Source organism: Cetorhinus maximus, chromosome 9 (genome assembly GCF_964194155.1).
Source record: "Cetorhinus maximus chromosome 9, sCetMax3.hap1.1, whole genome shotgun sequence".
NCBI lineage: Eukaryota > Metazoa > Chordata > Chondrichthyes > Lamniformes > Cetorhinidae > Cetorhinus > Cetorhinus maximus.
In genome coordinates, this window is record NC_135887.1 from 75,675,254 (window position 1) to 75,799,457 (window position 124,204).

Sequence of the window (124,204 nt, forward strand, 5' to 3'; positions counted from 1 at the left end):
AGTAACCTGTTAAATTACACTGCACTTTACATCTTAAGATTGTCCCAAATTCAAATTCCAGTGCTTTTGGAAAGCAGATTTCCTTAAATATTTAATTCATCTCTTCATAAGAAACCCCTTTTTATCCATAGGAACTATCTAGGCCTTGTGTTTATGTCTTTTCGTTTTCCTAGAATCCTTCTGAATTTCAAGTAATTTCTTTTTCTCACAATTTTGGAATACTAACTCATATGTATTAATCCCAATCAGCTAGGAAGCTGATGATGAGGGTTATTCCCTACTAGTCTGCAAGGGGGTGGTACAAGGGTTGGCTCATCTCACACAAAGGCAAGCCCTGTTTTATCTTTACACTACCTTCAAATTACGATTTTTGCCAGAAATCTCAACTCCAACCTTATACTCAAAACTTTGGAATATTTGAATAAACTTTTCCTTTAACCTAATATGGGGCTTTCGACTCTAAAGTGCTCAACTACACACACAAAAGACAATTCAGGGAAGAACAACTACACACACAAAAGATAATTCAGGGAAGAAAACACATTAAAGCTCACATACAAATGCTTCATTGCACACAAACAAACACATAGATAAAGGTATGTATCGATACTCCTATAATATTGAACTTAACTCTAAACGAAGCTTCGAGTAGCAGTGGGGGAATAAAGGGATCTTGAAAGCTCCACCGATAGGGACCTTCAAACTGACAAAAGCTCACATTTTCTCTGCTGCTGCTTGTGAATTGCTCATTAACCCCCTAGGGGTACCCTTTCTCTCTCTTCTCTCTTCAGCACAAACAGCTCTTGTAACTTAGATCAATTCATTTTTTTTAAGTTACAGAAAATTCAGTAGCGGACCATCTACCTCCCTTAAAACATATTATAAGCGCTCAATTCTGTCCCGATTAAAAGTTCCAGCTGGTGGGAAGCTCTCTCCTTTACTTTGAGTCCATTTAAACCCAATCAGAAACATATTGGACAATTTCAGGACCGTAATGAACACAAAGAAAACACAGAAATTACTTACTTTTCACCACCAGGGGACTCGAACCCCTGGGTATACTACTACTACTTTTATTTTCGTTTTCTTACCCATCTTCATGATTTAAGCACCGGTTTCACCGGTTTCGGTTTGTTCTTAGTACTTTGCGAAGCGGGGGGAGTGGCAGAGCCCGCTCTGCTGTTGCGACCTCCCATTTTTCTGAAAAGAAAACACAATTAACAGCGCGGCACGTTTCCTACCTTATGCGCTCACCGGTGTTTAAGAGTTCCTTAACAAGTCTTCCAGTTCCTTGGGTCTTTTGAGTCTGGTCGGTAGCTACTCTTTTTCAAGCACTCCCTCTTTCATCTAGGATGCTTTTCGTCCCCCTTTCACCTCTCCAACTTAAAAGGCCACCTCTCCAACTTAAGAGGTAGCTGGGACGCTATTTAACTGCACTCCCCCTTTCAGCTGGGCTGCAGTTCATACTCTCCCCAACTTAGGAGAGTCTCTCCCTTTCTCCGCGAGGGTTCTTTTCCAAAGATCCGACGCTCCAGGTTTTCAATTACCCCTCCAACTTAAGAGGTTACCTCTCCAACTTAAGAGGCCACTGGACTTCAGTCGGATCCCACCTTCATCGCCATCTGTCGCAGAAAAACGGAGTGAACACTCAGAACCTGGAGGCTTGTCTAGGAAGTCTTTATTAAAGTCGTGATATCACGGAGAGCCTAGTCGCATACAACGGAGCGAACCAGTCTCTGACTAACACCTATTTACACACATAGATATAGCAAAAGGTTCGTGACAGAAACTTGGGCAATTACAATAGTTTCAAATGGCTTCAAAGGATAGCGATCAGTGTTAATGGTTTAACGATTAGACAGGACAATGTCAATGGTTTAGCAAATAGACAGGACAACGTCAATGGTTTAGCAAATAGATAGTGCTAATTGGTTACATAGATAAAAACAAAAAGCTAAAAGCTACTGCGGATGCTGGAAATCCAAAACAAAAACAGAATTACCTGGAAAAACTCAGCAAGTCTGGCAGCATCGGCGGAGAAGAAATCAGTTAACGTTTCGAGCCTTCATGGCCCTTCGGCAGAACTGCCTTGGTTACATATCCTGGGCAATGCACACACAATAGTTTTTTTTTATTAGGTTTTGCCATCTCGTCTGACATCCGGAGCCCCTTAGTCTGGGAAGGTAGCTCTGGCCCTTTGATTTGCTAATTTATGTGCTGGCTGCGTGACTGTTTGGGGACATTCTACAGTAATTTCATTATACATGTATTTTAAGTTTATTTCTCTCACAAGTATAGCTGTATTTTATTGATTTCACAATTGTACGTGTATTTTATTTGTCACAATTGTACGTGTATTTTATTTCATTCACAATTATACACTTATTTTATTCCTCCACATTCATAAAGAGCCATTGACAGAGTGCCATTCACAAAGCGTCTTTCACAGTGTGCAATTCATGGAGTATCATTCACTGTGCGTCATTCACAGAGCGGCTTTCACGAGCGTCATTCACAGAGTGGCTTTCATGAGCGTCATTCACAGAGTGCCAATTAGATAGCGCCAATCACAGAGTGCCATTGCCAGAGCATCTTTCACAGTGTGTCACTTACACTGTGTTATTCACAGAGCATCAATCACAGAGTGTCATTCACAGTGCGTCATTCACAGATAGTGATTCACAGAGCATCATTCACAGTGTGTCATTTACATAGCGTCATTCATAGAGTGACATTCAAGGAGCGTTATACTCAAAAGTGTCATTCATAAAGCGACAATCACAGAGTGCCATTCACAGAGCGCTTTCACAGTGTGTCATTTACCGAGAGTTGTTCACAGATCACCATTGACGGAGCATCATCCACAGACTTTCCTTCACAGAGTGTCATTCACTCAGTGTCATTCACAATGCGTCATTCACAGTGTGCCATTGACAGTGTGTAATTCACAGTGTGCCATTCACAGAGTGGCATTCACAGAGCATCTTTCACGGTGCGTCATTCACAGTGCATCACTCATAGTGCGTCATTCATAGAGCATCATTCACAGTGTGTCATTCACAGTGTCTCATTGAGAGAGAGTCATACACAGAGCATCATTCACAGAGCGTCATTCACAGTGTGTCATTGACAGAGAGTCATACACAGAGCATCATTCACAGAGCGTCAATCACAGAGTGTTATTTACACTGCGTCATTCACAGAGCATCATTCACAGAAGATAATTGACGGAGCCTCATTTGCGGAGACTCATTCACAGAGTGACATACACAGAATGTCATTCACAGAGTGTCTTTCACAGAGCATCTTTCACAGCGTGTCATTCACAGAGCGTCATTCATGGAGCGTCATTCATCGTGCCTCATTCACAGTGTGTCATTCACAGAGTGTCATTCACACTGCATTATTTACAGAGCATCATTCACAGAATGTCATTCACAGGGCATCTTTCACAGAGCGTCATTCACAGTGCATCATTTACAGAGCGTCATTTACAGAGTGACATTTACAGATTGTCATTCACAGAGCATTATCCACAGAGCGCCGTTGACAGAGTGCCTTTCACAAAGCGCCATTCACAAAGTATCATTCACAAAGTATCATTCACAGTGCATTATTCACAGAGCGTCATTCACAGAGAGTCATTCACAGAGTGCCGTTTAGATAGTGCCAATCACACAGTGCCATTAACAGCACATCTTTCACAATGTGTCATTTACAGAGCATTATTCAAAGAGCACCAATCACAGTGCGTCATTCACAGTGCGTCATTCACAGAGCATCATTCACAGTGCGTCATTCACAGAGTGTCATTTACAGAGTGTCATTTACAGAGCGTTATTCACAGATCACCATTCACAGAGCGGCAAACACAGAGTTTCATTCACTGAGTGTCATTCACAGTGTACCATTCACAGAGGATCTTTCACAGAACATCATTCGTAGAGTCCCATTCACAGAGTGTCATTCACAAGCGTCATTCACAGTGTGTCATTCATGGAGCATTATTCACAGAGCACCATTGACAGTACCTTTCACAAAATGCCATTCACAAAGTATCTTTCACAGAGCATCATTCACAGTGTATCATTCACAGAGCGTCATTCACAGAGGGTCATACACAGTGCGTCTTTCATAGAGCTTCATTCATAGAATGTCAATCACAGAGTGCCTTTCACAGATCGTCATTCACAGAATGTCATTCATAGAGCAACATTGACGAGCATCATTTACATAGCATAATTCACAGAGCGTCATTCACAGAGCGCCATTCACAGAACGTCATTCACAGAGTGCCATTCAGATAGCGCCAATCACACAGTGCCATTAACAGCAAATCTTTCATAATGTGTCATTTACAGAGCATTATTCAAAGAGCACCATTCACAGAGTATCCTTCACAGTGCGTCATTCACAGAGTGTCATTCACAGAGTGTCATTCAAAGATCATCATTTACAGAGTGTCATTCACAGAGCGTCATTCGAAGAGCATCATTCACAGAGTTCCATTTAGAAAGCATAATTCATAGATTGACATTCACAGAGCGTTATACACAGGAGTGTCGTTCATAAAGAGCCATTGACAGAGTGCCATTCACAGAGCGTCTTTCACAGTGTGCAATTCACGGAGTATCATTCACTGTGCGTCATTCACAGAGCGCCTTTCACGAGCATCATTCACAGAGTGCCAATTAGATAGCGCCAATCACAGAGTGCCATTGCCAGAGCATCTTTCACAGTGTGTCACTTACACTGTGTTATTCACAGAGCATCAATCACAGAGTGTCATTCACAGTGCGTCATTCACAGATAGTGATTCACAGAACGTCATTCACAGAGTGCCATTTAGATAGCACCAATCACACAGTGCCATTAACAGCACATCTTTCACAATGTGTCATTTACAGAGCATTATTCAAAGAGCACCAATCACAGAGCATCATTCACAGTGCGTCATTCACAGAGCGTCATTCATAGAGTGACATTCAAGGAGCGTTATACTCAAAAGTGTCATTCATAAAGCGACAATCACAGAGTGCCATTCACAGAGCGCTTTCACAGTGGGTCATTTACCGAGAGTTGTTCACAGATCACCATTGACGGAGCATCATCCACAGACTTTCCTTCACAGAGTGTCATTCACTCAGTGTCATTCACAATGCGTCATTCACAGTGTGCCATTGACAGAGTGTAATTCACAGTGTGCCATTCACAGAGTGGCATTCACAGAGCATCTTTCACAGTGCGTCATTCACAGTGCATCACTCATAGTGCGTCATTCATAGAGCATCATTCACAGTGCGTCATTCACAGTGTCTCATTGAGAGAGAGTCATACACAGAGCATCATTCACAGAGCGTCATTCACAGTGTGTCATTGACAGAGAGTCATACACAGAGCATCATTCACAGAGCATCATTCACAGAGCGTTATTTACACTGTGTCATTCACAGAGCATCATTCACAGAAGATAATTGACAGAGCCTCATTTGCGGAGACTCATTCACAGAGTGGCATACACAGAGTGTAATTCACAGAGTGTCATTCACAGAGTGTCTTTCACAGAGCATCTTTCGCAGTGTGTCATTCACAGAGCGTCATTCATGGAGCGTCATTCATCGTGCCTCATTCACAGAGCATCTTTCACAGAGCGTCATTCACAGTGCGTCATTCACAGAGCGTCATTCATAGAGTGACATTTACAGATTGTCATTCACAGAGCATTATCCACAGAGCACTGTTGACAGAGTACCTTTCACAAAGCGCCATTCACAAAGTATCATTCACAGAGTGTTATTCACAGTGCATCATTCACAGAGCGTCATTCACAGAGCATCATTCACAGAGAGTCATTCACAGAGCGTCATTCACAGAGTGTCTTTCACAGAGTGTCATTCACAGAGTGTCATTTACAGAGTGACATTTACAGAGCGTTATTCACAGATCACCATTCACAGAGCGGCAAACACAGAGTTTCATTCATTGAGTGTCATTCACAGTGTACCATTCACAGAGGATCTTTCACAGAACATCATTCGTAGAGTCCCATTCACAGAGTGTCATTCACAAGTGTCATTCACAGTGTGTCATGCACGGAGCATTATTCACAGAGCACCATTGACAGTACCTTTCACAAAATGCCATTCACAAAGTATCTTTCACAGAGCGTCATTCACAGAGGGTCATACACAGTGCGTCTTTCATAGAGCTTCATTCATAGAATGTCAATCACAGAGTGCCTTTCACAGATCGTCATTCACAGAATGTCATTCATAGAGCATCATTGACGAGCATCATTTACAGAGCATAATTCACAGAGCATCATTCACAGAGCGCCATTCAGATAGCGCCAATCACACAGTGCCATTAACAGCACACATTTCACAATGTGTCATTTACAGAGCATTATTCAAAGAGCACCAATCACAGAGCATCATTCACAGAGTGTCATTCACAGAGTGTCATTCACAGAGTGTCATTCAAAGATCATCATTTACAGAGTGTCATTCACAGAGCGTCATTCGAAGAGCATCATTCACAGAGTTCCATTTAGAAAGCATAATTCATAGAGTGACATTCACAGAGCGTTATACACAGGAGTGTCATTCATAAAGAGCCATTGACAGAGTGCCATTCACAGAGCGTCTTTCACAGTGTGCAATTCACGGAGTATCATTCACTGTGCGTCATTCACAGAGCGCCTTTCACGAGCGTCATTCACAGAGTGCCAATTAGATAGCGCCAATCACAGAGTGCCATTGCCAGAGCATCTTTCACAGTGTGTCACTTACACTGCGTTATTCACAAAGCATCAATCACAGAGTGTCATTCACAGTGCGTCATTCACAGATAGTGATTCACAGCGCATCATTCACAGTGTGTCATTTACATAGCGTCATTCATAGAGTGACATCCACAGAACGTTATACACAAAAGTGTCATTCATTAAGCGACAATCACAGACTGCCATTCACAGAGCGCTTTCACAGTGTGTCATTTACCAAGAGTTATTCACAGATCACCATTCACAGAGCATCATCCACAGACTTTCCTTCACAGAGTGTCATTCATTCAGTGTCATTCACAATGCGTCATTCACAGTGTGCCATTGACAGAGTGGCATTCACAGAGCATCATTCACAGTGCGTCATTCTCAGAGTGCTATTCCCAGAGCATCATTCACAGAGTGCCATTTAGATAGCGTCATTCATAGAGTGACATTCACAGAGTGACATTCACAGAACATCTTTCATAGAGAGTCATTCAAAGCGTGTTCTTCCCAGAGCGTCTTTCAGAGAGCGTCATTTATAGTGCGTCATTCGCAGAGCGTAATTCATAGAACGTAATTGACAGAGCCTCATTCGCAGAGACTCATTCACAGAGTGTCATACACAGTGTGCAATTCACAGAGTGTCATTCACAGAGTGTCTTTCACAGAGCATCTTTCACAGTGTGTCATTCACAGAGCATAATTCACGGAGCGTCATTCACAGTGCCTCATTCACAGTGTGTCATTCACAGTGTGTTATTCACAGAGTGTCATTCACACTGCATTATTCACAGAGCGTCATTCACAGAATGTCATTCACAGTGCGTCATTTACAGAGTGACATATACAGAGTGTCATTCACAGAGCATTACTCACAGAGCGCCATTGACAGATTATCTTTCACAAAGCACCATTCACAAAGTTTCTTACACAGAGTGTCATTCACAAGCGTCATTCACAGGTTCGCATACACGGAGCATTATTCACAGAGCACCATTGACAGATTACCTTTAACAAAGTGCCATTCACAAAGTATCTTTCATAGAGCCTCATTCACAGAGCTTCATTCATAGAGCATCATTCACAGTGTGCCTTTCACAGATCGTCTTTCACAAAGTGTCATTCACAGAGCATTATTCACGAGCATCATTTACAGAGCATCATTCACACTGTTTCATTGACAGAGAGACATACACAGAGCATCATTCACAGAGCTTCATTCGCAGAGCATCATTCACACTGCATCATTCACAGTGCGTCATTCGCAGAGCATCATTCGCACAGTCCATTTTATGAACGTCATTCACAGAGTGTCATTCCCAGAGTGACTCTTACAGAATGTCATTCACAGAGCATTATTCACAGAGCGCCATTGAAAGAGTATCTTTCACTAAGCACTATTCACAAAATATCTTTCACAGAGCGTCATTTACAGTGTGTCATTCACAGAGCGTCATTCACTGAGCATCATTCACGAGCATCATTTACAGAGCATCATTCACAGAATGACATTTTCAGAGTGTCATTCACAGTGTGTCATACAGGGGGTGTCATTCACAGAGTGTAATTCACAGTACGTCTTTCTCAGTGTGTCATTCACAGCGTGCCATTCACAGAAAGCCTTTCACGAGCGTTATTCACAGAGTGACATTCACAGAGCATCTTTCACAGAGCATCATTCACTGTGCGTCATTCACAGAGCATCATTCAGAGTGCATCACTCATAGTGTGTCATTCACAGAGCGTCATTCACAGTGTCTCATTCACAGAGCATCTTTCACAGAACGTCTTTCGTAGAGTCCCAGACACAGAGCATCATTCACAGTGCGTCATTCACAGAGTATCATTCACAAGCGTCATTCACAGATTCTCATGCACGGAGCATTATTCACAGAGCACCATTGACAGATTACCTTTAACAAAGTGCCATTCACAAAGTATCTTTCACAGAGCCTCATTCACAGTGTATCAGTCACAGAGCGTCATTCACAGAGGGTCATACATAGTGCGTCATTCACAGAGCTTCATTCATAGAGAGTCATTCACAGAGCGTCATTCAGAGAGTGGCATTCACAGAGCATCTTTCACAGTGCATCATTCACAGAGCGTCTTTCACGAGCGTCATTCATAGAGCATCTTTCACACTGGATCATTCACAGAGCGTCATGCACAGAGCGCCATTCACAGAGCGTCATTCACAGGGCATCATTCACAGAGCGTCATTCACAAAGCGCCATTCACAGAGCGTCATTCACAGAGTGTCATTCACAGAGTGTCATTCACAGAGCGTCATTCACACTGCATCATTCACAGAGCGTCATTCACAGAGCGTCATTCACATAGTGTCATTCACAGAGCGTCATTCACAAAGCACCATTCACAAAGTATCTTGCACTGTGTGCTATTCACAGAGTGTCATTGACAGAGTTTCATTCACAGAGGGACATTCACAGAGCATCTTTCACAGTGTGTCATTCACAGAGTGTCATTCACAGAGCGTCATTCACACTGCATCATTCACAGAGCGTCATTCACAGAGCGTCATTCACATAGTGTCATTCACAGAGCGTCATTCACAAAGCACCATTCACAAAGTATCTTGCACTGTGTGCTATTCACAGAGTGTCATTGACAGAGTTTCATTCACAGAGGGACATTCACAGAGCATCTTTCACAGTGTGTCATTCACAGAGTGTCATTCACAGTGCGTATTTCACAGAGCGTCATTTACAGGGCGTCATTCATGGAGCGTCATTCACAGAGTGTCATTCACAGTGCATCATTCACAGAATGTCATTCACAGAGCACCATTCACAAAGCACCATTCAAAAAGTACCTTGCACAGAGCGTTATTCACAGTTTGTCATTCACAGGGCACCTTTCACAGATCATCATTCACAGAGTGTCAATCACCGAGCATCATTCACGTGAGCCATTCACAGAGCATCATTCACAGAGCGTCATTCACAGTGCGTCATTCACAGAGCGTTATTTACAGAGCGTCATTCACAGAGTGTCATTCATAGAGTGTCATTTACAGAGTGACATATACAGAGTGTCATTCACAAAGCATTATTCACAGAGCGCCATTGACAGATTACCTTTCACAAAGTGCCATTCACAAAGTATCTTGTACAGAGCATTATTCACAGTGTGTCATTCACAGAGCTTCATTCAAAGTGCGTCATTCACAGAATGTCATTCACAGAGCGTCATTCACAAAGCACCATTCACAAAGTATCTTGCACAGAGCGTTATTCACAGGCTGTCATTCACAGAGCATCAATCGCTGTGCATCATTCATAGGGCATCGTTTACAGGGCATCATTCACAGGATGTCATTCACAGGGCAACTTTCACAGATCGTCATTCACAGAGTGTCACTCACAGAGCATCATTCACGTACATCATTCACAGAGCATCATTCATAGATCGTCATTCACAGTGCATCATTCACAGAGCATCATTTACAGAGCGTCATTCACAGAGTGTCATTCATAGTGCGTCATTTACAGAGTGACATATACAGAGTGTCATTCACAAAGCATTATTCGCAGAGCGCCATTGACAGATTACCTTTCACAAAGTGCCATTCACAAAGTATCTTGTACAGAGCATTATTCACAGAGTTTCATTCACAGAGCTTCATTCACAGAGTGTCATTCACAAAATGTCATTCACAGAGCATCATTCACAGAGTTTCATTCACAGTGCGTCATTCACATTGCGTCATTCACAGAGCATCTTTCACAGAGAGTCATTCACAGAGCGTATTTCACAGAGCATCTTTCACAGAGAGTCATTCACAGACCGTATTTTACAGAGCGTCATTTACAGGGCGTCATTCACAGAGCGTAATTCACGGAACATAATTGACAAAGCCTCATTCGTAGAGCCTCATTCACAGAGTGTCTTTCACAGTGTGTCATTCACAGTGTGTCATTCACAGAGTGACATTCACACTGCGTTATTCACAGAGCATCATTCACAGAGCATCATTCCCAGATCCTCTTTCACAGAGTGATATTCATGGAGCATCTTTCACAGTGTGTCATTCGCAGAGTGTCATTCACAGTGTGTCATTCACAGAGTGTCATTCACAGTGTGTCATTCACAGAGTGTCATTCACAGTGTGTCATTCACAGAGCGTCATTCACAGGGAGTCACTGACATTGCATCATTCACAGAGTGTTTTTCATAGTGTGTCATTTACAGAGCACTACTCACCGACCACCATTCACAGAGTGTCATTCACAGAATGTAATTCACAGTGCGTCATTCACAGTACGTCATTCACAGTGTGTCATTCACAGAGCGTTATTTGCAGATTTCCTTTCACGAGCATCATTCACAGAGCGTCATTCACAGAATGACATTTCCAGAGTGGCATTAACAGAGCGCCATTGACAGATTACCTTTCACAAAGTGCCATTCAAAAAATGTCTTTCACTGGGCGTCATTCACAATGTGTCATTCACAGAGTTTCATTCACAGAGCGCATTTCACAGGCGTCATTCACAGTGTGTCATTCACAGAGTGTCATTCACAGTGCGTATTTCACAGAGCATCATTTACAGGACATCATTCATGGAGCGTCATTCACAGAGTGTCATTCACAGTGCATCATTCACAGAATGTCATTCACAGAGCGTCATTCACAAAGCACCATTCAAAAAGTACCTTGCACAGAGCGCTTTTCACAGTTTGTCATTCACAGGGCACCTTTCACAGATCATCATTCACAGAGTGTCAGTCACGGAGCATCATTCACGTGCATCATTCACAGAGCATCATTCACAGAGCGTCATTCACAGTGCGTCATTCACAGAGCGTTATTTACAGAGCGTCATTCACAGAGTGTCATTCATAGAGCACATTTACAGAGTGACATATACAGAGTGTCATTCACAAAGCATTATTCGCAGAGCGCCATTGACAGATTACCTTTCACAAAGTGCCATTCACAAAGTATCTTGTACAGAGCATTATTCACAGCGTGTCTTTCACAGAGCATCATTCAAAGTGCGTCATTCACAGAATGTCATTCACAGAGCGTCATTCACAAAGCGCCATTCACAAAGTATCTTGCACAGAGCGTTATTCACAGTCTGTCATTCACAGAGTGTCATTTACAGGCTGTCATTCACAGAGCATCAATCGCTGTGCATCATTCATAGGGCATCGTTCACAGGGCATCATTCACAGAATGTCATTCACAGGGCAACTTTCACAGATCGTCATTCACAGCGTCACTCACAGAGCATCATTCACGTGCATCATTCACAGAGCATCATACATAGATCGTCATTCACAGAGCATCATTCACAGTGTGTCATTCACAGTGTGTCAATTAGAAAGCATCATTCATAGAGTGTCATTCACAGAGCGTCATTCACAGTGCGTCATTCACATTGTGTCATTCACAGAAAGTCAGTCACAGAGCATCATTCACAGAGCGTCAATCACACAGCGTCATTCACAGTGTGTCATTCACAGAGCGTCATTCACTGTGCGTCAATCACAGTGTGTCATTTACAGAGCATCATTCACAGTGTGTCATTCACGGAGCATCATTCACAGAGCATCATTCATAGAGCGTCATTCCAGTGTGTTATTCACAGTCTGTCACTCACAGAGCGTCATTCACATTGTGTCAATCACAGAGAGTCATTCACACAGCCTCATTCACAGAGCGTCATTTACAGCATGTCATTTACCGCGAGTTATTCTCAGAGTACCATTCACGGAGCGTCATCCACAGAGTTTCATTCTCAGAGCGTCATTCACTCAGCGTCCTTCACCGTGCGTCATTCACAGAGCCTTATTCACAGAGCATCATTGACAGCGTATCTTTCACAAAGCACCACTCACAAAGTGTCTTTCACAGTGTGTCATTCATAGTGTGTCATTCATGGAGCATCATTCACAAAGCGTCATACATAGAGTGTCATTCATAGTGTGTTATTCACAGTATGTCATTCACAGAATGTCATTCACAGAGCGTCATTCACAGTGCATCATTCACATTGTGTCCATCACAGAGCGTCACTCACAGTGCATCATTCACAGAACGTCATTCACATCGTGTCATTCGTTCACAGAGTGTCATTTAGAAAGCGTCATTCATAGAGTGACATTCACGGAGAGTTATACACAAGAGTGTCATTCATAACGCTCCATTCATACAGGGCCATAAACAGATTGTCATTCACGTAGCGTCATTCCCAGAGCATCATTCACAGACCGTCATTCACATTGCGTCATTCACAGTGTGTCATTCACAGTGTGTCATTCATAGAGAATCATTCACAGAGCGTCATTCATAGAGTGTCATTCCAGTGTGTTATTCACAGAATGTCATTCACAGAGCGTCATTCACATTGTGTCATTCACAGAGAGTCATTCACAGAGCATCATTCACAGAGCGTCATTCACAGCGTGTCATTTACCGAGAGTTATTCTCAGAGTACCATTCATGGAGCGTCATCCACAGAGTTTCATTCTCAGAGCGTCATTCACTCAGCGTCATTCACCGTGCGTCATTCACAGAGCATTATTCACAGAGCATCATTGACAGCGTATCTTTCACAAAGCACCGCTCACAAAGTGTCTTTCACAGAATGTCATTCACAGTCCGTCATTCACAGTGTGTCTTTCAATGAGTGCCATTCACAGAGTGTCATTCACAGTGCATCATTCACAGTGTGTCATTCACGGAGCATCATTCACAGAGCGTCATTCATAGAATGTAATTCACAGTGTGTTATTCACAGTATGTCATTCACAGAGCGTCAGTGACATTGTGTCCTTCACAGAGCATCAATCACAGTGCGTCATTCACCTTGTGTCATTCATAGATGGTCATTCACAGAGCGTCATTCAGAGAGCGTCATTCACAGTGTGTCATTCACAGTGTTTCATTCACAGAGCATCATTCACAGAGTGTCATTCACAGAGCATCATTCACAGTCCATCATTCACAGTGCGTCATTGGCAGAGTGTCATTCACAGAGCATCATTCAACGTGTGTCATTCACAGTGTGTCATTCACAGAGCATCATTCACAGTGTGTCGTTCACAGTGTGTCATTTAGAAAGCATCATTCATAGAGTGTCATTCACAGTGCGTCATTCACAGAGCATCATTCACAGATCATCATACACAGAGCATCATTCACAGGGTGTTACTCACAGTGTGTCATTCACAGAGTGTCATTTACTGTGCATGATTCACAGAACGTCATTCACATCGTGTCCTTCACAGAGCCTCGTTCACAGAGTGTCATTTAGAAAGCATCATTCATAGAGTGACATTCACGGAGAGTTATACACAAGAGTGTCATTCATAAAGCTCCATTCAAACAGGGCCATACACAGATTGTCATTCACGTAGCGTCATTCCCAGAGCATCATTCACAGTCCATCATTCACAGTGTGTCATTCACAGAGCATCATTCACCGGGCGTCATTCACAGTGCATCATTCACACTGTCTCATTCAGAGTGTCTTTCACAGTGCATCATCCCAAGAGTGACATTCACGGAGCTTCATTGGGAGAGAATCACTCCCCGAGCATCATTCACAGAGCGTCATTTAGAGAGCATCATTGACAGTGCATTATTCACATTGGCGTCATTCTCATAGTGTCATTCACAAAGTATGATTCACAGGCACCATTTTCAGTACATCACGACAGAGTGTCAATCACAGTGCGTCATTCACAGATTATCATTCACAGAGCGTCATACACAGAGCATTATTGACAGAGCATCATTGACAGCGTATCTTTCACAAAGCACCACTCACAAAATGTCTTTCACAGTATGTCATTCACAGTGTGTCTTTCAATGAGTGCCATTCACAGAGTGTCATTCACAGTCCGTCATTCACAGTGTGTCATTCAGAAAGCGTCATTCATACAGTGTCATTCACATTGCGTCATTCACAGTGTGTCATTCACAGTCTATCATTTAGAAAGCGTCACTCGTAGAGTGTCATTCACAGAGCGTCATTCACACAGCATCATTCACAGAGCATCATTCACAGTGCGTCATTCACAGAGTATCATTCACAGAGCATCATACACAGACCATTATTCACAGAGCATCATTGACAGCGTATCTTTCACAAAGCACCATTCACAAAGGGTCATTCACAGTCCGTCATTCCCAGTGTGTCTTTCAATGAGTGCCATTCACAGAGTGTCATTCACAGTCCGTCATTCACAGTGTGTCATTTAGAAAGCGTCATTCATACAGTGTCATTCACAGTGCGTCATTCACAGAGTGTCATTCACAGTGTGTCATTTAGAAAGTGCCATTCGTAGAGTGTTATTCACAGTGCCTCATTTACAGAGCATCATTCACAGGGCGTCATTCACATTATGTCCTTGCACAGAAAGTCATTCACAGAGTATCATTCTCAGAGCGTATTCACTGCGTGTTATTCACAGTGTGTCATTCACAGAGCGTAATGCACAGTGTGTCATTCACAGGGCATCATTCACAGAGCATCATTCACAGAACGTCATTCACAGAGCGTCACTTACAGTGCATCACTCACAGAAAGTCATTCACATCGTGTCATTCACAGAGCCTCGTTCACAGAGTGTCATTTAGAAAGCGTCATTCATAGAGTGACATTCACGGAGCGTTATACACAAGAGTGTCATTCATAAAGCTCCATTCATACAGGGCCATAAACAGATTGTCATTCATGTAGCGTCATTCCCAGAGCATCATTCACAGACCGTCATTCACATTGCTTCATTCACAGTGTGTCATTCACAGTGTATCATTTAGAAAGCTTCATTCGTAGAGCATCATTCACCGTGCGTCATTCATAGAGCGTCATTCATAGAGCATCATTCACAGAGCTTCATTCACAGTGCATCATTCACAGTGTGTCATTCACAGAGCATCATTCACAGAGCGTCATTGACAGAGTATCTTTCACAAAGCACCACTCACAAAGTGTCTTTCACAGAATGTCATTCACAGTGTGTCTTTCAATGAGTGCCATTCACAGAGTGTCATTCACAGTGCATCATTTAGAAAGCGTCATTCATAGAGTGTCATTCACAGTGCGTCATTCACAGAGTGTCATTCACAGTGCGTCATACACAGAGTGTCATTCACAGTGTGTCATTTAGAAAGCGCCATTCGTAGAGTGTTACTCACAGTGCCTCATTTACAGAGCATCATTCACAGGGCGTCATTCACATTATGTCCTTGCACAGAAAGTCATTCACAGAGTATCATTCTCAGAGCGTATTCACTGTGTGTTATTCACAGTGTGTCATTCACAGAACGTCATGCACAGTGTGTCATTCACAGGGCATCATTCACCGAGCATCATTCACAGAACGTCATTCACATTGCTTCATTCACAGTGTGTCATTCACAGTGTATCATTTAGAAAGCGTCATTCGTAGAGTGTCATTCACAGTGCGTCATTCACAGAGTGTCATTCACAGTGTGTCATTCACAGTGTGTCATTTAGAAAGCGCCATTCGTAGAGTGTTATTCACAGTGCCTCATTTACAGAGCATCATCCACAGAGCGTCATTCACAGTGTGTCATTCACAGAGCGTAATGCACAGTGCGTCATTCACAGGGCATCATTCACAGAGCATCATTCACAGAACGTCATTCACAGAGTGTCACTTGCAGTGCATCACTCACAGAGCATCATTCACATTGTGTCATTCACATCGTGTCATTCACAGAGCCTCGTTCACAGAGTGTCATTTAGAAAGCGTCATTCATAGAGTGACATTCACGGAGTGTCATTCATAAAGCTCCATTCATACAGGGCCATAAACAGATTGTCATTCATGTAGCGTCATTCCCAGAGCATCATTCACAGATCATCATTCACAGAGCATCATTCACAGTGTGTCATTCACAGAGCATCATTCACAGAGAGTCATTGACAGAGTATCTTTCACAAAGCACCACTCACAAAGTGTCTTTCACAGAATGTCATTCCCAGTGTGTCTTTCAATGAGTGCCATTCACAGAGTGTCATTCACAGTCCGTCATTCACAGTGTGTCATTCACAGTGTGTCATTCACAGAGCGTCATTCGTAGAGTGTCATTCACAGAGCCTCGTTCACAGAGTGTCATTTAGAAAGCGTCATTCATAGAGTGACATTCACGGAGAGTTATACACAAGAGTGTCATTCATAAAGCTCCATTCATACAGGGCCATAAACAGATTGTCATTCACGTAGCGTCATTCCCAGAGCATCATTCACAGACCGTCATTCACATTGCGTCATTCACAGTGTGTCAATCACAGTGTATCATTTAGAAAGCGTCATTCGTAGAGCGTCATTCACCGTGCGTCATTCATAGAGCGTCATTCATAGCGCATCATTCACAGAGCGTCATTCACAGTGCATCATTCACAGAGCGTCATTCACAGTGTGTCATTCACAGCGAGTCATACACAGAGCATCATTCACAGAGCTTCATTCACAGTGCATCATTCACAGTGTGTCATTCACAGAGCATCATTCATAGAGCGTCATTCCAGTGTGTTAATCACAGTATGTTATTCACAGAGCGTCATTCACATTGTGACATTCACAGGGAGTCATGCCCAGAGCATCATTCACAGAGCATCATTCTCAGAGCGTCATTCACTCGGTGTCATTCACCGTGCGTCATTCACAGAGCCTTATTCACAGAGCATCATTGACAGCGTATCTTTCACAAAGCACCCCCCACAAAGTGTCTTTCACAGAGTTTCATTCACAGTGTGTCTTTCAATGAGTGCCATTCACAGAGTGTCATTCACAGTGTGTCATTCATGGAGCATCATTCACAGAGCATCATTCACAGTGCGTCATACTTAGAGTGTCATTCACAGTGTGTTATTCACAATATGTCATTCACAGAGCGTCATTCACATTGTGTCCTTCACAGAGCATCATTCACAGAGAGTCATTCACAGAGAGTCATTCACAGAGTGTCAATGAAAGACCGTCATTCAGAGAGCATCATTCACAGTGTGTCATTCACAGTGTGTCATTCACAGTGTGTCATTCACAGAGCATCATTCACAGTCCATCATTCACAGTGCTTCATTGACAGAGCGTCAGTCACAGAGCGTCATTCACAATGTGTCATTCACAGTGTGTCATTCACAGAGCATCATTCACAGTCCATCATTCACAGTGCTTCATTGACAGAGCGTCAGTCACAGAGCGTCATTCACAATGTGTCATTCACAGAATATCATTCACAGAGTGACATTCACAGAGCATCATTCACAGTGCATCACTCACAGTGTGTCATTCACACTGTGTCAATTAGAAAGCATCATTCATAGAGTGTCATTCACAGAGCGTCATTCACAGAGCATCATTGGCAGCACGTTATTCACAGTGCGTCATTCACAGAGCATCATTCACAGTGTGTCATTCACAGAGCGTCATTCACAGTGCGTCATTCACAGTGTATCATTCACAGAGCGTCATTCACAGTGCGTCATTCACAGTGTGTCATTCACAGAGCGTCATTCACAGAGCGTCATTCACAGTGCGTCATTCACAGTGTCTCATTCAGAGTGTCTTTCACAGTGCATCATCCCCAGAGTGACATTCACCGAGCTTCATTGGGAGAGAATCATTCCCCGAGCATCATTCACAGAGTGTCATTTAGAGAGCCTCATTCACAAGGTGTTATTTACAGTGTGTCATTCACAGAGCATCATTCACAGAGCATCATTCACCTTGTGTCATTTACAGAACGTTATTCACAGAGCATCATTCACAGTGCGTCATTCACCATGCGTCATTTACTGTGCCTCATTCACAGAACGTCATTCACCTTGTGTCCTTCACAGAGCCTCATTCACAGAGTGTCATTTAGAAAGCATCATTCATAGAGTGACATTCATGGAGCGTTATACACAAGAGTGTCATTCATAAAGCTCCATTCATACAGGGCCACACAGAGATTGTCCTTCTCGTAGCGTCATTCCCAGAGAATCATTCACAGTCCGTCATTCACAGTGCGTCATTCACAGTGTGTCATTCACAGAGCATCGTTCACAGTGCGTGATTCACAGTGTGTCTTTCGCAGTGTGCCATTCACAGAGCATCATTCACAGAGCGTCATTCACAGTGTGTCATTCACACTGTCCCATTCAGAGTGTCTTTCACAGTGCATCATCCCCAGAGTGACATTCACAGAGCTTCATTGAGAGAGAATCATTCCCCGAGCATCATTCACAGAGCGTCATTTAGAGAGCATCATTGACAGTGTGTTATTCACAGAGCGTCATTCTCAGAGTGTCATTCACAAAGTATGATTCACAGGCGCCATTTTCAGTACATCACTATAGAGCATCATTCACAGTGCGTTATACACAGTGCGTCATACACAGTGCGTCGTTCACAGAGTGTCATTCACAGTGCGTCATTCACATTGTGTCCTTCACAGTGTGTCATTTAGAAAGCGCCATTCGTAGAGTGTTACTCACAGTGCCTCATTTACAGAGCATCATTCACAGTGCGTCATTCACAGAGCGTCATTCACAGAGTGTCATTCACAGTGCGTCATGCACAGTGCGTCATTCACAGTGCGTCATGCACAGTGCGTCATTCACAGTGCGTCATGCACAGTGCGTCATTCACAGAGCATCATTCAAAGAACGTCATTCTCAGAGCGTCATTCACGGTGCGTCATTCACATTGTGTCCATCACAGAGCGTCACTCACAGTGCATCATTCACAGAACGTCATTCACATCGTGTCATTCACAGAGCCTCATTCACAGAGTGTCATTTAGAAAGCGTAATTCATAGAGTGACATTCATGCAGCGTTATACACAAGAGTGTCATTCATAAAGCTCCATTCATACAGGGCCATAAACAGATTGTCATTCACGTAGCGTCATTCCCAGAGCATCATTCACAGTCCGTCATTCACATTGCTTCATTCACAGTGTGTCATTCCCAGAGCATCATTCACAGACCGTCATTCACATTGCGTCATGCAGTGTGTCGTTCACAGTGTATTATTTAGAAAGCGTCATTCGTAGAGCGTCATTCACAGAGTGTCATTCATAGAGCATCATTCACAGAGCGTCATTCATAGAGCGTCATTCCAGTGTGTTAATCACAGTATGTCATGCACAGTGCGTCATTCACATTGTGTCATTCACAGAGAGTCATTCACAGAGCATCATTCACAGAGCGTCATGCACAGCGTGACATTTACCGAGAGTTATTCTCAGAGCACCATTCACGGAGCGTCATCCACAGAGTTTCATTCTCAGAGCGTTATTCACTCAGCGTCCTTCACCGTGCGTCATTCACAGAGCATTATTCACAGAGCATCATTGACAGCGTATCTTTCACAAAGCACCACTCACAAATTGTCTTTCAAAGAGTGCCATTCACAGAGTGTCATTTACGGAGCATCATTCACAGAGCGTCATACATAGAGTGTCATTCAAAGTGTGTTATTCACAGTATGTCCTTCACAGAGCATCATTCACAGTGCATCATTCACATTGTGTCATTCAGAGAGAGTCATTCAGAGAGCGTCATTCACAGAGCATCATTGGCAGCACGTTATTCACAGTGCATCATTCACAGAGCATCATTCACAGAGCGTCATTCACAGAGTGTTATTCACAGTGTGTCATTCAAAGAGAGTCATTCAGAGAGCGTCATTCAGAGAGCGTCATTCACAGAGCATCATTCACAGAGCATCATTCACCTTGTGTCCTTCACAGAGCATCATTCACAGTGCGTCATTCACATTGTGTTATTCACAGCGCATCATTCACAGAGCATCATTCACAGAGTGTCATTCACAGAGCGTCATTCACAGAGCATCATTCACAGAGTGTTATTCACAGTGTGTCATTCACAGAGCATCATTCACAGAGCATCGTACACCTTGTGTCCTTCACAGAGCATCATTCACAGTGCGTCATTCACATTGTGTCATTCACAGAAACTCATTCACAGAGCATCATTCACAGTGCGTCATTCATAGAGCGTCATTCACTGAGCGTCATTCACTGAGCGTCATTCACTGAACGTCATTCACAGAGCGTCATTCATTGTGTGTTCTTCACAGTGTGTCATTCACAGGCTTCATTCACAGAGCGTCATTCAAATTGTGTCATTCACAGAAAGTCATTCACAGTGCGTCATTCACATTGTGTCATTCACATTGTGTCATTCACTGAAAGTCATTCACAGAGCGTCATTCACATCGTGTCATTCACAGAGCCTCATTCACAGAGTGTCATTCACATAGTGCCATTTAGAAAGTGTCATTCACAGAGTGTCATTCACAGAGTGTCATTCACCGTGCGTCATTCACAAAGCGTCATTCACAGAATGTCATTCACCGTGCGTCATTCACAGAGCGTCATTCACAGAGCATCATTCACAGAGCGACATTCACAGAGCATCATTATCAGAGCGTCATTCACAGAATGTTATTTACAGAGCGTTATTCACAAAGCACCACTCACGGAGAGTCATTCACAGAGTGTTATTAACAGTGCATCATTCACAGTGTATCACTCAAAGAGCATCATTCACAGAGTGCCATTTAGAAAGCGTCATTCATAGAGCATCATTCACAGAGTGCCAATTAGAAAGCATCACACATAGAGTGTCATTCACAGAGTGTCATTCACAGTGCGTCATTCACATTGTATCATTCACAGAGTATCATTCACAGTGCATCATTTACAGAGTATCATTCACAGAGCATCATTCAGAGCATCATACACAGTGTGTCATTCACAGAGCATCATTCAGAGTGTCACTCACAGTGCATCATTCACAGAACGGCATTCACAGAGCATGATTCACAGAGCGTCATTCACAGAGCGTCATTCACAGAGTGTCATTCACACTGCCTCATTCGCAGATTCTCATTCACAGTGCATCATTCAAACTGTGTCATCTGCAGAGCCTCATGCACAGAGCATCATTCACAAATCATCATTTACAAAGCGTCATTTCCAGAGAGTCAATCACAGAGAGTCATTCAAAGAGCATCATTCACAGAGTGCCATTTAGTAAGCGTCACTCATAGAGTGTCATTCACAGATTGTCAGTCACAGTGCATCATTCGCAATGTGTTATTCACAGTGTGTCATTCACAGAGTGCCAATTAGAAAGTGTCATTCATAGGGTCTCATTCACAGAGTGTCATTCACAGTGCGTCATTCACAAAGTGACATACACAGAACGTCATTCACAGAGCATCATTCACAGCGCGTCATTCACATTGTGTCATTCACAGAGCGTCATTCACAGAACAGCTTTTACAGAACAGCATTCACAGGACATCATTCACAGAGCGGCAGTCACAGAGCGTCGTTCGCAGTGCGTCATTCACAGTGCGTCATTCACAGAGCATCATTCACAGAGCGTCATTCACAGAGTGTCATTCACAGAGTGTCATTCACACTGCCTCATTCGCAGAGTGTCATTCACAGAACGTTATTTACAGAGCGTTATTCACAGTGCATCACTCAAAGAGCATCATTCACAGAGTGCCATTTAGAAAGCGTCATTCATAGAGTGACATTCACGGAGCGTTATACACACGGATATCATTCATAAAGCGACAATCACAGAGTGCCATTCACCGAGCGTCTTTCACAGTGTGTCATTTACCGAGAGTTATTCACAGAGCACCATTCACGGAGCGTCATCCACAGAGTTTCATTCTCAGAGCGACATTCACTCAGCGTCATTCACAGAGTGTTATTTACTGTGCATCATTCACAGAGCGTCATTCACATTGTGTCATTCATAGTGTCTCGTTCACAGAGTGTCATTCAGAAAGCGTCATTCATAGAGTGACATTCACGGAGCGTTATACACAAGAGTGTCATTCCTAAAGCTCCATTCATACAGGGCCATACACAGATTGTCATTCACGTAGCGTCATTCCCAGAGCATCATTCACAGTCCATCATTCACAGTGCATCACGCACAGTGTGTCATTCACAGAGCATCATTCACAGTGCGTCATTCACAGAGCATCATACACAGTGCGTCATTCACAGTGTGTCTTTCGTAGTGTGCCATTCACAGAGCATCATTCACAGTGCGTCATTCACAGTGTGTAATTCACACTGTCTAATTCAGAGTGTCTTTCACAGTGCATCATCCCCAGAGTTACATTCACAGAGCTTCATTGAGAGAGAATCATTCCCCGAGCATCATTCATAGAGCGTCATTTAGAGAGCATCATTGACAGTGTGTAATTCACAGAGCGTCATTCTCAGAGTGTCATTCACAGAATATGATTCACAGTGTGCCATTTTCAGTACATCACTACAGAGTGTCATTCACAATGCGTCATTCACAGTGCGTCATTCACAGAGCATCATTCACAGTGCGTTGTTCACAGTGCGTCATTCACAGTGCGTCGTTCACAGTGCGTCATTCACAGTGTCATTCACATTGTGTCATTCACAGAGCATCATTCACAGAGCATCATTCACAGAGTGCCAATTAGAAAGCGTCACACATAGAGTGTCATTCACATTGTATCATTCACAGAGTGGCAGTCACAGTGCGTCATTCAGAGCGTCATACACAATGTGCATTCACAGAGCGTCATCCACAGAGCGTCGGTAACAGTGCGTCATTCACAGTGCGTCATTCACATTGTGTCCTTCACAGAGTGTCACTCACAGTGCGTCATTCACAGAGCATCATTCACAGAACGGCATTCACAGAGCGTCATTCACAGAGCGTCATTCACAGAGTGTCATTCACACTGCCTCATTCGCAGATTCTCATTCACAGTGCATCATTCAAACTGTGTCATCTGCAGAGCCTCATGCACAGAGCATCATTCACAAATCATCATTTACAAAGCGTCATTTCCAGAGAGTCAATCACAGAACGTCATTCAGAGAGCATCATTCACAGAGTGCCATTTAGAAAGCGTCACTCATAGAGTGCCATTCACAGAGTGTCATTCACAGCGCGTCATTTGCAATTTGTTATTCACAGTGTGTCTTTCACAGAGCATCATTCACAGTGCGTCATTCACATTGTGTCATTCACAAAGCATCATTCACAGAGCGTCATTGACAGAGCATCATACATAGAACAGCATTCACAGGACATCATTCACAGAGCGGCAGTCACAGTGCGTCATTCAGAGCGTCATACACTGTGTGCATTCACAGAGCGTCATACACAGAGCGTCGGTAACAGTGTGTCATTCACAGTGCGTCATTCACATTGTGTCCTTCACAGAGTGTCATTCACAGAGTGTCATTCACAGTGCGTCATTCACAGAGCATCATTCATAGAGCATCATTCACAGAGTGCCAATTAGAAAGCGTCACACATAAAGTGTCATTCACAGAGTGTCATTCACAGTGCATCATTCACTTTGTATCATTCACAGAGCGTCACTCACAGTCCATCATTCACAGTGCGTCGTTCACAGAGAATCATTCACAGAGCGTCATTCAGAGCGTAATTCACAGTGTGTCATTCACAGAGTGTCATTCACCGTGCGTCATTCACAAAGCGTCATTCACAGAATGTCATTCACCGTGCGTCATTCACAGAGCGTCATTCACAGAGCATCATTCACAGAGCGATATTCACAGAGCATCATTCACAGAGTGTCATTCACACTGCCTCATTCGCAGAGCGTCATTCACAGAATGTTATTTACAGAGTGTTACTCACAGAGCACCACTCACGGAGAGTCATTCACAGAGTGTCATTAACAGTACATCATTCACAGTGTATCACTCAAAGAGCATCATTCACAGAGTGTCATTCACAGTGCATCATCCACAATTTGTTATTCACAGTGTGTCTTTCACAGAGCGACACTCACAGAGCGTCATTCACATCATGTCATTCACAGAACGTCATTCACAGTGCATCATTCACATTGTGTCCTTTACAATGTGTCACTCACAATGCATCTTTCACTGAACGTCATTCACAGTGTGTCATTCAGAGAGCATCTTTCATGAGCATCATTCACAGAGCGTCATTTAGATAGCACCAATTACAGAATGCCATTAACAGAGCATCTTTCACATTGTGTCATTTACAAAGCGTTATTCACAGAGCACCAATCACAGAGCGTCATTCAAAGAGTGACATTCAAGGAGCTTTATACACAAGAGTGTTATTCATAAAGCGACAATCACAGACTGCCATTCACAGAGCGTCTTTCACAGTGTGTCATTTACCGAGAGTTATTCACAGATCACCATTCACGGAGAATCATCCACAGTGTTTCATTCACAGTGCATCATCCCCAGAGTTACATTCACAGAGCTTCATTGAGAGAGAATCATTCCCCGAGCATCATTCACAGAGCGTCATTTAGAGAGCAACATTGACAGTGCGTTATTCACAGAGCGTCATTCTCAGAGTGTCATTCACAGAGTATGATTCACAGTGTGCCATTTTCAGTACATCACTACAGAGTGTCATTCACACAGAGTCATTCACAGAGCAAAATTTGGAGATTCTCATTCACAGTGCATCATTCACACTGTGTCATCTGCAGAGCATCATGCACAGAGCATCATTCACAAATCATCATTTACAAAGCGTCATTTCCAGAGAATCAATCACAGAGTGTCATTCACAGTACATCATTCACAGTGGGTCATACATAGTGTGTCATTCACAGAGCGTCATTCACAGAGCGTCGGTAACAGTGCGTCATTCACAGTGCGTCATTCACATTGTGTCCTTCACAGACTGTCATTCACGGTGCGTCATTCACAGAGCATCATTCACAAAGCATCATTCACAGAGTGTCACTCACAGTGCATCATTCACAGAGCATCATTCACAGAGCGTCATTCACAGAGTGTCATTCACACTGCCTCATTCGCAGATTCTCATTCACAGTGCATCATTCAAACTGTGTCATCTGCAGAGCGTCATGCACAGAGCATCATTCACAAATCATCATTTACAAAGAGTCATTTCCAGAGTGTCATTCACAGAGTGTCATTCACAGTGCATCATTCACTTTGTATCATTCACAGAGCGTCACTCACAGTCCATCATTCACAGTGCGTCGTTCACAGAGTATCATTCACAGAGCGTCATTCAGAGCGTAATTCACAGTGTGTCATTCACAGAGCGTCGTTCACAGTGCGTCATTCACAATGCGTCATTCACATTGTGTCCTTCACAGAGTGTCACTGACAGTGCATCATTCACAGAACGTCATTCACAGAGCATCATATACAGAGTGTCATTCACAGAGTGTCATTCACACTGCCTCATTCGCAGAGTGTCATTCACAGAACGTTATTTAAAGAGCGTGATTCACAGAGCACCACTCACAGAGAGTCATTCACAGAGTGTCATTCACAGTGCATCATTCACAGTGCATCACTCAAAGAGCATCATTCACATAGAGTGATTCGTAGAGCATCATACACAGAGTGCCATTTAGAAAGCATCATTCATAGAGTGATATTCACGGAGCGTTATACACACGAATATCATTCATAAAGCGACAATCACAGAGTGCCATTCACAGAGCGTCTTTCACAGTGAGTCATTTACCAAGAGTTATTCACAGATCACCATTCACGGAGCATCATTCACAGAGCATCATTCACAGAACAGCATTCACAGGACATCATTCACAGAGCGGCAGTCACAGAGCATCATTCACAGAGCGTCATTTAGAGAGCATCATTGACAGTGCGTTATTCACAGAGCGTCATTCTCAGAGTGTCATTCACAAAGTATGATTCACAGGCGCCATTTTCAGTACATCACTACAGTGTGTCAATCACAGTGCGTCATTCACAATGCGTCATTCACATTGTGTCCTTCACAGAGTGTCATTCACAGTGCATCATTCACTTTGTATCATTCACAGAGCATCACTCACAGTCCATCATTTACAGTGCGTTGTTCACAGAGTATCATTCACAGAGCGTCATTCACAGCGTAAATCACAGTGTGTCATTCACAGAGTGTCGTTCACAGTGCGTCATTCACAATGCGTCATTCACATTGTGTCCTTCACAGAGTGTCACTGACAGTGCATCATTCACAGAACGTCATTCACAGAGCATCATATACAGAGTGTCATTCACAGAGTGTCATTCACACTGCCTCATTCACAGAGTGTCATTCACAGAACGTTATTTAAAGAGCGTGATTCACAGAGCACCACTCACAGAGAGTCATTCACAGAGTGTCATTCACAGTGCATCATTCACAGTGCATCACTCAAAGAGCATCATTCACATAGAGTGATTCGTAGAGCATCATACACAGAGTGCCATTTAGAAAGCATCATTCGTAGAGTGATATTCACGGAGCGTTATACACACGAATATCATTCATAAAGCGACAATCACAGAGTGCCATTCACAGAGCGTCTTTCACAGTGAGTCATTTACCAAGAGTTATTCACAGATCACCATTCACGGAGCATCATTCACAGAGCATCATTCACAGAACAGCATTCACAGGACATCATTCACAGAGCGGCAGTCACAGAGCATCATTCACAGAGCGTCTTTCACAGCGTGTCATTTACCGAGAGTTATTCTCAGAGCACAATTCACGGAGCGTCATCCACAGAGTTTCATTCTCAGAGCGTCATTCACTCAGCGTCATTCACAGAGCGTCATTCACATTGTGTCCTTCACAGAGCGTCACTCACAGAGCGTCATTCACATCGTGTCATTCACAGGGTCTCATTCACAGAACGTCATTCACATTGTGTCCTTTACAGTGCGTCACTCACAATGCATCTTTCACTGAACGTCATTCACTGTGCGTCATTCAGAGAGCACCTTTCATGAGCGTCATTCACAGAGCGTCATTTAGATAGCACCAATTACAGAATGCCATTAACAGAGCATCTTTCACACTGTGTCATTTATAAAGCGTTATTCACAGAGCACCAATCACAGAGCATCATTCACAGAATGTCATTCACAGATAGTGATTCACAGAGCATCATTCACAGAGTGACATTTAGAAAGCGTCGTTCAGAGAGTGACATTCACGGAGCTTTATACACAAGAGTGTCATTCATAAAGCGACAATCACAGAATGCCATTCACAGAGCGCTTTCACAGCGTGTCATTTACCGAGAGTTATTCACAGATCACCATTCACGGAGCATCATCCACAGAGTTTCATTCACATTGCGTCATTCACAGCGTCTCATTCACAGAGTGTCATTCACAGTGCATCATCCCCAGAGTTACATTCACAGAGCTTCATTCAGAGAGAATCATTCCCCGAGCATCATTCACAGACCGTCATTTAGAGAGCATCATTGACAGTGAGTTATTCACCGAGCTTCATTCTCAGAGTGTCATTCACAGAGTATGATTCACAGTGCGCCATTTTCAGTACATCACTACAGAGTGTCATTCACAGAGAGTCATTCAAAGAACATAATTTGGAGAATCTCATTCACAGTGCATCATTCACACTGTCATCTGCAGAATGTCATGCACAGAGCATCATTCACAGAGTGCCAATTAGAAAGTGTCACTCATAGAGTGTCATTCACAGTGCGTCATTCACATTGTATCATTCACAAAGCGTTGTTCACAGTGCGTCATTCACAGAGCGTTGTTCACAGTGCGTCATTCACAGTTCGTCTTGCACATTGTGTCCTTCACAGTGCGTCATTCACAGAGCGTCATTCACAGAGTGTCATTCACACTGCCTCATTCGCAGAGCATCATTCACAGTGTGTCATTCACAGAGCGTCATTCACAGAGCGTCATTCACAAAGCATCATTCACAGAGTGTCATTCACAGAGTGTCATTCACACTGCCTCATTCGCAGAGTGTCATTCACATAACGTCATTCACAGAGCGTCATTCACAGAGTGTCATTCAAACTGCCTCATTCGCAGAGTGTCATTCACAGAATGTCATTTAGATAGCGCCAATTACAGAATGCCATTAACAGAGCATCTTTCACACCGCGTCATTTACAGGGCGTTATTCACAGAGCACCAATCACAGAACGTCATTCACAGAGTGTCATTCACAGATAGTGATTCACAGAGCATCATTCACAGAGTGTCATTTAGACAGCATCATTCAGAGAGAGACATTCACGGAGCTTTATAAACGAGAATGTCATTCATAAAGTGCCAATCACTGAGTTTCATTCTCAGAGCGTCAATCATTCAGTGTCATTCACCGTGCGTCATTCACAGAGCATTATTCACGGAGCATCATCCACAGAGTTTCATTCACATTGCGTCATTCACAGTGTCTCATTCACAGAGTGTCACTCACAGTGCATCATCCCCAGAGTGACATTCACAGAGCTTCATTCAGAGAGAATCATTCCCCGAGCATCATTCACAGAGCGTCATTTAGAGAGTATCATTGACAGTGAGTTATTCACAAAGCTTCATTCTCAGAGTGTCATTCACAGAGTATGATTCACAGTGCGCCATTTTCAGTACATCATTACAGAGTGTCATTCACAGAGAGTCATTCAAAGAGCATAATTTGGAGATTCTCATTCACAGTGCATCATTCACACTGTCATCTGCAGAATGTCATGCACAGAGCATCATTCACAGAGTGCCAATTAGAAAGTGTCACTCATAGAGTGTCATTCACAGTACGTCATTCACAGTGCGTCATTCACGTTGTATCATTCACAGAGCATCATTCACAGAGCGTTGTTCACAGTGCGTCATTCACAGTTCGTCTTGCACATTGTGTCCTTCACAGTGCGTCATTCACAGAGCATCATTCACAGAGTGTCATTCACACTGCCTCATTCGCAGAGCATCATTCACAGAACGTCATTCACAGAGCATCATTCACAGAGCGTCATTCACAGAGCGTCATTCACAAAGCATCATTCACAGAGTGTCATTCACAGAGTGTCATTCACACTGTCTCATTCGCAGAGCATCATTCACATAACGTCATTCACAGAGCGTCATTCACAGAGCGTCATTCACAGAGTGTCATTCACACTGCCTCATTCGCAGAGTGTCATTCACAGAACGTCATTTAGATAGCGCCAATTACAGAATGCCATTAACAGAGCATCTTTCACACCGCGTCATTTACAGGGTGTTATTCACAGAGCACCAATCACAGAACGTCATTCACAGAGTGTCATTCACAGATAGTGATTCACAGAGCATCATTCACAGAGTGTCATTTAGATAACATCATTCAGAGAGTGACATTCACGGAGCTTTATACACGAGAATGTCATTCATAAAGTGCCAATCACTGAGTTTCATTCACAGAGCGTCATTCATTCAGTGTCATTCACCGTGCGTCATTCACAGAGCATTATTCACAGAGCATCATTGACAGCGTATCTTTCACAAAGCACCACTCACAAAGTGTCTTTCACAGAATGTCATTCACAGTGTGTCTTTCACTGAGTGCCATTCACAGAGTGCCATTCACAGAGTGTCATTCACAGTGGGTCATTCACAGTGTGTCATTGACAGTGTGTCATTTAGAAAGCGTCATTCATAGAGTGTCATTCACAGAGCGTCATTCAAAGAGCATCATTCGCAGTGTGTTATTCACAGTGTGTCATTCACAGAGCACCATTCACTGTGTCATTCACAGAAAGTCATTCAGAGAGCATCATTCACGGAGCGTCATTCATGGAGCGTCATTCTCAACGTGTCATTCACAGAGCGTCATTCACTGTGTGTTATTCACAGATCATCATTCACAGAACGTCATTCACACCATGTCATTCACAGAGTGTCATTTAGAAAGCGTCATGCATAGAGTGACATTCACGGAGCGTTATACACAAGAGTGTCATTCATAAAGCTCCATTCATACAGGGCCATACGCAGATTGTCATTCTCGTAGCGTCATTCCCAGAGCATCATTCACAGTGCGTCATTCGCAGTGTGTCATTCACAGTGTATCATTCACAGAGCGTCATTCACAGAGCATCATTCACAGAGCATCATTCACACTGCGTCATTCTCAGTGTGTCATTCACAGAGTGTACTTCACAGAACGTCATTCACACTGTGTCATTCACACTGTGTCATTCACAGAGTATGATTCACAGTGCGCCATTTTCAGTGCATCACTACAGAGTATCATTCACAGAGAATCATTAAAAATGTGCACATCTCCAGGGAGAAGACAGGGGGATGGCACAAGGAGAATTGCTCCTTAAGAGAGCCAATATGGACATGACAGACTGAATAGCCTCCTTCTGTGCTGTAACCAGTCTATGATTCTATGATCTAATTTTCTTCCTCACCCTGTCGGAAAGGAAATGACATGCATTTATCCATCGATCACAACCTTGGAATACCCCAACACTCTACAGCCCAGGAAGTACATGTTTAAAGTGCAGTCACCGTTGGAATGTAGGAAGAGTGACTACGAGGCGATAATTAAAACAGATAACCTCACAGAGTGATATTGGCTGAGAGATAAATATTGGCCAGGACACCAGAGAGAACTCTATACTCCTCTTTGAAAAATGCCTTGGGATCTTTCACATCCACCTGAGAAGGAAGACAGGGAGACTGGGACCTAGTTTAATGTCTCACATGAAAGACGGCACCAACAACCATGCAGGACTCTCTTAGTATATCACTGGATGTACAGTCTAGATTACGCACTCAAGGCTCTGGAGTGGAGTTTGAACCCATAGCCCTTCTGGCACAGAGGTGAGAATGCTACTGTCTGAGTTGGGCTGATATACCTGGCTCTGAAGAAGAGTCACACAGACTCGAAACGTTAACTCTGTTTCTCTCTCCACAGATGCTGCCAGACCTGCTGAGTTTTTGCATGATTTTCTGTTTTTATATCCATCACCTCATGTCTTATTAGCCCAGAACACTTCACTATCAATACACCAGCTGATCAGCATGTATGGCTTTGGACATTTTCCCCAACTTGTCAAGACTGCACGAAGTACATTGCCCTTAGAACTACAATATTTCAAGCTCGTGTGTGCTCAAATCTTCCAACAAGAGACAAAAGTGAAGCGGGGTCAGGTCAGATGCAATCACGACCAATGCGATGGTCGGAATATCAAATGAATGCGAGATCTCTTAAGTTTAATGAAAGGTTGCACCCTGCGTTCAGGAACCCTCAAAGCCTTTCCTCAAGTTAACACTTCTCAATCCATTATTTTGAAAGGTGTTTCTGTCACGTGAGCGTGACGTCGCTGTCGGAGTAATTTAAATGTTTTTTTTTCCCAGCTTCAATTAGTTTCAAAAGACTTAGAGGGACTGCAGAGAGAGAGAGAAAGAGACTGCTGAGAGAGAGAGAGAGAGACTGCAGAGATCCTGAGCTGAGGCATCGCACCACAAACCCTTACAAGTAAGTCAATGATCGAGTGGATGGTTTTATATTTGACTGGAATGCGATTTCCTGCTGCATCTTCAGCTTTTTATCAAAATGCTGAGTCTGACCCATGAGACTGGGGAAGAGATTGCTCGGGTTACATTGTGTGGGGAGCGGAGAACTAGGGAGACAACCTGGGCAAGAAACTCTTCAAAAGTCTCCAGATTTGCATTTTAAGGAGCGATCCCGGTGGCTTGTGACTGGAGTTTGAACAATAGGAGGAGGAATCTACCTGGGATTGGGAGTTTCAATGGGGAACCTGCCCTGGGAAAACTGGGAGACTGGTGGGGTGGGGTGGGGGGGGGTTGGGGGCAGGATTCCCTGAGGCCGCGGGAGGGGGGCGGTGGTGGCTGATGGAAATGCATCTTCTCTCAGCCTTGCTAAGGGGTGTTGGGGGAAATTTGCCAATCGCTGCATTAACAAGTAGGTGTGGGGGGGAAAAAGTGACATGTGGAGGAGCTTTAGCTTTGTTCTTTGCTGGAGAATGTGATAGTTCTGCAGAGTCTGATCAGAGCGTTTAACCTATTTACCGATGCAAAAAGTTGGTGAAGTGGTAGGGGACAGTCGGGTGATCTGGTTGGTGTAGATACAAGGGTGAATGGAGACTGGGGAGCATTGGATGAGGGAGTGCTGGAGGAATGGGTATTCGGGTTCATTGGATCAAGGTGTTGGTGTTAAGGTAAGTGAGGGGAGGCGGGGGAGACAGCAAGGGGCTGCGGATGGGACGGTTTGAGGTGGAAAAATTGAATGGGGGGGGTGTTTGAGGGAAGATTAGATGGGGAGGTTTGGGGGAATATTGGATGGGAAGGTTTTGGGAGGGGGCATTAGATGGGAGTTTGGGGTATTAGATGGGAGTTTGGGGTATTAGATGGGAGAGTTTGGGAGTATTAGATGGCAGAGTTTGGGGGTATTAGATAGGAATTTGAGAGTATTAGATGGGAGAGTTTGAGGGGACACATTAGAAGGGAAGGTCTAGGAAAAGGACACCAGGTGGGAGAATTTGGGTATGGGTCCCATTCAACCTGGAATTGAGTTCTAACGGCCCGAGTAGGCAGTCAAGAGGTTCACACGGGGTCAGTTCAACAATCCCTCCCACCAGCTACACCCCCCTCCCCCCGCCCCCACCAACACTCTCCATCGGGCAGCTCCATCCACTTTCCCTCTATTGCCTGCTAGAGACCTTGCTCTGGGTCTCTGCTGGATTTACCAGTCATCACTTCATTGAGTTTTAGGAGCCCGGGGGTTGACTTGGTGTCCCCGGCCCGCGGAGCTCAAGCCCCGGCCAAAAACGTGTGTGAAAATTCCAGTTCGGGAGAGGGGTCAGCGTCAAGGTTAATAGCAGCTTCAACAGGAGCCCGAGTCCTGCTCTTACCAAACTTCCCCATTGGGCAACTCGATCCAGGAAATCCTTCAAATCAATGACCAGATTCTTAGGGGAGGGAGAGGAGGTAAAGGGGTTAGAGGAGAAACAAATGGAAAGGAGAGAGAACAGGAGAGCGAGGTAGAGAAAGAGGAGGAGGGGGGAGGCAGATAACAGGAGGGGACATAAACGGAGAAGAGGAAATAGAAACTGGAGGCAGAAGGACAAAAATAGAGGAGAAGGGATATAGAGCAGACATGGAAGAGTAGAGAGCACGTCCCCAGAAAGTGAATGGTGACTAGGTGCAGGAGCTAGAGACAGGGCTAGACTTGGAGCTGGGAAGACGTATCACACGAGGGCATGATCCGGACATAGAGAGAATGGGCTGTGTCACTGAATGTTAGACCTCGATAATCAGTGGAATGGCAAAGGAATGGGAAGGTTGGTTTGAAATGTACTTCAGATGCTCCTTTATCCGTGGCCCTGGGATCCAAGTCGCCAAAAACATGAACTCAGTCGACGTTTCACTCCACTGGGTGAGTGAGGTGCAGCTGGTTTCAAAGAGAAAATTCACAGAAAGAAAATGAACATTCATCCATCAATAACAGATGAACTGGCCGTTATTATTGTTTGTATGACCTCACTGTACAAATTGGCTTGCTGCAGTTGCCTATGTAGAAACCCTGACCACACATTTACAAATAAATAATTAAATACATCTAGTAAGCTGAAGAAAAGTCAAAAATTTTGGTTAACGCTTCCTCCCTCCCTACCAAGAATTTAGTGCCTCCTGCTGGGGTAAAACTTGCTGCCAGAAGCTAATCATCTTGTGCAGATTATACACAGTGGAGCCAAATCCTGCCAACACTTTGTACTTCTCAGTACTGTTGCTGGGTAAAGACCATGAATGGGAGCCTTCTTTTACCCCACTTTGACACTCATGGGTACATAATCCACTCTGCCCCAAAGTTGCACTGACTCAGGTCACTGCGCAGACCAGGGAGCTGAAGTGAACCCATCTTGGCCATGCCATTGGAAATCAGAAGGGGAGTGAATGGGGAGCTGAAAGTTGCAGCTTTTTAGTAAAGGGGCAGTGATTCTGAGGATGCACTGTTTAAAATAAATCATGCTTCTTGCAAAGCTGTTGCCTTGGATTTCTCTATTCAGTTGGAATTGAGGCTTTTTCATGTAATATAAAGAAAGGTTTGCTCTCAGGATGTTCTGAAGTGCTTTAGAACCAATGAAGTACTTCTGCAGTGCAGTCATTGTTGTGAAATAGGAAATAATTGGTGTTCCTTTGTGAGCTTTCTAATGTGATATGATTGGTACTGTGCTTTAATACTGAAAAGTTTGCCCTTTTGGCTGGAAAAGTTACATTTTAAGAGGTGCAAGCTATTAAGATGTGGACTTCTTTCAAGAAAGGAAGATAGATGATAATGAAAGCTTTGAATGTGCGACTTAATTTAGTGAGAAACTGCAACAGCCTGTTTTAAAAGAACTGCAACTTCGTGTCAAATTAAACTCAAGGGCCTGTGATTAATTAAGTACTACATTTTAAACTATTGATGTACATTTTCTCTCCAGCTTTAATTGAGCAGGTGGATATTTAATTGCTCTTGGTGAGAATGCAATTTGGGCTATTTGGAAGTGTTTGAGGGAGACAGTTTTCTCAGCTGTGGGAAAGCTTGACATTACACAGCGACATTGGGAACTTATAAAGAGATAACTTCATAGTTTAAAAAATAGTTATCATAAATCCACTGATTTTCTCTTAAATTTACCAAATTCTTAACATCTGAAAATCCTCAAATGGAATTTTAATGTTAAATCCATTGGTATTTACTGCCCTGTTGGCCTGTTCTTATAATACCTCGCAAATTCTTGTAACAACTTTTAAGTTTTGCGTTCCTCAAGATAGAAAAACCCAGCAATTTTAATCTGCCAACCACATTAGATTTGTTCGACAAAATGCTGAACAGCTAAAACAGTCCATCAACTGCAAAAGGAAAATACAAGTTTGAACCGGATTGAAGCAGACCCAACTGGGTTGTGTACAGGCTTAAAGCTCCTTGCATCAAAATGTATGCCAACCAGTAAAATGAAGCTGTTCTCCATTCTTCTTCCCCTCCCTCTCCCACCCACCCCTCCCCCCATTGAATCTGTAAATCTAAACCTTTCACTCAAACAGCCACAAGCAAAAAGGCTGTGTGCAGGGTTTTTGACTCTTAGATAATGTAGGACCACACATTCTAGGTTGAAGCTTTGCAAGGAATAACACCAGTCATTGTAATAACTCCAAACTTCTTTAAAAATTCTTTGTTCTTTGCATACTTTGCATAGAATTTGTAATACAGAAACAGGCCATTTGACCCAACTGATCTGTGCTGTTGCTTGTGGTGCTGAGCTAAGCCCTAACTCCTAGGGCAGGATTTTTAGGTGCGGGCTCGATCAGAGGGCCCGGGAATGGCAGGGGAACAGACCACCGACAGCTATCGGCACCCAACAGAGGTTTCGCGTTGCCTGGCCACTTAACAGCCAGCCAGCGTGAAATGTGCACTGAAATGCTCAGCTCTGCCAGGGTGAGGGCAGGAGGAGGGCGGGCACTGATGAGAGCACGGGCACGGGGGAGCGCGGAATGAAAGCTCCCTGAAGGCAGACAACTGCCTCAGGGAGCTGAAGAATTTAAAACCAAAAAATAAAGATTTTAAAATCCGGAAAAAATGTCCACACATCAGAATCAGTCACCTGAACATATACACAATGAAAATTCTGTCCATACATTTTTATTTTTTTACTTAATAATGGATCCTGCCCTTGGATGAGGTTTCATCAAAAATGCAAAGTCCACCTGGCAGATTTGCCCGTCTGCCAACCATAAGGTTAGACGGACCACGAAAAATTGGGAACAATTGGAACTATAATGGGCTTAATTGCCCTTTTAATTGTCGGCAGGCACGCCTACGACTTTCTCACGCGCCCGCCGACAGAAATACCGCACAAGTGCGGGATGACGTCGGGACGCTTGCCTGACATCATCCCATACTATTTTACGCCCGAGCGAGTCAGGCACTCCCAGCTAAAAATTCTGCTTCTGGATTTATTATTGGCCCCAGGTTTAAAGAGCAATGAAGATAACTTTGTTGAGTTTTGGCACAGCTTTAACATCATTATAATGGATGACGTGTTTACTTCAAAATCTGCTTTGTTGCGTCTTACATTATACAGCACTTGGAATACTGTACTGCTGGGAACTTGGTTCTTTTAAGAAAAAAAGCTGTGTTGCTTGGAAACTCTGTTCAGGAACCAATGCCTCCCTGTAGATTGCAACAAATGGCCTGTTACCAGAATTATTTATGGTGCCCAAAATAGCTATAATTCAATGCAGCTTGGAGGGTTTTGCCTCACATTTATCCTGGGCATATTTGAAATCAACTTCCAAAGATGGGTGGGGTGGACAATCAGTAAAGGGTTAAAGGGTCAGCAAATTCTATAGGAGAAGCAGAGATGCAGAAAAGAAAACAATGGCAAATTGTTTTGTAGGCCATTAATGATTCCTTCTAGGCATCTAGGACCAGAAGACTGTAGATTTTAACATTTCTCCAGTTTTAAACTGAAAGCTAACTGTACGTGTTGTTAAACCAGCTGTACAAGATGGACAAATATTCCAACTGAGAGATAGTCTTCTAACTTCTCTCACCTCAACAGTCCAGCTACAATGGGATAGATTGTGATTTAGCAATATCCATCCTCTTTCTCGCTATGAGTCTGCTGAATGTCCTTTAAAATCTCCCATTTGCAACCTGAGCTTTTGTATTGAATTAATCCTGGCTTCCCCCACCTCCCCAGGAGGACAGTGGTGTTCTCTGACTGACTGCTAAGGGACATCCAGGAAAAGGCTTGAGTGATTCCTCTTCCCTTTGGGTAGTGATAGAGGGCATAAGGTTTTCCGACCTTCTTTCCATGATTGCATAACTCACTCACTTTTCCAGAACAACTTCATCCAATTCAGGGTCACAGGGAATCAGAGCCTACCCCAAAAGGCAATGGGCACAGTACACCCAGGACAGGGCACACACTCGAGGACAATTTACCATAGCCAATCCACCTCACCAGCATGTCTTTAGATGGCAAGAGGAAACCCACACAGACACAGGGAGAACATGCAAACTCCACACAGACAGACACCCAAGGTTAGGGTCAAACCCAGGTTCCTGGAGCTGGGAGGTAGCAGCACTAACCACTGCACCACCATGCCATCCACAGATTACATAGCTAAGTTTGATAATTCACAGTGTGGAGGGATTGCCATTGCAAGTCAAAATCTTTTGGGGCATTGAACCTTTACTTCTCTAATCTCTCTGCTGGCTGTAACTAAACTTGGTTTGCAGGCTGGCTCCAAGGTGCTGAAGGCCATCTATTCACAAAGGCAAATTCAGTGCTGCAGAAATTTAGAGCTGAACCTGTTAACTGGGGTAGGTTGTGCGCTTCAAATTAAATGTGGCAAGATTATAGTGTCTTCTTGCTCAGAGGTTACAGTAAGATAGACTGGCTTTTTGTATCTATTCACCTCTCTAGTCTTCTTTCTATCAATTTACATAAAAGTGAATTTTGTTTGAGTTCATGTTTACAGCTTAAACCAAGTGTTTAATGCATGAAGGTTCTGTGACATCCAGCCAGAGTCCAGCGTCATGTGAGAAATGCTGCAGAGAGTTGTAAGACCACCCTGGTGAAGTGCTCCTATGTTTTTGTGACAGCCATGGAATGATCATATATCCTTCATTTATCATTTCTGGTTTTTTCGGTTCTGGGACGGTGCCCTCAGTTTGGTGATATATTTGTAATAACCTTCTCCTTCTGTCCACTTGCTGCTGTTGCGTTCCGCACATTTGCAGAAACCTAGCTACTGCGCCTTTCGCTGGCCTTTTGAATTGTAAATCATCTCATCCCACCAAGGGAAGGAAAGAAGGTGACTTAAAAAGCCAGGAGACAGTAGAAGGCCTGATGGACTTAGTGAGAAGAGTTGACTTAGTGAGGAAGGCAGCCCTGGCTCTGACTTGCAATTCCATATAAAACTAAACCGTTAGATAGTTAATAATTTTGCAGCCCATGGATACGTTAATTTTCTTGATCATAATATATATCTAGCCTCTAAAGGCTGTGCAATTACAACTAGTTTTCCAACTCTTCTCGACAATAAGGCTCTGCAACATGTTATCCTTTTGATAATAAAGTAAGAAACTCTGGGTGAAAGAGTGCTCTGACATATTGGAGTTTTTTTGGATCCAGCCAGGCCCTTGGGATGGTTGGCATTAAGCATGACTTAAACTCGAGTGTGGAAATGTCAGAATGTCTGCAGTGTATTTTTGTAAGTGTCTGGGGCATGCTAGTGATTCATCCTATTGTCATAATACATGTCTCTGTGTTTACAAATTGGCAAGCTGTCTTGTAAGAGATTTTCCAGCTGACCGTGGCCCCTTTAAAGTCCTGTTTCCTTCAGCGCTGGCACTTTCAAATTGCCGGCCTGTGCTTCTCTTTTTGAGTCTTTTGTTTACATCTGTCTTGGAATGAAAGTGCTTTCTATCATGAAACCAGGCTTAAGGTTGAAAGGTTGACATTGACATCACTGGTATGGTGGGGGTATGATTTAAAAGCAAAGTAAAACCAGTTCTCATGGGAGAATTATTGATCCTCCCTGGGGAAAATCAAATTGCTATTTAGAAGAGTTAGTCAGCAAAATTTTTTTGGAAAAATTGCTGTAGAAGGTTTCCATTTGGGAAGCGTTGCTCTGCTTATAATGTTCCCCAGGTCTCTAAAGAAGTTGGACTTGGAGGGCTAGTCCGAGTTTTTACTGAGTGATTTACTTGTAAAATAAATAGTAAATCTTAGATTCTAATTTTTGGCATTTCCCAAAGTGCTGTTTCATTTTGAGTTTTAAAAAGGTCCCGATATTGACTGTTTAGAAATCTTAAACCAGGCAAAGATTGAAATGGCAGTGGGTAATTGGACAATGGCTTCAACTATTGTACTTCATACCTTGGCTCATCCCATATCAGTAACTTCTGTATCGCCCAAGCTCAATGAATTCCATCTGGAAATACTTCAGGTTGGTAGAACCCAAGCAGATCATTTCCTCCGCTCCTTTTTTTAAGAAAAATTGTTCATGGGATATGAGCGTCGCTGGCAAGACAGCATTTATTGCCCATTCCTAATTGCCTTTGAGCAGTTGGTGGTGAGCTGCCTTCATGAACCGTTACAGTCCATTTGGTGCAGGTACATCCACAGTGCTGTTAGGGAGGAAGTTCCAGGTGTTTGATCCAGCAACAGTGAAGGAACTGCAAAATAGTTCCAAGTCAGGATGATGTGTGACTTTGAGTGGAACTTACAGGTGGTGGTGTTTCCATGCATCTGCTGCCTTTGTCCTTCTAGGTGGTAGAGGTGGTGGGTTTAGAAGGTTCTGTCGAAGGAGGCTTGGCGAGTTATTGCACTGCATTCTTGTAAATGGTACACATTGCTGCCATGGTGCGCCAGTCATGGAGGGAGTGAACGTTTAATGAGGCAATTGAGGTGCCAATCAAGTGGGCTGCTTTGTCCTGGATGGCGTTGAGCTTCTTGAGTGCTGTTGGAGCTGCACTCAACCAGGCAAGTGAAGAGTATTCCATCACACCCCTGACTTGTACCTTGTGGACATACTTTGGGAGTAAGGACATGAGTTACTCGCCACAGAATATCGAGCCTCCAACCTGCTTTTGTAGCTACAGTATTAATGTAGTTGTTCAGTTAGGTTTCTGGTTAATGGTGACCCCAGAATGTTGATGGTGAGGATGTATTGATAATAATTCTGTTGAATGTCAAGGGGAGGTATTTAAACTTTCACTTATTGGAGGTGGTCATTTCTTGACACTTATGGGGTGCAAATGTTATTTGCTATTTATCATCCCAAGCCTGGATGCTGTCCAGGCCTTCCTGTTTGCATGGAGTGCTTTGGAATCTGAAGAGTTGAAAATGGAACCGAACATTGTGCAATCACCCGTGAATATCCCTATCACTTTAGTAGAATATGCAAATGACCAAAGATCCAGGATGTAAAGCAACATGTGACTAGCAGCCAGTTAATGGTGCGTGTGAGTGGTTGCAGCTATAGAGCTGTGAGTGATAGTGGCTGCTAAATCCTCAGAGTATACTGTTTTGTTGCGCTATCCTGTAATGTGCATATATTAGTTGGGAGCCTTCAAGTAAATCAAACCTACTTCCAGTCCCGTGTGTGAGATTGGTGAGTTTGCATAAAGGAGCCAGAAACGCAACATGGTGGCAACGATGCAAGTTTGAAGACCATAGGAGGAGCAGACAAGATTTGATGTAATGCAGAGGCTGAATGTGCATTGAAATCCTGGGAGGCAGAGTCCCTAAACAGACAGTACTTTGTAGAACAGTAGGTACCTGATTTGTGGGATAGCTGGATCAGTGGTCAATGGGAGCAATGAATCAGTTCAGAGTAGTGCTGTGCAGTTAGTTTTTGAGTCAGACAGCAAAGCTGCAGGGCCATTGCGACATCTTCGGGTGCTATTCCTGTGTAAAAGACAAAAAAGGTGCAAAATGGGAAAACAGCAAACTGGAATGAATGTGGCAAAAGCCTGAACCATATTCAAACAAAACAAGAAAGAGAATAAAAAAGCAGCTACATTGCTGAATCTCTCTACGGGGCAGAGAGGTTACAAATCCCTTATAAGTCAGGAGCATCTGTAAAATGCAAGGAACATCAGGAAGGTGACCATCAAATCCTCCAGCATGAATTGGAAGGCCAGAGATGGCCTATCTGAATTTAAGCTTTTTTAAACAAAGGATGAAATTATGCTTTTTAGATTTGTCCATCACAGGACTGGATCAACAAGCGGTGAAAATAAAGATAGCCATTGGGGATGAGGGGTTGCACAGGGCCAACATTTGGGGCCTGTCGGAGGAAGATCAGAAGGTTCCTGTCAAGCCGTGGAACGTGATGAAGGATCAGCTTTGTGTAAAGGTGAGCTTCAGAATTCACTGAATGGAGCTGACGGTTTACAAACAAAAATCAACCACAAAAATCGATTGATCAGTTCATTAGCAGGTGCCGTGATAAGGGCAAGGGCTGCAATTGTTTGGAAGCTGAGTTGTCTGAATGGATAATGGAGCTAGATATAGCTTCAACGCCAATCAAAGCCTTCCAAAAAGACCTCTTGGAGAAAAAGAAAGGCCACAATATTAACGCTACTAAATTATGGCAGAAAATGCGAAGTCACTGGGGCTGGACAACAACACCTGGGAGCATTGAGTGCAGCTGCCACTATTGGTGTGGTGGGCTGAATGCAGAAAGCAAGCAAGCCATGTGGGAAGTGCAGTCTCTCACCCACTGTGAAGCTGTCCTGTGTTCCAAGACCTTTGCAAATTATGCGGTTTAAGAGGACATTGGGCTCTTCAATGTAGGAAATCTGGTTCCAGAGGTGTGACCAGAGCTTACAATAAGATATCACCAAACAGAAAGTATGTAGCATGCAGCATACTAGCAGCAACAACAGGGAGTGTGTCAGAGACCCATATAAGTGCTAGCAGAATCATAAGGTTAACGGGCAGACAGAGCTGGGTGCAAGATTCAGAGTGGAGAAATCTCCAACCAGAAAGCGAACAGGACTGTGAATGTGGCATGATGTGTGGATGAAGTCAATTGGTTAGAGGATTATTCTACTATCGGCATCATGTGCCCAAAGAAAAGTGGCAAACACACGCTCACAGCCAGACAGGGGCAAGCGTGAATATCTTACCGGTCAGAATCTTGAAGGATACATATCTGGATTATTGAGATTCGATGATACAACCTATAGCCAAACTGACTATGTAGAATGGGTCACCCATTCATTGCATTGGTACATTAATATTAAAAAGTCAGCTACACAAGTCTGCATGGAAAGCATAAGTATTCTACCTGGTGGACATGAGTGGACCAGCAGTAGCAGTGTCTACAGAACTCAACATTGTGACCATACACAAAATCACCAATGCACCAATCATGGCAGAAGAGGCCAAGAATAATCACATTGAGTCTTCCATGACCTACAACAGATATACCCAGACAGATTTGACCCTACAGGAGATTTCAGAGGGATGCTTCACTACACCTTAGAGAAGCTGTAATCCTGTCAATCGACCCTTCTAGAAAGTGCAGTGCGCACACTTCCAAGTTGGATGCCAACCACAGGTGTAGGTCAGTTCATTTCGCAGAGGGATCTCAAGAGATCACTACTTTCACGGCATCATTCAGAAGATATTGTTTCCAGAGATTATCTTTTGGTTGATCTATCAGTCAGGATCTGTTCCAGCAGCATATGAACAGAATCATAGGGCTGAATTTTCCGAGCTCACTGGTGGCTGGCATGATAGGTGGCGTGCGTGGAAAATATGGCGTGACCTGCTTCACAACGGCGTGAAGGCAGGTCGCAGTCGTCTGCTCAGCTCACTGATGGTGGCCGCGTTTCCTGCCATTGATCGGCGGGGAGCTAATTGTAACACGTTAGCATATAATTAAAATGCCATCCCGCCAGGCTTTTAGAACCCCGCCGTATCGTCCGGCCACATCGGCGGGAAAGCGCGCCGAGGTGTTTCACAACAGCACGCAGGCAACATGCACTTGGCGGCCTTCACTTTGGGGAACTGAGGTGAGTGAGCAGCAGCGTTTACCACAGCTCGCCCGTTGTGTACAGGCCTCAGGGGCACCGGGGGAGGGTGGGGGGCAACTGATGCCTGGCCCCAGAGGTGACTGCTGAGTGGGGGGGGGTGGGGGGATGGTGTCTGGGGGCAAGTGCTGGCCAGCCTCGGAGGCGACTGCTGATCCGGGGAGGCTGAATCTCGCACACAGGCAATCGAGGAGGGGGTCAGGGTAAGCGAGGGGAGTGGCCGTGCATTAGGGACACCTGTATAAACTGACCAGGCCTCTGCAACTGAGACAGATCAGGCGCAGCCACAGTGATGTGATTGGGGTCGAGCTCCTAGCCTGCCCGCCCATGCAAACAACGCGGAGGCACCAAAGGGCCATCAAGTGCTCCATACCTTGCCTCCCACCCCCTCCCCCCCGACCCTCCCCCAGCCACCGTTTTATTGGACTGCAGAGCAGTTGGACTGTACACATTGTACAATCTCCTCGCCAACACTGGCCATGTAACAGTCACTGCTGGAGGTGCTCACAGCCCCTTGCAATCTCAGCATCCTGGTTTGGACCAGTGTCCCCCATGTCACAGGTTGACAGGGCAGCCATGCAGTGCACTCATCTCTGGCCATCCAAGGGGTGACCAGCACTCTCTGGAAACATTAAGGGGCGGTCACACAGGCCAGGAAAGGCGCTAAGTACAGCCATAATAACCACGTCTCTCTCTCATGCTGCAGGAGGACCAAGTCAGGATCATGGATCCTGGTGACCTAGCTGTATGCCTGATGGCCTACAGAGACTGTAGAAGACGGAGGAGAGAGCGACCAAGGCACCTGGCCTTGCAAAGGCAGGAGCAGCAACCTCAGGAAGAAGGGGCAGCAGGGGCTCCCGCACATGCTGCCCAGGAGCGATAGTGAGCCGTGGTTGGTCGGCGCCTAGTGACACCCAGGGTCTATAGATGCTGCCTGCCATTCCTGCAGATAACTGAGAACCAGTGTCACCGATGACTGTGCATGTCTAGGGACCTGGCGGCTCAAATCTACCACTTACTGCAAGACTTGGCGCCATGGGGGCATGGAGGGCATCCACTGCCAGTGGCTGTGAAAGTGATCGCAGCGCTCAATTTCTATGCCAGTGGCTCTTTTCAGGTGACCTCTGTGGGATTTCACAATCTGCCATCCACAAATATATCCATGAGGTCACGGATACCATTTTCTCCATGGAACACAACTTTGTGCATTTCGCCCGGGACCGGGACAGCCAGGATGAAAGGGCCATTGGATTCGCCCTGATCTCAGGATTCCCACAGGTGCAGGGTGTGATTGACTGCACTCATGTGGTGCTCAGGTCTCCATCACTACACTCAGTGGACTTCATCAACCGCAAGGGCTTCCACTCACTGAATGTGCAGCTGGTATGTGACCACCAGAAACACATCCTGCAGGTATGCGCATGGTTTCCAGGGAGTGTGCATGATGCCTACATCCTGAGTCACTCGCATATCCCTGCAATCTTCTAGGGTCCACAGAGGCTGCAGGGTTGGCTCCTTGGGGACAAGGGCTACCCGCAGAGGCCGTGGCTGATGACATCCATGCGGTGGCCTCAGACTGCAGCAGAGCGACGCTATAATGAGGCTCATGCAGCAGCTCGCAACTTGGTGGAACAGACCATCGGGATGCTGAACATACGGTTCTGGTGCCTGGACCGGTCTGGTGGAGCCCTGCAAAACAGTCTGCAGAGGGTGTTACACATCGTTGTCATCTGCTGCGCCCTTTACAACCTGGCACTGCAACGGGGAGAGGAGCTGGCTGAGGAGGAGATGGAGGAGTGGCACATCTCCCCTGAAGAGGAGGACACCAACTGGGATGAGGGTGAGGGGGTCCTCTGACGATGCTGGGGATGAGGCCCCCACACTGGCTAAACGAGGTAGTTACGCATGGGAGGCCCTCATAGCTGCCAGATTATGGAGGATGTTGATGACATGCAGTGAGATGTCCCCATAGATCCTCACATTGCAGTTGTGAAAGTTTGACTCCAGTCTGGCTTATCGCAGCACCAGTACCCTCTGTGAGAATGCTCCTATCATGGAGATGTAGTGGAGGCCCTAATAGTCGCTCGATCGCAGGAGGTTGATGACGACATGCAGTGAGTACACTCCATAGGTCTTCATACAGTTTCTGAGAATGTCTGACTCCTGTCTGGCCGAGGGCAGCTCGATTGCGCTCCATGATCAGGGCCATCTCAGAGACGCAGCCACGAAACTTCAGATGCATCTGATGCTGTGTCCACCTTCAGCACCTCAGCCTTTCTGGAGCTGGTACACAGCATCACTGGTCGCAGAAGGTGGTGTGATGGGGCCCAGCCCCACCTTAAAGGTACTGAGAGCACACAGAGAGTATGAGAGAACTCTGTGGCGCCTGCCCACTACATTCTGGCAGCAATGACCAGCACCATCGAGGTGCAGGCATCAGTGATTTGTCCAGGGAGTGTGAGGCTAGACTATCACCTTGGTCTGAAGGCTTCACAGAGCACAGGGGAGAGGCCCTGGACTGAGACACCTGCCTTTTATCTTGTGCATAAAGGTTTCACATCCAAGTGACATGAACACTGCTCAACAGAACAAGGAGCCACAGGCAGGGAGACATTCTTAGGAGTTTATTGACAATAGTAAACAGTATGTACAAGTGATCTGTAGACAGGCTGTGCAATTACTTTTACCTAACTTTCCTGACCCTGCCGCTGTGTCTTGGTGCTCCACAGACATCTATAGAGATGGAGGCAGCCTGCTGACTGTGACATCCTGTCTATGTTGATTTTGACAGGCGTCCTCTGGAGGGCCGAGACTTGGAGGGCCCCGGCCTGCTTTCAGGATCCTGCTGTGTGACAGTGGCACCCTCCTCAGCCTGTGAAGCTGGAGCTGCGGAGGTCACAGGAAGAGGGGATTCAGGTGGGCTGGTCACTCCCAGAGTCACATGAGTGGATGGCCCCGGAGTGTGCACCTGCTGATCCTCCTCCCTATGGGTGCCCGAGGGCCCCTGGCTGACTCTGTGAGTGGAAGAGGTAGGAGGAGTGAGATCCAGTTGCACAGTGCCCCTCCCGCATACACACTGTGGGAGGCCAACTATGGCATCAGCGAAGGAGTTAAGCCCGCGCAGCAGTGCAGGAGTGACATCCTGAACCAAGGTCTCCATGGCGGTCACCATATTGCCAATGTTGACCTCAGTGCGTTGCAATGCCAGCGCTATCACCTCAGCCTGAAGATGGACGGATTCCTCCATCATGTCTTGAAATCTGAGGAGAGCAGTGGACATCCCTTCCTGATGTTCCCGATCTTGCCTTTGCAGCTCCAGCAACTGTGACATGACCGAGTCCAGAGGCTCATCATCTGACTCAGACTCAGCAACGTTCTAGTCTCCAGCAGTCCTCTGAGTCCTGGGGACCTGGGAAGTCCCTGCCTCTGCCTACTGTGGATCAGAAAGTGTGATGTGCTCACCAGATTGTGATTCCAAGGCTACTCTAAAGCCAGGTCCCACCGAGGTGTGTTTCTCTGCGCTGGTGGAGGGTGTGGGTGACGCTGTGACGGGACTTCAGGGAGGGTGCCTTCAGATTCCTCTTCAGAGGTTTCTTCGGAGCTTGGTTGGAGGCACTGGGTCATGGACTCTGTCGGCTGTTTGACAGATGTGCCTGCGAAAGCAAGGGAGATAATTAGTGCATGGCAGTGGCCTGTGAAACAGGACACATCACTCACAGCATGGCTGTCTGATGGATGTTGCATTGCCGACCTCACCGTCAGCACAGGACCAGTCCAGAACCTCTCCGGCCAGCTGGATGGCTCTGTTTTTGAATTCTGTCAGAACATTGATTCCCGGCATCCCTCCATCTATCTGTGACCTTTCCCTCCTGTTGTGAGCCAGTTTGTCCTGCATGGATAGAGATGGGGAGAGTGTGTCAGGACTCCTGCTGGGCCAGATGATCAGTATGCCTGGCCTGTGTGGTGGGTGGTCCCATGGACGGGATGAGGACAATGGCGTTGTGTATGAGAGAGTGATTGGTGATGTCCCTTGCACTGGCAGTGAGTGAGGGCCCTGTGGATATGTGATGGGTTTGTGAGTGTGTGAGTTGAGACTGATGAGGAGAGTGACTTACCCTGGCAGAACGGAAGAGGTCATTCATTTTTTTGCGGCACTGGGTGGCTGTCCTCCTCTGCAGGGCGTTTGTGCTGACTGCCGCTGCCACCGCCTCCCAAGCTGGGTTGGTGACATCGCTACCCATCCTGCAGCCAGAGCCGGGGTAGAGCACATCCTGCCAGGCCTCCATGGCATCCAGCAGCCCTAATAAAATTGAAGTCAGTGGGATTCAGGGGGAAAAGATTCAGCTGGCTGGAATCATACCCAGCACAAAGGAAGATGATGCATCTATTGGAGACCAATTGTCTTAGCCCCAGGTCATTGTTACAGGAGTTCCTCAGGGCACTGTCCCAGTCCCAAACATCTTCAGCTGCTTCATCAATGACCTTCCCTCCAACATAAGGTCAGAGATGTCTCTTCTAATAATGGCTGTTTAAATGCCTTGAACACATGTTGATGGCCTTCTAAAGATGGCAGCCGGCGTGATGCAACAGTGGGTGATGGCGAGCGGGCGAATGAGAGCTTGCTCGCCATGGAAACGGCATGTTTCCCAGGAATGCATAAATAATGAAGCAGGTTCAGGAAGATACAGCGTGAAAACCCGCCATTTTCATCGGTGGGCAAGGAGTCCATTTTACCCACCCACTACCGCACTTAGTGCAATTCTGGGAAATTTCCACCCATTGACAATATCCCTGGATGCCTATGCATCAGCGATGATATTGCGGTGATGGGCAAAACCAAACTAGAGCATGACGGAAATCTACACTCACTAATGGCAATGGCCCTTCATGAAGAACTCGTCTTCAATAGCAGATAATGGCAGATGATTGTGGGTCAGATTAATGCTTTTGGCTCTATTTATTTGAATTTCTGGATCAATCATTGACCCAGGCAAACTCGAGGATGTGTGACACATGCCTAATCCACAGGACAGAGGACTGGCAGAAATGCCTCAGATTCTTCAATTTCTTAGCGTCATGCGCACCCAACTCCACCGATAGAGCATCATCACTTAGAGAGCTGTGAAGGAAGGATGTTCCATATGTATGGCCGGAGGACCATCAAAACGTGTTCAAGGCATTCAAACAGCCATTATCAGAAGAGACATCTCTGACCTTATGTTGGAGGGAAGGTCATTGATGAAGCAGCTGAAGATGTTTGGGACTAGGACACTACCCTGAGGAACTCCTGTAACAACGTCCTGGGGCTGAGACAATTGGTCTCCAACAGATGCATCATCTTCCTTTGTGCTGGGTATGATTCCAGCCAGCTGAATCTTTTCCCCCTGAATCCCACTGACTTCAATTTTATTAGGGCTGCTTAATTCCACACTCAGTCAAATGCCTGATATCAATGGCAGTCACTTTCACCTCATCTGTTTCAGTTTCTTTGTCCATGTTTGAACAAAAGCCGTAATGAGACCTAGGGCCATGAGTAGACTGATAGGGTGGTAATTGGCCGGATTGGTTTTGTCCAGTTTTTTGTGGATAGGCTATACCTGGGCAATTTTCTATATTTCCGGGTAGATGCCAGTATTGTAACTGTACGGGAGCAGCTTGGATAGAGGCACATCTAATTCTGGAGCGCAAATCCTTAGCACTGCAGCTGGGATGTTATCAAGGCCCATTGCCTTTCCTGTTTCCAGTATGCTCAGCTATTTCTTGTTATTATGTGGAGTGAATCGAATTGTGTGAAGACTGGCATTTGCGATGGTGGGGACCTTAACAGGAGGCCGAGACGGATCATCCGCTCCTACCCTCAGAACTATTCTTGGAACAGTAGATAAGACTAATGTACATGTTAACAATGTAGCTTGTCATGGCCCTTTAGCCTTCTTTTATATAATATATAGTATTTACAGCACAGAAACAGGCCATTCGGCCCAACAATTCCATGCCCGTGTCAATGCTCCACATGAGCCTCCTCCCAATTTTCTTTTTCTAAATCCGTCAACATATTCCACCTATTCCTTTCTCCCTCATGTATTTATCTAGCACGCCCTTAAATGCAGCCAAGCTAGTCATCTGAACTGCTCCTTTTGGTTGTGAATTCTACATTGTCGTCATGACTCACTGGGCAAAAATATTTCTCCTGAATTTGCTGTTGGCTTTATGTTACAATTTGAATCCCGCATCTGGTATTTATGCAGTGAATTGTTGGAGCTGCCAAAGTTTTCTAATGCTCGTGAGCACCTCCACCACAAAGCTTGTATGGCTGCTTTGAGATTGAGGGTGAAATTTAATCCAGGTGATGGGGGACTTTCCCACCAGCTAAAGAGCCAATGAGAGCACTGCTTCACCTCCTTTGACAAAGGCCAGCTGTATTAAATGCCAGTCGGGGACTTAAGTGGCCAGTGGCAGGCCTTCTCAGGGATCAAGGACCCCTGGCTGCGGAAATCCCACCCTCCAGGAGCTGCCGCCTGTCAGAGGCTGGCAGCTGTTCATTGCCATCAGAGCCACTGGAGGAGCAGTGGTAGCTGCTGGTAATGCACCCCTAAAGGCCCAGAATTAATGAGGGATCCAGGCCACAGGTGAATGAGGGTGGGATGGGGGTTGAGGGTGCGGGTCGTGACTTAGAGGGGGAGGTCGGAGGTAATGGCAAGAGAGTGGCCCTCAGTGGGCCAGCCCCTTCCCTGATGCCGGGTCCTTTGATCAGGCACTGAGAGCCTAACAACAAGGGCCTCTCGTCACCTCACCCCACCCAAGAACACTCAAGCAAACACGCCAAGGGTTTGCTTTTCAGACTCCCAGCTTGGCTATGCACTGCTCACCACTGGTTGATATCAGTGGTGACAGGATGAAGCCTTGAAGTAGGCAAAGGGTCTCAATTGGTGGCGGGTGAGAAGGTTGACCTGACCATGAGCCTTCCCATCCCGGACTCAATTGCAGAAGAGGCGGGAAAGTGGCGGAGTCCCCATCCGGCACCCTCCGACCTCATTAAATGTCTCCCTGCCTCACTTGCCTCGGGGGAGGGCATTAAATTCTTTGAGTTTCTGCCTCTATATTTGAAATTGGACTCTTAAACGAATGAGTGGGAAGAGGCCAGTAATGAACTGCAGGTGAGATATGTCTGCTGTTAGCAGCATGTATAATTTATGTGGCTGCCTTTTCTCAAAAGATCAATGAATTACAACTACCCAAATAAAAGTATCTCTTGTATTCAGAGGTATATTTTCAAGAAGACTCAGAGTGAAAAGTTAGAAAATCTCTCGCAGACCATTTAAGATGGAGATGAGGAGAATTTTGTTTTCCCTCAGAGGGTTGTTAGTTTAGGGAATCCTGTTCCCCTGAGAGCAGTGGAGGCAGGGTCATTGAATATTTTTAAGGCTTGATTGACAAGGGAGTCAAAGGTTATAGGGGGTAGACAGAAAAGTGGAGTTAAGGCCACAATCTGATCAGCCATGATCTTATCAAATGGCGGAGCAGGCTCAAAGGGCTGAATGGCCTGCTCCTTCTCCTAATTTGTATGTTTGTATGACTTATGTTCCAGTTTTGAGAAAACATTGCAACAACCTGTCTCCTGAATAGCTCATGGAGTTAAATGATAAATTCATCTCAACCAGTGCAGTACCGTAATAGCTGACACTGTCATTTAACTCAGTGGTGCTCAATAAAAAGCACTGACTGGCCACAGTAATAGCTACACTGACATTTTAGCAAATAGATTAATTTTGTTCGCCAACACTCACACAATACAGGACCTATAATGCACATGTGTATATTTACTTAACAAACATCTACTACCACAGTAACCAAGGCAGTAAAGCACTCTCGACGATCAGAAAACACTCATGCACTCTGCTTTTTGTCTCCCGCTTGATTAACAGATATACAAAAAGGTTAAAAGAGCATACGCATACGGAGTGTGATAATGAGTATTCAGGTCACATGCTCAACCACATCGTCTATTACTAGTTTTTTATTCACTAAGCGGAAATGCAATTAGCCACATGTCTAATGTATGAGGCAATGCTGACTTAAAAATTGCAGCTATGCATATTTGAATCTTGCTTTTTTGCATCTGATTTGCCTTTCAATTGTGCAGAAAAGTGTTAAAATGACAGAATGGATGTAATTTGTTGGAACCTTTTATTAGTTGCATGAAGTGTCCAGAAAATGGGTTTTGTGCTTATGTGTTTCCACCCATCACTACTACCCCAACGCTGTCCCCCACCCTCCCCGTACCTTCTCCCAAGGGACACTGATGTGTAACAGAAACTGTCTGCCTTCTGAAGCTGGAGTTTCTCCTATATTAGGTGGGTCATAGCCCAAGAGTCGGGTATCAGTGGTGTGGGACTTGAAATGTTTAATGATTTGTCTTATGAGTGCTGCTGGGGGTTGGGAATGGGCTAGAGCTCCTTATCTGATGTATTTTTTTCACTAGAGTTGTGGTGGGGGAGAATTGCAGGTATTAAAAGTCACTGGATGGTATTCAGTGCAGGAAGGATAAAACATCATGGTACAAAGGTGAGGCCAGATGATTCAGTTGTTTCCAAGAACGAGCCACATTTAAAAGCCATGGTTAACAGAGTGGGAGCAGCCACATCAGATCATGCAAATCTCAGGTTGTGCTTTAGCAAATGGGCTCTTCTGTTAATGCTTGAAGCTGTTTAACTTGTTTCCGTGAAGCTTAAACACTGAAATTGTGAAGCATTTGTCTTTGTTTCGTAGAGATCAGCACTGTGATCTCTGAAGTTTGCATTTATAGTCAAGAGGTGGTGAGAGTCAAGGTTGTATTCCCTGGAATTTAGTAGGTTAAAGGTTTCAAGATATTAAGGGGAACAGATATAGGGTGGATGGAGAGAAACTATTTCTACTAGTTGGTGAATCTGGTGCTAGGGAAACATAGCCTAAACAGGTGTTTTAAGTAGTGAAGGAACATTTCTACATGGAAAGAGTGGTAGAAGTTTAGAACTCACTTCTGGAAACAGCATTGGCACAAGATCAACTGTTAACTTTAAATCTGAGATTGATAGATTTTTGTTAGCCCAAGTTTTAAGGGATATGGGGCAAAGACAGATATATGGAGTTTAGGTTGCAGGTCAGCCACGATCGCATTGCATGGTGTATCAGGCTTGTAGGCTAAATGGCCTACTCCTGTTCGTATGTTGCTCTCGAGTTCAGTACTGAAGAAAGATTGGCCTGAATTTTCGCTCTCACATCAGGTGCCCAGAGTGGGAGAATTTCTGGCTCCGTGAACCCGATGTCCATAAAAGTGGCCCTGAGCTTCTGATTTTTGGTCCAGCAGAGGGTGTGGCTATAATAGGAGTCGTGAAGGGCGACTATGGAAGTAGTGTGTGGTCAGAGGTGTGGTGGTGACTCGTGGTCAAAAAGTGGTCCTTCAGAAAGGCCCATTTGTGAGGTAGCGAGTGCATGGTACAGTCCCTGCACCTCGGAGGAGATGTCACTAAGCTATCAGGTAAGTCGGAACTCTGTAAACTCTGTTGTCCAATTGTTAGCTGACCCTGGAATGAATGGACCATCATGGGCTTCCCCTAGAGAAAAGTTGTCGCTGCCGCCCATTCACAATGCACTTAGAGCCTGAAGTGTCTTCACAAGGCACAGCCATGGAGATGGCTTTGCCTTGGCACCACTACATGGTAAAGATATTCTGCAGTAATGTAGTTAGCTGCTATGCCTCAGTGGATGTATGATGAATAGTGCCACTGTCCTTAGCCCATCCACTCATGCCGTCTTGCCACCCATCTATCAGGATGTGCCCACACAGCTGACCCTTAAGCAGGTCCCTCATATCTGCACACTGTCATGGCATAATAGTGTGACTAAGAGGGAGTAAATCAGTCGGGCTGCCTGTGGTCATGGAGCAGAGTATGCTATCTTGGAGTGACAGCTGCAACATCCATGGCAACAAGCATCTGTGCAGAGGCCTTTCCTCCGCAACACCGTAGCAGTTATCACTGATGATATGATGAAAATGGTTAGTGCATGTAAGCACTCAAATGTGAATGAGAGCATTGTAAGATGCGTGGCTCACGCTCCTTGTCGTTTAACATTTGTGTTGATAGAAGTCACACAGAGGAGACACTGGGGGAGGAGTGGGCCCAGTTGCCCCAAGGTTCAGTGGTCAGGACCTGCAAATATTAGTGGAAGAGGTGGAGAAGAAGAAGCAATGCTCTACCCTGCTGGCCAGCGCAGCACTCCTGCCGCCACAAAGAAGGCCTGGCTTCAGGTTTCTGCTGCGGTGAGTGCAGCAGGAGAGCACCGGAGATTTTGGATCCCGTGCCAAAAAAGGTTCCATAACCTGCTGCGTTCTGGCAGGTCGAGTAACTTGGCTGATCCACACAGAGGTCAGAGTGGAGGGTCACAATTACGTGCTACAGTGGTCACACACCTCTGCTTCAGCATTGAGGCTTGTATGTGTAAACTGCTCATTTAGGTGTGCACAGAGCATATGTGGAAGAGCATTGTGAGGCACAGACACATTAAAGAGAATTCTCCCTGCATGCACTACTTAACAGGCTAACATAAATTCAAGTTGTCTTTACAGTTGAAGAGGGCTCAACGCCAGGCCTTGGGGTCGGGTGGGGGGGAGGGGGAGGGGGTGGGTCAGCCTAGCTGCAACCAATCAGAGTCGTTGGACAGATAGCCATGGAAATAGCCAGGGTGCCTTTGCAGTTGTCTGCTGGTGATGGTGAATCGTCGGTAGCAGGTGAGAAAGGCAGTGGGAAATGCACCTTGGAACATGGTGGCAATGGTGGAGGTCATGCTGTCGGTTCACTGAGCATAATGGGACGTTGGCATGAGAGGGAGTGCAAGGAAGGGGTTGCATCATAAGGGCAGCGTGAGAATAGTTGAAGGCAATGGCATGCATCAGAGTGTGCTTTCATAGTGTGAAGGGCTACACCTAAATAACTCTTTTTGTGTCTCATGCAGGTCCCAGCTTTGTTCCCTCACCGTTATGTGCCTCTCCGCAGGCCAGATCATACCTTGGGTATCAGGAAGAGGAAGAGATGTCTAAGGAGGCAGCAACACATCAGACTAGCCCACACTAGCTAGCCCAGACTAGCTCCAACTCAGAAACCAGCATATCAGAGAGATGCAGCACGCATATAGAGTTGGTGGCACAGGGTGAGAGCCACAGCACCAGAGTGCAGGAGCAGGTGTCAGAGTCAGAGGCATCTGTGCACAGTCCCCCTTGGAGAAGAGGGGAAAGTCACAATGATGCTCCAGTGGGCAGGAATATGGAGCCTCAGGAGTCACTTTTTGGGGCACAGTATTTAGTTAATCAGCGCAGATGTGCGGACATCTGGCGGAGTTCCCTGAGGCAGTGGGAGCTCTAGGACAGCGAATGGAGGAGTCCATAACCGCCATGAGCTCCACATTGTCCCAGGGGCTCAACTGCATGACCTCTGACCATGAGAGATTGGCCAATCTCATGGAGAACCACATGCAGCAACACGGGGGGTGGATGCAAGAGCATTGTCTCACCCAGGAAAGGGTGAAAGCCTCCCTCAGCCTGGATCAGTCTGCTCATAGTATGAGCGCTGACATCCACAGAATACATGAGGAGCTGCAAAATAGGACAGTTGCACCATAGGCACACCAGTTGCTGGAATGGACGATTGCTGCTCACCAGCAGCCAGCCCCATTAACCCCATCTGAAGGCCAGCCAGGGCTGTGGAAGTAACTGAGGAGGGTAAAGGTACTGGGAGCTTCTCAGCACCCACATCTTCTTCCACCTTCCCAGCCCCTCCGCCAGAGCCCTCGTCTGCTCCACATGTGCCAGTGACTATGCAGAGATGCAGAGGCCGCAGTTTGAAGTGGGTGCCCAATGTGTGCCTGCACGACGAGGCTGGCCACCACGCTCCTCATTGCCGTATAGACCAAGAAGTGAGCAGCCTGCCTCCACTTCCTGTGAGGCAACATGGGGGGCATTTCAGAGGAGTGCGCATGAGCATAATGCGCCGTCTTGCCTAGAGTACTAATAGGTTCACCGTGGTTACACTTTTCACTTTGTAAATATCAAAACTGAGCACTTTTTGGATACATATATATACGCTCTTAAATTTCTCAGGTATGTGTTTGTATACTACCAAACTCAATGAGAACGTTACCATAATGAAGGATGTCTTTACCAGTGATACTGAAGGCAGCATCCTGAGATCCATCGCACACTGACTTCTTCAGGATCAAGGATGTGACCATATTTTTGAGGCAATGGAGGGCTTCTTCCTTCTTGTCCTTTACATAAGGTTGCAGTGATCAAAGGGTCAAGGACTGAGATGCTCCTTCCATCATTCATTGTCTATCTATTTATACTTACCTTTAAGGGAGGCTCAATGATCAGACTCCACGAACAGATGTTGGGCAGCAGGTGCATCTCAAGCATGAGTGCTGGATGCAAGGCATTCATTCACATGGCAGTGTTACCCATTGGCCCAGGTGTAGGAAACGCAGGTCAAGAGGCCATGTATGCTCCAGGGAATATTGCTTGTCTGCCGCCGACACTACTTTGGCTGCCCTTGCATTCCAGCTGGCAGAGGATGTGCTTTGTGAGAGTAGCCGAGGTTTATGGAGGCTATGAATGTTGCATATGGCATCCACTCCTAAAACTGGACCATGGGGCTGAATGGATGTTACGCTCATTCAAAGAGCTTTGTGGCCTCAGCTGCACAAAATGTCTTCCCTGTATTTATGTTGGCAACTACAATCATATCAACATGTATTGGGTGTGAAGTCATAATTCCTAATTTTAAAAAAAAATTTATTCATCCATGGGATGTAGACATTGCTGGCTAGGCCAGCATTTACTGCCCATCCCTAATTGCCTTGGGAAGGTGGTGATGAGCTGCCTTCTCGAACCGCTGCAGTCCATGTGGTATAGGTACACCCGCAGTGCTATTAGGGAGGGAGTTCCAGGATTTTGACCCAGCTACAGTGAAGGAACGGCGATATATCTCCGTCAGGATGGTGTGTGGCTTGTAGGGGAACTTGCATGTGGTGGCATTCCCATGCATCTGTTGTCCTTGTCCTTATCATTCTAGATAGTAGAGGTCAAATGTTTCTAAAGCGCTGCCTGAGGAGCCTTGGTGAGTTGCTGCAGTGCATCTTGTAGATGGTACACACTGCTGCCACTGTGCATCGGTGGTGGAGGGAGTGCCAGTCAAGCAGGCTGCTTTGTTCTGGATGGTGTTGAGCTTCTTGAGTGTTGTTAGAGCTGCACTTATCCAGGCAAGTGGGGAGTATTTCATCATACTCCTGACTTGTGCCTTGTAGATGGTGGAGGCTACGTGGAGTCAGGAGATGAGCTACTTGCCGCAGACTATCCCGCCTCTAGCCTGCTATTGTAACTATAGTATTTATGTGACAGGTCCAGTTCAGTTTCTGGTCAATGGTAACCCCAAGCATGGTGATAGTGAGTGATTCAGCAATGGTAATATCATTGAATATCATGGGGAGGTGGTTAGCTTCTCTCGCTTGTTGAATATAGCCATTGCCTGGCACTTGTATAGCATAAGTGTTACTCAGCCCAATCCTGAATATTGTCCAGGTCTTGCTGCGTTTGGACAGTTTCAGTATCTGAGAAATCACAAATGGTGCTGAACATTGTACAATCATCAGCGAACATCCCCACGTCTGACCTTATGACTGAGGAAAGGTCATTGACAAAACAGCTGGACTTGGCTGGACCTAGGACCTAGGACCCTGAAGAACCCTGCAGTGATGTCCTGGAACTGAGATGATTAAGGCACTCGTAGCATTGTGGCCATGGTTGAGTATGCACAATATGGTGGCTTTCGTGCCTTGTTGACAGCCACTGGGGGCCAGGTTGTGAAGGATTACTCACACTGTGTGTTTGCAATGTGCTGAAGCCAACAATTATGATGGTGAGGACTGTAGCCATATTTATGTGACTTGAGTCAAACTCGTTGATGTAGCTTTTCTCTCTTGGGAATGGGCAATCCCTGAGTAAATATAGCTTCTATGTAAAAGGTTCTTTAGTTGGAAGTTGTTCACCAGGGACTGGCTGATGGTAGGTGTTACAACTGAGGACCCTACGTGAATCTAATTTGCACAAGGCATGTCTGGCGATGAGCCCCTCCTACAAAGGATCAGCCCTGGCTACAAGGCCATGCCTTCTAGCTGCTTTGCTGTTATTGTCCTCCTCATCCTCCTCCATATCAGACTCATGAGAAAGGACAGGACTCCCTCCCCCTCCTCCTCCTCCACCTCCTCAGTTCCCTCCTCAGAGGTTGTAGCTCTGGCCATGGCATCATTGTCTTCAACTTCTAGGCCCCTCTGCTGCGCAATGTGGTGCAGCATGCAACACACCGCAACTCTACTGGATACCCTTGCTGGGGCATACTGCAGGGCTCCATCTGAGTAATCAGGGCATCTGAAGTGCATTTTCAGAATGCCAATGGCCTACTCGATTGTATTCCTTGTGGTGACAAGGCTGCTGTTGTAGTTACGCTCGGCCGAAGTTTGTGGGCTCCTAAAGGCCCTCCCTTGTCCCCTAGAAGCCAACCACAAATCCGCGAAGGTGGATGAAATAGTTGAGGAAGTTGGGAATCCCTCAGAATGTAGCTACCAGGGAACCTTGCACAGAGTTGGAGGAAAATCTTGTTGTGGTCACAAACTGCAGGAGGCCTTATGGTGCAGTGGTAGTGTCCCTAACTCTGGGCCAGAAGCTCTGGGTTCAGCTCCCACTTCAGCACTTGATGGCCACAAAAGCTGCATTCATAAGGTGGCCAAGCAGGTTGATTGTCAGCCTGTAAATTATTCCAATACGCCTGATGGCGGGCAGTAAGACCGGGAGAGTTTCCTGGTCAGGAGGCAATGGCAAATCACTACAGTACTTTGCCAAGCATGATCATGGGCCTATCCATTGGAAGTCCATGGTCACCAAGACCCTCGTAGGGCCTGGTACCTGAAAGAGGAGGAGGTGACAAACCACCTGAACATTGAGTGAGTTGAAGGACTTTCGGTTGACGAAGGTGTCTGATTACTGATTTGGAGCCTTTATGGCGATGTGGGTGCAACCAGTAATATCCTGCACCTGAGGGAGGCTTGCTAATTGGGTAAAAACTGTGACTGTCTGCCTAAGATGCCATACCTATAGGGAAATTAACGTGCTCCCCTATATGAGCAAACAGGGCATTAGTTACAGTCTTCATGCAGCTATGTGCTGCTGACTGGGAGATTCTAGACAGGTCTCCTGTTGAGTCCTAGAAAGAGCCTGAGACATAAAAAATGAGAGGTAAGGTTACCTTTACAGCCACTGGCAAGGCGTGGGGGTCAATAGAGTGTGGTTTGACATGTTGCTGCACCATTTGACATATGTCGGTGACCACGTCGCAGCTTAACCTCAGCTGTCTTCAGCACTGGTTTCTCTGTCATATTGAGGTATGACCCCCCAAGGCCTGTACATCCTTCCCACAGGGTAATAACTGGCTGTCCCCCTTCCTGGTGGGCTGCCTCCTCCTCCTGACCTGGTGCCCTGCTTCTGGAGTCCGGCTTGTCATGTTGACTTGCTTCTATGGTGTCTGTGTGTAAGGATGCCATGCCCACCTTTTCTCTTCCTTGGTGCCTTTCTTTCTCTTGCACAGTGTTCTTGCTGTCACAAAGGTGCATGAGTCTGTAGGGGCAAAAAATAATTGCCCTGCCAGGCCCAGCAGCCCCAACCTTACACTCCCTTGAGTTAAAGCCAAGCACGAGCGAATGAATTTTTGTCGCTTCTGTGGCAGTTAATACACCTTTTGAGAAATTTCCAAAGGAGTACTTACACCTCTTCAAAAGAGTGCCCTACCTATCCAAACAACTCCACAAAGTTCAGACTTGCTCCTACCAGACCTAATCTGCACATTACGGGTTTCACACTTGAAGGTTACATAAATCACACATGACTGGATGAAGCTGCTGATTTATATAGGCACTGACCTCCACAAAACCTGACCCATGTCCAAAACCTAACCCATCCCCATTCCTTCCCCCTACAAAAATGGTGGGGACCATGTTCGGGGGCGGAACTTATAGATTTCGCCTCCTCCAAAATTTTTGCAATCTGTTGTTGGGAAAATTCAAGCAATGGTTTTTCGTCTTGACCTTCGTCATTGTCCTATCAACAGTTTAATTGGATAGCAGTGAAACTTTATTGAGTAAATGGGAGAAAGAAGTAGACAGCTTGGGTGATTGTGCCAGAGCTTGCATTGTAATTTGAGTAAGCCCTTTAGGTATCTGTTTGAAACACTTGTATGAATGGTCTTTCTATTGGTCACCTCTGCAGATAATGGTGATAATAACAAACAATGGCCTTTGTTGGTTTGTGAGAGGATTGTCCAATGTATGAGCTTACAAACAACTCAAATGGTTTTGACTAAACTACTGTCTGTCTTTGGGGAGAAGAAACGACCGGAGCATGTAGATAACCAGTGTGCATATTTTTTAAAATTCATTTAAAGTTACTGGCGAGGCTGGAATTTATTGCCCATCCTTAAGCTGATTGGTTTTATAGATCATTTCAGAGGGGAGTTAAGAGTCAACCACTGGAAGTTCAGAACTGAAGTCACATATAGGCCAGATTGGCTAAGGACTGGAATTTTCCTTCCCTTAATAACGTTAGTGAATCAGTTGGGTTCATACAATAACCTGATGGCCTCATGTTCGTAGGAACATAGGAACATGAATAGGCCATTCAGCCCCTCAAGCCTGTTCCTAAAATCACTGAGATCATGGCTGACCTGCAACCTTAATCCAGATAACCACCTTTGCCCCATTTCTCTTATTACCTTTAGATAACAGGAATCTATCAAGCTCAGTGTTAAAATTGGTAATGATCCCACATCAATTGCCATTTCCGGAAGAGAGTTCCAAACTTTTTGTATACTTTGCATGGAGGAGTGTTTCCTAATTTCCCTCCTGAAAGTTCTGGCTCTAACTTCTGGCTATGTTCCCCAGTCCTAGACTCCCCAGTTAGCAGAAATAGCGGGTGGGATTTCCGGCCCTGCCTGCCATGTGAATCGTTACGGGCAGAACGGAAAATTTGATGGGACCAGCCAAAGGTCTGTTGACTTCAGGTGGGAATTTTGGGACTGGAAAATCTCACCCAGTTTCTCCAAATCTATCCTATCCGTTCTCTTTAATAGTGATATCAACTTTTTTATTTCCAGATTTTTTAAACTGGATTCAACTTCTGAAGCTGCCATTGTGCTGCCAATTCAAGGAACATAGCCTCTACACTATACATACCCATGTCAGTAATGGTGGAATATGCCAGGCACCTCATGCTTAATCTTGTGTTCTCCCCTCTTTTGGGAGATGTGGGTCTATCCTTATGAGCAGAGAGAGCTTTCTCCTATATAATGCAGTCTGAAAGAAGACCTGTGTTCACAAAGAAGACCGGGGGCTAATTTTGTGCAACGTGGAGGAAATTGGAAGAAATTGGGGGCAAGAAGTATGTGCATGCTTAAATACTGATTTAGAGGTGGCAGGATTTCTCAGCTTACTTCATCTTTCACATGATCCCATACATATTTGGAAATATGAGTTAATTGCAGTCCAATTAAACTGCATGATTTTAACATTTCACTCAGGCCTTACCAAAGAGCTTCCTGAGCTTTGAGATAATGGGCTGGGTTTTACGTAGTCCCACTGGGCGTGGTGGTGTGGTGTGGGTGGGGGCAGCACATAAAATAGGGCGGGTGCCCAGTCCACCATCTTCCCAACCATCCCCAAGCTCACCCCCATAACATGGTAGGTGGACACCATATTAAGGGCCAGGCAAGCTCGTTAACAAGCCGGTAGATCCCGATAATATGCTACCCAGTTGACCTGGGCAGGCGGGCAGAAGTGGGCAGCCTGATTTTTTAAAAAGCTTTTAAAAGCACAGGAAGGTAGGGGGTACTATTTTTGGGGGGTACCCTTTGCGCATCAGGGGCAGCCCCCTATGATAGTACCCCTCTTTTCCTTCCTGCCCACCTGCTGTCCAAAACCCAGTCCCTACTCCATGCAGCTTACCCTAAGCTTACCAAACCCTCCCCGCCCAATGCCCTGAACTTAACCTCACTCTGGGGTCCATTGGGCCTTCTTCCCGAGGCTGGTTGCAGCCCCGGCAGTGCCCACTACTGAGCTCTTGGTGTTGCTGGGACTGATGGAGCTGCCGGCCAGGTCAGCAGCTCCTGAGGGAAGAACTTCCTCCCCAGTGAGGGGCGGAAGTCCCACTCTCCACCAATTCAGCCCGCTGGGAGCGTGTTGTGGCTGAAGGGTGGGCTTTTTCCTTTGGGCGCGATGGGGGGGGGAGGCGGTGCCAGGCGAACCGCTCACCCCACCCCACCCCACCCCCACCTGTAAAATGCATCCCAATGTCTTTGCTTGGGGCTACTGGCTTCACAGACTGACTGGAAATAAGTTGTGAGTTAGGGAGAAAGCTACCCCTTCAATTTTCTTTTCATCCAGATGAATGGCTTTGAGTGATTCAAAATGTGGCCTGAGTTTTTTTTTGGCTGGGGGTGAAAAGTGCATTTTAATTATTAGTGCAATGATATCACTCTTATGACTCACTTACCATCTTGAATTCTACCTGAAAAATGTTAGCAATTCTCCCAGTGTTGGGACAGTACATGCAGCCTTCTGAAGCTGTGTGGTGCTCAAGGAACAATTGCAAGAGATTTCCCCCAAAAGGCAAATACATTGATGAGTGTGGTGGGTTGGGGTGGAGGGTTCGGGGGTGTTGGGGAGCAAAGTGAAATATGTGGAGGATAATTTCTAAGGCTCCATTGTGGATCAATAAGGTAGATTTTTCCTCCGGTGAAAGAATCAAGAATGAGGGGGTGAATCTTCTTTGGCCATTGGAAACCAGGAAACGCTTCTTCACACAAAATCTAATGTCTATCATATAATCCAATCCGTGGGGGAAAAATTTGTTTGCATGGTGTCGATTTCCCAGTACGAGTACCATGGGCAGGTACCTGTCTGGTCTATGTTGTGTTCTTCATTAATATCAATGAATTTCTCCCCTCATCTTGTGTGATCTGAAACTGATGAGATTGTGAGGCACTATTAAAACTAGCAACATTTATTAGATTGGGAGTCCTAGTTAATTTTTACTCACCTTTGACTTTCCAATGCCAGTGCTACACCTGTGGCAATTGGAGTGATATACTGATTTAGTATTTATGATGTTTTCTCGCTCTCTACAATGAGCTTGCCTCCTTCGTTTCTTAGCAGCTCTAACCCAATTTTGACTCCCTCCACCACTGACGCATAGTGGCAGCAGTGTGTGCCATCTACAAGATGCAATGCAGCAACTCACCAAGGGTCCTTCGACAGCACCTTCCAAACCCGTGACTTCTACCACCAAGAAGGACAAGGGCAGCAGATAGATGGGAACACCACCACCTGGAAGTTCCCCTCCAAGCCACTCACCATCCTGACTTGGAAATATATCACCGTTCCTTCACTGTCGCTGGGTCAAAATCCTGGAACTCCCTCCCTAACAGCACGGTGGGTGTACCTACACCACATGGACTGCAGTGGTTCAAGGAGGTGCCTCACCATCACCTTCTCAAGGGCAATAGCCTTGTCAGTGATGCTCACATCCCAGTCACAAATAAAAAAGAATTTACAACTAGTGTGGCAATAGAAAGCCTTTTTACAGCCCTATTGTATTTGCCCATTTCCCTCAGTTTCTAGCAAATTTTGTATCTTTCCTATACTTGTTCTATTTTGTTTTGAGTTTTATTAAAATTGTGTAGTCTGTAAGCTTTTCATAGCTTCCTAAAGTTTGATAAAATTTCCCTAGTCAACCCTGGAAATCGCATCCTTCAACATGCTCCCCTTTTCTCTTTACATCCTTTCTATCTCCTATTTAATGCTCACCTATGGCTCTATTTTCCAGTTTTTCTTTCCATTTCACCTGGGCAACATTCCTTTTATCTCTCTGTAGTTTGCTTTCTTTTCCAGTCAAGTACCATTTAACATTTCTTTTAATGCTGGATGTAACTATATTGTGCCACGGTTTCTCAACCATTTGCCCAATTTTATGGCTCTCTAAATGAACAAATGCAAAGAGTAGCTGAGCCGTGCAGGTCAGGAAGGTTTGAACTTCAGTTTCCCCTCTTTCCCTCCCTCCCTGTTCAGTGAGTTGCGCTGAGCTGACATACCTCTGTCAGGATGTCAGTAGTGGTGCTCCAGTCGGCTTCAGTGCCCCATGTCGAGGGTCGAAAAAGTCACCCAACATTTCTGTTTGTGACTGCCATTCAACAGTTGCTGCTAGAACTGTACTTGTGTGAAGGGCTGGTGCAACCACTAGGCTAACCAGACATTCACTTAGGGTGGCAAAATTTGGGGTGGGTCGGGGGTTGGGGGGGCAGCAATAAAACTGCCAGCTTTTTTTAAAAGGTCGGAACTTTTTTTTAAAAAACTGGTCAAAGAACCACGAGGCTGCTTGGACGTCTTTTCCGCTCTCAGCAACTGTCAGTTTTTTTTCACAAAAACTGTCAACAGTCAGCTCCCACTCTGCTGCTTTTGCTGCTGCTCCTCCAATCAAAAATTCTGTATCTGGACAAGCAGTAAAAGTGGCAGAGAGTGAATCCATGATTGGAGGAGCTGGAACAGCAAGCATGGGAGAGACAGAATCTCTGATTGGTAGAACAGCTCCATCTCTCCTGTGCTCGCTGCTCCTCCAGTCACTGCTCTGGCTGGTCTCTGGAGACTTTCAACTTGTCCTCTCCAGCTACTAGGCCACGGATGGTGGTGGTTGAAGTGAGGACTTCACTGTCCCACTCTCGGTCCCCCTGCTCCTGAGGAACCTTCCCCTGACATGCAGCAATCTCGCAGTCAGCAGCCATGGCAAAGCACCCGTCCAGATGTAGAGGGTCACCAGATACTTGTTCTCGGAGTGGGCCCTCGTGTTAATGTTGAAGCAACGCTCCAGGTTGACTGTGTGCTGGGAGCATCTGCAATGTGCCTCTGTTTGAACTATCACTTTGAACTATCAGTTATTGAGTAAATTATCTGTGACTTAGGTCATTATTCTCATTAATATTCCGATTTCAGCTTCCTCTCTGTTTTGTTAATATTGGTAGGAAGTTTGGTTTACTGAGCGAGACTAAGGGAAAACTAAAGGCATTGCTTTCATAAGGTATGTTTAAACTGTTTTTATAGTCTGCTAATACCACTGTCCCAGAGGATCTGCATGTTGGGAATTGGCAGCACTGGCACAATATAAAAGTAGCTTCAAAAATTGAAACTGTAAACATGCTCCACTTTGTTTCAAGTGAAGTTTAAAAGCTTCTTTCATAAATATTCCCTGTGCCCTGTCCATTGCATTGCTAGTCAGTGATTCCCTTTATAATGTGGATTTGCTTCGTAGAATCATTCTGGAGGAAATTATTCTCCTTAATTGTAAATACAACGTGCTCTGCCTTTTTGCTACTAAAGGAACCTCATATTTCTCCAGGCATGTGTGTTTGTGCACACATGTGTGTTTGGTTACTTATCTGGGACCTTGCATTAACAAACAGGTCATGTGGCATCATGGGGTGGGGCAGTGGGGGCGGGGTGGGGGCACAGGTGGCGCACGCAAGGTTGAAGGTTCGCCTAGGACGCCTAATACTCTTGCACCGGCCCTGCTTGTGTGCATGGTGAGCTGAAGATAGGGTCAAGATCACCTGCAGTGCCCATTCTAGTTGGATGCCTGTCAGTTCATTTGTGATTCACAACCACTTGGGTGAGGTGACAGAGGGCACCTGTGGGCCAGTGCCCTTACAAAGTCAATGCCTTGTGATGGGTGCGTGGTCTAAACTACATTAATAACCTGTAGCTTTAATCCTTATTTTAACCTTTTTTTCCCATTCCTGCTGCTTTCTTATTTATGAATTGTAGTAGCTCTTACCTGGCCAGGTGGCTACTGCACAGTTGGGACCTCCTTAGTATCCAATATAGCATATCGTTTGCTGCCAAGAAAAGGCTTACCTTTATGTAGCACCTTTCATGATTTCAAGCCATCCCAAAGTGCTTCACAGCCAATTAAGCACTTAATGAAGTGGAAATGAAGCGGACTGCGGTGGTTAAAGAAGGCAGCTCACCACCATCTTCTTAAGGGTAATTAGGGATGGGCAATAAATGCTGGCCTAGTCAGCGATGCCCACATCCCATAAATGAATTTTTAAAAATGCAATAGTTGATTTGTGCACAGCAAGCTCTGATAAGCTACAATGTGATAACAATTTAAAAAACTATTTTTGTGATGTTGATTGAAGGATAAATACTGGCCAAGACTCCAGGGATAGCTGTCCTGCTCTTCTTTGAAATAGTGCCATTTGGGATCTTTTACATCTACCTGAGAGGGCAGATGGGGCATTGGTTCAACATCTCATGATGGCACCTCTGACAGTGCAGCAGTCCCTCAGTACTGCATTGGAGTGTCAGCCTTGATTTTTGTGCTCAAGTCCCTGGAGTGAGACTCGAATCAACAACCTTGTGACTCAGGTGAGAGTGCTACCAGCGAGACCACCATGTCACCACCTTTGAGGGAAGATCTGCCACATTAAGTGTCAGCCAGGCACTTAACTGGGCAGTGTTAACCTTCCCTGGGATCAAGGTTTCCCGGGATGGAAGTCACGCCCATTGAGAACTGCTGACCAATCAGAAGCCAGCTGTTTTTCTGTACTCAGCAATGCCACCAGGGAAGTGGTGGCTGCTGCCAGTATGACACCCACCCAAGGCTTAGGGTCGAGGAGGGACCCAGGCACAGGTGAATGATGGTGGGTGTATAGTCATTGGGTGGGAGATGTGGGGAAGGGCTTGGCAGCAAGGGCATGGGGGTCACTCTCAGTGGGACCCCCTTCCCGAAGCTGGGTCCCTCAATCAGTCACTGAGAGCATGAAAATGAGGGAACCCCCCCCACCTTCCCTCACCACTGGTAGCCCGCAAGCAAACATGGGCTTTCCGTATTGCGAGTCCGCTGCCTGTCGCTGGGATGAGGCTCTTAATTGGGCATTAATTATCCTCCACAGGCCTTCCTGGCTCAGACTTAATCAGGGCAGAGGCAGGAATATGGCAGGGTTCCTGCCTGCCACGTGCCAGCCTGATTAAATGCTCCTGCCTCCAATCTCGCCACATGGGAGGGCATTAAATTCTGCCCAATGGAACTAATAACCTTCTTTCTTATTGTAGAATTCTACATCTCTATTTGAGGAAGGAAGGAAAGTAGCTTCTAAAATTTAAAATTCTAAAATTTCACTTTATTATATCTATAGTGTAGATAGCGTACTTTTCCATATCATACTTATCCATTGACTTCCTTATTTATTATTCATATTACTAATAGAGCTACCCTAGTCTTTATGTAGGTATTTAGCAGATAACCATTCTGTTACTTCTGCTCATCTGTAGTAACTACCATAACGTTTTGTGTGCTCAATCTCCTCGGTTGAAAAAGCGGCGGTGTAATAATGCAGCTCTCTAACTTGGCTGGAGAGGTTACAGACCTGCATCAGACAGTGACCTCCAACCTCCTTTGCTCATACATTGAGGGAACGTGAGAGTTGATGTAGAGAACAGTCACATTTTTCTTTAACAAAACAAAAACAGAATTACCTGGAAAAACTCAGCAAGTCTGGCAGCATCGGCGGAGAAGAAATCAGTCAACGTTTCGAGCCTCCATGGCCCTTCGGCAGAACGTTCTGCCGAAGGGCCATGGAGGCTCGAAACGTTGACTGATTTCTTCTCCGCCGATGCTGCCAGACTTGCTGAGTTTTTCCAGGTAATTCTGTTTTTGTTTTGTTTTGGATTTCCAGCATCCGCAGTAGCTTTTAGCTTTTTGTTTTTAGCACATTTTTCTTTAACTGGGAATATACCAAATATTGCCAACGGACCACCTCAAACCAAATAAAACCCAGCATAAACAGTCACTTATTGAAGAGCGCATTGGCCTGAGAGTCCCAGTTGACTGATTATAATTTTGTCAATAAATGTTTGGACACGAGCTGTCAGATTGACCTGTGCAGAGTTAATGACATCGTGCAAGAGGAACTGCAGGTTCCCTGACTAGATGTACATTTTTCTCTTGGTTAAATCTAATTATTCATTATTCCCTGTTCTCTGGCTTTTGATGCTCAGTACATCACTTTAGGTGATTCACCGCTAAATGTTTCCCTGGGGAGACAGCTGGGTGCTTTTGAAATCCATGCACTTTGCTTAATGTATGGTCTGTTTTATTTTGTTTGATTTATTCAATGAATGATTAACCAGGATTTGGAGTTGAACCGCAATTTAAGCATAATGTAAACCTTGCTTTATTAAAATAGTGCTGGTCACAGATGTAGTGCAGGCGGCAACTTGCAATGACTGTTTAGGTCAGAAATCTCATTGCTCCTACCTATTGCATGACAGCTGAGGCCTTGCTTTGTGGGATGTAGTATTGCTGCGGACCTGGATTCTGTTTTGTGCATGCCTAAATGGAGTACATGAATGCCGAGGGTAGGGGTGAATTGACAATCCAGAGGAGTTGAAATCAGCACTATCCCAATGCACCAGTTATTCTCATGTGCCTAGAGCCTCCAATCCTTAAAGATTTCTTTGGAGTCTCCTGGAATTGAAGATAAATCTCCCAGGCCCTGTTGCGAGCAACCCGGGAGAGAGAGAAAATAAAATCATTGGTGCATTAAAATAAATTGTGTGGCTTGTTTTCAATTTTCTTTCAGCATTTTAATTTATTAGTTATAAATTAATGCAAATAAATAAATTAATATTAATAAATCATGGAAGATAGGGAACTAAAGAATGCTTGGGTGGGACAATTGGAAGCAGAGGTGACGAAATGAAACCTCCAGTGGTATATCCAACTAGAGTTGCTAACACTGAATACCTCACTTGTTGCCCTGTGTAATCCCACACAGAGGCGAAATGGAGCAATAATATTCTTGATAATTCAAAGCCCATTTTTATCTGCTCAGTTCAGGGTGAAGTGGACAGCATGCTTTCCTGCCTTATCAGCAGACTTATTGCTATTGCTTTGTTGCACTTCAAATAATAATAATGGACACCTGGAATTTCTGCAGGAATTTTCCTATTCTCCCATTTTGGTGGAAGATCAGTGGAAAGTCAGGGATATTGCATAGATTTCAGCTGCACTTGTGACAGGAGGTTAGGATATTCCACCTGGGCACCCTTTGTGCACGGCACTCTCTTTTCGTAACAGTATGGCTGTGATCTTCATGTTAAGTTGATGCTGAAGCTTGTTCTGGTTCTTAGCTGGTTCAGCTTTCATCAAATCTCCTGTTAAAGCTTGCATGCCCCATCATGCTTGCATTTTGACAAGGTCCAGTTCTGCCTCTGGCAGTGTGTTTGATCTTTTAAAATTGATGATTGTCATTGCTTACTGCCTTCTGCCTAAGATTCTGCAGAGAAGTGTAAGGCGCCCCTTACGATGGTACATAAAGGCGAATGTTTGTTTTTCTACCTTTTATCTGACTGTTTTTGGGTGCTTTTTTTCCTGAGTCATTAACATGAAATATGCCCCCTAAGGGGTAGTTAATGTTTTGTGCTGATTTAATTTCGACCTCTTAAATTTGACATCAGCATAGAAGGAAGAAGCTGCTTTAAAATAAGATTATAATAACGCTTGCCTTCCCACTAAAATTTTACGCTGTTGCTCAAGGCTGTTGTGGTACGATTAACTCTTCAGAAATCGAACTTTGAGTCGATCTGAAAGGATTGACTGTCATTTTGTACTGTTGATTCTGAAGTTAATTAAAAGTGACTATTCTAATATAATTGACTGTGTGCTTGAATATACTCCTGACAGTCTCCAGATTAGAGAAGTCCTTTGAGCGTGAAATGGTTTTCATCTGTCTCAAGGTTTCCCTGGTGCTGATTTCCAAACTCTTGGAAGTTAACTGTGCTGGCAGGGGCCCTATGGTTAAAAGTAGCTTTTCCGTCTTGGCGCTGTCACATTGTATCTTAGAGAAAGATATAAAGTTTGAAATATCTATTCTTTACAACCCCCGAGGCCTGCAGTTGAGAAATAAAAAGGGCCTGAGTTGGGGGCATATTGAAGACAAAAGCAACGCGGTGGCTGCTTGCATTTCCACTAGGTTTTCTTTGGGTTGAATTGTGTGCAAGGTTGGGGTCTGGGACAACAGAGGGAGATGTAGAATTATGGAATATGGAAAGCTTTTCTAAACTAACTGCGTATCTATGCAAAATTCATTGACGTTCTAGCTACCCAGCTTAATTGATTCTGATGTAAGTATCTATGCTGTGAAACCCTCAAAGGGAACATGTTTGTTTGTATTATTTATATCTTCAAATTGAAAGGTTTAAGAAAGGGTAAAGTTGAAATTGGTCTACACCAATTTTGTATTGAAATGATGGAAGAGAAAATGGATGCGTTGTAAGAGGGATTGCTAATTTACTGAGATTGCAGTTTGCATTATTGGTACAGACCAATCTCCCCCCCCGCCTGCCCCCGTCCCTACTGTGCTGTGACTTTGTAGCAGGTAACTTCTTAACATCTACTTAGTGAAGTCTTGTTGAGCTTTTTGACCTAATGCTTAAAAATTGACATTTGAAACATGATTACCTCACTGATTGAAGTTTTAATCGAAAGTCATAAATACCTGCTACTTCTGCAACATGACTTCCTTACTTTGTTGCATTTTGCCAGGGGCTCAATTTAAAGAGGTTGATTCAATCTGCTCATTTTCTGGAATAGTGATGTGATTGACCCAGTTAAAATTACCCTAACTTCAAATTACAACCTTGTCCTGGACTGGTACAGATTATATCAAGAAAGAGTTTAAAAGGAGCTTTATTTTAAAGAATAGAAAGTTTACCAACTTTTTAATATAATACTTTCTTTGTCGTGTTTGTCCTTTATGATTTTTAACCAAATTATTAGGAAGGAATTTTGCCTGTTTAGTTTCAGTCTATTTGTAAACTATTGCTAAACAGTGCTAACTTACAGTGCAGCATTCAGTTTGTGGGATTCTTTCTGTGAATGTCCAAAGGTGAACTGAAAATAATGACATGGAGCTAATCTTCCAGATTTTCATTTAAAAAGAGAAAGCCCAAGTCAAACTTCAAAGGCCTCATTCTTAAAGAACGAGTCCTATCCAAATGGTTGGCTGCTTCCTTTTCAAGAAATGTGGACAATATTGTACTAATCCTGCCCCTCACCAAAAAAAAAGTGAAAGGCTTCAATTGTAATAGTGGATTTTTTTGACTGAAGAGTAGCTCTTATTGAGAGCAGGGTGTCCAAATCTTAGATCAGTGCACACAGCTAATTTCCTTTTGGAAAAGTAGCACATAAGAGTATGTGGGGGCGGTGGGTAGAGGTGGGAGGGAGGGAGGGTGAGGGAGTGAAGGGTGGCTGGTGGTATTAACCACAGGGCATTCATACTGTGCTGTTCCCTGTGATTCTGCTTTTCTAATGCTGAGATAATGTAGGTGGGTCTTCTGACGTACAACTCAGTGAATAAAGAGAGCAAACTCGTGTAAAGAGAAATGGTCACTGACCAATGCATCCTTTTAAAAGGCCTCCTTACACCTGGACCAGACCTACATAACCAGTTGCAGTCCAGTTTTCTAATGGTTTCCAAATCTTCTTGGTATCTCTGTCATATATTGATCAAATTCCTGTTTTGCTAGGTATTATTCATGCCTCTTTACTTCCACTGGCTGTACATCTAAAGGTAACATGCAGGGGTATAAACATTTCTAAAGCAAGTCAAAACTATTTGTCCAAGTGTGTCCTTTTTGTTAATTCTCAGAATGTTGCGCTGCTGACAAGGCCAGTATTTATTGCCCTTCTTTAGTTGCCCTGATTTAGCAGTTTGATACAACGGAATGTCTTGCTAGGGCACTTCAGAGGGAAGTTGAGATTCAACGGCATTGGTATCAGACTGCAGTCACATACGGACCAGACTGGGTAAGAACAGTTACTGTTCTTCCCTAGAGAATATTAGCAAACCAGTTGAGTTTTTATGACAGTCCAACAGTTTTCTTGTCACTTTTACTGATGGTCAGCTTTCTGTTTCTAGATTGAAACAAAATTGAATCCAAATTCTTATTTGAATTTGTGAACTCACATTCTCTAGATCACTAGACTGGGTCTCTAGACCACTAGTCCAGTAACATAACCATTGCACCAGCATACTCATAGTGCTTGACAGAGAATAGTTTCTGGCGTGGTAGAAGAAATATTTGGTATTCTTTGTCATGATCCTGTACAAAAGTAATTAGTCTTGACAGCACTGGCAAGGCTGCATTTAATGTCCAACTCTTGCTACCCTGAGTTCATGAGAAGTTAGCCACTCTGGGGACTGGGTTCACATTGAAGTGAGACCAGGTAGGGATAGAAGGCTTCCTTCCCTGATTAACATCAATGAACTAGTTAGGGGTTTTGCCAGATTTATTGAACCCAATTTTATAGTTTGCCATGTAACATTGGACTTCATGATTTCTGGATTACTGTTACAGTAGGAGAGCCATTTTGTTATTGTACCTGATACAAAACTTTACTTCTGTCTGTCAATGGTAGCAAAAAGTAAGCAGTTGTCTTTTTTAGACAAGTACAAACTGCATTTGATTGTCCCCACAATTGAAAGAAGTAATCACTGTCAGTAATAGAAGCTTCTCCCGATATGAGCCGTTACTAACCTTCTTAATTTTAATGTATATTGTGCTCCAGTAGTATCTTATGCAGTAGGCAACCTTTCTTTTCTCTTCCCTGCCTCCCCGCTCCCACCCTACCCCACCGCTCACCCATATGGTTTTGGGTGAAGAATGCTTTTGTGTGGCTCACATGTGTATGGATCTGAAAGTTCACTTTTTTGTATGCAGTAAGGCTGTTGGCATGCCAGTTAATGATGAATCTGTATGGCTTATGCAGTGAAGCCTGGCTCCTTTTTGTTCTCCATTTTCTTTCATCTCCACCCCCTCCCACCCACCCACCCCCCAATACTTGCTTCATGGAGGTAACAAGAAAACTCTTGGTAAAGCCTCAGTTGAGTTTTGCAGGGTACAACTCAGTAGTGATTGTTTTCATGGATATATTGCAGAACAGCTGTGCTGTTTGTTGGTTGATTCACAGTGGAAAGTGTATGCAAGTGGAAATTAAAATGCCCCCTGGTGCTCTTGAAACTGCAAATTGCTTGGTTAGAAAATTTAGATTTCGGTGAATTTTGCTAATATGCCAGGCCTTTCCTTGATAAACCTTTTTAAAGCAAATACTGTTTCTAAGGTCATTGTTCTTTTACCATCTGCCCCAGAGTATTCATTAAAGTTTATGCAGTGATGTGTAAACCCATAGATGAATGTGTGTTCCTTTAAATTCAGCTATCGCATCACTGCTAAAAGAGATTAAGGCTAGATCTCCTCAGCGGGAACACAATTCATCCGTATGAAAGGCCACTACAAACAGTAATATGGCTCGATTATTCACAGTACTTCCCTATCCAGCTGATCTGATTACACAGGAAGTGGTTTAGAATGCTAGGTCTGGCCCAGTAGATAATTCTAATCCCTCATAATTTTTTCTCATTTTTAAATTTTTGAACACAACTGGAAAAAATCTTACATTTATTTTATAGGAGGGTGGAGAGAGCAGCACTTGGGAATACATCCAGCTTGACTCTAATCGGTAAACTGTACGCACTCAACACTTCAGTCATTATCCTGTTATTTTTGAAAGATTAAAGTTGCAGTTAGACATTGAGCAAAGCTTCAACTCTTTAGCTCATGTTTGAGTATAGTTGAAGCCCTTAGGACTCAGTTTCCATCTGGTTCCCCATTACTTGGATAGTACAGAATTGGCTTGTACTGGCCAACATCACTTGATGAATCCAATGCATCTCGTAATCTGTGCCTGAGGAAAATATCTCCACTAGTGTTGGCTGCACATCAAACAAACTCAGTTGACTAAGCTGTTTCTGAATTTGTTTTCCATTGTTTATCTCTCTGAGAAGATTACCTGACTCTGGTTTGGAAGGAAGGTTATGTATTGTGGTGCAAAAGGCATTCCAATTGGATGGGACAAGCTATTTGTCATTTTTAGTATGTTCATATGTAAGAAGCTGAGAGGGATGTAAATTATACCCCAGGATTATTTTCACTCAGAAGGCTATAAGATGTGATGAAGGGTTTTGATAAGATGGCTAGAAAAGGATTAATTCCCCTGGTTTGTGGAAAGTAGTCATTGATTTAAAAGTGAATGAAGAAAGAGGTTGGGAGAAATCTTTTTCTGCAGTGAACTAACATTTTTACCACAGAATTAGTTATAGATTCTTTTAAGGGAAAAGTGGGTGCAATATTATGGAGGAGAGCAGAGCACAGATACTATCAACCACACCTCTTCCTATGCTGCAAACATCTCTGGTAAGATTGTGTGTGTGTAGATACAATTGAGTTTGATTATACATTCTATGAGATATGCCACCCTATTCACCTGAACCTTCAGTCCGGATCATTGGGTGATTTGAGACCACAAAGGTGATTAGAAACAGTGATATATGGAAGACCAGAGAGCTGGGAAAGATGGAAAAAGCACACAGGCCATGAGAAGGAGCAACAAAGCAAATCGGCTAATGAAGAAATGCTTCCTTTGTCAGCTCTAGTTTATTAATGGATTGGGGACTGGGTCTGAGATGCGGTACTGTTTTGGGTTCAGTAAATTAATGTCCATGACAGCTCTGCTCAATGTGAACAGAAGTCCAGAACTGATGAGCTACAAAAGGTTTTCTTACTGTTTCCCCCACTATAAACCACTGGCAAAGCAGTTCAAACATGAAGTGAATATGGACTGATGTCAGTATCTTTTGTGGCAAAGTGTCTCTGGTATTCAGTTGTGCTCACAATGGGCATAAATTATGGTTGGCACATAATCTCAAATCAAAGCATCCTTTTTTAAAAAGAGACTTTATCAGAAACCTTGTTGAATTCTGTACTCTCTTTACATTCTCTCAGATGAATGAAAAATGGATCATATATATCATTTACCGATTTTGTTGGGTCTTTGTGAGATTTAATGCTGAGACCATCTCTTCATCCTTTCTCTTCTCAAAGAAAACAATATTGGCATCTGGGAATCATACTATATTAGTGGTCTGCGCCTCAGAGCAGGATCCCTTCTAGGCATGGTAAATGGGATATACTGTCTGAGGCATGTTTAGTACTGCACTCTATTCCCATTCAAACACACTTGCTTAAGGAGAAAAGGCCATTCTTGGTAAATGAAAACACTAAAACCATTACTGGAAACAAGTCAGCAGAGATTTAAAAAAAACAGTCCTTGAAGGAACATAGCCAAAAGGTGGCTTTCATCAGGGCTTATTTCCTGAACACAACTTTCCTTTTTGTTTCATTCAAAGCTGTTCAGCACATTTACATGCTGCTAGGCTCAGGAATTGCTGTTTTCTCAAGCACCACATCAGTTCATCACTGTATACTAAAAATTAAAAAGTAACCTCCCACTTTAAAAAAAATAATTTGAGGCCTCGTAGACAGGTTTACAAAATGGCGCTGGGACTCAGTTCTGATGGATCTGGTGAGCTACTTCAAGCCTGCCGTGCTGGACTCTGTAAGCACAACAAGCTGTCTCATCAATTTGCACACTAAGCCATGGTGCAGTGGGTGGCGGGGGGGGGGGTGGGGGGGGGGGTGGCGCGGAGAGAGAAAGAGAGAGAGAGGGAAGGGGGCGGGGGAGGTAGGTGGTAGTAGGAGAAGGAAGAATGCTATTTCAGAATTGATGTGCAGAAAGTTGACTGCCCATTTACATTATTTCAGACTGTGACATGTCCTTCATTTTAAATAGAAGTGTTAAGATTTGTGTAGTGGGAGGGTCTGGCCAGCTGGGGTTTTGCCAGTTGTTTTCAGTGGGTAGCTCCATTGAATGCTGAAGATTTACTTGACTTGGTGAAATGGTTGAGGACCTCATAGCTGGAAGTGCATTGGTGCATGGCTAAAATAGTTCAGACGGATCAAATGTTGGGAAGACACTTGATTTGTACTCCTTCTGCCCCTTCATTTTCATACACTACCATAGCTGTATATAAGTTAATTTGGGTATTACAAAATGCAACTCAATTTGATTACTGCGTCAGCCGTATATTATTAAATCCTCAACTTCTCCCAAATTTCACTTTCAGCATTTGTTTCAAGGCCATAAACAATTGTAGTTCTGCTCTTGGATTGACCTCTACTTAAACCCTCATGTAATTAGATATTCTACCCCCCTCTTGCACTGATTCTCTTTCAGGGCACGGTTCAGTAAGCTCCAAGCTTTCACGTTTTCTTTCCCAGCAGAAATCCTTAAACACTGATCAGGCCTGTCTCTTTTTGTTAATCGTAGGTGCTGGTGTGAATTTGTGCCCTTGCTGAGCCCCATTTAGGCTAGTCTAGCAAACTGGGTTTTTAATTATTCTTTTATAGGACATGGACATCGCTGACAAGGCCAGCATTTGTTGCCCATCCCTAATTGCCCTTGCACTGAGTGACTTGCCTCACCATTTCAGAGGACAATTAAGAGTCAACCACATTGCTGTGGGTCTGGAGTCACATGTAGGCCAGATTTCCTTCCCTAAAGGATATTAGTGAACCAGATGGCTCACTAATAGTTTCATGGTCACCATTACTGAGACTAGCTTTTCAATTCCACATTTTATTAAATTGGATTCAAATTCCGCCAGCTGCCGTGATGAGATTTGAACCCGTCCCCAGAGTGACACTACCATCAAGCCACTGTCCCCCTTTGTAACATAACTTTAAAAAATTGCCCCAAGCTCCTAAAAAAAAATCTGACCACTGAAATATGAACGCTGATTAGTAGCTCATGACACGAGAGAGGACATACCATTAACTGTGTTTAGTTTAAACTGTGGGTATAACCAACATTCCTTCATTTGTATCTAAGCAAAACAAAGTAGCTGAAAGCCTGAAGGCAGAAACCCAGTTGATGGTTGAGGCAAAATTGCTGTTTAGATTTCCAGGGTTCAGGTCAAGCAGGTGTGTCCCACCTGGAAGCTTTGCATTTTTGTATTAAAAATGATGCATTCTGGTTAATTTAAGTATTTTGATGCTTCACAAATAGTAGGGGAAGTGACATTTGAATTTACAGCTGATCAACGACAGCATGGCTTCTCCAGAAGTTACCTCAACAGCCATTTTTCCAGATTCAACCAGCTCCTCTCACCTTTTCACTGAAATGCTTTATTCCACTCGCAATTCACACTGATGATATTCCTGTCCCCCCTCCTCAGTGCAGTCTAGCAGTCCTCCTCACCCTGTTCAATCTAACACTGCTCTCCAAGTCCCAATTCCCTTCCTCCCCATTGACACCCCCCCTTCCTGAACATTCTATATGATACGATGTAGGACAATGTATGTGCATTGGGATGTCTCCGTAAAAGCTGATGAAATGATGGAAAGGTGCAGTTCTTTGTTTTCCCTCAATTCACCCATTAAGTAAACTGAAGGTGGATTTTAACTTGGTTTGCTCCTTGTACTCCTGAAATCAAATCCCTGGAAATAATTTAATGTATGTATGTGAAGTACTGAGAATGGAAGAGTCATGTATTGGTAGAAATGTTAGAGGGGTGATATTATTTTGGGAATGAATGGCTGTGTATGTGATGCTGGACTCCAGGTTTGGCAGAGCTGATTACAAATGGCAAAGTTAGCTATTCTTTCTAAGACCAACAACTGGTGTGAAAGTAATGTCCAATGAGGAGGGATTGAGTAGAAAGGGCACATATCCCCAGGAATTTAGAGGAGGTAATGGTGAGCTCATTGAAATGTGCTTTTAATAAGCACCTCTGAACCACTTCCAGGGTTTTTTTTAAATTATCCCATCAAGAGAGTTCATGCTCAATGGAATTTGGAGGGGATAGATTTAAAGTACTTTCAGACCCCTCTGAAGCTCTTTTTATTAAATTGGTCTGCCAAAAATTATTCAGCTCCCCCCCCCCCACCCTCCTCTGGTATCATAGCTGCTTTGGCAGATTGGGAGTTATTCCAGCTGGGGTCAGCTAATGGCATCACTCTTTGCAACAGTTTAACCCATGACAGGGGGGAGGACAGTAAATCTGGTGATTTATTAGAAGGGCTGGATCAGATTTGAGGCTATAATTAGGTCTTCCTTGGCTATAGATGTTTGCCTTGAGGCATTTGTCTCACATCCTAGGGGAGTTGGTGGTGTAATGAATGGTGTGTAATGTTAATGTCACTAGACTAGTAATCCAGAAACTCAGTCTTGTTCTGGGAACAAGGGTTCAAATCTTACCACAGCAGGTGGTGGAATTTAAATTCAGTTAATAAAGTGGAATTGAAAAGCTACTCTCAGTAATGGTGACCATGAGCCATTGTTGTAAAAACCCATCTGGTTACTAATGTTAGGGATGGAAATCTGTTGTCCTACACGTGACTCCAGACCCACAGCAATGTGGTTGACTCTTAACTGCCCTCTGAAATGGCCCAGCAAGCCACTGACTTCTATGGGTGACAAATGCCAGTGATGCCCACATGCCATGAAAGAATAAATTTTAAAAATCATCAAGCCCTGCATTTGCCATCCTGGTTAGAAGGTTTCTATTCAGTTAAAGTACTCAACATACACCCAGAGCTATGGAATTCCATGCTTGGTGTGGAGACACTTGGCTATGGTGAATCACAATAACCCAGATTTGCTAATCTGGATTGAATATGTGTACAATTAGGTGTGAATAGAATTAAATTGGTGATTTTTTTTCTGCTTCTCCCCTCCCCTATAAAACCCACCTTCCCCCCACACCCAGAGTCAGTTGAACAGCCTATTTATGTGTATAATCCAGGTTACCATGAAGGATGAGCATGTAGCTGAGATCTCTGAGAGCCTGTATTTCAACATGAGTCAACAGGGTGAATTTTCAATTTTACACTGAGCAGTCAAAGTTCCCTTAATATCAAGGCAACATTTCACCACATGTGGCATAAATGAGCCCAAGTAAATTTGAAGTCAGTGCATTCAGGGGGAAAACTCTCAACTGGTTAGAGTCATACCTAGTACAAAGGAAGATGGTTGTGGTTGTTGGAGGTCAATTATTTCAGCCACAGGGCATCACCGCAGGAGTTCTTCAGGGTTGTGTCCTCGGCCCAGCCATCTTCATCAATGACCGTCCCTCTATTATAAGGTCAGAAGTGGGAATGTTTGCTGATGATTGCACAATCTTCTGCACCATTTACAACTCCTCAGATGCTAAAGCAGTCCGTGTCCATATGCAGCAAGATCTGGACAGCAGGCTTGGGCTGACAAGTGGCAAATAATACAAGTGTCAAGCTATGACAATCTCCAACGAGAGAGAATCTAATCACCTCTCCTTGATGTTCAATGGCATTACCATTGCTGGATCCCCCACCATCAAAATCTTGGGGTTACCATTGACCAGAAGCTTAACAGCTATATAAATGCTGTGGCTACAAGAGTAGGTCAGAGGCTGGGAATTCTGTGGTAATGGACTCACATCCTGACTCCCAAAAGCCTGCCCATCATCTACAAAACACAAAGTTGTAGTGTGATGGAATTTTTTCCACTTGCCTCGATGAGTGCAGCTCAAACAACACTCAAGAAGCTCAACACATCAAAGACAAGCCAGCCCACTTGATCAGTATCCCATCTGCCACCTTAAACGCTCACTTTCTCTATTATTGGTGCAGCATGGCTCCAGTATATACCATTCGCAAGATGCATTGCAGCAACTCGCTGAGATTTCTTTGGCAGCACCTCCCTAGCCTACAACCTCTACCACCTAGAAGGGCAAGGTCAGCCAACATAATAGAACATCACCACTTCCAAGTTCCCCTGCAAGTCACACACCAGCCTGACTTGGAACTATATCGCTGTTCCTTCAATGTCACTGGGTCAAAATCATGGAATTCGCTACTTGACATCACCATGGAAGTACCTTTACCACATGGACTACAACAGTTCAAGAAGGTGGCTCACCATCACTTTCATATGGGTGATTAGGGATGGACAGTAATGCAGGCCTTGCCAAGCAATGACCAAGTCCTACGAATGATTTATACCTTGCTCCATTTACACTGTTCTGGGGGTCTGCATTGTAGCACAGTCCTTGCCTCTGAGCCAAAAGCTCCTGGTTCAAGTCCCACCCCAGGACTTGATGGCCAAGGAAGGTGTGTTCATAATGCAGCCAATCAGGTTGAGAGAATGTGAATCAACTTGCAAATCCTTCCAATATACACCAATGGCAGGTGATAAGAGTGGGAGAGATTCCTGGTCAGCCATGTGATGGAAAGAATGCTGAGTCTCTACCATCACTTTCCATAGCTCTGGACTACAGCATGCATGTGAAAGTGCTGGTTGCCACTGCAAACCAGACCCCTTGAGTGAACTGTAACATGGAATCAAAAACATTTATACTCTGCCCAGTTTCATCTCACTTGAAGTCAGTAGAAACCAAAACCATGCAGTGTCTAGAATGAGTGGTCAACCCACTACAGTCCTTGTTCTGCCCATTGAAAGTAAAAATTCAGCCCAGTGTGTGTAGGAAGGGAATGGGGTGCTAATCAGTGAAAGTGAAACCCATTATCAATATTCCCAGAGATTTTCACATTGTTTCCTGGCGCATGTGTTTTCTTGCTTGAAGGATTATTAGCAATTCTATTTGAGATAGGTGCCAGTTGTACCATGCCCCATGATTTGAAATATTCATTTGTGATTACCGTGCTCTGGAAGAGTAGTCCTCCTGTGGTAAGAAAAGGAAGCTAATGTAATAACCGTGACATCCAGTGGACATACTGGTACTGCCATCCCTGTCCACTGCTTTCTTTCTCCTCTTTGCTTTCACTTTGTGACTTGACTCCCCTCATCCCAAACAGGATCTTCATATGAAAACTCATCTCCTGAAGTTGTTGCGTGAAAAGCATTGATTTCTACCACTCAGTTCAGCCCTGGAACTGTTTGTTTTAAGTTCTGCTTTCCCTTCCATTATTCAGGTTACAAACTTCAGATCTGTTTCAGTATCTCTGAGGCATCTAAACGATGAGGGATTGCAGAGCTCTGAGATTCAGAGGGACCTGGGTGCCCTAATGCATGAATCACAAAAGGTTACTATGCAGGTACAGCAAGTAATTAGGAAAGTGAATAGGATGTTATTGTTTATTGTGAGGGGAATTGATTACAAATTGTACAGGGCATTGGTGAGACCACTACTAGAATATTGTGTACAGTACTGGCCTCCTTATTTAAAGAAAGATGTAAGTGCCTTTGAAGCAGTTCAGAGAAGATTTATTAGACTAATACCAGGAACGGGCAGGTTGTCTTATGAGGAAAGGTTGGACAGGTTAGGCTTGTATCCACTAGAGTTTAGAAGAGTAAGAGGCAACTTGATTGAAACCTTTAAGATTCTGAGGGGTCTTGACAAGGTGGACGTGGAGAGGGTGTTTCCTCTTGTGGGAGAATCTAGAACTAGGGGTCACTGTTTAAAAATAAGGGGTCACTCATTTAAGACAGAGATGAGGAGAAATTTTTCCTCTCAGAGGGTTGTGGGTCTTTGGAGCTCTCTTCCTCAAAAGGCAGTGGAAGCAGAGTCTTTGAATATTTTTAAGGCAAAGCTAGATAGATTCTTGATTAACAAGGGGGTGAAAGGTTATCGGGGGTAGGCAGGAGGTTACAATCAGAACAGCCATGATCTTATTGAATGGCGGAGCAGGCTTGAAGGGCTGAGTGGCCTACTTCTGCTCCTAGTTTGTATGTTCGTATTTGAGGAGTTGCCAACTCTGGTTGGAGGCATTCCTGGAGGTGTAAACCACGTGATGACTGCCCACCTAATGTCTGACCATGTGACATTCTCAAAGGCTATTGCACTTATAAAGGTTGGGTGCAAAACTATTAAAGTAGCCTTAGAGAAAGGCCATTTGAAGTTTCCTCACAGGGTTTGATTTTCAGCTTTCACAGTACCACTTGTATTGCTTTTGCAAGATGGTTTTGCTGGACAGTGAGGGCTGGTGCAGATGTACAGGAATTTGCACACCAGACTCTTCTGCTTGTTAAATTTGAACAGGTTACCTGTCCTGTATTAGGGACAGGGGTCTAGTTGGTGATAAGAGGGGACCCAAGCAAATTGTAAACATGAGGAAAATGAGTGGTGGGTGGTGGGTGGGGGGGGGGGGAACGACCAATTTTGACCACAGATTGTCATTTTGGATTTAGTGCCAGTGTAATGAACTCTTTTGCCAGAATTTACATCAGATGTCCCCCGAGGGAAACATTTTGAGACACATGCTGTTTGTAAACATTGAATGTAGGTAGCTAGCATCAAACTGCTCAGAGATACAAAGCATGATGCCCTTCAGGACTGTTACTGGTGTTGAGTTGACATAGTTGGAGAGTTGAAAGCATTGTTCATATAAGTTTCTGAAATTATATTTCTCGCATTGTTGTCACCTTAATAGTTGACAGCACATAATTTGTTGCAGTCTGTTTTTCCTGAAGGCCTGGGAAATTTTGCCTTGATATGGCCTTGAATATTCATGTTGGCTTGCCAGTTATGTTGTTGAACTTTGTAAATTTGAGTTATTTCATTGTATAATTAAATGTGACAAGGCTGTTTTGATGCACCAGTGGGTTGACTGTAATCCTGACAAGGGAATGTGTCTACAATGCCCAAAGAAATCGTATAGGCTGAGGGAAAAAAGCTGAGTGACAGGGCCAACCATTATCACTGGTCTTTCAGTAACCAGTGAGTTTGACTAGTAAAACCATACTTATGGTTTGGTTTTTGTGTTTTTCCTTTTTATGCGTGTTCTTGCTAACAGTGTTCAGCTAGTTTAATGGTTTAGATTTTGAACACATTTTGGCACAAGTTAGCAACCCAGAACTTGTATCAAAAGATTTGTACCAAGAATCCAGTTACAGTGAAGGAGCAGGTGGGCTTTGAAGGAACCTGTGATGATTTTTCAGTATTTTTGTTTGTAGCTGGCATTCCATAGACGTTTGCACTATTACCAATGCCACCTCCTCTAGAGCATTGACTCCACAAAGTGTGCTATGCTTCCCTGTAGCTCACTACCAATAATGGACTTGGAGCAACTGCTCGTATGTAATCATTAGTCCTAGTCCTGTGCTTTCCTGCATAGGTTGTGTGTTCATGGGTTGTGCTTTCTACTGCCAGTCAAACACCAGCAAGTTTCTGACCCAGTTTTTTGTAAATAATTGGGTGATTTTGTCAGTTCCCATTCTATGCATTAAGTTAAGCTTTGTTGCTATTTTTAGTTTAATTGTTTAAAGATATAGACTAACTGCAGTTATCGATTGAGTTAGTTACAAAACTCATGTATTCATTTCTTAACAAAATCCATACCAAATACTTAACTACATAGCACAACATCAAAGCCAATAAGTGAGCCCAAACTCCTATGGCTGAGGTTTCACATGGAGGAGGTCACCCCCAGCCAGATAGTTGGCGGGGGGTGGGGGGGTGCAAGCTCACCTCCGCCAGAGCTGGAAGCCATGACTCTATTTTACATGGTTCAGACAATTAGATCCCCCCCCTCTGAGCTGCTTCCAAGCATTGTCAGTCAAACAAAGGGCTGGCAGCTCTTCAGACCCTGTAGTGCTACCGGGAGCAATGGCCGATGCTGCGATTGCAGCAGTCCTCGAACCATGACCCTACAGGAAGCCCAGAGTGCAGCTAAGGGGTCCGGGGGGGGGGTTGGCGATTTCTGGGACCAATCAGGCAGGAGCTGGTGATGGGGGAAGAGGGGTCAATCGCAAGGCAGGGGTGGCCTGTGCAAATGGGGCACTGTGTGCCTGATGAAGAGGGTACCTACTCGCCCACCACCCCCAAGCCTGCAGAAAGGCCGCAAGCTTTTAGGGGGTCATTGATTGGTCAGTTAAGGGCTTCAATAGGCCTAAGGGTGAGTGAACCACTCAACACCTGCCCTGCCACTGGTAAAATACCAGTGGAGGTGGGCAGATGATGGGCATGGTAGTGCCCACCATCCCACCCAAATTTACACACCCCTTACCACCCAGCCTGCTCCTGGCAGATGGTGGCATAAAATTCCAGCCTTTGCCTCAATGGACCAGCTCATTTTTAAAACATGGATAGCTGGTAGTGAGCAAATGTCAAGACAGAAAGGAAGGACTTACATTTATATAGCACCATACCCACCCTCAAGACTCTCCTAGAGCATCTTACAGTAAATGAAGTGCTCCTGAAATGTTATCACTATTGTAAAGCAGGGATCACAGTGAGAAAATTGAGCACAGCAAAGAGCAGCAATGAGATGACATTGAGATAATCTGTTTTAGTGATGTTGGTTGAGGGATGAATATTGGCCAGAACACCAGGGAGAACTCGCCTTCGAATTGTGCAGTGGCATATTTTACTAGAAAGCAGATGGGGCTGTGGTTTAACGTTTCATTTGAAAGACAGCACTTTTGATAGTATAGCGCTCCCCCAGCAGTGCACTAAATTGTCAGCCTGGATTACATGCTCAAATCTCTTGGAGTGGACTTTGAATCCATAATCTTCTGGCCCACAATTTTTTTAATTCATTCATGGGATGTGGCATTGCTGGCTGGGTAAGCATTTATTGCCCATCCCCAATTGCCTTTCAGAAGGTGGTGGTGAGCTGCCTTCTTGAACCGCTGCAGACCATGTGGTGTAGGCACAATGCTGTTAGGAAGGGAGTTCCAGGATTTTGAACCAGCGACAGTGAAGGAACGCCGATATATTTCCAAGTCAGGATGGTGAGTGACTTGGAGGGGAACTTCCAGGTGGTGTTTCCATCTATCTGCTGCCCTTATCCTTCTAGATGGTAGTGGTCGTGGGTTTGAAAGGTACTGTCTAAGGAGCCTTGGTGAATTCCTGCAGTGCATCTTGTAGATGGTATACACCTGCTGCCATTGTACGCTGTGGTGGAGGGAGTAAATGTTTGTGGATGTGATGCCCATCAAGTGGGCTGCTTTGTCCTGGATTGTGTCAAGCTTCTTGAGTGTTGTTGGAGCTGCACTCATCCAGGCAAGTGGGAAGTATTCCATCACACTCCTGATTTGTGCCTTGTAGATGGTGTACAGGCTTTGGGGAGTCAGGAGGTGAGTTACTCACCGCAGGATTCCTAGTCTTTGACCTGCTCTTGTAGCCATAGCATTTATATGGCTAGTCCAGTTCAGTTCCTGGTCTATGTTAACCCTCAGGATGTTGATAGTGGGGGATTCAGTGATGGTAATGCCATTGAATATCAAGGGGTGATGGTTAGTTTCTGTCTTGTTGGAAATGGTCAGTGCCTGGCACTTGTGTGGCATGAATGTTACATGCTACTTGTTAGCCCAAACCTGGATATTGTCCAAGTCCCACTGCATTTGGATATGGACTGCATCAGTATCTGAGGAGTCACGAATAGTGCTGGACATTGTGCGATCATCAGCGAACATCCCCACTTCTGACCTTATGATGGAAGGAAGGTCATTGATGAACCAGCTGAAGATGGTTGGGCCGAGGACACCACCCTGAGGAACTCCTGCAGTGATGTCCTGGGCCTCCAACAACCACAACCATCTTCCTTTGTGCTAGGTATGACTCCAACCAGCAGTGTTTTCCCCCTGATCCCCATTGACTCTAGTTTTGCTAGGGCTCCTTGATGCCACACTCCGTCAAATGCGGCCTTGATGTCAAGGGCAGTCACTCTCACCTCACCTCGGGAGCTCAGCTTTTTGACCATGTTTGAACCAAGGCTGTAATGAGGTCAGGAGCTGAGTGGCCCTGGCGGAACCCAAACTGAGTGTCAGTGAGCGGATTACTTATTTATCTCTCTCTCTCCAAGTTATTTTTCAGTTCATCCTGGCTGATTTTTTTTTGGAAATCTTTTTAGTCATTCGCCACCTCTTGCCCTCTCCTCCATTTTGTCGCCATCATGGCAGCCACTGCCCCTTTAGCTCCTCCAAGTGAGCAAGTTTTTTGATAATGTTACTGCCCAGTTTCGAAAACATGACTTTTGGTGTGTGAGGCAAACATTATATTGACTACACCACAGAAACAAGTGACTTGTATTTAAATTCCACCAGCTCCCTCGGTGGGATTCAAACCCTCGTTCTGGCGCCCGAAAGGTGGAAATGAACCACTCTGTTGCTAGATAGCTACAGGTTTGAGCCTGCACCCCAGACCATTGAGGGTCATCTGGGCACTGAGCAGCTTATTGCTGAGCAAGTGCCGCTTGATAGCACTGTTGATGATCCCTTCTATCACTTTATTGATAATCGAGAGTAGACTGATGGGGCTGTAATTAGCTGGTGTTGATTTGCCCTTTCCAATGCTACCAACTGAGCCAGTGCTGACAGCAGTTATCTATTGGATTTAATGACAGTTGTTAGAGATTTCTGTTTTGTCATCTGAATCTGTTTGAAATTGTTTCCTCAGCTCTACTGTCCCCTCTTATTTGTTCTTCATGACCTAGAATAACCATAAGATATGCTAGTTAGATGAAGAGCAGTTGTCAGCACCCGGATGAGGCGTATTGTAACCTAAAATTGCAGGCTAATGTAGCCAGAGAGCTAACTGAACAATACATAAAGTATCGTACAAGTAAGCTTTATCAATAACTTTTGATTGTAGCCTTTTGTGGATTTAAGAGCACAAGATTTTAGTGTCACTAAATTGTCAGACTGTTTATTCAACATCAAGTACTGGAGATCCAACAAAATGTTCGGATGACTAAAGCCATTGGGCAGGATTTTCCAGTCCTGCCAGCTGTCAATTGACTTTTGGCTGCTCTCCATATTTTCCCATCCTGCCCACGACGTTGCCCACCGCTGGTGGGACTGGACAACTCGAACATTAGCTTCCGTCCCCGCAACAAACTTCATTGTCTAGCCACTGCTTCTATTCCTCTCCCTGGCAATTATCTGAGGTGGAACCAAACTGTTCGCATTTGACCCAGGCTGAGCTTCCGACCACATATTCACGGCATCACTAAGACCGCCTATTTCCATCGCTATAGCATTGTCTGATTCAGCCCATTCTCAGTTCCTCTGTTGCAGAAATCCTCATCCATACCTTTGTCACCTCTAGACTCAACAACTCCAGTGCATTGCTGCATTCTACCTTCTGTAAGCCTGAGGTCATCCAGAACTCGGCTGTTTCTGCTTTAACTCAGACCAAATTCTGTTTAATCATCAATCCTGTACGTGCTGATCTACATTGTCTCCTGGTTAACTAAGATATTGATTTTAAAATTCTCATCCTTGTTCGCAAATCCACCCACTCCACCACGACCTCACCCCTACCTATCTCTATAATCCCCTCCGGTCCAATAACTCTCCGCGATATCTGCACTCCTCTAATTCTGACTTCCTGAACATCCCTGATTTTAATCACTCCACCACTGGTGGCTGAGCCTTCAGCCGTCTAGGCCCTAAGTATTGGAATTCCCTCCCTAAACCTCTCCGCACCACTACCTCTTGTTCCTGCTTTAAAACTTTGACTAAGTTTTTGGCCATCAGGCCTAATATCTGCTTATGTGACTCGGGGTCTAATTTTATTTTATAACGCTCCTGTGAAGTGCTTTGGGACACTTTATTACATTAAAGGCGCTGTACAAATACAAGTTGTTGTTGTAGTTGTGTTGTTCCTCATTTATAAGCTAATGTTTTTTTGATTCTTGAAGTAGACTTTTTTGAAGGTGAAGCTAAGTTTTCTTGATGATCAGTCAGTTAAGATATTGGCCATTTTTAACATCAATAGTTAAACGTGAATGGCAATCTCAAGGCCACCTGATTGTTTTACTTGGAGACCAATCAAGTCTACAATTGAGGTGTCCTCCTAGAGGCCCCTAATTCAAATAGTCTTGTGAAACAAAACTCTAGTTTCCTCACTGAGGTTGCATATCTGACTGTCGTGGGTGCAGTAGACCAGTAATAATGTCCCTGAAATTGTAAGCTGCCTTAATAATCTGGTGACATGAGCTCAAATTCCACCTTGGCAGCTGGGAAATTTAAATTTCGTCAGATCTGAAATGAAAAGCTAGTCTCGGTAATGGTGATCATGTAACTGCCGGATTGTTATAAAAACCTAGCTGTCCTTTAGGGAAGGAAATCTTCCATCCTTATCCGGTCTGGCCTACATGTGACCCGTGACCCACAACAATGTGGTTGACTCTCAGCTACCCTCTGAAATGGCCTTGTGTGGTATTCAAGAAGGCAGCTCACCACCACCTTGTCAAGGGTAATTAGGAAAGGTGATAAAAGCTGGCCTAATAAATGAATTAAACAAAATCAACAGTTTGGATCAACCTTGATTAGTGCAATTGTTTAAAACATTAGTAGCAAGTGCCTGTTTTGCATCTCTCCCAATTTTTATCCCCATTGTCTGAAAGGTAGCAGACAAAGGATTTTTTTAGGAAAAATGGAACTCATGAACTCACCAAGACTCCCTTGCCAGCACCTTCCAAACCAGTGACCTCTACACCTAGGACAAAGGCAGCAGATGCATGGGAACACCACCCCCTACAAGTTCCCCTCCAAACCTCACACCACCCTGACTTAGAACTATATCCTTCAATATCGTTGGGTCAAAATCCTGGAACTCCCTCCCCAACAGCACTGTGGGTGTACCTACACCACATGGACTGCAGCGGTTCAAGAAGGCAGCTCACCACCACCTTCTCAAGGACAAATTAGGGATGGTCAATAAATGCTGGCCCGGCCAGCAATACCTACATCCCATGAATGAACAAAAACAAAATGTAGTCAGGAAGCATTTCTTCAAACAAAGGGTGATGGAGATCTGGAACTCTTCCCCAAAAAGCTGTTGAGGCTGGGAGAAAATAAACTGAGATTGACAAATCATTGGACAAACTCAGCAGGTCTGACAGCACCTCTGGAGAGAGAAGCAGAGTTAGTGTTTCACATCCGATATGGAGAAGAGTCATATTGGACTCGAAATGTTAACTCTGCTTCTCTCTCCACAGATGCTGCCAGAACTGATGAGTTTCTCCAGCACTTTCAGTTTTTATGTTAGGTCTCCAGCATCTGCAATATTTTGTTTTATTTGATAAATTGTTACTGGGTAAGGTCATCTTGAGATATGGAACCAAGTCGAGTCAATGAAATTGAGCCTCAGATCAGCCATGATTGAATTGAATGGCCGAACAGGCTCAAGGGGCTGGCTGCATTATCCTGTTCTAACATTCTTACCTAAAATAGTACTGTGCATGCCAGTATACACTAACCAGACAACTTAAAAACTAATAGTATGCTGAACTTATTTGTGAGCCCCTAATTGCTTTGCAAGAAACACACTCAAGCCATGTATTTAACCATAATAGGGGAGGCAGTGGTGTAGTGGTATTGTCACTGGACTAGTAATCCAAGACTCAGGGTAATGCTCTGGGTTCCCAGGCTCGAATTCTAAAAATAAACCTGGGGCAGGATTTTGCCCTTGGTGGGGGTGCTTGGTGGGGGTGGGTGGGAAGCCCCTGTCACATGAGCTGGAACATGTTTTTAATTCAAAAATGAAGTTTTTATGTAATGTTTATTTGCTTTAGGAAACCTCATCCATGGGCGGGATGAGGTTTCCTAAAAAATGTAAAGGCCACTTGGCCTTTTCGCCTGCCCACCAACTGTTAAGTTGGACGGGCAGCGTAAAGTTGAATTTAATTAGCTCCTTAATGGCCTTAATGGGCCTTTTAATTGTTGGCGGGCACACAGCCAACTCCGGCGCTCGCCTGCCGAATGACATATCGCGTGACTGCGCGATGACGTTGGGATGCTCACCCCATGTCAGTGCATGCCATTTTATGCTCAGGCGTGTCAGGCGAGCGTAATATTCTGCCCCTGGAATTAAAAATCTCATGATGACCATGAAACCACCTGGTTCACTAATGCCCTTTAGGGAAGGAAATCTGTCTTCCTTACTTGGCCTGGCCTACGTGTGACTCCAGACCCACAGCAATGTGGTTGACTCATAAATGCCCTCTGAAATGGCCACTCAGTTCTCAAAGGCAATTAGTGATGGGCAATAAATGACGAATAAAAAAAAATGAAGGTGTTAAAGTTGTTCCATCTTTTGTGCACAAGAATTAAAAAAGACAGTGTGACTTTTATTTTAAGTCTTGCTCCTTGAAAGCACCTGTCCCAGCTGATTTCTGGTCACAGTTTTCCAGCCTCAGGCAGCTGCTTATGGTAGTGAGGACTTTTCCTCCCTGCTCTGTAAAACATCTGCGGGTTTCAGATGCAGCTGTGTCTGAATTCTAATCCAGTTGTGACAGCTGGGCACACTGTACGAATTTGTTTATTGAATCTTGAAGATAACATGCAGTATGATCAGCCTCTGACATGTTTTCCAAATATAACATTTGACCTGTGGCATTGTCTTTAGGAGAAAGACTGGATTTTTATTTATTTTTAATTCTTACCGTGGAAGAAAAGGTTCAGTCGGAACTAAGGAGGCTTTTTTGGCCAAAGGGTGAAATCAGTGCTAAATGTGTGCAATGCTAAGATACACCTGTTTGAAAGTCTGAATTTAGTACATAGTTATGGTAATAATTGCTGATTACCTTAATTTGAATTTGCCTGGCGGTACCAAACCAGAAACCTGCAGATTCAACACTTGTTGCTGATTAGGCTCAATTTTTACGGAGCAGTTCCCACTGAAGGGTATGCCGTGCACTGACTGGCACACAACAATATGTTGTTAGATGACTCAGGGACTGAGGGAGAGGGCACACAGGTTCTCAAGTGGGGCACTGGAGCTGGAGATTCTGGTGGAGGAGCGCCAGAGGGAAGAGTTGCCCTGTACCAGCAGGAGGGAAGGACGTCACCTCTTGGCCCTCTCTACCTGCAGAAGCTGGCGTTAGCCTAGTCTTATGTTCACCTCCCATTCCTCATTCAGCCCAAGGGGTACACCTAGCAAGATTGTCCTTTCTGCTGGTGACTCCTCTAAGGCATCCAATCAGGTGGAGTATCACAGCATTTACTCTTTTTAGGTGAAGTTCTCAGGAATTTTCTGAATAAGTGTTGTTCGAGCGTTGGTGAAGTCTTGACAAAGTGCCTCAGAAAGTCTCCTGAAATGTTTCAGAGATCCTGTTCACAGTTCCAGATGCAAGTGAACATGAAATGGTGAGTGTCCCTTTAAGTATTGACATCAATGTTATGTACTCCCAAACAGCTGATTGCTGTTATCAGAGGGCATTAGGACATGTGCTAGCCACCAGGATGCTGCGCTGCCTCTTTAATGAGTCCTAGCAGCCATTTTAAGTGGCTCAGCTGTTCAACAACAAGCCTCAGGCAACCATTCCTAGCGCTGGCTTCAATTCCTTTACCGAGATGGCAGTTTGTGTTAAAACGCAGCCTAAACCAGTGTTTCAGTTTAAGACCTCATGCTGGTCATCTCGGAAGATCTTTAGCACCTAAAGTAGTCACTGAAAATCACCCCGAGTGTTTTAATGTTTGCCTCTTTCTGTTGAACAGAGAGCTACGCAATTAGTTCAAATGGAGCTGTAGCTCCTCTTTTTGACTTGACAACACTTTCCCATACAACAATGTGGCTTTCTGTAGCTGAGTAACAGGCAGCTTGCACTCAGGACTCTGCACGTCTCTTCAAGTCATTCTGTGTTGTTTTCAAAGGAAACATGGGCTCCCATTTAGACACCAAACTTCTTGAAGGTTTTATGGCATTGGGGCAGTCTCGAGAAATAAAAGTGGCATATAAAAATAGCCGAAGAACGCTGTTTATACCTGATCCAGTGCGCTAACTGACTACTCCTGATAGTGAATTTTTCTTTATCAATACAGGAGTATTGAAATACATGGATGTTTCCATTCCTTCTCCTTCGCTGGGCCAAAATCCTGGAACTCTGTGCCTAACAGCTCTGAGGAAATTGTTCCACCAGATGAACTGTGTGAAAGCCCACCACCACTTTCTCAATGGTAACTAGGGACAGACAATGAATTCTGACCTTGCCAGTGATACCCTTATCCCAAAAATGAATTTTCAAAAAATTCTGCAGTCACATGTTCACATTTCTGCACCTTGCCAGCAACTTGTACCTGAAACATCCCATTGGTGCTGTACAAGCTTTTGACTGAAAACATTGAAGAAATGTGACTTCTAAGAGATGATTACTGCTGAGAAAGTGGTTACTTTATGCAAAGCATTTTGAGAATGTTGGCTGTAGAACCAGCAAGAATTTTACAACCTTAACAGGATCCAACGCTTCCTTCCAGGCTGACTCGCCAGTGCAGTACTGAGGGAGCACTTCACTGTCATAGGTGCTGTTTTTCAGACGAGGCGTTAACCGAGGCTCCGTAGCTGTGAAAGATCTCATACCGGTATTGGAAGAAGAGCAGAAAGTTCATCCTGGTGTCCTGGACAATATTTGTCCCTCAAGCAGGCTCAGGGTGCTGAGTGGATTACCCCCGCTCCTAATTCATATGTATGTTCATATGTAACATCAATAAAACAGATTAGCTGGTCATTAACTCATTTTATTTTTTGTGGGAGCTTGCTGTGTGCAAATGTCTGCCACTTTCCTACATTATAACAGTGATCACACTTCAAAAGCACTTCATTGGCTGTAAAATTTTTTCCTTTGTTCTAAAGTTGTGAAAGGTGCTGCAGTATAAATGAAAGTTTTTTTTTAGTCATAAGGTGGCTGCAGAACACAGGCGTTCACTCCATGTGATGATGTGTTTTAAGAATCTGTAGGGGAGAGGATTAGATTTGTGCATAATCTATATCACACTTTTTAAGTAGTTTAAACATGTATTTGCTAGTTTACTAAATGGGGCGGCAGGGGGAAAGGTGCTGTATAAACCTCAAACTAATTTGATACTTAATGCATCTGGGGCCAACATAACCTGTACAGTCAGCGCTTCAAGAGTTAATGCCCAGTTGCTATATGAGAACAAGATCAGTGTGTGGTAATGCCACTAGTGTTACTAAATGTCTTTTATGTTTAACCTTTTGTACTGAGCATTACATTCCAGTCCTGACCATTAAGGATATGCACCAGTAATGGACAGACAGCAGTATTTGTTAAATGATAACAATTGACACTGGAGGCGGTAGGGGTTGGGGAGGGGGTAACCTGATTGCCACAGGCAATCCTATTAGTGATGGATTCTGCCTTTCTGCCCTGCAATTCCCGTGATTTAGGCATTTCAAATCCTGTATTGTTTTTTAATTTCAGCTTTAACAAGCACGAACTGCCATTATGCCCAACATATGCAAAAAACCATGGGAGAAAGTTCAGGGGTCACAGCTGTTGAGCATTTTGCTACAAGGCTTGTTTTAAGAAAGCAAACTTGTAGACTTGGTGGGGGGAGAGAATGAGGAGGAGGAGGAGAAACCAAGGAATTTGGATCTGATTGTACGGTCTAGGCTTGTCCAGCAAATTGCATGTTGTGTAGATAATCAGAGTTTAGATGCACTAGTAATAGTTTGCTGCTTGAAAGACTGATGCCTATCTTGGATGTAGCCATTGATCTGTTTGCAGAAAAAGCCCTCATGCTGGCTCACTCAGTTGTGTGTACAGATAATTTTTCACATGCTGTTGTAAACCTTTCTAATGTTCTTACCCATGATTTGTTGTTATCCATTAAGTATGGTAAGGGAAGGGATGAAGGGGGAGGGGTAATGGGTAAGAAAGAAAAAGAGGGAAAAAGAAAATGACCTAAGGGCATCCCAAAACACTTCACAGCCAATGAAATACTTCTGAAGTATTGTCACTGTTGTAATATAGGAAATGTGGCAGCCAATTTGCACACAGCAAGATCTCACAAATAACCATGTGATAATGATCACATAATCTGTTTAAGTGATGCTGAGGGGCAAATATTTATTTCTAATTTATTCATTCATGGGATGTGGGCGACGAATGCTAGGCAACATCTATTGCCTGTCCCTAATTGCCCTTGAGAAGATGGTGGTGAGCTACCTTCTTGAACCACTGCAGTCCATGTGGTGTAGGTACACCCACAGTGCTGTTAGGAAGGGAGTTCCAGAATTTTGACCCAGCAACAGTGAAGGAACGGCAAGAGTTTCAAGTCAAGATGGTGAATGACTTGGAGGGGACTCGCAGGTGGTAGTGTTGCATTGCACCTGCTGCCCTTAGCCTTCTCGGTGGAAGAGTTTGCGGAATAAATATTGACTAGGACGAGAAATAGGTTCTCTTGTGCTGGCCACAAGATTGACGCAAAGAGTTTGGAACCAGTTCAGTCAAGGATATTGTTTGCCTTTGTTCCACTTGTGCCCAATTGACAATGTTTCTGAGCTGCTTTACTGAACGTGACCTGTGTAGATTGGCCTTGTTGCTCAGTATTTTATGATATCATTAGAAAAGCCTCGGTTGGGTTGGTTCACAACCTTTTGAAAGGCTCATTCCAAGAGCTACAAACCGAGGTGACTAAGTGGAAACATATTTGCTCCTTTTTAAAGGAAGTATATCAGATAGACTTGCTGGCCCTAAAAATGTGAAGGGGCTGCTTCTTGGGATAAAGTGCAAGCATGTACAAGCTGCTGCCGGTCCTGCCAAGATTCCCGGGCTCCTAATGTTGAGGATTTTAGGTTCCCCTACCATCGCCTGATACCACAGATCATGCAGAAGGTGTTGGCTGAGCTTAGTCTGTTTCAGCAGCCCCCTGCCAGATCTACAGTGGGCGTCTATATTCTGGGTCTGGTATATGTTTCTATTTTCTCATTGACTAAACATTTTGGTGTCCTGTTTTGTCCTTGAGATACGAACACTCATGGATATAGCCTCCAACGACTTTGTGGTCACTTCAGTATAGCTGTATATTAAAGCTGACAATTCAACAGAATTTTTTTTTGTCAGAAAGCATTTTATTTTCATCACTGCATAACTGCCATTTCTCCCCAATTCTTCGCTCCATCTCCTGCCAAATTTTCCATAACCTCCAATCCTCCAGATTATTGTCCAGTTGAATTCTTCCAACAGCTTCCTGCCTTCTGCTCACACACCCCAATCCTTAGAAAGCTGTCTGCAGAAGCTTGAAGAATAGGAAAAAACCTTTTTGGCTCAATGTAACATATAAGTACCTGACCAATGATTTCTCAACAAAGTACTGCGAATGCTGGAAATCTGAAATATAAACAGAAAATGCTGCATATACTCAGCAGGTCTGGCAGCATCTGTGGGGAGAGAAACCAAGTTAATGTTTGAAATTGATGACTTTGATTTCCCCAAACTGGTAACCAATATTGTTCTCAGAATTTGCTATTCTGTATCCTGTGCAATCTCATAATCACAGTTATCATAATCTTAGGCTGCTACTGACTCTAGTCTTCTATCCTCTGCTTGGTACACCTTTATTGACATGACCTGAGTTCATAGATTTTGCTGTGCCCAAAAATTTAAGAGAAAAATAAGCGCTCAAGTGTACAGCTCACTGGCACTGTTCTGATTTTAACCCAATCCTCTCAGAGCGAATGGGTCAGGGTCACCTTGGAAGCCTTCTGATTGGTATGGAGTGTAAAAGCTGAGTGACGTGTAAGACAGGCGACTAACCTGATAATCCCTTGTTCCCACACGGGTGAGTTAGGTTAAAATTGGGCCACTTAAGGTGCCAAAACATGGCAAACAGCATGGCTTAAAGGTTTGGTTTTTAGCAAGAATAATGCCAAGCCTGTAAGGCCTGTAGTTTGAAAGCCAATGCCACCAAACCCAGTTTCCAGTTGGAGAAAGGATCTGGAATTTTTAGGGGAGAGTCATCCGTACACCTCTTTGGCCCCCTTTTCGCTTGCTTCTCTGATTATTTGAATAAGGCAACTTGTCAGTGTTCCCTCCTTCATTAATATGAGTGAAGGGTGCATTGTTTTTAACTCCCAAAAAAACTGCCTGCTGCTCTTGGGACTTCCAGCTGGCAAGCTTTAAATCATTAAAACATCTCACCGGGAGAAAGGAGCGATGCAAGCTGGTGTATGATGTGTTAAGTAGTCTCCTTTTTAAAACCAGGAATCAGAGTTGGCTGGTGCCAATTGGTCTTGCATCTGGAACCCTTGTGAACAACAGGGACTTGTTCAGCATTGACATGCTGAGGGGAGGCCTGGCAGTTCAGTTACATACTTCATAAAGCTGAACAGCAACTACTGCTGATTAAATACCCTTCATGTCTGCAAAACGATTTATGTCGGCTTTACTGACAAAGATGCAGATGGGCTGATTTTGAACAGATCTATTTCCAATGTCTGATCTGTTGTTTACCCACTCCCAGGTGTTTCGGGACAATCAGTGCAGTCATTGTGTGAAGTGCTACAGACATCAATTGTTGGTAGTTTATTCGTGACCTCAATACTCTGTCTCATTTACTGGCAACTATGCATGCAGTGTTGTGGAGAGAGAGAGAGAGAGAGAGTGAGAGAGAGACCCCACTTGCGTATCGGGGTAGTTGAATTTATCACCTGCCATCTAGCACAATGACCACTTTGGATAAGTGGAATATTTCCCTCTGCACAAATTCGGAAGACTTGCTGTTAATTTGATCTGGGCTGACATAAGAATTCTTTTCAAGCTGGAAAGTTGGCAAGCTCTGCTGTGGATCCTCCTTTCTGGGTGGCAATGTAATGATCACTAATGAAAGTCCATTGTAAATACTGACTGCTCATTGTGCAAAAGTAAGGCTGTTGCTCAGCATAAACTGCTTGTGGAATCTAATAAGCTTTTCTTAGCTTCTTACAGAACTCGCTGACCATTTAAACCAAGAGGACAAGCTGGGCTTCTGTCAGTTAAACATTAAAAATAAATGTAATTGGTCTTGCAAAAGTTACACATGCAATAATTCTCAGCCAATCGCTGGTTGGTTTAAAAATAGGCTGGCTTTCTCCTAATGTAACAATTCTCATCAGGGAGTTTCTGATCTTTAACTGGCTTGAACGATATGTGGTACTGATCTATGGCTCTGAAAAGATAGGATGCATGACTTTGGAAAACTTCGTCCAGAGTGTTGGTGGACTTGGCCCCGTGGAGATAAAGAGCTTGTTTTAAAGCCTCCAGAAATGACAGGCTGCTGATCATAGAATCACAAATCAGGCAACTTAAAATATAATTGTAACACAATCAGGAAGGTAGCATTTTGAAGCAGAACAGTGTGCAGCTTCCATCTGGTCCTCCTGCATCCAGGCTCCATGTACTAGAGTAGATCCTGGGCTCCCTCTCCCATTTGTTGCTTTACCTGACCCTCTGACTCCGGGAAGGGCAAAGTTAACTAATAGTCCATATTGACAGCACTGTACCAACTTTCAACAACCGCCGTGGCCTAGCAAATGAGGCCAGTCTCTTTTTGGCTTTTCTTTTGATAATAAGGGTTTGCTACAAAGCATCATGAGGACAATGCCTCTTCCAGAAGTCATTGCTGAAAATCTATAAAAAGGAAACAAAGGAAGGGTAGAGTTCATCCACAAGGAACAGCCAAATTCTGTCACAATCCCTGACTTGAGAAAGCCAATTCTTTCAGAAATGTCTATCAGTCTATGGTAAAATGGATATTATCTTTTGCCGGGCTTAAATTTCTCCCCCTTTTCCTCCTCTCTGCTCTTGTGAAGACATTAATTCCTTACTCCTGGGTAGTTCAGTGGTCATGGGACCTCTTGGGTAGCTTGCTCCAATACCCATTATTCGTTCACAGGATGTGGGCATGCTGTCAATGCCAGCATTTGTTGCCCATCCCTAATTACCCATGAGAGTTGGTAGTGAGCCACCTTTTTAAATTACTGCAGTCCATGTGGCCTAGGTTCACTCACAGTGCTGTTAAGGGATGGCGTTCCTGCAGTGAGTTGCCGCAGTGCACCTTGTAGATGGTACACACTGCTGCTGCTGTTCGTCAGTGATAGAGGGAGTGATTGTTTGTGGAAAGGGTGCCAATTAAGTGGGCTGCTTTGTCCTGGAAGGCATCAAGCTTCTTGAGTGTTGTTGGAGCTGCACTCATCCAGACAAGTGGAGAGTATTCCATCACGCTCCTGACTTGTACCTTGTAGATGGTGGAAAGGCTTTGGGGAGCCAGGAGGTGAGTTATTCTCTGCAGAATTCCCAATCTCTTACTTGTTCTTGTAGTCATAGTAATTATATGGCTGGTCCAGTTCAGTTCCTGGTCAATGGTAACCCCGCAGGGTGTTGATAGTGGAAAGATTCAGTGATGGTAATGCCATTGAATGTCAAGTGGTGATGGCTAGATTTTATTCTTGTGGCTGACGGTCATTGCCTGGCACTTGTGTGGTGCAAATGTTACTTGCCACTTGTTAGCCCAAGCCTGGATATTGTCCAGGTCTTGCTGCATTTGGACATGGGCGGCTTCAGTATCTGAGGAGTCACGAATGATGCTGAACATTGTGCAATCATCAGCGAACATCCCTACTTCTGACCTTATGATGGAAGGAAGGTCATTGATGAAGCAGCTGAAGATGGTTGGGTCTAGGACATTACCCTGTAGAACTCCTACAGCAATGTCCCTAGACTGATTGATGTCCAATAACCACAGCCACAATGTGTTTTCCTTTGTGTTAGGTATGAGTCCAACCAGTGGAGAGTTTTCCTCCTGATTCTCATTGACTTCAGTTTTGCTAGAGGTCCTTGATGCCACACTCGGTCAAATGCTGCATTGATGTCAAGGACAGTCACTCTTACCTCACCTCAGGAGTTCTGCTCTTTTGTCCATGTTTGGATCAAGGCTGTAATGAGGTCAGGAGCTCAGTGGCCCTGGCGGAACCCAAACTGAGCATCAGTGAGCAGGCTATTGTTGAGGAAGTGCCGCTTGATAGGACTGTTGATGACACCTTTGCTGATGATCAAGAGTAGATTGATGAGGCAGTAATTTGGCTGGGTTGGATTTGTCCTGCTTTTTGTGGACAGGATATACCTGGGCAATTTTCCACTTTGCCGGGTAGATTCCAAGTGTTGTAGCTGTACTGGAACATTTGGTTAGGGGCGCGGCAAGTTCTGGAGCACTAGTCTTCAGTACTATTGCCAGAACGCTATCAGGGCTCATAGCCTTTGCAGTATCTACTGCCTTCAGCCATTTCTTGATATCACATGGAGTGAATCAAATTGGCTGAAGTCTGGCACATGTGATGCTGGGGACCTTAGTTGGGGACCGAGACAGATTATCCACTCAGCACTTCTGGCTGAAGATTGTTGCAAATGCTTCAGCCTTGTCCTTTGCACTGACGTGCTGGGCTCCTCCATCATTGAGGATGTTTGTGGAGCCTCCTCCTCCAGTGAGTTGTTTAATTGTCCACATGATTCCCAATTGGATGTGGCAGGACTGCAGAGCTTAGATCTGATCCGTTGGTTGTGAGATTGCTTAGCTCTGTCTTTTGCTGTTTTGCATGCAAGTAGTCCTGTGTTGTAGCTTCACCAGCTTGACACCTTATTTTTTGGTATATCTGTTGCTGTTCCTGGCATGCCCTCCTGCACTCTTCATTGAACCAGGGTTCATTCCCCGGCTTGATAGTAATGGTAGAGTGGGGATGTGCCAGGCCATGAGGTTACAGATTGTGTTTGAGTACAATTCTGCTGCTGATGATGACCCACAGCGCTTCATGGATGCCCAGCCTTGAGTGCTGGACCTGTTGGAAATCTATCCCATTTAGCGTGGCGGTAGTGCCACACAATACGATGGAGGGTATCCTCAATGTGAAGGCAGGACTTCACAAGGACTGTATGATGGTCACTCCTATCAATACTGTCATGGGACAGATGCATCTGCAGCAGGTAGATTGGTGAGGATGAGGTCAAGTAGGTTTTTCCCTCTTGTTGGTTCCCTCACTACCTGCCATAGCAGCTATGGTCTTTAAGACTCAGCCAGCATGGTCAGTATGGTGCTACAGAGCCACTCTTATTGCTGGACATTGAAGACCCCCATGCAGAGTACATACTGTGCCCTTGCCACCCACAGTGTTTCTTCGCATTGGTATTCAACGTGGATTCATCAGCTGAGAGGGGGTGGTACGTGGTTAACAGCAGGAGGTTTCCTTGCCCATATTTGATCTGATGGCATGAGACTTAATGGGGTCAGGAGTCAATGTTGAGGATTCATAGGGTGACTCCCATCCAACTGTATACCACTGTGCCGCCACCTCTGATGGGTCTGTCCTGCCAGTGGAACAGGACATTTTTGGGGATGGTGATGGTGGTGTCTGGGACACTGTCTTCCAGATATGATTTGGTGAGTATGACTATGTCAGTCTGTTGCTAGTCTGTGGAACAGCTCTCCCAATTTTGGCACAAGCCCAAATTAGTAAGGAGGACTTTGCAAGGTTGATAGGGCTGAGTTTGCCATTGTCTAGGTCAATCTGTCCAGTTTCAATTCTTCTGGGCTTCATAGCAGTTTGACACAACTAAGTGGCTTTCTAGGCCATTTCAGAGGCAACCAGATTGCTGTGTGTCTGGAGTCACGTTTAAGTAAAGATAGCAGATTTCTTTGCAAAAGGTGTTGGTTTTTACAACAATGGCTTCATGGTCACGATTACTGAGACAAACTTATAATTCCAGATTTATTAAGTGAATTTAAATTCCACCAGGCGGTGGGATTTGAACCCTTGTCCCCAGAGCATTAAACTGGGCCTCTGGATTACTGGCACAGTGACGTTATCACTATACCACCATCCCCCCATCCATGCACTTTCCAAAGTGCCACCAGGTTTTCAGTGTTTGGGGAAAGTCAAACACTGCTCCTTGGTTGTGTCCCTATTGCAATTAAAATGTCCCCAGTAACCGCACCAGGTCTGCACGATTGACATCATATCATTGGACCAATGAATCAGTAAGGCAATGACACTGTATCATTTCTTTCTTTCCTAGAATGCAGCTGCGTGTCCTTTTCTCGCTGGTACTCGTGCTGTTAGTTGTCATGATGACAGGGTGCTCTGAAGCTGGCAGAAACAAAAAAGGTGAGTGGAACATAACAGCTGAATCAGATGATTTTTTTTGTGTTAGTGCAGTGTACTGTGGGTGTTCTAAATTTGGGCTCTAATGTTGACATGAAGAGACTTTTTGACATGCTTCTGTTTAAGCCTGAACAGTGTTTCATTGCCCACAAATGTTCTGGTGCTGAAACTGCTCTCTCACCTTTCTTTTAAACACTGTCTGACTCCACCCCCAACCATTGTTGCTGAAATCCTAATACATGCTTTTGATACCTGAAACTCAACAAGGGTGTCATTTTAACCCAACCTGCCTGGCAGCGAAAAGTCATGTTTGGATCTGAACCTTATGATTCCACCCGATGTCTGAATGTGCCCTTCTTTGTCCTAATCCAGTGCTTTTTCTAGGTGTAATCCAATGGCTAGTATCACAAGAGATGGCTGACTGCTCATGTGGAGCAAAAGATTAATGTCAGCTCTTCCCTCATGGCAGCTTGTCCCTGGGGCAAGGGGACAATAGCAGGTTACATCACTGGAACTACCACCTTGGCAGCCTCATGCCACTGACATGGTGCTCTGAGGAGGGAGCCAGATGCCTCACACATGTTGCTGTCCCGAGAAATGATCACCCCTTACAGGTTGCCTCCTGCTATTTCCATTGTAAATGGCCCTGGATCTGGATGTCTGGCTAGTTTAATGGTAACTATCAGTCTCTGAAAGGCCAGAGAGCATCCTGGCCCACAGGATCTGAAAGCTGTTGTGAAAGACACTGTCTGTTCAAACTCCTACTGCCATGAGGTTGGCAATCAGTGCTTCCATGGAGGCCCAATCACTCACTGGAACCTGTGTCTTCCTGTCCAATTTTTAACTGTCTTGGCCAATAAAGCTGCTGCCTGCTCTGTTTGATGCATGCATTTCCATGACATTCAACAAATAATGACTGTATACTCCCGCCTGTTGATTGGTTCTCTTCCTTAGAGACTGAACTCAGTCTGTACGCAGATGGAATGGGCCTCAAACCATCTCCTTTTCACCGGAGTGCGAATGAGTTTCAACCCCTGTGAGGTTATGGGCAGGCTGCATTGACTTTGACAGAAATCAAAATGGGGAGAAATGTAAAATGCGTTGTTGACTCACGATGACCCATTCTACACTGGCATAAAATCCAAATCACCTCTATTATCTGTATGAATTTCACCTTCGAGTACCAATCTCACACATGTTAAAAAGAAAGAAGGACTTACATTTATTAATAGTCTTCTGTGTGACACTTCATCAAAGAACTTCTGGAAATTCAGATGAACAATATCTATTCTGCTACCAGCATGCTCCACTCTGTCATTTCTTCAAATAATCCAACCAATGGTCATTCTAATTACCAAGTTTGTTCAGTTCCCTTGCATCTCACACCTTTTCTCAGTTTCTGGAATTATTTTTTTTGTACCTTGGTCAAATTTAACTCTCAAATTAACTGAGTTTATGGTTAACCATTTGGAGCTTTGCTTTCCCACATACCCTGCTCAGGCAGAGCGTGAGATGCAGTTGAAGTGGGCAAAAGTGATTATTGGAATGGTTAAAAGAGTAGCAGAAAAATAAAAGAGGATTCTGAATAAATGTGACAATGATAGTGAGGTCTTTTTAATCCAAACAGTAGCATTGGCATCAGGAAGGATTAAGGATTATGTGGAGTGCTTTTTGTTAAATAAAAACTTACATTCTGCAGAGACAGATTCTGAAATCAAACTTCATCACATGGAACAGGCTTCCAGGTAGGGTGATGGAGACTTTTAAAATGCTGCAGCTGTTAAGAAGCAGTTGGATATTGTGGTGGTGGATTTGCAGGTCCCTTTTGGATGGATGACCCAATGTGGGCTGGATGGCCTTCCTCTGTATCTGTGTGGATGGCCCAAAATGGGCTGTGCGGCCTTCCTCCATATCTGGATGGATGGCCCAAGATGGCTGAATGACCTTCCTCCATATCTCGTCTTTGTCTTCGTCTCCTGTATGAGTCAACTGATGTGATGCACTCAAATTGCAGAAGAAAGTTAAACAGCACAACTACTTGTAAACTTGAGCCAATCCTAAAGAATGGGCTTTGAACTCTTTCCCTTCCACCCACCTTTCACCACCTTTTTCCTGAACAAAAGTCGAAAGTACCCATTCCCTTACAGTATCACGTTCTCTTACAGAGAAAGGGAAGAAGTCTAGCTCAGCCTGCAAAGAATGGCACTGGGGGACATGTGAACCGGCCTCTGGTGACTGTGGCACTGGACTCCGTGAGGGAACCTGCAAGGAGAAGGAGGAGACCAAGGTCGTGAAGTGCAAGGTGCCTTGTAACTGGAAGAAGCAATTTGGAAGTGAGCATTTTGTTTCTAGAGCTGGGTTTAACATAGCTTCATCTTTTTCTGACCTTTACTCTTTTTTTTATCTCCCCGCCCCCACAAAAATATACTTAAAGTCCCACAGTGGACTCAATCTCAGGCCATCGCCTATGGCAATTTTTAACAGGCTACATTGGGCTGTACAAGAGCCACAGGAACTCCCAAGCTCCCTGATAACCTGGTGATGATTGCCGAGGCACAGAAATGCATCAATACTTTGTGGTGCACTTTACTATTGGACCAGTTGCCCCTGGCTCCTTTACTCGAAGTAATGTGTTTAATATACTAAAGCCATATGTTCATGGATACATTTAACCATCTGGTTTCTATTACAGAGTCATAGACCCCTATTGTACATTATTTCCAGTGCAAAAACTTTTATTGGCTGTTGTAAATTGCTTGCTGCTGGAACAGAACAACTTTGAGCCTGGTATTCAATGTATGGCAGTTACAGTAATGGAGCAATTTTAGGCTATCATTACACTATTTTTTCTTGTCTGGGCCAAACTGCTTTTATTATTTTTATGTCCTGTTCATGTAGGTTATTCATACATTCACTCATATATAGTCATCAGTAAATGATTGAAATCACGCATTCTCTTTGGCTCTTTCTTATTCAGTCTTCATTTCTTTTTCACACGCTCTTTTCCTCAGAGATGTTCAGGCTGCCTTACTTTCACTTCTGCTCCCTTTGTGCATGAGTTGCCTTATTTTCTCCCCTGCTACAGCTGTGGCTCAATTGGTAGCTCTCTCACGTCTGAGTCACAAGATTCCAGGTTTGAGTCCCAATCCAGGGCTTGGATATAAAGACGAAGGCTGGTACTCTAGTGCAGTACTGAGGTACTGTTGGAGGTGCTGGCTTCTGGACAAGAGGTTAAACAGAGGCTCCATCTGCCTGCGCTGGTGGCTATGAAAGATTTCGGCGCACTATTTTGAAGAAGAGCAGGGAAGTTCTGGCCAGAATCTATCCCTCAATCAACATCATAAAATAGATTATTTGGTCATTATTGTTGTAGGGTGTTGGTTACAGTTGGTAGGTTTGAAGAAGCCTTCCTAGTCATATTTAGATTAACTATAAGTTTTTATTGACTCTTAGAGCTATTTACAAATATACAGTAAAGGGTGCCAGCTAGGAGCTGTCTCCATGCTTGCTGGTACACACAGCTCTGTCCAACACTAGACTGACCTTGGGTGTGGGTCATGTGCTCTCTTACATCACTCTGTGGGTAGTACTGTACTCAGTCCCACATTAACCCTATATATGCCAGACCCTTATATCACAATTATCACATTGCTGTTTGTAGGAGATTGCTGTTCACGAATTGGCTGCCTCATTTCCTGCATTACAACAGTGACTACACTCGCACAGGAATTCACTGGCTGTAAAGAGCTTTGAGGCATCCAGTGGTCGTGCAAAAGCACTATATCAATGCAAGTCTTTGGACGGGATCTTCCGGCCCCAGCACCAATGGGCATCGCCGCAGGTGGGACGGGAAAATTTGGAGAGCCATTAAAAGTCAACGGTGCTCCAAGTTTTCCTGTCCCACCCACGATGATGCCTGGTAGTGTCGGGGCCGGAAAATCTCGCCCTTTCTTTTTTCTTGCGTTCACACTTTCAGTCTTGCTGCTGGGAAATGCTGAAGAGTAACTGATGGTAGGCAGGAGAAAATCAAAATAATTAAATTGCTGATGGCCAAATATTGAATTTGGTCCATTAGAGTCAGGTGAGCTACCCATCCTAAGCTACTGACCCTCACAGTATTGATATAGCGCTTTGCATGACCACTGGATGCTTCAAAGCCCTTTACAGCCAGTGAATTCCTGTGCTAGGGAATGAAACCATCAGGGTTTGGATTTCTGACTGCAACATATCTTCACAGGTGACTGCAAGTACAAGTTTGGAAACTGGGGTGAGTGTGACACCGAGACTGGCCTGAAAACTCGCAATGGAACCCTAAAGAAGGCGCTGTTCAACGCGGAGTGTGAGCAGTCAGTGAAGGTCACAAAGTCGTGTGATAAATCCAAGTCAAAATCGAAAGGTTAGTACTTGTCCTTCAGAGGAAGGGACTAAATGGCTGCTACCTTTTGTAAGTATCTGAAAGCTTTTGGGGACCTACAGCTTAGAAAGCGAAACTACAGGATCCATGCCAGTCAAATGCTAACTAGGGGTTCTGCCTTTAAATGAGCTGGTGAACACCATCTTAAAGTAAGTAATTCTGGAGGAATAATGGCTGTTCTTGTGCGAGGAAGTTTAAATGGTTGGTTTGCCCGTAGTGGTTCAGAAATTGTATACACACTCTGTACTTTTGATGATAGTTATTCCCATCTTTTGAATTCAGTAAGGAATGTGACTTATTCAGCCAGGAGGGAAGATTGAATAGAAGGACACTCTTTCATCTGAAATCATGATGAGAATGGTGATAGCCTATGTAAATTTCTGTGGTTTTATCCAACAATCCATACTAACTGCACTGGTTTCCATTGTCTCAAATGTAATCAGTCAAGGACTGAGCCATCCACAACAGGGAGGTCCCAAGATGACCCCTGATCTGCAGTTTATTCACTGATCTCAGAAAGGACAGACATACCTCTATATGAGGCCCACATTGGACATCAGTGGCCCTCAGCTGAGGAAAGTAGGCTATGGTTTTCATGTTGGATTGCTACTGATTAATGCCTTCCATTTATGTAGTGCCTTTTTATTACTTAAAAATAATAAATCTCAAGGCTCTTCACAAATCAAAATAAATGGTTGAATGAATGCCAAGTCACAGACAGAGAGTGAAATTAGGTACTGTGTTTGAAAGCTTAGTCAAAAAGTTGAAGGGTTTTAGGCAGTGAGTTCCATAGAAGGGCTGCGGTGGCTGAAGGGAGGTGGGAGAAGGCAAAGAAGGCCAGAGTTAGGGACTGTAACCATGGAGGAGGAGGTTGCAAAGGCCGGGTGGGTGAGACCACGGTGGGATTTGAAGAGAAGGAGAAAGATTTTGGCCATGAAATCCAACAGTGGTTAAAAACAGAGGTGGGGATTATGTTTCAAACTTTGTGCTGTCCGATGGTTTAAATGATTGTAGTGTGTAGCCAGTGCTACACACTATTGAGTGATTGCATGTCTGAGCAGGGGGGTGAAAATTGTTGGAGAGGCAAGCATGACTTAAAGCCAGCCTGCACCTATTCAAGGGAAAATGCATTATGACTGGTGCAGGAGCAGGAAGTCATTCTAAAAGTGATTTTGAGGTGGGAAACACTCAATAAAGGCACAACATGGCAGAGAGCGAGCTCCACTGGAGGCCTTGGTGCAGGAAGAAAGGAGGGGAGATGTCATCCAAGCACAGAGAGCTAGGAGACCCTCCAGGCAAACTTTGCAAAGGGAGTGGGAGTTGTTAGCTGTGGAAGTCAATGCTAGGAATCTAGCCCTGAGGACCTCAATGCGGTGCTACAAGAAGCACACAAGTGGTCAAGGTAATGAATGTATCTTCAAATGTTATACACCACCAACAGCACCATCAGCCTCAGACTCTACTTAATACACCACCACCCCTTTCATTTACTTATCTAGCAGCAATATTTATCAATATGACTTTAACCCAGTACTCATAACTTCACCCCACCCTCAGGCACTTTGCACTGATACTAGCCTCACCCACATCTCACAGCCTGCACACACTGTCAGCTATTCAACCATGGCAGCCACATCACCCAAACACATTGGCTGGGATTTTCCCTGGAAAACACAAAGTCCGGTAGTGGGTGTAAAAAAACAGCGTTCAACCCATCGGCCGCAATAGCGGGTTTTCGTGTTGTATCATGCGCTTCAAACACCATTAAATATGCATGCACAGGGATCACGTTGTATCATTGGCGGGCGGCATCCAATTCGCCTGTCCCACCGTGACCTCAGCGCTCCTTAATTCCAGGCGCCATGTTTAAACGGCGTCCCTGCACATCGCACTCTCTGCAGCTTAGGACAGCTCCACAGGAGAAATGACCTGCAAAGGCAGAAAGCATGCTGCGCCCAAATTCAGTGACACCTCATTGGATAGCCTGTTGGACGCAGTCGAGTCCCGCCACCATGTTCTCTACCCCTGCTCTGCCCCCAGGAGTTCCACCAAGGTGACCAATCCAGCTTGGGAGGCAGCCGCAATGTTGGTCAGTGCAAACGCCCTGCAGAAGTGCAAGAAAAGGATTAATGATCTCCTCCATTCTGCCAAGGTAAGTCCATCTCACCACTCTCAATACAAACACTCGCAAAGCCATCGCACATTCACAAGGATCTCACTCGCTGCCACCTCAAGGGACATCACCACTCACTCTCACACACCCGCACATCTCCGTCTGGCCACAGCCCCTCCGAAGCTTGCGCCCTAATCCTGTCCGGGCTCTACTTGCCACCCACGCATGCCGGGCATCCTTATCGCCTGCCCTTGCAGGCGTCTTGCTCACACTGTCTCCATCTGTCTTCATGCAGGATATGCTGGCTCACAATAAGAAGGAGAAGTCCCAAGCCACGATGATGCATGACACCCTCTGGGGAGTGTACTGGAGTGGCCCGCCAGACCTGTCCATATTTTCAGTATCCCTATGGTGTGTTCCACCAATGTCTGGATTGCAGCATGAGCTTTGTTGTGTCTTCTCTCCCTATGTCTGAGGCCACCGCACAGGCATCACCAGCCATGCCCTTTACGGGTAACCCTTGTCCCCGAAGACCAGCCCTGCACCTTGTATGGTCCCTGGAAGGTGTCAGGGATCTAAGACTTACTCAGGATGTACAAGCTGTGGATACTTCCTGGGTAAACCTGTATGATATGTTTGTTATGGTTGCACACCAGCTGCACATTGAGCAAGCGGTAATCTTTGCGGTTGATGTACTGGACTGCTTCTTGCCCAGGAGCTTTTATAGCCACGTGAGTGCAGTCGATGACAGCCTGCACCTGTGGGAAACTGGAAACCTCAGCAGAGTCCAGTGCTCTGACTTGCCTGATCTCTGTCGACGTTGACAAAATTGTGGGCATTTGCAAAAATGACGTCTGTGACCTCCTGGATGCATTTGTGGGTGGATGCTTGGGAGATCCCACAGAGATCCCCAATGAAGCCCTGGAAGGAGCCAATGCTGTAGAAGTTGAGTGTGGCGGTTACTTTCATTGCCACTGGCAATGGATGCCCTCCAAGTCCCTGTGGCACCAATTCCTGGAGAATGTGGCAAATGTAAGTCACCAGATCCCTTGACATACAAAGGCATCGGGGACACTGGCTCTCACTCATCTGCGGATAAGACATGCCATGTCTATACACCCTGGGTCTAGCGAAGCACTGTGGGGATCATCCACTGCACCTGGAGAAGGACCTGCTGCCTGTTGCTCCTCCCTTTGGCGAGCCAGGTGCCTGCGTCGCATTCTTCTCCTCCTTCTCCCCTGCCTATAAGCAATAATGTAGCCAGCGATAACACCAGGCTCCATCCTCCTGACTGTCTCCTCACTGTAGCATCAATGAGAGAGACGCAAGGGTCAGCATTTGTCTCCAAAGGTCCACTTTTGGTCAAGGAATCATCTGCGACTGTAGCCTCAAGGCCTCTCTAGGCATGCCGGAGAGAACTGGCCCCTGAAATGATGCCCACTGCGGGGTGGGCATGAACATTCACCACAAACACCCCCCAACCCACTTGACAGACTGCCGACAGCTTCGGCCAGGTGACTGAATGTTCTGCTTTCAGCTCAGGCACTGGGCTCATCTTTACCTGCACTCCAAGACTACGCTGTTTGGACTGACCATGCGGGTGAATGATCAGTGACTACATGAGATTAATTTTGGGGGTCTGAAGGCTTCTCCTCTGTGAGTGGTGAATGGCCGCATTTCCAAGGGGTCCGCAAAATTCTCCAGTCGCTCAATAGTTCTACAGTTCCATAACAGTCTGGTGAATTTGAAGGGTGCGCATGAGAGGTTAAAAGTAGGGGAACAATCATTGTCACTTTGAGGGATCAGTTGCTGAACTTTACTGACTCCCTGTATGTCAATTGAACAGCTGCTAACCTGTCTTAGCTGTGGTTCTGTCCTCATTTTGGAAGTTACATTTCAGTTAGTGCCCCCCCCCAGTCATGTGTTTCAATGCAACCTTCCCTGCTTGTTGCCCGCAATGGAGCCCTTGCCGCCCCCAATGGAGCCCTTGCCCTACAGCCCCTTCCCTTCCCTCAGTCGTGCTTGGCCCCTTCCACAATGGAGCCATTGCCCTGCAGCACAGTGAAAGCCACCCCCACCTCAACCCTGGTGTGGTTGCAATGGAGACTTGGCTGAGCGACCCCCCCCACCTCCCCACCCTGAGACCGACATGGTGAAGTCTGGTGCTGATCCCCATAGTCTCCATATCTGTGGGATTATTCAACTCATGCGAACTAACCTCGGAGTCCTGAGCGAAGTGCAGGTCACCAACTGTATGTTGTTTAAATCATGTTGTGAAACATGTCGTTCTAATTGCACGCTGTCGTGAGCTCTTAATCCAGAGTGCCAGGATGATTCTAGCAAACAGGAGTCATAATTAGATGCAGATTTATGCTAATTACATTCTTGACGTTCAGCAGCGGAAAAGGGGGCCTGTCATTGACGGTTGAAGTGCACAATCACTTCCTCGTTTTTCATTGTTGCAATTCCTGTTTTGGGCCTTCTCACGAGATTTAGCTCTTGCACACGCCATGATCAGGAGCGGAAAATCCCAGCCATTGAATCACATTTCCCTCTCTCTTGCAGGAAACGGTGGTGCATAGCTGGAGGCAGCAGGAGCTAACCGGCGTCAGGCACGCCTGAAATGTTTGATATGTTGACAGGTCTGCCAGAAAGCTGCAGCCAATGTCAAGAAGTCCAGAGCTTTTTCTATCCCAGTCTTATCCCATCTGAAAACCCTGTAACCAGGAATATAGTGCTGCCATTCCTGCCCTTTATACTATCTGCGCTGTCTGCTTACTTCTACACTCATTACTGTGTAGCACTGTGAGTAACCCAGAGATTACTACCTTTGAGGTCCCACTTTTTAATTTCCTAGCTCCCTAAAATCTTCTTTCTGGACCTCACCCCTCTTCCTACCTATGTTATTGGCACCAATGTGGACCATGACCACTGGCTGTTCACCCTCCCTTCTCAGAGTGCTCTGCAGCCACTCATGACATCCTTGACCCAGGCACCGGAGAGGGAACTAGAGTCACATCTGGAGCCACAAAAACACCTGACTGTTCTACTAACTCTAGAATCCCTTATCATTCTTGTTTTTCTGACCTTGTTCCTTCCCTCCATACAGATGTACAACCTGTGGCGCCATGGACATGGCTGCACTCCCCAGATGAATCCTTTACCAGAATTCAAAAATGTGTATTGGTTAGAGGACAAGATACATTAATGGGACTCCTGCACTACTTGCCTGGTCTTCCTAGAATGCAGTCACCCATTCCCTGTCTCTCTGCACTCTCTTTAACTGCGTGATGACCACCTCCAAAAACGGGCTAGCCATGTAACTATGAGCCTTGCGGATGCACCTCAGCAATGCCAGCCACTGCTCAAGTTCTGAAACCCGGAGCTCAAGCTCCTCCAGCTGATGACACTTCCTGCACATATGGTTGTTCAGGATACAAGAAGTGGCCTGGAGTTCCCACATGGCACAAGAGGCGCATTCAATGGGACTGAGGTGCCTTGCCATGCCACTATTTGTTAGACTAACTAAACTTAACAGAAATAAACTTAAGACTCGTACCTGATCTGGACAAAAGAAAATGCACCAGCTATTAGGCAGTCAGCTCCTGCCCTGGTGCTGCCATCACTTTAGATGTTTTACCTTTCTCCCTGATGCTAGCACTCCCTTACTCCCAGGCCCTTTGATTCAACTTAGCTTATTTCCTTTGGTTTTTAAATTGACTTCTTGATCTAGATTAAGTTATAGGTAGCTTAACGCAATGTTTACCTGGAAAAATACCCATGCTGACCCTGTTCGTACTGTGATGCCCCTTTGTGAGTTTTTCCTGCTGTGCCATTGATCGTACTACTTCTGTTTAAATCCTTGGGACCACAGCCATGCTTCTCCTTGCCCTCCTCGCTTGTATCAACTGAAGATTAAAAGTGAATTTGTAAGAGTTTACCTGGGGAGTGAAATGAGCTAAGAACATCCCCCTAATCAGGTACAGTTACTCACACCTCGGCTGTTTACTCATCAGGGTTAACTTTATAGCATAAGAACTAGCTGTTGCTTATTGCAGAATGTGTTTTACAGACTCCAATTCCTGTAGTGGGATAGATGTGTGTGGCAGTAAAGGATTGACTGTTTTGAAAACTTCAGCGCCATCTTCCTTATCAGGCAGCCAACCTCAGCCGTTACTGCAAGAGGTTTGCTGATCACTTGTGGGAGGCAAAACTAAAGAATATCAAGGGAGATGGGAACGACTGCAATGGTGTCGATTAAGAAGCCATCAAAGAGCTTGGTGCTGCAGAATATCAAAGCTCGTGCTAGGAATAACAACTTGGCTGAGAGTGCTATTGCTTGTGCAACTCTTTTCAGGAACAATCAGCAACTTCAGGAAAGGAGTGTGGTTAGTGAGGGGTTAATGGAGAGAATATCCTTGAAGAAAAAAAAATGATTTCCAAATTGTCAGAATTGTGCAAAGGCACGGGATCAATATTGGCAGTCTTCCTTCAGGTTTTTCAAATTTTTTTTCGCAGAATGTGGGCATTGCTGACAAGGCCAGAACTTATTGCCCATCTCTAATTGCCCTTGAGCTGCCTTCTTGAACTGCTGCAGTTCATATTGTGTAGGTGCACACACACAGCTGTTAGGAAGGGAGGTCCAGGATTTTGACCTAGCGACAGTGAAGGAAAGGCGATATATTTCCAAGTCAGGATGGTGAGGGGCTTGGAGGGGAACTTGCAGGTGATGGTGTTCCTATGTATGTGCTGCCCTTGTCCTTCTAAATGCTGGAGGTTACATGTTTGGGAGATGCTGTTGAAGGAACCTTGGTGAGTTGCTGCAGTGCATCTTGTCGGTGGTACACACTGATGCCACCGTGCGTCAGTGGTGGAGGGAGTGAATGTTGAAGGTGGTGGATGGGGTACCAATCAAGCAGACTGCTTTGTCCTGGATCTTGTCAAGTAAAGATAGCAAAGACAGCCTTACAAAAGGATTCCATCTGGAGAGGTGAAATCCATTGAGCTCTTTGCACGTAGTCTGCACTGGAAGTGGCAGGGTACGAGTTTGAATCGGCACTTCCTCATGGCAAAAGGGAGCCATGGGAGTTCCTTGCCTTCCCTTCTTCCCCTAAGATGGTTCTAGTGTGCTAGCTAATCTTGGTTGATGAGAACAAATAAATCAGTACAAATAGAGAGAAGGGGAAGCCTTTGTCTTGCTGAGCAGTCAGGAAATGGACAGGGCTATGTCTTCATGATTACTTTGATAAAGATGGAATCCTGACACTAAGTGATAACCTGGACTGAAACAAGCCAGAAATTGGCAATGAATTACTGAATGTAAACTGGAGTCACTCAACTTCAGAATTCTTGCGAGTTGGCGAAGGAAGTGGTATTTTAGCTGCAGATTTAAGGTGGATACACATTCAGGAGTAAACACAATAGGCTAGTGAATGCACATCATAATGATAAAAACAAAAAGCTAAAAGCTACATGATGGGCTAACGATAAATGTCAGAGAATGCAGAGTCAGAAATCAAGCTGCAAAATTGATTGCTAGCTGGCTTCATGACAGGAAGTAGAGTAGGGGTAAGGGATAGTTATTCAGAGTGACACAGGTGGGAAGTGGTGTTCCACGAGGATCAGTGCTGGGACCACTGCTGTTCACAATTAACATTAAAGATTTGGACTTTGGAATCAAAAGACAATTTCTAAATTTGCAGGTGACACCAAATTGGTCTGGGGTGTGGGGGAAGGGATGGTGTATTGGTAATGTCAATACTGAGGAGGAGTGCAACAGATTAGAAGGTATGCACAAATTTGCAGAATGGGCATATAATTGGCAAATGAAGTGCTCACTGATCTCTGCCACCTCTTGCAAGCAACCCTGCAGCCTCAAAGCAGAGCAAACATGTCACTGCCAGTGGCTTTGATGGTGACTATAGCCACAAACTCCTTCTGTACCCTTCAAGGCTGGAAAGTGTCTCTAACATCTCCCAGTCTGTTGCCCAATGCTGTATAAGGGAGGTGCCTGGACAGGGGAACAGAGAGAAGCAGGTGAAGTGTGTACATGGCTTCACCAGAACAGAAGGTTTCCCCATGGTGCAGGGTGCCACCAACTGCATACATATGGCTTTGCGGGGCTGCATCTAAAGGGAGAGATGTACCACAACACAAAGGTTTCCACTTCAAGAATGTGCAGTTGGTATGCGACCATCAATATGCACATCATATAAAGCACTGGGAACATTCAGACCTTGAAGCCTGCTCCACCACTCAATAAGATCATAGCTGATCTGTGACCTAACTTCACCTTTACCTCATACCCCTCAATCCTTTTGTTTAACAAAAACCTATCAATCTCAGTTTTAAAATTAACTTTTGATCTAGCATCTATCGATATTTGCAACAGAGAATCCCAAACTTCTACCAGTCTTTTTATGTGGAGTGTTTTCCAAATCTGAAGGTTGGGGTTCTAATTTTTACATATTGCCCCCAAGTCCTTGATCCCCATCCAGTGAAAATAGTTCCTCTCTGTCAACTCTATCAGTTTTCCTTAATATTTTAAAAATTTCAATCAAGTGACCCCTTAACCTTCTGAAATCCGAGGAATACAACCTAGTTTGTTTCTCTTCACAATTCAACCCTTCGATTCAAAGGTGGGAATTTTCATTCTGAGGTCAGTTATTCTTCCATCAGCCATGCTGCAGCCATTGGGTTAGCACTGCGTAGGAGCACTAGGACAGGCAGAGGCACATGGACAACTGGCACTAAGCAAATGCACAAGGGTGATTTGGTTTGGAATGCTTAATAAAATTGATTTGGAATGGTTGCATATTTTATATGACTTTTATTTCCTCATGGTGGCCTAGAGGTTGCTGTGTTGGTGACTGCCAGAGGGAAGGTAAGGTAAGGTTGGTGAATGGGGGATTGGGCTTGTGTTCACTGGATTTACAATCAGGTGAATCGGTCATGGGAATCCCCAGCCAGAAAGGGATTGTGTTGGTGGCCTCCAATTTTCCCTTGCTCCCCCGCCTCCTCCACAGCTGCTCACAGTATACCTGCTGGTAACAGCTGTCCCCTCACCATGGTGAGATTGTGCAGGATGCAGCAGATCAGGACACATACTCTTGCAAGCAGTGCAGGGCTCCTCCAGAGCAGTCCAAGCAGTGGAAATGCTGCTTCAGCATCACAATGATCTGCTCGATGGTATTTTGTGTGGCAGCATGGCTCTCATTACGTGCGTGTTGCCCATGTGTGGCTGGGTTGGGCACTGGAGTTAAGAGCCAGTGGTCAGGTGGTAGCTCATATTGCTCAGCAGCCACTGTTTTGACATGGTGGCTCAAATACTGATGTTATTTTGGCATGATCGCTGTCAGGATACCAAGTATTCACCTGCATGGCAGCGAAACATTACAAAGAGATATTGATAGATTAAGTGAATGGGAAAGACCGTGGCTAATGGATTTCGTGTAGTGTACATGCTGCAGAGATTCTTAGTCTCTGGAAGATGGGGTGGAAGAATTTGGCAGAAGAATGTTTGGCTCTGGCTAACTTGACAGTCTGAGGCAAGGTTGTCCTGTGCTCCAGACAGCAGGAGGTGACATGAGAAAAAAAGTAAATGTTGACTTGCTGTAAACGTATATATACCAATCTTGTTCTTTTCTATCTTTTTGAACAGGTAAGAAGGGAAAGAAGGGCATGTGAGAAGTTCCTAGAAACTTGACAGTATAACCCACCTTCTTGTTGATCTGAGCTGCAGCACAATCTATACAGCCACCCCTCACCAAAATACCTTTTACCAAGCTTTGTTGTAATCTTCTAATCTGTAGAATTTAATGTAAAAGAACTGCCTTTTTAAATGATTGCTTTTTTTTAGTCTCTTATTGCTTATAAACCTGAGACTTGGCATGTGTACAGTACATTTCTGCAACTATATAATTTTCATGTAGACTGCCTTACAAATCTCTAGGCTTGCAGTAGTGTTTTTGTCATGGATCAATCATCCCTTTTAACCCCATTCAAAATGCCGACATCACCTGTCTTTGCAGAATCCTAGGCCATTAATTTTCCCCGGCCTACTTGGCCTGAATGTGCTGAGCATTCTTTTTGCAAGAACAGATAACTTTTTTAGATTTGAGCTACACAAAACATCTTTGAACAGTTGATCAGAAGAGAAACAGTCATTTTGCTTTGCTGAAAATATTGTGTTCTTGACAGGGGGATTGCGTTGTAACTCTAAAATTATGTAACAAATGTAGCACAACTAAACTCTGAATACTCCTTTCCTTAAGAGCCATGACTTGGAGATTTGGAAGGCACAGTGTAGTTCATGAGGAATAATGCATTTCCTGTCCTAAAATGTTTGCCATTCACTGAAGAGATCTTGGACTAGAGGTTTTTTCAATAAAATCTTTTTATAAACTTATACCTGTGTGCTTTCTGAGGTGACTGAGGGGCATTCCTTGTCCCTAATGCTCAGTGAGAGGTTCTCCCTTGTGTTCCAGCCAAAATTGATCCCTCAACAAAGATTATCTGATTATTATCATGTTGCTGTTGTGAGACCTTGCTGTGCGCAATATGGTCGGCATGTTTCCTGCATTAAGGCAAAATTACTACACTTCAGAGGTGATTCATTGGCTGTCCTGAGATTGTGAAAGGCACTATATAAATTCCTATTTTAAGAGATCTTTTTAACCTCCCAGTGCCACACACGTCCCCATTAAAGGAAGCAAGCTCGCTGTCTGCTACCCTCAATGATGCCCTTGAGCTTACTGGATTAAAATTGCAGAGTCACTCACTATCAGCAATGCCTTTAGTCCAATCTTCTTCTTTTCCTAAAAACAAAATACTGCGGATGCTGGAAATCTGAAACAAACAGAAAACGCTGAAAAAACTCAGCAGGTCTAACAGCACTGTGACCAAGGGTCAGACGGACTCAAAACGTTAACTCGGTTTCTCTCTCCACAGATGCAGCTAGACCTGCGGAGCTTTTCCAGCGTTTTCTGTTTTTGCTTCTCCTTTTCCTGTTCTTTTGGCTCTGTACTGAGGAAGCATGGCTGAAGTACATGCAACACAGAAAATGTGAGCACAAATTCGAACTTTACCATCTTGGACAGTGTGTAGGACATGCCCACTGCAATACTACTATTGGAAACCAACTAGTAAAGTACTGAGATGTAGTTAGGTTCCCCTTCAGCTGGACAAAATGGAAACAATGACCTATTGTGCACTTTGAAAATTTGTCAAAACAAACCCTTAATTGTTGACTTTGATAAGGTAATGAAGTTGCTCTTCATTCTATTTGAGACTTCAGTGCAAGCTCTCGTTATAAATCGCCCTATTATTTCTTCCATTGCAATAAAAGCAAAAAACTGCGGATGCTGGAAATTGAAAACAAAAACAAAAACACCTGTAAAAACTCAGCAGGTCTGGCAGCATCTGCGGACAGGAGCACAGTTAATGTTTCGAGTCCGCATAACTCTTCAACAGAACTAAGGAAAAATAGAAAAGAGGTGAAATATAAGCTGGTTCAAGGGGGAGGGGGGGTGGGACAAGTAGAGCTGGATAAAGGGCCAGTGATAGGTGGAGATAACCAAAAGATGTCACAGACAAAAGGACAAAGAGGTGTTGAAGGTGGTGATATTATCTAAGGAAGGTGCTAATTAAGGGTAGAAAGCAGGACAAGCAAGGTACAGATAGCCCTAGTGGGGGTGGGGTGGGGTGAAGGAATCGAAAAAGACTCAAAGGCAGAGTTATAACAATGGGTGGAAATACATTTAAAAATAATGGAAACAGGTGGGAAAAGAAAAATCTATATAAATTATTGGAAAAAACAAAAAGGAGGGGGAAAAATCAGAAAGGGGATGGGGATGGAGGAGAGAGTTCATGATCTAAAATTGTTGAACTCAATATTCAGTCCAGAAGGCTGTGAAGTGCCTAGTTGGAAGATGAGGTGCTGTTCCTCCAGTTTGCGTTGAGCTTCACCGGAACAATGCAGCAGGCCAAGGACGAACGTGTGGGCATGAGAGCAGGGTGGAGTGTTAAAATGGCAAGCAACAGGGAGGTCTGGGTAATGCTTGCAGACAGAACGAAGGTGTTCTGCAAAGCGGTCACCCAGTCTACGTTTGGTCTCGCCAATGTAGAGGAAACCGCATTGGGAGCAACGAATGTAGTAGACCAAGTTGAGGGAGGTAGAGGTGAATTGCTGCTTCACTTGAAAGGAGTGTTTGGGCCCTTGGACGGTGAGGAGAGGAGAAGTAAAGGGGCAGGTGTTGCATCCTCTGTGGTTGCATAGGAAGGTGCCATGGGGGGAGGTTGAGGTGTAGGGGGTGATGGAGGAGTGCACCAGGGTGTCACGGAGGGAACGATCCCTACGGAATGCCGCCGGGGGGGTGAAGGGAAGATGTGTTTGGCGGTGTCATCATGCTAGAGTTGGCGGAAATGGCGGAGGATGATCCTTTGAATGCGGAGGCTGGTGGGGAGATAAGTGAGGACAAGGGGGACCCTATCACGGTTCTGGGAGGGAGAGGAAGGTGTGAGGGCGGATGCGCGGGAGATGGGCCGGACACGGTTGAGGGCCCTGTCAACCACCGTGGATGGAAAACCTCGGTTAAGGAAGAAGGAGGACATGTCAGAGGAACTGTTTTTGAAAGTGGCATCAACAGAACAGATGCGACAGAGGCGAAGGAACTGAGAGAATGGGATTGAGTCCTTACAGGAAGCGGGGTGTGAGGAGCTGTAGTCGAGGTAGCTGTGGGAGTCGGTAGACATGTAATGGATATTGGTGGACAGTCTATCACCAGAAATTGAGACAGAGAGGTCAAGGAAGGGAAGGGAAGTGTCAGAGATAGACCATGTGAAAATGATGGAGGGGTGGAAATTGGAAGCAAAATTAATAAAAATTTTCCAGGTCCAGACGAGAGCATGAAGCAGCACCAAAGTAATCAACGATGTACCGGAGAAAGAATTGTGGGAGGGGGCCGGAGTAGGACTGGAACAAGGAATGTTCCACATACCCCATAAAGAGACACGCATAGCTGGGGCCCATGCGGGTACCCATAGCCACACCTTTTATTTGGAGGGAGTGAGAGGAGTTTAAGGAGAAATTGTTCAGTGTGAGAACAATTTCAGCCAGACGGAGGAGAGTAGTGGTGGATGGGGATTGTTCGGGCCTCTGTTCGAGGAAGAAGTGGAGAGCCATCAGACCATCCCAGTGGGGGATGGAGGTGTAGAGGGATTGGGCATCCATGGTGAAGAGGAGGCGGTTGGGGCCAGGGAACTGGAAATTGTTGATGTGACATAAGGTGTCAGAGGAATCACGGATGTAGGTGGGAAGGGACTGGACAAGGGGAGAGAGAATGGAGTCAAGATAACGAGAAATGAGTTCCGTGGGGCAGGAACAGGCTGACACGATCGGTCTGCCGGGACAGTCCTGTTTGTGGATTTTGGGTGGGAGATAGAAGTCTGAGGTTGGGAGACTATCAGGTTGGAAGCTGTGGAAGGAAGATCTCCAGAGGAGATGAGGTCAGTAAGAGTCCTGGAAACAATGGCTTGATGTTCAGTAGTGGGGTCATGGTCCAAGGAGAGGTAGGAGGAAGTGTCTGTGAGTTGACGCTCAGCCTCTGCGAGGTAGAAGTTAGTGCGCCAGACAACAACAGCACCACCCTTGTCAGCAGGTTTGATGACAATGTCAGGGTTGGACCTGATAGTACGGAGTGCAGCAAGTTCAGAGAGAGACAGGTTAGAATGGGTGAGAGGAGCAGAGAAATTGAGACGACTAATGTCACGCCGACAGTTCTCAATGAAAAGATCAAGAGAAGGTAAGAATCCAGAGGGAGGGGTCCAGGTGAAGGGAGAATATTAGAGGTGGCTAAAAGGATCCGTTGAATGTGGAGAGAACTCCTGCCCAAAGAAGTGAGCACGGAGACGAAGACGGCGGAAGAAGAGTTCAACATCGTGTCGAGCCTGAAATTCATTGAGATGAGGGCGTAAGGGTATGAAACTAAGTCCTTTGCTGAGCACTGAACATTCAGCGTTGGAGAGGGGAAGGTCAGGGGGTATGGTGAATACACGGCCGGGGCTCGGATTGGAAGACAGGGTGGGGACAGAGGGACAGGTAGGGGTGGAGGGTCCTGGATGGGTGTCGGTGTCGATGAGTTGTTGGAGCTTGCGTTCCTTTGCACCTGAAAGAAAGAGACAAAGTTTCTTGTTGAGGCGTCGGATGAGATGAAGAATAAAATGAAACCGGAGGAATGCGCAGCTTTGAAAAAGGGTGTGGCGGTGCTGCTGGAGGGAGAGGTCGAGTGTGTTCATATGGCGGCGCATGGCACTGAGTGTGGATCTCAGAATGTGACGGGAACAGCAGTCCGAGGAACGTTGTATTTCCCGGAGATACCTGTAATCCTGGGTGGGTTCGAAACAAGAAGGATGGAATTTCAGTTCAAATCCACATGGGGTAAGTCGGAGACGGAGACAGTCACTGGGGAAGGAAATATGGCTGTGAAAGCGGGTTTTAATAAACATCTTGTCAAACACCAGGAGAGAAATTGAAAGCAATGAAGGTGAACAAGGCAAAAGAGAGATATGAAAATCCTGATGGAAAGAAGCACAATACTTCTTCAAGGTAGGCATTCCTTGAAGAGAAGTGGCAGTCAATTAAACACTAAGATAAAAGCAAAAAACTGCGGACGCTGGAAATCGAAAACAAAAACAAAAATACCTGGAAAAACTCAGCAGGTCTGGCAGCATCTGCGGAAGGGAGCACAATTAACGTTTCAAGTCCGCATGACTCTTCAACAGAACTAGGTAAAAATAGAAAAGGGGTGAAAAATAAGCTGGTTTAAGTGGGTTGGGACAAGAGAGCTGGATAGAGGGCCAGTGATAGGTGGAGATAACCAAAAGATGTCACAGACAAAAGGACAAAGAGATGTTGAAGGTGGTGATATTATCTAAAGGAATGTGCTAATTAAGGGTAGAAAGCAGGACAAGCAAGGTACAGATAGCCCTAGTGGGGGTGGGGTGGGGTGAAGGAATCGAAAAAGGCTGAAAGGACACACAACGCTCCTCGGACTGCTGTTCTCAGCACATTCTGAGATCCACACTCAGTGCCATGCACCGCCATATGAACACACTTGACCACTCCCTCCAGCAGCACCGCCGCACCCTTTTTCAAAGCTGCACATGCCCCAAGTTACATTTTATTCTTCATTTCATCCAACGCCTCAACAAGAAACTTTGTCTCTTTCTTTCACGAGCAAAGGAATGCAAGCTCCAACAATTCATCGACACCAACAGCCATCCAGGACCCTCCACCCCTGCCTGTCCCTCTGTCCCCATCCCGTCTTCCAATCCCAGCCCTGGCCGTGTATTCACCATACCCCCTGACCTTCCCCTCTCCAACGCTGAACGTTCAGTGCTCAGCAAAGGACTTAGTTTCATACCCTTACACCCTCATCTCAATGAATTTCAGGCTCGGCACGATGTTGAACTCTTCTTCCGCCGTCTTCGTCTCCGTGCTCACTTCTTTGGGCAGGAGTCCTCCTCCCGTTCAACGGATCCTTTACCCACCTCTAATATTCTCCCTCCACCTGGACCCCTCCCTCTGGATTCTTACCTTCTCTTGATCTTTTCATTGAGAACTGTCGGCGTGACATTAGTCGTCTCAATTTCTCTGCTCCTCTCACCCATTCTAACCTGTCTCTCTCTGAACTTGCTGCACTCCGTTCTATCAGGTCCAACCCTGACATTGTCATCAAACCTGCTGACAACGGTGGTGCTGTTGTTGTCTGGCGCACTGACCTCTACCTCGCAGAGGCTGAGCGTCAACTCACAGACACTTCCTCCTACCTCTCCCTGGACCATGACCCCACTACTGAACATCAAGCCATTGTTTCCAGGACTCTTACTGACCTCATCTCCTCTGGAGATCTTCCTTCCACAGCTTCCAACCTGATAGTCTCCCAACCTCGGACGGCCCGCTTCTACCTCTCACCCAAAATCCACAAACAGGACTGTCCCGGCAGACCGATCGTTTCAGCCTGTTCCTGCCCCACGGAACTCATTTCTCGTTATCTTGACTCCATTCTCTCTCCCCTTGTCCAGTCCCTTCCCACCTACATCCGTGATTCCTCTGACACCCCACATCATATCAACAATTTCCAGTTCCCTGGCCCCAACCGCCTCCTCTTCACCATGGACTCTCTACACCTCCCTCTAATCCCTCTACACCTCCATCCCCCACCAGGATGGTCTGATGGCTCTCCGCTTCTTCCTCAAACAGAGGCCCGAACAATCCCCATCCACCACTACTCTCCTCCGTCTGGTTGAACTTGTTCTCACACTGAACAATTTCTCCTTAAACTCCTCTCACTCCCTCCAAATAAAAGGTGTGGCTATGGGTACCCGCATGGGCCCCAGCTATACCTGTCTCTTCATGGAACATTCCTTGTTCCATTCCTACTCTAGCCCCCTCCCACAATTCTTTCTCCGGTACATCGATGATTACTTTGGTGCTGCTTCATGCTCTCGTCTGGACCTGGAAAATTTTATTAATTTTGCTTCCAATTTCCACCCCTCCATCATTTTCACATGGTCTACCTCTGACACTTCTCTTCCCTTCCTTGACCTCTCTGTCTCAATTTCTGGTGATAGACTGTCCACCAATATCCATTACAAGCCTACCGACTCTCACAGCTACCTCGACTACAGCTCCTCACACCCCGCTTCCTGTAAGGACTCCATCCCATTCTCTCAGTTCCTTCGCCTCCGTCGCATCTGTTCTGTTGATGCCACTTTCAAAAACAGTTCCTCTGACATGTCCTCCTTCTTCCTTAACCGAGGTTTTCCATCCACGGTGGTTGACAGGGCCCTCAACCGTGTCCGGCCCATCTCCCGCGCATCCGCTCTCACGCCTTCTCCTCCCTCCCAGAACCATGAGAGCGTCCCCCTTGTCCTCACTTATCACCCCACCAGCCTCCGCATTCAAAGGATCATCCTCCGCCATTTCGGCCAACTCCAGCATGATGACATCACCAAACACATCTTCCCTTCACACTCCCGGCGGCATTCCGTAGGGATCGTTCCCTCCGTGACACCCTGGTGCACTCCTCCATCACCCCCTACACCTCAACCCCCTCCCATGGCACCTTCCCATGCAATCGCAGAAGGTGCAACACCTGCCCCTTTACTTCCCCTTTCCTCACTGTCCAAGGGCCCAAACACTCCTTTCAAGTGAAGCAGCATTTCACCTGTACTTCCCTCAACTTAGTCTACTACATTCGTTGCTCCCAATGCGGTTTCCTCTACATTGGAGAGACCAAACGCAGACTGGGTGACCACTTTGCAGAACACCATCGTTCTGTCCGCAAGCATTACCCAGACCTCCCTGTCGCTTGCCATTTCAACACTCCACCCTGCCCTCATGCCCACATGTCCGTCCTTGGCCTGCTGCATTGTTCCAGTGAAGCTCAACGCAAACTGGAGGAACAGCACCTCATCTTCCGACAAGGCACTTTACAGCCTTTCGGACTGAATATTGAGTTCAACAATTTTAGATCATGAACTCTCTCCTCCATCTCCAACCCCTTTCTGATTTTTCCGCCTTCTTTTTGTTTTTTCCAATAATTTATATAGATTTTTCTTTTCCCACCTATTTCCATTATTTTTAAATGTATTTCCATCCATTGTTTTATCTCTATCTTTTAGCCTTTTTTGATTCCTTCACCCCACCCCACCCCCCACTAGGGCTATCTGTACCTTGCTTGTCCTGCTTTCTACCCTTAATTAGCACCTTCCTTAGATAATATCACCACCTTCAACACCTCTTTGTCCTTTTGTCTGTGACATCTTTTGGTTATCTCCACCTACCACTGGCCCTCTATCCGGCTCTCTTATCCCGCCACCCCCCTCCCCACCCCCCACCCCCCAACCCCCCACCGCCTTAAACCAGCTTATATTTCACCCCTTTTCTATTTTTCCTTTGTTCTGTTGAAGTGTCATGCGGACTCGAAATGTTAACTGTGCTCCCTTCTGCAGATGCTGCCAGACCTGCTGAGTTTTTCCAGGTATTTTTGTTTTTGATTTCTTCCATTTCACTGTTTCTTCTAATCCCGCTGTCACTTCAATTTTCCAACTCTACTCGGCATAGATGTTTTACTTTGTTGTTTCATCAGTTAAGTCAGATGTAACTATTCGCTGACTCCTCCAGAGAATGAAATCAAAAAGTCAATAGAACTGCAGCTTGTGTCAACCAAGGAGGCAACAGCATTTGCAGAGATTCAGCCAGGGGGAATACATTGTTGATACTTAAAAGGCATTTTTGGGTGGAATGGTGCAGGAGATAAGTAATCTCAGAGTTGCTTTTTTATACAGTCTATCCACTCTGTGGGGTGTTTTTAAGTTTTACAGTCCAGCATGAATTGACCCCATCTCCTTGAAAGTCTCAAGGTGGATGTTGGTTAGTGACTCAGGTTATAGGCTTTACCCTTGTCAGCTTTTGAGCAGTGATAACAGATCAATAGTCTTTTTAGTGGGATTGCCTCCCAGCCGGCACACAACTCTTTTGTTTTACGGAGAAAAAGATAGCCCATAATCATTCAGAACCAGTGTGACAGAGTCTTTCAATGTCAAAATCACAGAATCACAGAAAATCACAGTGCAGAAGAGGCCCTTTGGCCCATCGAGTCTGCACCAACACGTGAGAAACACCTGACCTACCTACCTAATCCCACTTACCAGCACTTGGCCCGTGGCCTTGAATGTTATGGCATGCTAAGTGCTCATCCAGGTACTTTTTAAAGGATGTGAGGCAACCCGCCTCCACCACCCTCCCAGGCAGTGCATTCCAGACTGTCACTGGGTAAAAATGTTTGTCCTCACATCCCCCCTAAACTTCCTGCCCCTCAACTTAAACTTATGTCCCCTTGTGACTGACCCTTCAACTAAGGGGAACAGCTGCTCCCTATTCACCCTGTCCATGCCCCTCATAATCTTGTACACCTCGATCAAGTCACCCCTCAGTCTTAGAGTCATAGAGGTCTACAGCACAGAAAAAGGCCCTTCAGCCCACTGAGTCTGTGCCGGTCAAACAAGTACCTAACTATTCTACTCCCATTTTCCAGCACTAGGACCACAGTTTTGTATGCCACAGCATCACAAGTGCACATCCAAATACTTCTTAAATGTTATGAGGGTTTCTGCCTCTATCACCCTTGCAGGCAGTGAGTTCCAGATTACCACCACCCTCTGGGTGAAAAAATTCTTCCTCATATCCCCTCTAAACCTCCTGCCCCTTACTTTAAATTTATGCCCCCTGATTATTGATCCCTCCACCAAAGGGAAAAGTTTCTTCCTGTCCACTCTATCTATGCCTCTCATAATTTTATACACCTCAATCATGTCCCCCCTCAATCTCCTCTGCTCCAGGGAAAATAACCCCTGTCTATCCAATCTCACCTCATAACTAAAACTCTCCAGCCTAGGCAATATCCTGGTAAATCTCCTCTGCACTCTCTCTAGTGCTATAATGCGGATTTGTCTAACCAGCGTTT

The 124,204-nt window shown here is 44.9% G+C and overlaps 1 protein-coding gene across 1 annotated transcript; it reads left to right on the forward strand.

Annotated features, from left to right (window-relative positions):
- The first annotated feature begins 30,899 nt into the window (after positions 1–30,899).
- Positions 30,900–115,083, forward strand: mdka (midkine a). The gene is made up of 5 exons (XM_078548878.1): positions 30,900–32,110; positions 100,064–100,152; positions 102,315–102,482; positions 104,387–104,545; positions 114,337–115,083. The coding sequence occupies exons 2-5, from the start codon at positions 100,065–100,067 to the stop codon at positions 114,360–114,362; spliced, it is 441 nt and encodes a 146-aa protein (XP_078405004.1). The 5' UTR covers positions 30,900–32,110; position 100,064; the 3' UTR covers positions 114,363–115,083.
- Positions 115,084–124,204: the final 9,121 nt, after the last annotated feature.

Coding starts and splice junctions, on each gene's coding strand:
- mdka (XM_078548878.1), top strand. CDS start 100,065: ATGCAGCTGCGTGTCCTTTTCTCGCTGGTACTCGTGCTGTTAGTTGTC. Junction 102,483..104,386: donor CTGGAAGAAGCAATTTGGAA/GTGAGCATTTTG, acceptor ATATCTTCACAG/GTGACTGCAAGTACAAGTTT. Junction 104,546..114,336: donor ATCCAAGTCAAAATCGAAAG/GTTAGTACTTGT, acceptor CTTTTTGAACAG/GTAAGAAGGGAAAGAAGGGC.